This window comes from Bubalus kerabau, chromosome 14 (genome assembly GCF_029407905.1).
Source record: "Bubalus kerabau isolate K-KA32 ecotype Philippines breed swamp buffalo chromosome 14, PCC_UOA_SB_1v2, whole genome shotgun sequence".
NCBI lineage: Eukaryota > Metazoa > Chordata > Mammalia > Artiodactyla > Bovidae > Bubalus > Bubalus kerabau.
In genome coordinates this window covers 780,801-920,939 of record NC_073637.1, presented here as the reverse complement: position 1 = coordinate 920,939, position 140,139 = coordinate 780,801, and the positions used below count along the sequence as shown (strand labels likewise).

Here is a 140,139-nt window from a genome sequence, read left to right as displayed (position 1 = left end):
CCAGGGATCGAATCCAGGTCTCCCCCACTGCAGGCAGATTCCTTACCATCTGAGCCACCAGGGATGCCCCTACAAGAAGGGTCTTCTAGCTAATGTAGGTGAAATTTATTGAAGGCTATCAGGTGGCCCACAAAATGGATAAGAAAGGACATGCATGCATGCTAAGTTGCTTCAGTCGTGTCTGATTCTTTGTGACCCTGTGGCCCATAGCCCACCAGGGTCCTCTGCCCCAGGGATTCTCCAGGCAAGAATACTGGAGTGGGCTGCCATGGCCTCCTCCAGGGGATCTTCCTGGCCCAGGGATCAAACCTGCATCTCTTCTGTCTCCAGAATTGGCAGGCAGATTCTTTACCACTAGCACCACCAAGGAAGCCCCTCCAAGAAGAGTCTAAGAACAGCTTAACAGTCTACGCAGAGCATCTATGGTACTTTGAATGATCACCTTGGCTGTAAAGCAAGGATAAGCCAGCATCAGTTACCTGGCCTAGCTTAGTCTTATGACTGGGCAAGGGGAGGCCACCTCGATTAACCAACCCAGCAGACCCTAAACACTGAGGGAAAAGTAATCCCTCGTGGAAATTAGAGTGCTTTAATCCAATGAAGACATACATAGGGACTTCCCTGGCTGTCCAATGGTTAGAATTGGATCATAAAGAAGGTTGAGCGTTGAAGAATCGATGCCTTTTAATTGTGGTACTGGAGAAGACCTTTGAGACTCCCTTGGACAGCAAGGAAATCAAATGAGTCCATCCTAAAGGAAATCAACCCTGAATATTCATTGGGAGGACTGATGCTGCAGCTGAAGCTCCAGAACTTTGGACACCTGATGCAAAGAGCCGACTCCTTGGAAAAGACCCCGATGCTGGCAAAGATTGAAGGCAGGAGGAGAAGGGAGGCAAAAGAGGATGAGATGGTTGGATGGCATCACGAACTCAATGGACATGAGTCTGAGCAAACTTGGAGATAGTGAAGGACAGGGAAGCCTGGTGTACTTCAGTCCATGGAGTTGCAAAGAGCTGGGCGCAACTTAGCAACTGAACAACAGCAGTCATGGTTAAGACTCAACATTTCCAATACAAGGGATGTGAGTTCATCTCCGGTGGGAGAACTGAGATCCCACATGCCATGAGGCCACAAAAATGAAGGCAGACATATACAGTACTGGGTGTACTGTATATTTTCCCCAGTGTATTTTTCTCAATAAACCCAAATCTGTCCATATATAAATTCTTGGCCTTGTCCATTGTACTATTCTACTTCTTAAACATGGTAGCAAGCTAGAGCCCTTGTTAGCTAGATGTCAGAAAGTTAACAGAGGAAGAAGGAGGTCACAAGGGACAAAATGGAGTAGATCAGATTGCACAGTGATTTTATAAATACTTCTTTCTGACCAATATGGTGTGTTCTTAGCTAAGAGTGATTCTGATTTTTCCCGCTTGGTCCAATGAAAATCAAACAGAGTTAAACAGACCTGGGTCTGATTCTCTGTTTCACCACCTACTGTCTGTATAACTCTGGGCAAAGCAAAGTGAGCCTCATTTTCTTCATCTGTAAAATAAGCTAAAACCCACCACCTTACCATATTGTTATGGGTTTAACTGAACAAACCTGTTAAGTGCCTGACATATAAAATACTCCCAGTAAATGTCACTCTCCCGCTAGTCCCTGTCCCAGTGTACTGAAAAAGATTATATGGTATTAGTATTTTTAGTATTCTGAAGATTGTATGATTCATTTCTTCTGAAGACATAGTTTTTCTTACAGAAGAATATTCAGTTATTTCATGATGGCATTTCCACCTCCAAAAAACACAAATGGTCCCAAAATGCAGACAAAGATGAGTACCTGGACACCCCTAAACCATCAGCTTTTGAATGACCGGGTGAGTAATAAGAACTATTGTATTAGTTGAAATCATACTTTGAAGGGAAAAAAAGCATTAAAATTTTGGTAATCAAAACATGAACAGGAATTGCTTAGGATTGTATAGTGGATAAAAAAAAAAAAAAAGAAAGAAACCAAAAAACAAAATGAAGGATTTCTTCAAAAATTTTAATTGAAAAAAACTGAAATACATTTAGAACAAAAATAAAGAAAACTTTAATTGAGCCCCAGTTACCTGGCCAGAGTTGGCAAGAGATACAAAGTTCCTGCTTAGAAAGAAAGATCTTAGGGACTTCCCTGGTGGTCCAGTGGCTAAGACTCTTTGCTCCCAGGGCTGGGGCCCAGGTTCTATCACTGGCCAGGAAATTCAATCCCACATACTGCAACTAAAGACCTTGTGTGCTGCAACTAAGACCCAGCACAGCCAAATAAATTAATAAACATTTTTTAAAGATTTAGGAGATGAGAAGGAAGAGTGTCTACCAGCTCCCCTTCACCTCCATATCCAACTGGTTTTCAGGTTCTGTGAGTCTTCCTCCGAGGTCTCTTCATCCAGACCCCTTTTCTCCTTTGACTTGTGCACATCCAGCTCCACGTTCTCAGTTCACACACTCACCCCCCTTTGCCTGGCACATTGCAGTAACCCCTCAGCTGGTTTCACTGTCTCTAATCCATCCTCTATTCTGGTCCCAGAATGATCTTTCTAAAATACCAAACTAATCCTATGAAGCAAGAGATAACAGACTGTTCCAAAGAATAAATTCCACCCTACCCACCATGCATAGCACTGAGGACCCCTTCATGTGTGTTAGTCACCGAGTCATGTCCGACTCTTGGATACCCCATGGACTGTAGCTGGCCAGGCTCCTCTGTCTGTGGGATTCTCCAGGCAAGAATACTGGAGTAGGTTGCCATGACCTCCTCCAAGGGATCTTCATGACCCATGGATCGAACCCAGTGTCCTTTATATCACCTGCATTAGCAAGTGAGTTTTCTTTTTTTAATTTATTTGGTTGCAATTTTGTTGAAGCATGTGAACCCTTAGTTGAAGCATGTGGGATCTAGTTCCCTGACCAGAAATCAAACCCAGGCCCCCTGCATTGGGAGCATGGAGTCTTAGCCCCTGGACCACCAGGGAAGTCCCAGCAGGTGAGTTCTTTAACACTGGCTCCACCTGGGAAGCCTGAAAAGCTTTTGTCAAATTTTATGAGAATTTCTAGGGAATTCCCTGGTGGCCCAGTGGCTCAGTCTGTGTTCCCAATGCAGAGGGCTGGGTTCCATCTGCGTTCAGGAAACTAGATCCCACATGCCGCAAGAGTTTGCATGCTGCAGCTAAAGAACCCACATGGCACAACTAAGACCCAGTGCAGTCAAATAAATAAAAATGTTTAAAAATTTCATGATTATTTCTAGATGAGCAATGATAAGAGAAATAACAATTTCTATTAGAAACGATATTTATTTTGTTGTTCAGAACTCCCATTTTATCACCCTCCCCCGCCATTTTTAGTTTGGTTTAGTTAGGTTCTAGTTTGGAGTAAAACTATTTTCAAAAATCTTAGCCTGCCATATGTAAAATAGATAGGCAATGGGAATTTGCTGCATGGCTCAGGAAACTCACACAGGGGCACTGTATCAACCTAGAGGGGTGGGGTGGGGAGAGAGAGGGGCTGCCAAGTCACTTCAGTCATGTCCGACTCTGTGCGACCCCATAGACGGCAGCCCAACAGGCTCCCCGGTCCCTGGGATTCTCCAGGCAAGAACACTGGAGTGGGTAGCCATTTCCTTCTCCAATGCATGAAAGTGAAAAGTGAAAGTGAAGTCACTCAGTCGTGATCGACTCTTCGCGACCCCATGGACTGCAGCCTACCAGGCTCCTCCGTCCATGGGATTCTCCAGGCAAGAGTACTGGAGTGGGGTGCCATCGCCTTCTCCAAGAGAGAGGGGAGGGAGGTTCCAAAGGGAGGGGATATATGCATACCTATGGCTGATTCATGTTGAGGTTTGATAGAAAACAACAAAATTCTGTCAAGCAAAATCCTTCAATAAAAAAATAATTAAAATTAAAAAACTGTCAAATCACTATGTTGTACACCTGAAACTAACATTATATTGTATGTCAATTATAATTCAATAAAAATTAAATATAATACAAATTTAAAAAATCTTGGACCGTGTATATACCCATATGTATGTGAATGAATGTATCAGTACTTAGACACACACATGGAATTTGCATATGTATACAGCAAACTGATAATAGTGAGTGCACAAGTGCTCAGTCTTGTCTGACTCTTTGCAACTCCACAGACTGTAGGCCTCCAGGCTCCTCTGTCCGTGGAATTTTCCAGGCAAGAATATTAGAGTGGGTCGCCATGCCCTCCTCCAGGGAATCTTCCCATCCCAGGGATTAAACCCACGTCTCTTTATGTCTCCTGCATCAGCAGGTGGGTTCTTTACCGGTTGAGCCACCAGAGAAGCCCAACTATCAATAGTGGTTTCCCCTAAAAAGTTGGACAACATGGAAGAGTGGGAGGGAAGTCTGTTGGAAGAGAGAGTTTTTGTTTTTTTTTTTACCCTATACACTGCAATATTTAACCATTTAAAAAACAAATATAAGTAAAAGCGAGCAAAGAACAGTAATGCTGAGAATTAAAAAACAAGGGTTCCAGATCAGCTATACTAAATAATCTCCAGGGAAAAGACATCCGAGAAGAACGTGAGGAGCAAGCATGAAGGGAATTGGTCGTATTTTCAATATGGTGGGAAAATACAAGAGCCGTTGGAGCAGGATGGTGACAGAATTGCATCTGCATTTCCAAACGGTCATCTTGCTCCACATCACTAATGATTGGAGAGACTCAACTCCAAACGCCAAGGAGGGACCACTTCGCCCGAGTCCGATTGGGCCTCATTGCAATGTCTGTCCTTAGCAGATGCTGGAGAAGCTGTGGAGCAAAGGGAACTCTCCTCCACGCTGAGTAGGAATGGGAGTTGGTACAGCCGGGATGGAAAAGAGTATGGAGGTTCGCGAAGGAACTAAACGTAGAAGTAGCCTATGGTTCAGCAGTCCCACTCCCAGGCATAGATCCACCCCCAGTACAAGCCAACAAGCCAGATGCCCCGTTTGGGCACATCGATCTGTGCGCGCGCTCGCATGCGCATGCGCGATCGCCTGCGAGGCTGGGGGTGGGGCGGGGGCTGGGGCTCTGGCTGGAGTCGGTGCAAGCCCCGGGATTGCCTGAGGCAAGCCAAAGGAGCCCCAGAGGGAGACGGGACGGCCGGTCGTCTGGTTTCCTGAAAGCCGAATGCGAATGCGGAGGGGCTCGCGGGCCGCGGGGAGGCAACCCAGGTCTGCAGCGGGAGTCGGGGCCCCGGCCACCCACTCACTCCCCCCGCCCCGGGAGGGGCTGGGGCTGCGGGGGTGGCGGGGGGGCGAGGGGGGTGTGGGTCCAAGAATTGGGACGCGGGGCGGGGGCTAAAGGACCTCTTCTGGTAGGCAAAAAAGCCTCCAGCACCCGGAATTCCCAGGTGGTCTCCCATCCAAGATACTGAACAGGCCCGACCCTGCTTAGCTTCCGAGATCAGACGAGATCGGGCGCCTTCAGGCCGATAGGGCCGGAGACGGACGCGGCCGCCGCGGGGCGCCCTAAGAGCCTTGCGCTTCGCCTCCCTTTCGCTCTGACCTGCAGGTCGGGCCAACGGGCCGCCCCTCTCCTCGGGGGGCCGTGCTGTACTTGAGCCGCACGACCCGCGACCGCACTCCAGCCTGCTGACGCCGGCCCGGCCCCCGAACACCGCCAACACCAGACCAGCAACCGCCTTGCCGGGCCCGGGGGCCCGATGGGCTTCCAGGACCCCCCAGTGACCGGGAGGGCGTGCGTGCGTGCGCGCGGGGCCTGGGGGGTGGGCTGAGGGGTGCGGAGGTCTCGGCGCCCTCCCACCCCCGGCCAGTCCAGACCCGGCCGCGCTGGCTGAGCGGGGCCTCCCCCCCCCCCATCCCGTTCGCTGTCCAGGGCCGCGCGACCCCGGAGGTGTCGGTCTTCGGGGCCCGCCGCCTCCCGATCCCCGCGGCCCGGGGGCCTCTGAACCTCCTGCGGGCCTAGGCACAGCGAATCTTGAGCGCCCAACTTGCCCGGCACCTGCCCGCTGCCCAAACCCACCGGGAGCCACGGAGGCGCGGTCGACCGGAGCGCCTCAGCCCCGCCCCTTTGCCCTACCGAGGCGCCCCCCTTGTCCCCACGCCGCCCGCCAAGCACCCGACCTTCCTGAGAGAGCAGACGAACCACAGGCAGGCACACAGACAGACAGACAGACAGACACACACACACACACACGAGTGTGGTCTTTGGAAATACTTCTGTTCGTAGTTGCTGGGTTGAGCCCAACTCTTATAGGACCCATGGAGTGCGGCCCATCAGGCTCCTCTGTCCGTGGCATTTCCCAGGCGAGAATACTGGAGTGGGTTGCCATTACCTTCTCCAGGGGATCTTCCCGACCCAGGGATCAAACCCGAGTCTCCTGCGGGCGGATGCCTTGCCATCTGAACCAGCACATTGCGAATTCCCTAGGCAAAATACAAAGAAAAGAGCTCGTGTGCTACTAAGTGGAAAGATGATTGAAGAAACAGAAGGTGTCCTTTGTTGGTATCTTGGAATCTTTCTTTAGTTTTCGTTGATTTTTACTCTTAAGGCTACTTGAACAAGGCAAGAGAGAAACCCCAGAACTGAAAAGCAATTGACTTTTTTGAAAGAAACCTGTGCAGGTTAAGCACTCTTCGTTTTTGAGAGATGGTGAAATGCAAACTCTTGATTCAACACATATGACTTTGGTGAACTTTATTTCAAATCTCCATGATGAACCCCTAAGGCGTCCAGGAAGAAAGGAGTAGAGCGGGAGACAAAAAGAGCAACCTTTCCCCTTGGCGCCATCCCAACCAGCTGCTTAGTTCCTTCATCTCATGGACTACCATCTGGGCTTATCTGGTTTGTCTGATTCTTGTTTCGGGGCCCGTTTCTAGTCACAAGGCTGTCAACAGTGGGGGGTGGGGTGGGGGGTGGGGGAAGCCCTTCTTTCCATTCCACATGAGACCCAGTGGACAATCCAGGCTCTGGCCACTGCATAGAGCGTGCAGCAACAATATCAACGGTGATGCTGGTTAACAACGCATATTCCTGGAATCCACTCCGTTGGCTACTGAGTGTGTGCGGTGGTGGTCTGGAACCTATACCTGGAAGCTTTCTTGATGATTGCAAATGACACCAAAGTCCGAGGACGATGGAAGATCTTCACGTTTCTGCAAGAGCCACACACCTCCAGAAGGAACCGCAAGACTTGCCTGACATGGTCAAGGTCTAAGTATTGGACTACACGTCGGAAGGTCTCCACCTTTGCTATGGAAGTCAAACGATCTTTCTTGGAAATGAAAATGGATCACACTGAACGTTCACATTCTTCTAGAGCATTTGAAAAGCCCTAAACTGTAGAAATCTGCTGTACGAGTTCCTTGAAAGCAAGAACCCATACTGATGGATATGTCTTAATGCCTTAGATTGTGCCTTGAATATAGCGTACACATGAACCCAGGAAAGGAAAGAATGGAATCGCCAAATATACAAAGAGATCAAAAGTGCCGAGCCAAGTGACACCTTGAGGCTTCCAAGAACTTTTCTGTCTTTCACACGCTAAGTAAATCCTGAGCACCTACGATGAGCTGGGAGGCATGTAATAAGTTTCTGGAACTAGAAGGCGGAGAGAAGCAGACACAGAGTTCCTGCTTTCACTGAGACGAATCTAATGATACATCACAGGCAGATCCTTGGAGAACTTGTCGAGGGGCCTCTACCCTCACCAAAACCTGGGTGTCAGGGAAGGCTTTTCAGAGTAACCATTGCGTTGAGGTCCATAGGTGGAACCTACGTAAACCAGGGTTGAGATGCAGGAAGAATTTCAGGCAGGGAAAACAGCATCCTGGAAGTCTACGTGACCAGGGAAACTTAGGACGTTCAAGAAATGAAAATGCCCTATGGGATGGAAGCCAAAGAGTGCAGAGGGCATTCCAGGGACAAGACATCCGAGAAGAACGTGAGGAGCAGGCATGAAGGGAATTGGTCGTATCTTCAATATGATGGGAAAATACAAGAGCCGTTGGAGCAGGATGGTGACAGAATTGCATCTGCATTTCCAAACGGTCATCTTGCTCCACATCACTAATGATTGGAGAGACTCAACTCCAAACGCCAAGGAGGGACCACTTCGCCCGAGTCCGATTGGGCCTCATTGCAATGTCTGTCCTTAGCAGATGCTGGAGAAGCTGTGGAGCAAAGGGAACTCTCCTCCACGCTGAGTAGGAATGGGAGTTGGTACAGCCGGGATGGAAAAGAGTATGGAGGTTCGCGAAGGAACTAAACGTAGAAGTAGCCTATGGTTCAGCAGTCCCACTCCCAGGCATAGATCCACCCCCAGTACAAGCCAACAAGCCAGATGCCCCGTTTGGGCACATCGATCTGTGCGCGCGCTCGCATGCGCATGCGCGATCGCCTGCGAGGCTGGGGGTGGGGCGGGGGCTGGGGCTCTGGCTGGAGTCGGTGCAAGCCCCGGGATTGCCTGAGGCAAGCCAAAGGAGCCCCAGAGGGAGACGGGACGGCCGGTCGTCTGGTTTCCTGGAAGCCGAATGCGAATGCGGAGGGGCTCGCGGGCCGCGGGGAGGCAACCCAGGTCTGCAGCGGGAGTCGGGGCCCCGGCCACCCACTCACTCCCCCCGCCCCGGGAGGGGCTGGGGCTGCGGGGGTGGCGGGGGGGCGAGGGGGGTGTGGGTCCAAGAATTGGGACGCGGGGCGGGGGCTAAAGGACCTCTTCTGGTAGGCAAAAAAGCCTCCAGCACCCGGAATTCCCAGGTGGTCTCCCATCCAAGATACTGAACAGGCCCGACCCTGCTTAGCTTCCGAGATCAGACGAGATCGGGCGCCTTCAGGCCGATAGGGCCGGAGACGGACGCGGCCGCCGCGGGGCGCCCTAAGAGCCTTGCGCTTCGCCTCCCTTTCGCTCTGACCTGCAGGTCGGGCCAACGGGCCGCCCCTCTCCTCGGGGGGCCGTGCTGTACTTGAGCCGCACGACCCGCGACCGCACTCCAGCCTGCTGACGCCGGCCCGGCCCCCGAACACCGCCAACACCAGACCAGCAACCGCCTTGCCGGGCCCGGGGGCCCGATGGGCTTCCAGGACCCCCCAGTGACCGGGAGGGCGTGCGTGCGTGCGCGCGGGGCCTGGGGGGTGGGCTGAGGGGTGCGGAGGTCTCGGCGCCCTCCCACCCCCGGCCAGTCCAGACCCGGCCGCGCTGGCTGAGCGGGGCCTCCCCCCCCCCCCCATCCCGTTCGCTGTCCAGGGCCGCGCGACCCCGGAGGTGTCGGTCTTCGGGGCCCGCCGCCTCCCGATCCCCGCGGCCCGGGGGCCTCTGAACCTCCTGCGGGCCTAGGCACAGCGAATCTTGAGCGCCCAACTTGCCCGGCACCTGCCCGCTGCCCAAACCCACCGGGAGCCACGGAGGCGCGGTCGACCGGAGCGCCTCAGCCCCGCCCCTTTGCCCTACCGAGGCGCCCCCCTTGTCCCCACGCCGCCCGCCAAGCACCCGACCTTCCTGAGAGAGCAGACGAACCACAGGCAGGCACACAGACAGACAGACAGACAGACACACACACACACACACGAGTGTGGTCTTTGGAAATACTTCTGTTCGTAGTTGCTGGGTTGAGCCCAACTCTTATAGGACCCATGGAGTGCGGCCCATCAGGCTCCTCTGTCCGTGGCATTTCCCAGGCGAGAATACTGGAGTGGGTTGCCATTACCTTCTCCAGGGGATCTTCCCGACCCAGGGATCAAACCCGAGTCTCCTGCGGGCGGATGCCTTGCCATCTGAACCAGCACATTGCGAATTCCCTAGGCAAAATACAAAGAAAAGAGCTCGTGTGCTACTAAGTGGAAAGATGATTGAAGAAACAGAAGGTGTCCTTTGTTGGTATCTTGGAATCTTTCTTTAGTTTTCGTTGATTTTTACTCTTAAGGCTACTTGAACAAGGCAAGAGAGAAACCCCAGAACTGAAAAGCAATTGACTTTTTTGAAAGAAACCTGTGCAGGTTAAGCACTCTTCGTTTTTGAGAGATGGTGAAATGCAAACTCTTGATTCAACACATATGACTTTGGTGAACTTTATTTCAAATCTCCATGATGAACCCCTAAGGCGTCCAGGAAGAAAGGAGTAGAGCGGGAGACAAAAAGAGCAACCTTTCCCCTTGGCGCCATCCCAACCAGCTGCTTAGTTCCTTCATCTCATGGACTACCATCTGGGCTTATCTGGTTTGTCTGATTCTTGTTTCGGGGCCCGTTTCTAGTCACAAGGCTGTCAACAGTGGGGGGTGGGGTGGGGGGTGGGGGAAGCCCTTCTTTCCATTCCACATGAGACCCAGTGGACAATCCAGGCTCTGGCCACTGCATAGAGCGTGCAGCAACAATATCAACGGTGATGCTGGTTAACAACGCATATTCCTGGAATCCACTCCGTTGGCTACTGAGTGTGTGCGGTGGTGGTCTGGAACCTATACCTGGAAGCTTTCTTGATGATTGCAAATGACACCAAAGTCCGAGGACGATGGAAGATCTTCACGTTTCTGCAAGAGCCACACACCTCCAGAAGGAACCGCAAGACTTGCCTGACATGGTCAAGGTCTAAGTATTGGACTACACGTCGGAAGGTCTCCACCTTTGCTATGGAAGTCAAACGATCTTTCTTGGAAATGAAAATGGATCACACTGAACGTTCACATTCTTCTAGAGCATTTGAAAAGCCCTAAACTGTAGAAATCTGCTGTACGAGTTCCTTGAAAGCAAGAACCCATACTGATGGATATGTCTTAATGCCTTAGATTGTGCCTTGAATATAGGGTACACATGAACCCAGGAAAGGAAAGAATGGAATCGCCAAATATACAAAGAGATCAAAAGTGCCGAGCCAAGTGACACCTTGAGGCTTCCAAGAACTTTTCTGTCTTTCACACGCTAAGTAAATCCTGAGCACCTACGATGAGCTGGGAGGCATGTAATAAGTTTCTGGAACTAGAAGGCGGAGAGAAGCAGACACAGAGTTCCTGCTTTCACTGAGACGAATCTAATGATACATCACAGGCAGATCCTTGGAGAACTTGTCGAGGGGCCTCTACCCTCACCAAAACCTGGGTGTCAGGGAAGGCTTTTCAGAGTAACCATTGCGTTGAGGTCCATAGGTGGAACCTACGTAAACCAGGGTTGAGATGCAGGAAGAATTTCAGGCAGGGAAAACAGCATCCTGGAAGTCTACGTGACCAGGGAAACTTAGGACGTTCAAGAAATGAAAATGCCCTATGGGATGGAAGCCAAAGAGTGCAGAGGGCATTCCAGGGACAAGACATCCGAGAAGAACGTGAGGAGCAGGCATGAAGGGAATTGGTCGTATCTTCAATATGATGGGAAAATACAAGAGCCGTTGGAGCAGGATGGTGACAGAATTGCATCTGCATTTCCAAACGGTCATCTTGCTCCACATCACTAATGATTGGAGAGACTCAACTCCAAACGCCAAGGAGGGACCACTTCGCCCGAGTCCGATTGGGCCTCATTGCAATGTCTGTCCTTAGCAGATGCTGGAGAAGCTGTGGAGCAAAGGGAACTCTCCTCCACGCTGAGTAGGAATGGGAGTTGGTACAGCCGGGATGGAAAAGAGTATGGAGGTTCGCGAAGGAACTAAACGTAGAAGTAGCCTATGGTTCAGCAGTCCCACTCCCAGGCATAGATCCACCCCCAGTACAAGCCAACAAGCCAGATGCCCCGTTTGGGCACATCGATCTGTGCGCGCGCTCGCATGCGCATGCGCGATCGCCTGCGAGGCTGGGGGTGGGGCGGGGGCTGGGGCTCTGGCTGGAGTCGGTGCAAGCCCCGGGATTGCCTGAGGCAAGCCAAAGGAGCCCCAGAGGGAGACGGGACGGCCGGTCGTCTGGTTTCCTGGAAGCCGAATGCGAATGCGGAGGGGCTCGCGGGCCGCGGGGAGGCAACCCAGGTCTGCAGCGGGAGTCGGGGCCCCGGCCACCCACTCACTCCCCCCGCCCCGGGAGGGGCTGGGGCTGCGGGGGTGGCGGGGGGGCGAGGGGGGTGTGGGTCCAAGAATTGGGACGCGGGGCGGGGGCTAAAGGACCTCTTCTGGTAGGCAAAAAAGCCTCCAGCACCCGGAATTCCCAGGTGGTCTCCCATCCAAGATACTGAACAGGCCCGACCCTGCTTAGCTTCCGAGATCAGACGAGATCGGGCGCCTTCAGGCCGATAGGGCCGGAGACGGACGCGGCCGCCGCGGGGCGCCCTAAGAGCCTTGCGCTTCGCCTCCCTTTCGCTCTGACCTGCAGGTCGGGCCAACGGGCCGCCCCTCTCCTTGGGGGGCCGTGCTGTACTTGAGCCGCACGACCCGCGACCGCACTCCAGCCTGCTGACGCCGGCCCGGCCCCCGAACACCGCCAACACCAGACCAGCAACCGCCTTGCCGGGCCCGGGGGCCCGATGGGCTTCCAGGACCCCCCAGTGACCGGGAGGGCGTGCGTGCGTGCGCGCGGGGCCTGGGGGGTGGGCTGAGGGGTGCGGAGGTCTCGGCGCCCTCCCACCCCCGGCCAGTCCAGACCCGGCCGCGCTGGCTGAGCGGGGCCTCCCCCCCCCCCCCATCCCGTTCGCTGTCCAGGGCCGCGCGACCCCGGAGGTGTCGGTCTTCGGGGCCCGCCGCCTCCCGATCCCCGCGGCCCGGGGGCCTCTGAACCTCCTGCGGGCCTAGGCACAGCGAATCTTGAGCGCCCAACTTGCCCGGCACCTGCCCGCTGCCCAAACCCACCGGGAGCCACGGAGGCGCGGTCGACCGGAGCGCCTCAGCCCCGCCCCTTTGCCCTACCGAGGCGCCCCCCTTGTCCCCACGCCGCCCGCCAAGCACCCGACCTTCCTGAGAGAGCAGACGAACCACAGGCAGGCACACAGACAGACAGACAGACAGACACACACACACACACACGAGTGTGGTCTTTGGAAATACTTCTGTTCGTAGTTGCTGGGTTGAGCCCAACTCTTATAGGACCCATGGAGTGCGGCCCATCAGGCTCCTCTGTCCGTGGCATTTCCCAGGCGAGAATACTGGAGTGGGTTGCCATTACCTTCTCCAGGGGATCTTCCCGACCCAGGGATCAAACCCGAGTCTCCTGCGGGCGGATGCCTTGCCATCTGAACCAGCACATTGCGAATTCCCTAGGCAAAATACAAAGAAAAGAGCTCGTGTGCTACTAAGTGGAAAGATGATTGAAGAAACAGAAGGTGTCCTTTGTTGGTATCTTGGAATCTTTCTTTAGTTTTCGTTGATTTTTTACTCTTAAGGCTACTTGAACAAGGCAAGAGAGAAACCCCAGAACTGAAAAGCAATTGACTTTTTTGAAAGAAACCTGTGCAGGTTAAGCACTCTTCGTTTTTGAGAGATGGTGAAATGCAAACTCTTGATTCAACACATATGACTTTGGTGAACTTTATTTCAAATCTCCATGATGAACCCCTAAGGCGTCCAGGAAGAAAGGAGTAGAGCGGGAGACAAAAAGAGCAACCTTTCCCCTTGGCGCCATCCCAACCAGCTGCTTAGTTTCTTCATCTCATGGACTACCATCTGGGCTTATCTGGTTTGTCTGATTCTTGTTTCGGGGCCCGTTTCTAGTCACAAGGCTGTCAACAGTGGGGGGGGGGTGGGGGGTGGGGGAAGCCCTTCTTTCCATTCCACATGAGACCCAGTGGACAATCCAGGCTCTGGCCACTGCATAGAGCGTGCAGCAACAATATCAACGGTGATGCTGGTTAACAACGCATATTCCTGGAATCCACTCCGTTGGCTACTGAGTGTGTGCGGTGGTGGTCTGGAACCTATACCTGGAAGCTTTCTTGATGATTGCAAATGACACCAAAGTCCGAGGACGATGGAAGATCTTCACGTTTCTGCAAGAGCCACACACCTCCAGAAGGAACCGCAAGACTTGCCTGACATGGTCAAGGTCTAAGTATTGGACTACACGTCGGAAGGTCTCCACCTTTGCTATGGAAGTCAAACGATCTTTCTTGGAAATGAAAATGGATCACACTGAACGTTCACATTCTTCTAGAGCATTTGAAAAGCCCTAAACTGTAGAAATCTGCTGTACGAGTTCCTTGAAAGCAAGAACCCATACTGATGGATATGTCTTAATGCCTTAGATTGTGCCTTGAATATAGCGTACACATGAACCCAGGAAAGGAAAGAATGGAATCGCCAAATATACAAAGAGATCAAAAGTGCCGAGCCAAGTGACACCTTGAGGCTTCCAAGAACTTTTCTGTCTTTCACACGCTAAGTAAATCCTGAGCACCTACGATGAGCTGGGAGGCATGTAATAAGTTTCTGGAACTAGAAGGCGGAGAGAAGCAGACACAGAGTTCCTGCTTTCACTGAGACGAATCTAATGATACATCACAGGCAGATCCTTGGAGAACTTGTCGAGGGGCCTCTACCCTCACCAAAACCTGGGTGTCAGGGAAGGCTTTTCAGAGTAACCATTGCGTTGAGGTCCATAGGTGGAACCTACGTAAACCAGGGTTGAGATGCAGGAAGAATTTCAGGCAGGGAAAACAGCATCCTGGAAGTCTACGTGACCAGGGAAACTTAGGACGTTCAAGAAATGAAAATGCCCTATGGGATGGAAGCCAAAGAGTGCAGAGGGCATTCCAGGGACAAGACATCCGAGAAGAACGTGAGGAGCAGGCATGAAGGGAATTGGTCGTATCTTCAATATGATGGGAAAATACAAGAGCCGTTGGAGCAGGATGGTGACAGAATTGCATCTGCATTTCCAAACGGTCATCTTGCTCCACATCACTAATGATTGGAGAGACTCAACTCCAAACGCCAAGGAGGGACCACTTCGCCCGAGTCCGATTGGGCCTCATTGCAATGTCTGTCCTTAGCAGATGCTGGAGAAGCTGTGGAGCAAAGGGAACTCTCCTCCACGCTGAGTAGGAATGGGAGTTGGTACAGCCGGGATGGAAAAGAGTATGGAGGTTCGCGAAGGAACTAAACGTAGAAGTAGCCTATGGTTCAGCAGTCCCACTCCCAGGCATAGATCCACCCCCAGTACAAGCCAACAAGCCAGATGCCCCGTTTGGGCACATCGATCTGTGCGCGCGCTCGCATGCGCATGCGCGATCGCCTGCGAGGCTGGGGGTGGGGCGGGGGCTGGGGCTCTGGCTGGAGTCGGTGCAAGCCCCGGGATTGCCTGAGGCAAGCCAAAGGAGCCCCAGAGGGAGACGGGACGGCCGGTCGTCTGGTTTCCTGGAAGCCGAATGCGAATGCGGAGGGGCTCGCGGGCCGCGGGGAGGCAACCCAGGTCTGCAGCGGGAGTCGGGGCCCCGGCCACCCACTCACTCCCCCCGCCCCGGGAGGGGCTGGGGCTGCGGGGGTGGCGGGGGGGGCGAGGGGGGTGTGGGTCCAAGAATTGGGACGCGGGGCGGGGGCTAAAGGACCTCTTCTGGTAGGCAAAAAAGCCTCCAGCACCCGGAATTCCCAGGTGGTCTCCCATCCAAGATACTGAACAGGCCCGACCCTGCTTAGCTTCCGAGATCAGACGAGATCGGGCGCCTTCAGGCCGATAGGGCCGGAGACGGACGCGGCCGCCGCGGGGCGCCCTAAGAGCCTTGCGCTTCGCCTCCCTTTCGCTCTGACCTGCAGGTCGGGCCAACGGGCCGCCCCTCTCCTCGGGGGGCCGTGCTGTACTTGAGCCGCACGACCCGCGACCGCACTCCAGCCTGCTGACGCCGGCCCGGCCCCCGAACACCGCCAACACCAGACCAGCAACCGCCTGGCCGGGCCCGGGGGCCCGATGGGCTTCCAGGACCCCCCAGTGACCGGGAGGGCGTGCGTGCGTGCGCGCGGGGCCTGGGGGGTGGGCTGAGGGGTGCGGAGGTCTCGGCGCCCTCCCACCCCCGGCCACTCCAGACCCGGCCGCGCTGGCTGAGCGGGGCCTCCCCCCCCCCCCATCCCGTTCGCTGTCCAGGGCCGCGCGACCCCGGAGGTGTCAGTCTTCGGGGCCCGCCGCCTCCCGATCCCCGCGGCCCGGGGGCCTCTGAACCTCCTGCGGGCCTAGGCACAGCGAATCTTGAGCGCCCAACTTGCCCGGCACCTGCCCGCTGCCCAAACCCACCGGGAGCCACGGAGGCGCGGTCGACCGGAGCGCCTCAGCCCCGCCCCTTTGCCCTACCGAGGCGCCCCCCTTGTCCCCACGCCGCCCGCCAAGCACCCGACCTTCCTGAGAGAGCAGACGAACCACAGGCAGGCACACAGACAGACAGACAGACAGACAGACACACACACACACGAGTGTGGTCTTTGGAAATACTTCTGTTCGTAGTTGCTGGGTTGAGCCCAACTCTTATAGGACCCATGGAGTGCGGCCCATCAGGCTCCTCTGTCCGTGGCATTTCCCAGGCGAGAATACTGGAGTGGGTTGCCATTACCTTCTCCAGGGGATCTTCCCGACCCAGGGATCAAACCCGAGTCTCCTGCGGGCGGATGCCTTGCCATCTGAACCAGCACATTGCGAATTCCCTAGGCAAAATACAAAGAAAAGAGCTCGTGTGCTACTAAGTGGAAAGATGATTGAAGAAACAGAAGGTGTCCTTTGTTGGTATCTTGGAATCTTTCTTTAGTTTTCGTTGATTTTTTACTCTTAAGGCTACTTGAACAAGGCAAGAGAGAAACCCCAGAACTGAAAAGCAATTGACTTTTTTGAAAGAAACCTGTGCAGGTTAAGCACTCTTCGTTTTTGAGAGATGGTGAAATGCAAACTCTTGATTCAACACATATGACTTTGGTGAACTTTATTTCAAATCTCCATGATGAACCCCTAAGGCGTCCAGGAAGAAAGGAGTAGAGCGGGAGACAAAAAGAGCAACCTTTCCCCTTGGCGCCATCCCAACCAGCTGCTTAGTTTCTTCATCTCATGGACTACCATCTGGGCTTATCTGGTTTGTCTGATTCTTGTTTCGGGGCCCGTTTCTAGTCACAAGGCTGTCAACAGTGGGGGGGGGGGTGGGGGGTGGGGGAAGCCCTTCTTTCCATTCCACATGAGACCCAGTGGACAATCCAGGCTCTGGCCACTGCATAGAGCGTGCAGCAACAATATCAACGGTGATGCTGGTTAACAACGCATATTCCTGGAATCCACTCCGTTGGCTACTGAGTGTGTGCGGTGGTGGTCTGGAACCTATACCTGGAAGCTTTCTTGATGATTGCAAATGACACCAAAGTCCGAGGACGATGGAAGATCTTCACGTTTCTGCAAGAGCCACACACCTCCAGAAGGAACCGCAAGACTTGCCTGACATGGTCAAGGTCTAAGTATTGGACTACACGTCGGAAGGTCTCCACCTTTGCTATGGAAGTCAAACGATCTTTCTTGGAAATGAAAATGGATCACACTGAACGTTCACATTCTTCTAGAGCATTTGAAAAGCCCTAAACTGTAGAAATCTGCTGTACGAGTTCCTTGAAAGCAAGAACCCATACTGATGGATATGTCTTAATGCCTTAGATTGTGCCTTGAATATAGCGTACACATGAACCCAGGAAAGGAAAGAATGGAATCGCCAAATATACAAAGAGATCAAAAGTGCCGAGCCAAGTGACACCTTGAGGCTTCCAAGAACTTTTCTGTCTTTCACACGCTAAGTAAATCCTGAGCACCTACGATGAGCTGGGAGGCATGTAATAAGTTTCTGGAACTAGAAGGCGGAGAGAAGCAGACACAGAGTTCCTGCTTTCACTGAGACGAATCTAATGATACATCACAGGCAGATCCTTGGAGAACTTGTCGAGGGGCCTCTACCCTCACCAAAACCTGGGTGTCAGGGAAGGCTTTTCAGAGTAACCATTGCGTTGAGGTCCATAGGTGGAACCTACGTAAACCAGGGTTGAGATGCAGGAAGAATTTCAGGCAGGGAAAACAGCATCCTGGAAGTCTACGTGACCAGGGAAACTTAGGACGTTCAAGAAATGAAAATGCCCTATGGGATGGAAGCCAAAGAGTGCAGAGGGCATTCCAGGGACAAGACATCCGAGAAGAACGTGAGGAGCAGGCATGAAGGGAATTGGTCGTATCTTCAATATGATGGGAAAATACAAGAGCCGTTGGAGCAGGATGGTGACAGAATTGCATCTGCATTTCCAAACGGTCATCTTGCTCCACATCACTAATGATTGGAGAGACTCAACTCCAAACGCCAAGGAGGGACCACTTCGCCCGAGTCCGATTGGGCCTCATTGCAATGTCTGTCCTTAGCAGATGCTGGAGAAGCTGTGGAGCAAAGGGAACTCTCCTCCACGCTGAGTAGGAATGGGAGTTGGTACAGCCGGGATGGAAAAGAGTATGGAGGTTCGCGAAGGAACTAAACGTAGAAGTAGCCTATGGTTCAGCAGTCCCACTCCCAGGCATAGATCCACCCCCAGTACAAGCCAACAAGCCAGATGCCCCGTTTGGGCACATCGATCTGTGCGCGCGCTCGCATGCGCATGCGCGATCGCCTGCGAGGCTGGGGGTGGGGCGGGGGCTGGGGCTCTGGCTGGAGTCGGTGCAAGCCCCGGGATTGCCTGAGGCAAGCCAAAGGAGCCCCAGAGGGAGACGGGACGGCCGGTCGTCTGGTTTCCTGGAAGCCGAATGCGAATGCGGAGGGGCTCGCGGGCCGCGGGGAGGCAACCCAGGTCTGCAGCGGGAGTCGGGGCCCCGGCCACCCACTCACTCCCCCCGCCCCGGGAGGGGCTGGGGCTGCGGGGGTGGCGGGGGGGGCGAGGGGGGTGTGGGTCCAAGAATTGGGACGCGGGGCGGGGGCTAAAGGACCTCTTCTGGTAGGCAAAAAAGCCTCCAGCACCCGGAATTCCCAGGTGGTCTCCCATCCAAGATACTGAACAGGCCCGACCCTGCTTAGCTTCCGAGATCAGACGAGATCGGGCGCCTTCAGGCCGATAGGGCCGGAGACGGACGCGGCCGCCGCGGGGCGCCCTAAGAGCCTTGCGCTTCGCCTCCCTTTCGCTCTGACCTGCAGGTCGGGCCAACGGGCCGCCCCTCTCCTCGGGGGGCCGTGCTGTACTTGAGCCGCACGACCCGCGACCGCACTCCAGCCTGCTGACGCCGGCCCGGCCCCCGAACACCGCCAACACCAGACCAGCAACCGCCTGGCCGGGCCCGGGGGCCCGATGGGCTTCCAGGACCCCCCAGTGACCGGGAGGGCGTGCGTGCGTGCGCGCGGGGCCTGGGGGGTGGGCTGAGGGGTGCGGAGGTCTCGGCGCCCTCCCACCCCCGGCCACTCCAGACCCGGCCGCGCTGGCTGAGCGGGGCCTCCCCCCCCCCCCCCATCCCGTTCGCTGTCCAGGGCCGCGCGACCCCGGAGGTGTCGGTCTTCGGGGCCCGCCGCCTCCCGATCCCCGCGGCCCGGGGGCCTCTGAACCTCCTGCGGGCCTAGGCACAGCGAATCTTGAGCGCCCAACTTGCCCGGCACCTGCCCGCTGCCCAAACCCACCGGGAGCCACGGAGGCGCGGTCGACCGGAGCGCCTCAGCCCCGCCCCTTTGCCCTACCGAGGCGCCCCCCTTGTCCCCACGCCGCCCGCCAAGCACCCGACCTTCCTGAGAGAGCAGACGAACCACAGGCAGGCACACAGACAGACAGACAGACAGACAGACACACACACACACGAGTGTGGTCTTTGGAAATACTTCTGTTCGTAGTTGCTGGGTTGAGCCCAACTCTTATAGGACCCATGGAGTGCGGCCCATCAGGCTCCTCTGTCCGTGGCATTTCCCAGGCGAGAATACTGGAGTGGGTTGCCATTACCTTCTCCAGGGGATCTTCCCGACCCAGGGATCAAACCCGAGTCTCCTGCGGGCGGATGCCTTGCCATCTGAACCAGCACATTGCGAATTCCCTAGGCAAAATACAAAGAAAAGAGCTCGTGTGCTACTAAGTGGAAAGATGATTGAAGAAACAGAAGGTGTCCTTTGTTGGTATCTTGGAATCTTTCTTTAGTTTTCGTTGATTTTTTACTCTTAAGGCTACTTGAACAAGGCAAGAGAGAAACCCCAGAACTGAAAAGCAATTGACTTTTTTGAAAGAAACCTGTGCAGGTTAAGCACTCTTCGTTTTTGAGAGATGGTGAAATGCAAACTCTTGATTCAACACATATGACTTTGGTGAACTTTATTTCAAATCTCCATGATGAACCCCTAAGGCGTCCAGGAAGAAAGGAGTAGAGCGGGAGACAAAAAGAGCAACCTTTCCCCTTGGCGCCATCCCAACCAGCTGCTTAGTTTCTTCATCTCATGGACTACCATCTGGGCTTATCTGGTTTGTCTGATTCTTGTTTCGGGGCCCGTTTCTAGTCACAAGGCTGTCAACAGTGGGGGGGGGGGTGGGGGGTGGGGGAAGCCCTTCTTTCCATTCCACATGAGACCCAGTGGACAATCCAGGCTCTGGCCACTGCATAGAGCGTGCAGCAACAATATCAACGGTGATGCTGGTTAACAACGCATATTCCTGGAATCCACTCCGTTGGCTACTGAGTGTGTGCGGTGGTGGTCTGGAACCTATACCTGGAAGCTTTCTTGATGATTGCAAATGACACCAAAGTCCGAGGACGATGGAAGATCTTCACGTTTCTGCAAGAGCCACACACCTCCAGAAGGAACCGCAAGACTTGCCTGACATGGTCAAGGTCTAAGTATTGGACTACACGTCGGAAGGTCTCCACCTTTGCTATGGAAGTCAAACGATCTTTCTTGGAAATGAAAATGGATCACACTGAACGTTCACATTCTTCTAGAGCATTTGAAAAGCCCTAAACTGTAGAAATCTGCTGTACGAGTTCCTTGAAAGCAAGAACCCATACTGATGGATATGTCTTAATGCCTTAGATTGTGCCTTGAATATAGCGTACACATGAACCCAGGAAAGGAAAGAATGGAATCGCCAAATATACAAAGAGATCAAAAGTGCCGAGCCAAGTGACACCTTGAGGCTTCCAAGAACTTTTCTGTCTTTCACACGCTAAGTAAATCCTGAGCACCTACGATGAGCTGGGAGGCATGTAATAAGTTTCTGGAACTAGAAGGCGGAGAGAAGCAGACACAGAGTTCCTGCTTTCACTGAGACGAATCTAATGATACATCACAGGCAGATCCTTGGAGAACTTGTCGAGGGGCCTCTACCCTCACCAAAACCTGGGTGTCAGGGAAGGCTTTTCAGAGTAACCATTGCGTTGAGGTCCATAGGTGGAACCTACGTAAACCAGGGTTGAGATGCAGGAAGAATTTCAGGCAGGGAAAACAGCATCCTGGAAGTCTACGTGACCAGGGAAACTTAGGACGTTCAAGAAATGAAAATGCCCTATGGGATGGAAGCCAAAGAGTGCAGAGGGCATTCCAGGGACAAGACATCCGAGAAGAACGTGAGGAGCAGGCATGAAGGGAATTGGTCGTATCTTCAATATGATGGGAAAATACAAGAGCCGTTGGAGCAGGATGGTGACAGAATTGCATCTGCATTTCCAAACGGTCATCTTGCTCCACATCACTAATGATTGGAGAGACTCAACTCCAAACGCCAAGGAGGGACCACTTCGCCCGAGTCCGATTGGGCCTCATTGCAATGTCTGTCCTTAGCAGATGCTGGAGAAGCTGTGGAGCAAAGGGAACTCTCCTCCACGCTGAGTAGGAATGGGAGTTGGTACAGCCGGGATGGAAAAGAGTATGGAGGTTCGCGAAGGAACTAAACGTAGAAGTAGCCTATGGTTCAGCAGTCCCACTCCCAGGCATAGATCCACCCCCAGTACAAGCCAACAAGCCAGATGCCCCGTTTGGGCACATCGATCTGTGCGCGCGCTCGCATGCGCATGCGCGATCGCCTGCGAGGCTGGGGGTGGGGCGGGGGCTGGGGCTCTGGCTGGAGTCGGTGCAAGCCCCGGGATTGCCTGAGGCAAGCCAAAGGAGCCCCAGAGGGAGACGGGACGGCCGGTCGTCTGGTTTCCTGGAAGCCGAATGCGAATGCGGAGGGGCTCGCGGGCCGCGGGGAGGCAACCCAGGTCTGCAGCGGGAGTCGGGGCCCCGGCCACCCACTCACTCCCCCCGCCCCGGGAGGGGCTGGGGCTGCGGGGGTGGCGGGGGGGGCGAGGGGGGTGTGGGTCCAAGAATTGGGACGCGGGGCGGGGGCTAAAGGACCTCTTCTGGTAGGCAAAAAAGCCTCCAGCACCCGGAATTCCCAGGTGGTCTCCCATCCAAGATACTGAACAGGCCCGACCCTGCTTAGCTTCCGAGATCAGACGAGATCGGGCGCCTTCAGGCCGATAGGGCCGGAGACGGACGCGGCCGCCGCGGGGCGCCCTAAGAGCCTTGCGCTTCGCCTCCCTTTCGCTCTGACCTGCAGGTCGGGCCAACGGGCCGCCCCTCTCCTCGGGGGGCCGTGCTGTACTTGAGCCGCACGACCCGCGACCGCACTCCAGCCTGCTGACGCCGGCCCGGCCCCCGAACACCGCCAACACCAGACCAGCAACCGCCTGGCCGGGCCCGGGGGCCCGATGGGCTTCCAGGACCCCCCAGTGACCGGGAGGGCGTGCGTGCGTGCGCGCGGGGCCTGGGGGGTGGGCTGAGGGGTGCGGAGGTCTCGGCGCCCTCCCACCCCCGGCCACTCCAGACCCGGCCGCGCTGGCTGAGCGGGGCCTCCCCCCCCCCCATCCCGTTCGCTGTCCAGGGCCGCGCGACCCCGGAGGTGTCAGTCTTCGGGGCCCGCCGCCTCCCGATCCCCGCGGCCCGGGGGCCTCTGAACCTCCTGCGGGCCTAGGCACAGCGAATCTTGAGCGCCCAACTTGCCCGGCACCTGCCCGCTGCCCAAACCCACCGGGAGCCACGGAGGCGCGGTCGACCGGAGCGCCTCAGCCCCGCCCCTTTGCCCTACCGAGGCGCCCCCCTTGTCCCCACGCCGCCCGCCAAGCACCCGACCTTCCTGAGAGAGCAGACGAACCACAGGCAGGCACACAGACAGACAGACAGACAGACAGACACACACACACACGAGTGTGGTCTTTGGAAATACTTCTGTTCGTAGTTGCTGGGTTGAGCCCAACTCTTATAGGACCCATGGAGTGCGGCCCATCAGGCTCCTCTGTCCGTGGCATTTCCCAGGCGAGAATACTGGAGTGGGTTGCCATTACCTTCTCCAGGGGATCTTCCCGACCCAGGGATCAAACCCGAGTCTCCTGCGGGCGGATGCCTTGCCATCTGAACCAGCACATTGCGAATTCCCTAGGCAAAATACAAAGAAAAGAGCTCGTGTGCTACTAAGTGGAAAGATGATTGAAGAAACAGAAGGTGTCCTTTGTTGGTATCTTGGAATCTTTCTTTAGTTTTCGTTGATTTTTTACTCTTAAGGCTACTTGAACAAGGCAAGAGAGAAACCCCAGAACTGAAAAGCAATTGACTTTTTTGAAAGAAACCTGTGCAGGTTAAGCACTCTTCGTTTTTGAGAGATGGTGAAATGCAAACTCTTGATTCAACACATATGACTTTGGTGAACTTTATTTCAAATCTCCATGATGAACCCCTAAGGCGTCCAGGAAGAAAGGAGTAGAGCGGGAGACAAAAAGAGCAACCTTTCCCCTTGGCGCCATCCCAACCAGCTGCTTAGTTCCTTCATCTCATGGACTACCATCTGGGCTTATCTGGTTTGTCTGATTCTTGTTTCGGGGCCCGTTTCTAGTCACAAGGCTGTCAACAGTGGGGGGGGGGGTGGGGGGTGGGGGAAGCCCTTCTTTCCATTCCACATGAGACCCAGTGGACAATCCAGGCTCTGGCCACTGCATAGAGCGTGCAGCAACAATATCAACGGTGATGCTGGTTAACAACGCATATTCCTGGAATCCACTCCGTTGGCTACTGAGTGTGTGCGGTGGTGGTCTGGAACCTATACCTGGAAGCTTTCTTGATGATTGCAAATGACACCAAAGTCCGAGGACGATGGAAGATCTTCACGTTTCTGCAAGAGCCACACACCTCCAGAAGGAACCGCAAGACTTGCCTGACATGGTCAAGGTCTAAGTATTGGACTACACGTCGGAAGGTCTCCACCTTTGCTATGGAAGTCAAACGATCTTTCTTGGAAATGAAAATGGATCACACTGAACGTTCACATTCTTCTAGAGCATTTGAAAAGCCCTAAACTGTAGAAATCTGCTGTACGAGTTCCTTGAAAGCAAGAACCCATACTGATGGATATGTCTTAATGCCTTAGATTGTGCCTTGAATATAGCGTACACATGAACCCAGGAAAGGAAAGAATGGAATCGCCAAATATACAAAGAGATCAAAAGTGCCGAGCCAAGTGACACCTTGAGGCTTCCAAGAACTTTTCTGTCTTTCACACGCTAAGTAAATCCTGAGCACCTACGATGAGCTGGGAGGCATGTAATAAGTTTCTGGAACTAGAAGGCGGAGAGAAGCAGACACAGAGTTCCTGCTTTCACTGAGACGAATCTAATGATACATCACAGGCAGATCCTTGGAGAACTTGTCGAGGGGCCTCTACCCTCACCAAAACCTGGGTGTCAGGGAAGGCTTTTCAGAGTAACCATTGCGTTGAGGTCCATAGGTGGAACCTACGTAAACCAGGGTTGAGATGCAGGAAGAATTTCAGGCAGGGAAAACAGCATCCTGGAAGTCTACGTGACCAGGGAAACTTAGGACGTTCAAGAAATGAAAATGCCCTATGGGATGGAAGCCAAAGAGTGCAGAGGGCATTCCAGGGACAAGACATCCGAGAAGAACGTGAGGAGCAGGCATGAAGGGAATTGGTCGTATCTTCAATATGATGGGAAAATACAAGAGCCGTTGGAGCAGGATGGTGACAGAATTGCATCTGCATTTCCAAACGGTCATCTTGCTCCACATCACTAATGATTGGAGAGACTCAACTCCAAACGCCAAGGAGGGACCACTTCGCCCGAGTCCGATTGGGCCTCATTGCAATGTCTGTCCTTAGCAGATGCTGGAGAAGCTGTGGAGCAAAGGGAACTCTCCTCCACGCTGAGTAGGAATGGGAGTTGGTACAGCCGGGATGGAAAAGAGTATGGAGGTTCGCGAAGGAACTAAACGTAGAAGTAGCCTATGGTTCAGCAGTCCCACTCCCAGGCATAGATCCACCCCCAGTACAAGCCAACAAGCCAGATGCCCCGTTTGGGCACATCGATCTGTGCGCGCGCTCGCATGCGCATGCGCGATCGCCTGCGAGGCTGGGGGTGGGGCGGGGGCTGGGGCTCTGGCTGGAGTCGGTGCAAGCCCCGGGATTGCCTGAGGCAAGCCAAAGGAGCCCCAGAGGGAGACGGGACGGCCGGTCGTCTGGTTTCCTGGAAGCCGAATGCGAATGCGGAGGGGCTCGCGGGCCGCGGGGAGGCAACCCAGGTCTGCAGCGGGAGTCGGGGCCCCGGCCACCCACTCACTCCCCCCGCCCCGGGAGGGGCTGGGGCTGCGGGGGTGGCGGGGGGGCGAGGGGGGTGTGGGTCCAAGAATTGGGACGCGGGGCGGGGGCTAAAGGACCTCTTCTGGTAGGCAAAAAAGCCTCCAGCACCCGGAATTCCCAGGTGGTCTCCCATCCAAGATACTGAACAGGCCCGACCCTGCTTAGCTTCCGAGATCAGACGAGATCGGGCGCCTTCAGGCCGATAGGGCCGGAGACGGACGCGGCCGCCGCGGGGCGCCCTAAGAGCCTTGCGCTTCGCCTCCCTTTCGCTCTGACCTGCAGGTCGGGCCAACGGGCCGCCCCTCTCCTCGGGGGGCCGTGCTGTACTTGAGCCGCACGACCCGCGACCGCACTCCAGCCTGCTGACGCCGGCCCGGCCCCCGAACACCGCCAACACCAGACCAGCAACCGCCTTGCCGGGCCCGGGGGCCCGATGGGCTTCCAGGACCCCCCAGTGACCGGGAGGGCGTGCGTGCGTGCGCGCGGGGCCTGGGGGGTGGGCTGAGGGGTGCGGAGGTCTCGGCGCCCTCCCACCCCCGGCCAGTCCAGACCCGGCCGCGCTGGCTGAGCGGGGCCTCCCCCCCCCCCCCATCCCGTTCGCTGTCCAGGGCCGCGCGACCCCGGAGGTGTCGGTCTTCGGGGCCCGCCGCCTCCCGATCCCCGCGGCCCGGGGGCCTCTGAACCTCCTGCGGGCCTAGGCGCAGCGAATCTTGAGCGCCCAACTTGCCCGGCACCTGCCCGCTGCCCAAACCCACCGGGAGCCACGGAGGCGCGGTCGACCGGAGCGCCTCAGCCCCGCCCCTTTGCCCTACCGAGGCGCCCCCCTTGTCCCCACGCCGCCCGCCAAGCACCCGACCTTCCTGAGAGAGCAGACGAACCACAGGCAGGCACACAGACAGACAGACAGACACACACACACACACACACACGAGTGTGGTCTTTGGAAATACTTCTGTTCGTAGTTGCTGGGTTGAGCCCAACTCTTATAGGACCCATGGAGTGCGGCCCATCAGGCTCCTCTGTCCGTGGCATTTCCCAGGCGAGAATACTGGAGTGGGTTGCCATTACCTTCTCCAGGGGATCTTCCCGACCCAGGGATCAAACCCGAGTCTCCTGCGGGCGGATGCCTTGCCATCTGAACCAGCACATTGCGAATTCCCTAGGCAAAATACAAAGAAAAGAGCTCGTGTGCTACTAAGTGGAAAGATGATTGAAGAAACAGAAGGTGTCCTTTGTTGGTATCTTGGAATCTTTCTTTAGTTTTCGTTGATTTTTACTCTTAAGGCTACTTGAACAAGGCAAGAGAGAAACCCCAGAACTGAAAAGCAATTGACTTTTTTGAAAGAAACCTGTGCAGGTTAAGCACTCTTCGTTTTTGAGAGATGGTGAAATGCAAACTCTTGATTCAACACATATGACTTTGGTGAACTTTATTTCAAATCTCCATGATGAACCCCTAAGGCGTCCAGGAAGAAAGGAGTAGAGCGGGAGACAAAAAGAGCAACCTTTCCCCTTGGCGCCATCCCAACCAGCTGCTTAGTTCCTTCATCTCATGGACTACCATCTGGGCTTATCTGGTTTGTCTGATTCTTGTTTCGGGGCCCGTTTCTAGTCACAAGGCTGTCAACAGTGGGGGGTGGGGTGGGGGGTGGGGGAAGCCCTTCTTTCCATTCCACATGAGACCCAGTGGACAATCCAGGCTCTGGCCACTGCATAGAGCGTGCAGCAACAATATCAACGGTGATGCTGGTTAACAACGCATATTCCTGGAATCCACTCCGTTGGCTACTGAGTGTGTGCGGTGGTGGTCTGGAACCTATACCTGGAAGCTTTCTTGATGATTGCAAATGACACCAAAGTCCGAGGACGATGGAAGATCTTCACGTTTCTGCAAGAGCCACACACCTCCAGAAGGAACCGCAAGACTTGCCTGACATGGTCAAGGTCTAAGTATTGGACTACACGTCGGAAGGTCTCCACCTTTGCTATGGAAGTCAAACGATCTTTCTTGGAAATGAAAATGGATCACACTGAACGTTCACATTCTTCTAGAGCATTTGAAAAGCCCTAAACTGTAGAAATCTGCTGTACGAGTTCCTTGAAAGCAAGAACCCATACTGATGGATATGTCTTAATGCCTTAGATTGTGCCTTGAATATAGCGTACACATGAACCCAGGAAAGGAAAGAATGGAATCGCCAAATATACAAAGAGATCAAAAGTGCCGAGCCAAGTGACACCTTGAGGCTTCCAAGAACTTTTCTGTCTTTCACACGCTAAGTAAATCCTGAGCACCTACGATGAGCTGGGAGGCATGTAATAAGTTTCTGGAACTAGAAGGCGGAGAGAAGCAGACACAGAGTTCCTGCTTTCACTGAGACGAATCTAATGATACATCACAGGCAGATCCTTGGAGAACTTGTCGAGGGGCCTCTACCCTCACCAAAACCTGGGTGTCAGGGAAGGCTTTTCAGAGTAACCATTGCGTTGAGGTCCATAGGTGGAACCTACGTAAACCAGGGTTGAGATGCAGGAAGAATTTCAGGCAGGGAAAACAGCATCCTGGAAGTCTACGTGACCAGGGAAACTTAGGACGTTCAAGAAATGAAAATGCCCTATGGGATGGAAGCCAAAGAGTGCAGAGGGCATTCCAGGGACAAGACATCCGAGAAGAACGTGAGGAGCAGGCATGAAGGGAATTGGTCGTATCTTCAATATGATGGGAAAATACAAGAGCCGTTGGAGCAGGATGGTGACAGAATTGCATCTGCATTTCCAAACGGTCATCTTGCTCCACATCACTAATGATTGGAGAGACTCAACTCCAAACGCCAAGGAGGGACCACTTCGCCCGAGTCCGATTGGGCCTCATTGCAATGTCTGTCCTTAGCAGATGCTGGAGAAGCTGTGGAGCAAAGGGAACTCTCCTCCACGCTGAGTAGGAATGGGAGTTGGTACAGCCGGGATGGAAAAGAGTATGGAGGTTCGCGAAGGAACTAAACGTAGAAGTAGCCTATGGTTCAGCAGTCCCACTCCCAGGCATAGATCCACCCCCAGTACAAGCCAACAAGCCAGATGCCCCGTTTGGGCACATCGATCTGTGCGCGCGCTCGCATGCGCATGCGCGATCGCCTGCGAGGCTGGGGGTGGGGCGGGGGCTGGGGCTCTGGCTGGAGTCGGTGCAAGCCCCGGGATTGCCTGAGGCAAGCCAAAGGAGCCCCAGAGGGAGACGGGACGGCCGGTCGTCTGGTTTCCTGGAAGCCGAATGCGAATGCGGAGGGGCTCGCGGGCCGCGGGGAGGCAACCCAGGTCTGCAGCGGGAGTCGGGGCCCCGGCCACCCACTCACTCCCCCCGCCCCGGGAGGGGCTGGGGCTGCGGGGGTGGCGGGGGGGCGAGGGGGGTGTGGGTCCAAGAATTGGGACGCGGGGCGGGGGCTAAAGGACCTCTTCTGGTAGGCAAAAAAGCCTCCAGCACCCGGAATTCCCAGGTGGTCTCCCATCCAAGATACTGAACAGGCCCGACCCTGCTTAGCTTCCGAGATCAGACGAGATCGGGCGCCTTCAGGCCGATAGGGCCGGAGACGGACGCGGCCGCCGCGGGGCGCCCTAAGAGCCTTGCGCTTCGCCTCCCTTTCGCTCTGACCTGCAGGTCGGGCCAACGGGCCGCCCCTCTCCTCGGGGGGCCGTGCTGTACTTGAGCCGCACGACCCGCGACCGCACTCCAGCCTGCTGACGCCGGCCCGGCCCCCGAACACCGCCAACACCAGACCAGCAACCGCCTTGCCGGGCCCGGGGGCCCGATGGGCTTCCAGGACCCCCCAGTGACCGGGAGGGCGTGCGTGCGTGCGCGCGGGGCCTGGGGGGTGGGCTGAGGGGTGCGGAGGTCTCGGCGCCCTCCCACCCCCGGCCAGTCCAGACCCGGCCGCGCTGGCTGAGCGGGGCCTCCCCCCCCCCCCCATCCCGTTCGCTGTCCAGGGCCGCGCGACCCCGGAGGTGTCGGTCTTCGGGGCCCGCCGCCTCCCGATCCCCGCGGCCCGGGGGCCTCTGAACCTCCTGCGGGCCTAGGCGCAGCGAATCTTGAGCGCCCAACTTGCCCGGCACCTGCCCGCTGCCCAAACCCACCGGGAGCCACGGAGGCGCGGTCGACCGGAGCGCCTCAGCCCCGCCCCTTTGCCCTACCGAGGCGCCCCCCTTGTCCCCACGCCGCCCGCCAAGCACCCGACCTTCCTGAGAGAGCAGACGAACCACAGGCAGGCACACAGACAGACAGACAGACACACACACACACACACACACGAGTGTGGTCTTTGGAAATACTTCTGTTCGTAGTTGCTGGGTTGAGCCCAACTCTTATAGGACCCATGGAGTGCGGCCCATCAGGCTCCTCTGTCCGTGGCATTTCCCAGGCGAGAATACTGGAGTGGGTTGCCATTACCTTCTCCAGGGGATCTTCCCGACCCAGGGATCAAACCCGAGTCTCCTGCGGGCGGATGCCTTGCCATCTGAACCAGCACATTGCGAATTCCCTAGGCAAAATACAAAGAAAAGAGCTCGTGTGCTACTAAGTGGAAAGATGATTGAAGAAACAGAAGGTGTCCTTTGTTGGTATCTTGGAATCTTTCTTTAGTTTTCGTTGATTTTTACTCTTAAGGCTACTTGAACAAGGCAAGAGAGAAACCCCAGAACTGAAAAGCAATTGACTTTTTTGAAAGAAACCTGTGCAGGTTAAGCACTCTTCGTTTTTGAGAGATGGTGAAATGCAAACTCTTGATTCAACACATATGACTTTGGTGAACTTTATTTCAAATCTCCATGATGAACCCCTAAGGCGTCCAGGAAGAAAGGAGTAGAGCGGGAGACAAAAAGAGCAACCTTTCCCCTTGGCGCCATCCCAACCAGCTGCTTAGTTCCTTCATCTCATGGACTACCATCTGGGCTTATCTGGTTTGTCTGATTCTTGTTTCGGGGCCCGTTTCTAGTCACAAGGCTGTCAACAGTGGGGGGTGGGGTGGGGGGTGGGGGAAGCCCTTCTTTCCATTCCACATGAGACCCAGTGGACAATCCAGGCTCTGGCCACTGCATAGAGCGTGCAGCAACAATATCAACGGTGATGCTGGTTAACAACGCATATTCCTGGAATCCACTCCGTTGGCTACTGAGTGTGTGCGGTGGTGGTCTGGAACCTATACCTGGAAGCTTTCTTGATGATTGCAAATGACACCAAAGTCCGAGGACGATGGAAGATCTTCACGTTTCTGCAAGAGCCACACACCTCCAGAAGGAACCGCAAGACTTGCCTGACATGGTCAAGGTCTAAGTATTGGACTACACGTCGGAAGGTCTCCACCTTTGCTATGGAAGTCAAACGATCTTTCTTGGAAATGAAAATGGATCACACTGAACGTTCACATTCTTCTAGAGCATTTGAAAAGCCCTAAACTGTAGAAATCTGCTGTACGAGTTCCTTGAAAGCAAGAACCCATACTGATGGATATGTCTTAATGCCTTAGATTGTGCCTTGAATATAGCGTACACATGAACCCAGGAAAGGAAAGAATGGAATCGCCAAATATACAAAGAGATCAAAAGTGCCGAGCCAAGTGACACCTTGAGGCTTCCAAGAACTTTTCTGTCTTTCACACGCTAAGTAAATCCTGAGCACCTACGATGAGCTGGGAGGCATGTAATAAGTTTCTGGAACTAGAAGGCGGAGAGAAGCAGACACAGAGTTCCTGCTTTCACTGAGACGAATCTAATGATACATCACAGGCAGATCCTTGGAGAACTTGTCGAGGGGCCTCTACCCTCACCAAAACCTGGGTGTCAGGGAAGGCTTTTCAGAGTAACCATTGCGTTGAGGTCCATAGGTGGAACCTACGTAAACCAGGGTTGAGATGCAGGAAGAATTTCAGGCAGGGAAAACAGCATCCTGGAAGTCTACGTGACCAGGGAAACTTAGGACGTTCAAGAAATGAAAATGCCCTATGGGATGGAAGCCAAAGAGTGCAGAGGGCATTCCAGGGACAAGACATCCGAGAAGAACGTGAGGAGCAGGCATGAAGGGAATTGGTCGTATCTTCAATATGATGGGAAAATACAAGAGCCGTTGGAGCAGGATGGTGACAGAATTGCATCTGCATTTCCAAACGGTCATCTTGCTCCACATCACTAATGATTGGAGAGACTCAACTCCAAACGCCAAGGAGGGACCACTTCGCCCGAGTCCGATTGGGCCTCATTGCAATGTCTGTCCTTAGCAGATGCTGGAGAAGCTGTGGAGCAAAGGGAACTCTCCTCCACGCTGAGTAGGAATGGGAGTTGGTACAGCCGGGATGGAAAAGAGTATGGAGGTTCGCGAAGGAACTAAACGTAGAAGTAGCCTATGGTTCAGCAGTCCCACTCCCAGGCATAGATCCACCCCCAGTACAAGCCAACAAGCCAGATGCCCCGTTTGGGCACATCGATCTGTGCGCGCGCTCGCATGCGCATGCGCGATCGCCTGCGAGGCTGGGGGTGGGGCGGGGGCTGGGGCTCTGGCTGGAGTCGGTGCAAGCCCCGGGATTGCCTGAGGCAAGCCAAAGGAGCCCCAGAGGGAGACGGGACGGCCGGTCGTCTGGTTTCCTGGAAGCCGAATGCGAATGCGGAGGGGCTCGCGGGCCGCGGGGAGGCAACCCAGGTCTGCAGCGGGAGTCGGGGCCCCGGCCACCCACTCACTCCCCCCGCCCCGGGAGGGGCTGGGGCTGCGGGGGTGGCGGGGGGGGCGAGGGGGGTGTGGGTCCAAGAATTGGGACGCGGGGCGGGGGCTAAAGGACCTCTTCTGGTAGGCAAAAAAGCCTCCAGCACCCGGAATTCCCAGGTGGTCTCCCATCCAAGATACTGAACAGGCCCGACCCTGCTTAGCTTCCGAGATCAGACGAGATCGGGCGCCTTCAGGCCGATAGGGCCGGAGACGGACGCGGCCGCCGCGGGGCGCCCTAAGAGCCTTGCGCTTCGCCTCCCTTTCGCTCTGACCTGCAGGTCGGGCCAACGGGCCGCCCCTCTCCTCGGGGGGCCGTGCTGTACTTGAGCCGCACGACCCGCGACCGCACTCCAGCCTGCTGACGCCGGCCCGGCCCCCGAACACCGCCAACACCAGACCAGCAACCGCCTTGCCGGGCCCGGGGGCCCGATGGGCTTCCAGGACCCCCCAGTGACCGGGAGGGCGTGCGTGCGTGCGCGCGGGGCCTGGGGGGTGGGCTGAGGGGTGCGGAGGTCTCGGCGCCCTCCCACCCCCGGCCACTCCAGACCCGGCCGCGCTGGCTGAGCGTGGCCTCCCCCCCCCCCCCCCATCCCGTTCGCTGTCCAGGGCCGCGCGACCCCGGAGGTGTCGGTCTTCGGGGCCCGCCGCCTCCCGATCCCCGCGGCCCGGGGGCCTCTGAACCTCCTGCGGGCCTAGGCGCAGCGAATCTTGAGCGCCCAACTTGCCCGGCACCTGCCCGCTGCCCAAACCCACCGGGAGCCACGGAGGCGCGGTCGACCGGAGCGCCTCAGCCCCGCCCCTTTGCCCTACCGAGGCGCCCCCCTTGTCCCCACGCCGCCCGCCAAGCACCCGACCTTCCTGAGAGAGCAGACGAACCACAGGCAGGCACACAGACAGACAGACAGACACACACACACACACACACACGAGTGTGGTCTTTGGAAATACTTCTGTTCGTAGTTGCTGGGTTGAGCCCAACTCTTATAGGACCCATGGAGTGCGGCCCATCAGGCTCCTCTGTCCGTGGCATTTCCCAGGCGAGAATACTGGAGTGGGTTGCCATTACCTTCTCCAGGGGATCTTCCCGACCCAGGGATCAAACCCGAGTCTCCTGCGGGCGGATGCCTTGCCATCTGAACCAGCACATTGCGAATTCCCTAGGCAAAATACAAAGAAAAGAGCTCGTGTGCTACTAAGTGGAAAGATGATTGAAGAAACAGAAGGTGTCCTTTGTTGGTATCTTGGAATCTTTCTTTAGTTTTCGTTGATTTTTACTCTTAAGGCTACTTGAACAAGGCAAGAGAGAAACCCCAGAACTGAAAAGCAATTGACTTTTTTGAAAGAAACCTGTGCAGGTTAAGCACTCTTCGTTTTTGAGAGATGGTGAAATGCAAACTCTTGATTCAACACATATGACTTTGGTGAACTTTATTTCAAATCTCCATGATGAACCCCTAAGGCGTCCAGGAAGAAAGGAGTAGAGCGGGAGACAAAAAGAGCAACCTTTCCCCTTGGCGCCATCCCAACCAGCTGCTTAGTTCCTTCATCTCATGGACTACCATCTGGGCTTATCTGGTTTGTCTGATTCTTGTTTCGGGGCCCGTTTCTAGTCACAAGGCTGTCAACAGTGGGGGGTGGGGTGGGGGGTGGGGGAAGCCCTTCTTTCCATTCCACATGAGACCCAGTGGACAATCCAGGCTCTGGCCACTGCATAGAGCGTGCAGCAACAATATCAACGGTGATGCTGGTTAACAACGCATATTCCTGGAATCCACTCCGTTGGCTACTGAGTGTGTGCAGTGGTGGTCTGGAACCTATACCTGGAAGCTTTCTTGATGATTGCAAATGACACCAAAGTCCGAGGACGATGGAAGATCTTCACGTTTCTGCAAGAGCCACACACCTCCAGAAGGAACCGCAAGACTTGCCTGACATGGTCAAGGTCTAAGTATTGGACTACACGTCGGAAGGTCTCCACCTTTGCTATGGAAGTCAAACGATCTTTCTTGGAAATGAAAATGGATCACACTGAACGTTCACATTCTTCTAGAGCATTTGAAAAGCCCTAAACTGTAGAAATCTGCTGTACGAGTTCCTTGAAAGCAAGAACCCATACTGATGGATATGTCTTAATGCCTTAGATTGTGCCTTGAATATAGCGTACACATGAACCCAGGAAAGGAAAGAATGGAATCGCCAAATATACAAAGAGATCAAAAGTGCCGAGCCAAGTGACACCTTGAGGCTTCCAAGAACTTTTCTGTCTTTCACACGCTAAGTAAATCCTGAGCACCTACGATGAGCTGGGAGGCATGTAATAAGTTTCTGGAACTAGAAGGCGGAGAGAAGCAGACACAGAGTTCCTGCTTTCACTGAGACGAATCTAATGATACATCACAGGCAGATCCTTGGAGAACTTGTCGAGGGGCCTCTACCCTCACCAAAACCTGGGTGTCAGGGAAGGCTTTTCAGAGTAACCATTGCGTTGAGGTCCATAGGTGGAACCTACGTAAACCAGGGTTGAGATGCAGGAAGAATTTCAGGCAGGGAAAACAGCATCCTGGAAGTCTACGTGACCAGGGAAACTTAGGACGTTCAAGAAATGAAAATGCCCTATGGGATGGAAGCCAAAGAGTGCAGAGGGCATTCCAGGGACAAGACATCCGAGAAGAACGTGAGGAGCAGGCATGAAGGGAATTGGTCGTATCTTCAATATGATGGGAAAATACAAGAGCCGTTGGAGCAGGATGGTGACAGAATTGCATCTGCATTTCCAAACGGTCATCTTGCTCCACATCACTAATGATTGGAGAGACTCAACTCCAAACGCCAAGGAGGGACCACTTCGCCCGAGTCCGATTGGGCCTCATTGCAATGTCTGTCCTTAGCAGATGCTGGAGAAGCTGTGGAGCAAAGGGAACTCTCCTCCACGCTGAGTAGGAATGGGAGTTGGTACAGCCGGGATGGAAAAGAGTATGGAGGTTCGCGAAGGAACTAAACGTAGAAGTAGCCTATGGTTCAGCAGTCCCACTCCCAGGCATAGATCCACCCCCAGTACAAGCCAACAAGCCAGATGCCCCGTTTGGGCACATCGATCTGTGCGCGCGCTCGCATGCGCATGCGCGATCGCCTGCGAGGCTGGGGGTGGGGCGGGGGCTGGGGCTCTGGCTGGAGTCGGTGCAAGCCCCGGGATTGCCTGAGGCAAGCCAAAGGAGCCCCAGAGGGAGACGGGACGGCCGGTCGTCTGGTTTCCTGGAAGCCGAATGCGAATGCGGAGGGGCTCGCGGGCCGCGGGGAGGCAACCCAGGTCTGCAGCGGGAGTCGGGGCCCCGGCCACCCACTCACTCCCCCCGCCCCGGGAGGGGCTGGGGCTGCGGGGGTGGCGGGGGGGGCGAGGGGGGTGTGGGTCCAAGAATTGGGACGCGGGGCGGGGGCTAAAGGACCTCTTCTGGTAGGCAAAAAAGCCTCCAGCACCCGGAATTCCCAGGTGGTCTCCCATCCAAGATACTGAACAGGCCCGACCCTGCTTAGCTTCCGAGATCAGACGAGATCGGGCGCCTTCAGGCCGATAGGGCCGGAGACGGACGCGGCCGCCGCGGGGCGCCCTAAGAGCCTTGCGCTTCGCCTCCCTTTCGCTCTGACCTGCAGGTCGGGCCAACGGGCCGCCCCTCTCCTCGGGGGGCCGTGCTGTACTTGAGCCGCACGACCCGCGACCGCACTCCAGCCTGCTGACGCCGGCCCGGCCCCCGAACACCGCCAACACCAGACCAGCAACCGCCTGGCCGGGCCCGGGGGCCCGATGGGCTTCCAGGACCCCCCAGTGACCGGGAGGGCGTGCGTGCGTGCGCGCGGGGCCTGGGGGGTGGGCTGAGGGGTGCGGAGGTCTCGGCGCCCTCCCACCCCCGGCCACTCCAGACCCGGCCGCGCTGGCTGAGCGGGGCCTCCCCCCCCCCCCCCCATCCCGTTCGCTGTCCAGGGCCGCGCGACCCCGGAGGTGTCGGTCTTCGGGGCCCGCCGCCTCCCGATCCCCGCGGCCCGGGGGCCTCTGAACCTCCTGCGGGCCTAGGCGCAGCGAATCTTGAGCGCCCAACTTGCCCGGCACCTGCCCGCTGCCCAAACCCACCGGGAGCCACGGAGGCGCGGTCGACCGGAGCGCCTCAGCCCCGCCCCTTTGCCCTACCGAGGCGCCCCCCTTGTCCCCACGCCGCCCGCCAAGCACCCGACCTTCCTGAGAGAGCAGACGAACCACAGGCAGGCACACAGACAGACAGACAGACACACACACACACACACACACGAGTGTGGTCTTTGGAAATACTTCTGTTCGTAGTTGCTGGGTTGAGCCCAACTCTTATAGGACCCATGGAGTGCGGCCCATCAGGCTCCTCTGTCCGTGGCATTTCCCAGGCGAGAATACTGGAGTGGGTTGCCATTACCTTCTCCAGGGGATCTTCCCGACCCAGGGATCAAACCCGAGTCTCCTGCGGGCGGATGCCTTGCCATCTGAACCAGCACATTGCGAATTCCCTAGGCAAAATACAAAGAAAAGAGCTCGTGTGCTACTAAGTGGAAAGATGATTGAAGAAACAGAAGGTGTCCTTTGTTGGTATCTTGGAATCTTTCTTTAGTTTTCGTTGATTTTTACTCTTAAGGCTACTTGAACAAGGCAAGAGAGAAACCCCAGAACTGAAAAGCAATTGACTTTTTTGAAAGAAACCTGTGCAGGTTAAGCACTCTTCGTTTTTGAGAGATGGTGAAATGCAAACTCTTGATTCAACACATATGACTTTGGTGAACTTTATTTCAAATCTCCATGATGAACCCCTAAGGCGTCCAGGAAGAAAGGAGTAGAGCGGGAGACAAAAAGAGCAACCTTTCCCCTTGGCGCCATCCCAACCAGCTGCTTAGTTCCTTCATCTCATGGACTACCATCTGGGCTTATCTGGTTTGTCTGATTCTTGTTTCGGGGCCCGTTTCTAGTCACAAGGCTGTCAACAGTGGGGGGTGGGGTGGGGGGTGGGGGAAGCCCTTCTTTCCATTCCACATGAGACCCAGTGGACAATCCAGGCTCTGGCCACTGCATAGAGCGTGCAGCAACAATATCAACGGTGATGCTGGTTAACAACGCATATTCCTGGAATCCACTCCGTTGGCTACTGAGTGTGTGCGGTGGTGGTCTGGAACCTATACCTGGAAGCTTTCTTGATGATTGCAAATGACACCAAAGTCCGAGGACGATGGAAGATCTTCACGTTTCTGCAAGAGCCACACACCTCCAGAAGGAACCGCAAGACTTGCCTGACATGGTCAAGGTCTAAGTATTGGACTACACGTCGGAAGGTCTCCACCTTTGCTATGGAAGTCAAACGATCTTTCTTGGAAATGAAAATGGATCACACTGAACGTTCACATTCTTCTAGAGCATTTGAAAAGCCCTAAACTGTAGAAATCTGCTGTACGAGTTCCTTGAAAGCAAGAACCCATACTGATGGATATGTCTTAATGCCTTAGATTGTGCCTTGAATATAGCGTACACATGAACCCAGGAAAGGAAAGAATGGAATCGCCAAATATACAAAGAGATCAAAAGTGCCGAGCCAAGTGACACCTTGAGGCTTCCAAGAACTTTTCTGTCTTTCACACGCTAAGTAAATCCTGAGCACCTACGATGAGCTGGGAGGCATGTAATAAGTTTCTGGAACTAGAAGGCGGAGAGAAGCAGACACAGAGTTCCTGCTTTCACTGAGACGAATCTAATGATACATCACAGGCAGATCCTTGGAGAACTTGTCGAGGGGCCTCTACCCTCACCAAAACCTGGGTGTCAGGGAAGGCTTTTCAGAGTAACCATTGCGTTGAGGTCCATAGGTGGAACCTACGTAAACCAGGGTTGAGATGCAGGAAGAATTTCAGGCAGGGAAAACAGCATCCTGGAAGTCTACGTGACCAGGGAAACTTAGGACGTTCAAGAAATGAAAATGCCCTATGGGATGGAAGCCAAAGAGTGCAGAGGGCATTCCAGGGACAAGACATCCGAGAAGAACGTGAGGAGCAGGCATGAAGGGAATTGGTCGTATCTTCAATATGATGGGAAAATACAAGAGCCGTTGGAGCAGGATGGTGACAGAATTGCATCTGCATTTCCAAACGGTCATCTTGCTCCACATCACTAATGATTGGAGAGACTCAACTCCAAACGCCAAGGAGGGACCACTTCGCCCGAGTCCGATTGGGCCTCATTGCAATGTCTGTCCTTAGCAGATGCTGGAGAAGCTGTGGAGCAAAGGGAACTCTCCTCCACGCTGAGTAGGAATGGGAGTTGGTACAGCCGGGATGGAAAAGAGTATGGAGGTTCGCGAAGGAACTAAACGTAGAAGTAGCCTATGGTTCAGCAGTCCCACTCCCAGGCATAGATCCACCCCCAGTACAAGCCAACAAGCCAGATGCCCCGTTTGGGCACATCGATCTGTGCGCGCGCTCGCATGCGCATGCGCGATCGCCTGCGAGGCTGGGGGTGGGGCGGGGGCTGGGGCTCTGGCTGGAGTCGGTGCAAGCCCCGGGATTGCCTGAGGCAAGCCAAAGGAGCCCCAGAGGGAGACGGGACGGCCGGTCGTCTGGTTTCCTGGAAGCCGAATGCGAATGCGGAGGGGCTCGCGGGCCGCGGGGAGGCAACCCAGGTCTGCAGCGGGAGTCGGGGCCCCGGCCACCCACTCACTCCCCCCGCCCCGGGAGGGGCTGGGGCTGCGGGGGTGGCGGGGGGGGCGAGGGGGGTGTGGGTCCAAGAATTGGGACGCGGGGCGGGGGCTAAAGGACCTCTTCTGGTAGGCAAAAAAGCCTCCAGCACCCGGAATTCCCAGGTGGTCTCCCATCCAAGATACTGAACAGGCCCGACCCTGCTTAGCTTCCGAGATCAGACGAGATCGGGCGCCTTCAGGCCGATAGGGCCGGAGACGGACCCGGCCGCCGCGGGGCGCCCTAAGAGCCTTGCGCTTCGCCTCCCTTTCGCTCTGACCTGCAGGTCGGGCCAACGGGCCGCCCCTCTCCTCGGGGGGCCGTGCTGTACTTGAGCCGCACGACCCGCGACCGCACTCCAGCCTGCTGACGCCGGCCCGGCCCCCGAACACCGCCAACACCAGACCAGCAACCGCCTTGCCGGGCCCGGGGGCCCGATGGGCTTCCAGGACCCCCCAGTGACCGGGAGGGCGTGCGTGCGTGCGCGCGGGGCCTGGGGGGTGGGCTGAGGGGTGCGGAGGTCTCGGCGCCCTCCCACCCCCGGCCACTCCAGACCCGGCCGCGCTGGCTGAGCGGGGCCTCCCCCCCCCCCCCCCCCCATCCCGTTCGCTGTCCAGGGCCGCGCGACCCCGGAGGTGTCGGTCTTCGGGGCCCGCCGCCTCCCGATCCCCGCGGCCCGGGGGCCTCTGAACCTCCTGCGGGCCTAGGCGCAGCGAATCTTGAGCGCCCAACTTGCCCGGCACCTGCCCGCTGCCCAAACCCACCGGGAGCCACGGAGGCGCGGTCGACCGGAGCGCCTCAGCCCCGCCCCTTTGCCCTACCGAGGCGCCCCCCTTGTCCCCACGCCGCCCGCCAAGCACCCGACCTTCCTGAGAGAGCAGACGAACCACAGGCAGGCACACAGACAGACAGACAGACACACACACACACACACACACGAGTGTGGTCTTTGGAAATACTTCTGTTCGTAGTTGCTGGGTTGAGCCCAACTCTTATAGGACCCATGGAGTGCGGCCCATCAGGCTCCTCTGTCCGTGGCATTTCCCAGGCGAGAATACTGGAGTGGGTTGCCATTACCTTCTCCAGGGGATCTTCCCGACCCAGGGATCAAACCCGAGTCTCCTGCGGGCGGATGCCTTGCCATCTGAACCAGCACATTGCGAATTCCCTAGGCAAAATACAAAGAAAAGAGCTCGTGTGCTACTAAGTGGAAAGATGATTGAAGAAACAGAAGGTGTCCTTTGTTGGTATCTTGGAATCTTTCTTTAGTTTTCGTTGATTTTTACTCTTAAGGCTACTTGAACAAGGCAAGAGAGAAACCCCAGAACTGAAAAGCAATTGACTTTTTTGAAAGAAACCTGTGCAGGTTAAGCACTCTTCGTTTTTGAGAGATGGTGAAATGCAAACTCTTGATTCAACACATATGACTTTGGTGAACTTTATTTCAAATCTCCATGATGAACCCCTAAGGCGTCCAGGAAGAAAGGAGTAGAGCGGGAGACAAAAAGAGCAACCTTTCCCCTTGGCGCCATCCCAACCAGCTGCTTAGTTCCTTCATCTCATGGACTACCATCTGGGCTTATCTGGTTTGTCTGATTCTTGTTTCGGGGCCCGTTTCTAGTCACAAGGCTGTCAACAGTGGGGGGTGGGGTGGGGGGTGGGGGAAGCCCTTCTTTCCATTCCACATGAGACCCAGTGGACAATCCAGGCTCTGGCCACTGCATAGAGCGTGCAGCAACAATATCAACGGTGATGCTGGTTAACAACGCATATTCCTGGAATCCACTCCGTTGGCTACTGAGTGTGTGCGGTGGTGGTCTGGAACCTATACCTGGAAGCTTTCTTGATGATTGCAAATGACACCAAAGTCCGAGGACGATGGAAGATCTTCACGTTTCTGCAAGAGCCACACACCTCCAGAAGGAACCGCAAGACTTGCCTGACATGGTCAAGGTCTAAGTATTGGACTACACGTCGGAAGGTCTCCACCTTTGCTATGGAAGTCAAACGATCTTTCTTGGAAATGAAAATGGATCACACTGAACGTTCACATTCTTCTAGAGCATTTGAAAAGCCCTAAACTGTAGAAATCTGCTGTACGAGTTCCTTGAAAGCAAGAACCCATACTGATGGATATGTCTTAATGCCTTAGATTGTGCCTTGAATATAGCGTACACATGAACCCAGGAAAGGAAAGAATGGAATCGCCAAATATACAAAGAGATCAAAAGTGCCGAGCCAAGTGACACCTTGAGGCTTCCAAGAACTTTTCTGTCTTTCACACGCTAAGTAAATCCTGAGCACCTACGATGAGCTGGGAGGCATGTAATAAGTTTCTGGAACTAGAAGGCGGAGAGAAGCAGACACAGAGTTCCTGCTTTCACTGAGACGAATCTAATGATACATCACAGGCAGATCCTTGGAGAACTTGTCGAGGGGCCTCTACCCTCACCAAAACCTGGGTGTCAGGGAAGGCTTTTCAGAGTAACCATTGCGTTGAGGTCCATAGGTGGAACCTACGTAAACCAGGGTTGAGATGCAGGAAGAATTTCAGGCAGGGAAAACAGCATCCTGGAAGTCTACGTGACCAGGGAAACTTAGGACGTTCAAGAAATGAAAATGCCCTATGGGATGGAAGCCAAAGAGTGCAGAGGGCATTCCAGGGACAAGACATCCGAGAAGAACGTGAGGAGCAGGCATGAAGGGAATTGGTCGTATCTTCAATATGATGGGAAAATACAAGAGCCGTTGGAGCAGGATGGTGACAGAATTGCATCTGCATTTCCAAACGGTCATCTTGCTCCACATCACTAATGATTGGAGAGACTCAACTCCAAACGCCAAGGAGGGACCACTTCGCCCGAGTCCGATTGGGCCTCATTGCAATGTCTGTCCTTAGCAGATGCTGGAGAAGCTGTGGAGCAAAGGGAACTCTCCTCCACGCTGAGTAGGAATGGGAGTTGGTACAGCCGGGATGGAAAAGAGTATGGAGGTTCGCGAAGGAACTAAACGTAGAAGTAGCCTATGGTTCAGCAGTCCCACTCCCAGGCATAGATCCACCCCCAGTACAAGCCAACAAGCCAGATGCCCCGTTTGGGCACATCGATCTGTGCGCGCGCTCGCATGCGCATGCGCGATCGCCTGCGAGGCTGGGGGTGGGGCGGGGGCTGGGGCTCTGGCTGGAGTCGGTGCAAGCCCCGGGATTGCCTGAGGCAAGCCAAAGGAGCCCCAGAGGGAGACGGGACGGCCGGTCGTCTGGTTTCCTGGAAGCCGAATGCGAATGCGGAGGGGCTCGCGGGCCGCGGGGAGGCAACCCAGGTCTGCAGCGGGAGTCGGGGCCCCGGCCACCCACTCACTCCCCCCGCCCCGGGAGGGGCTGGGGCTGCGGGGGTGGCGGGGGGGGCGAGGGGGGTGTGGGTCCAAGAATTGGGACGCGGGGCGGGGGCTAAAGGACCTCTTCTGGTAGGCAAAAAAGCCTCCAGCACCCGGAATTCCCAGGTGGTCTCCCATCCAAGATACTGAACAGGCCCGACCCTGCTTAGCTTCCGAGATCAGACGAGATCGGGCGCCTTCAGGCCGATAGGGCCGGAGACGGACCCGGCCGCCGCGGGGCGCCCTAAGAGCCTTGCGCTTCGCCTCCCTTTCGCTCTGACCTGCAGGTCGGGCCAACGGGCCGCCCCTCTCCTCGGGGGGCCGTGCTGTACTTGAGCCGCACGACCCGCGACCGCACTCCAGCCTGCTGACGCCGGCCCGGCCCCCGAACACCGCCAACACCAGACCAGCAACCGCCTTGCCGGGCCCGGGGGCCCGATGGGCTTCCAGGACCCCCCAGTGACCGGGAGGGCGTGCGTGCGTGCGCGCGGGGCCTGGGGGGTGGGCTGAGGGGTGCGGAGGTCTCGGCGCCCTCCCACCCCCGGCCACTCCAGACCCGGCCGCGCTGGCTGAGCGGGGCCTCCCCCCCCCCCCCCCCCCCATCCCGTTCGCTGTCCAGGGCCGCGCGACCCCGGAGGTGTCGGTCTTCGGGGCCCGCCGCCTCCCGATCCCCGCGGCCCGGGGGCCTCTGAACCTCCTGCGGGCCTAGGCGCAGCGAATCTTGAGCGCCCAACTTGCCCGGCACCTGCCCGCTGCCCAAACCCACCGGGAGCCACGGAGGCGCGGTCGACCGGAGCGCCTCAGCCCCGCCCCTTTGCCCTACCGAGGCGCCCCCCTTGTCCCCACGCCGCCCGCCAAGCACCCGACCTTCCTGAGAGAGCAGACGAACCACAGGCAGGCACACAGACAGACAGACAGACACACACACACACACACACACGAGTGTGGTCTTTGGAAATACTTCTGTTCGTAGTTGCTGGGTTGAGCCCAACTCTTATAGGACCCATGGAGTGCGGCCCATCAGGCTCCTCTGTCCGTGGCATTTCCCAGGCGAGAATACTGGAGTGGGTTGCCATTACCTTCTCCAGGGGATCTTCCCGACCCAGGGATCAAACCCGAGTCTCCTGCGGGCGGATGCCTTGCCATCTGAACCAGCACATTGCGAATTCCCTAGGCAAAATACAAAGAAAAGAGCTCGTGTGCTACTAAGTGGAAAGATGATTGAAGAAACAGAAGGTGTCCTTTGTTGGTATCTTGGAATCTTTCTTTAGTTTTCGTTGATTTTTACTCTTAAGGCTACTTGAACAAGGCAAGAGAGAAACCCCAGAACTGAAAAGCAATTGACTTTTTTGAAAGAAACCTGTGCAGGTTAAGCACTCTTCGTTTTTGAGAGATGGTGAAATGCAAACTCTTGATTCAACACATATGACTTTGGTGAACTTTATTTCAAATCTCCATGATGAACCCCTAAGGCGTCCAGGAAGAAAGGAGTAGAGCGGGAGACAAAAAGAGCAACCTTTCCCCTTGGCGCCATCCCAACCAGCTGCTTAGTTCCTTCATCTCATGGACTACCATCTGGGCTTATCTGGTTTGTCTGATTCTTGTTTCGGGGCCCGTTTCTAGTCACAAGGCTGTCAACAGTGGGGGGTGGGGTGGGGGGTGGGGGAAGCCCTTCTTTCCATTCCACATGAGACCCAGTGGACAATCCAGGCTCTGGCCACTGCATAGAGCGTGCAGCAACAATATCAACGGTGATGCTGGTTAACAACGCATATTCCTGGAATCCACTCCGTTGGCTACTGAGTGTGTGCGGTGGTGGTCTGGAACCTATACCTGGAAGCTTTCTTGATGATTGCAAATGACACCAAAGTCCGAGGACGATGGAAGATCTTCACGTTTCTGCAAGAGCCACACACCTCCAGAAGGAACCGCAAGACTTGCCTGACATGGTCAAGGTCTAAGTATTGGACTACACGTCGGAAGGTCTCCACCTTTGCTATGGAAGTCAAACGATCTTTCTTGGAAATGAAAATGGATCACACTGAACGTTCACATTCTTCTAGAGCATTTGAAAAGCCCTAAACTGTAGAAATCTGCTGTACGAGTTCCTTGAAAGCAAGAACCCATACTGATGGATATGTCTTAATGCCTTAGATTGTGCCTTGAATATAGCGTACACATGAACCCAGGAAAGGAAAGAATGGAATCGCCAAATATACAAAGAGATCAAAAGTGCCGAGCCAAGTGACACCTTGAGGCTTCCAAGAACTTTTCTGTCTTTCACACGCTAAGTAAATCCTGAGCACCTACGATGAGCTGGGAGGCATGTAATAAGTTTCTGGAACTAGAAGGCGGAGAGAAGCAGACACAGAGTTCCTGCTTTCACTGAGACGAATCTAATGATACATCACAGGCAGATCCTTGGAGAACTTGTCGAGGGGCCTCTACCCTCACCAAAACCTGGGTGTCAGGGAAGGCTTTTCAGAGTAACCATTGCGTTGAGGTCCATAGGTGGAACCTACGTAAACCAGGGTTGAGATGCAGGAAGAATTTCAGGCAGGGAAAACAGCATCCTGGAAGTCTACGTGACCAGGGAAACTTAGGACGTTCAAGAAATGAAAATGCCCTATGGGATGGAAGCCAAAGAGTGCAGAGGGCATTCCAGGGACAAGACATCCGAGAAGAACGTGAGGAGCAGGCATGAAGGGAATTGGTCGTATCTTCAATATGATGGGAAAATACAAGAGCCGTTGGAGCAGGATGGTGACAGAATTGCATCTGCATTTCCAAACGGTCATCTTGCTCCACATCACTAATGATTGGAGAGACTCAACTCCAAACGCCAAGGAGGGACCACTTCGCCCGAGTCCGATTGGGCCTCATTGCAATGTCTGTCCTTAGCAGATGCTGGAGAAGCTGTGGAGCAAAGGGAACTCTCCTCCACGCTGAGTAGGAATGGGAGTTGGTACAGCCGGGATGGAAAAGAGTATGGAGGTTCGCGAAGGAACTAAACGTAGAAGTAGCCTATGGTTCAGCAGTCCCACTCCCAGGCATAGATCCACCCCCAGTACAAGCCAACAAGCCAGATGCCCCGTTTGGGCACATCGATCTGTGCGCGCGCTCGCATGCGCATGCGCGATCGCCTGCGAGGCTGGGGGTGGGGCGGGGGCTGGGGCTCTGGCTGGAGTCGGTGCAAGCCCCGGGATTGCCTGAGGCAAGCCAAAGGAGCCCCAGAGGGAGACGGGACGGCCGGTCGTCTGGTTTCCTGAAAGCCGAATGCGAATGCGGAGGGGCTCGCGGGCCGCGGGGAGGCAACCCAGGTCTGCAGCGGGAGTCGGGGCCCCGGCCACCCACTCACTCCCCCCGCCCCGGGAGGGGCTGGGGCTGCGGGGGTGGCGGGGGGGCGAGGGGGGTGTGGGTCCAAGAATTGGGACGCGGGGCGGGGGCTAAAGGACCTCTTCTGGTAGGCAAAAAAGCCTCCAGCACCCGGAATTCCCAGGTGGTCTCCCATCCAAGATACTGAACAGGCCCGACCCTGCTTAGCTTCCGAGATCAGACGAGATCGGGCGCCTTCAGGCCGATAGGGCCGGAGACGGACGCGGCCGCCGTGGGGCGCCCTAAGAGCCTTGCGCTTCGCCTCCCTTTCGCTCTGACCTGCAGGTCGGGCCAACGGGCCGCCCCTCTCCTCGGGGGGCCGTGCTGTACTAGAGCCCCACGACCCGCGACCGCACTCCAGCCTGCTGACGCCGGCCCGGCCCCCGAACACCGCCAACACCAGACCAGCAACCGCCTGGCCGGGCCCTGGGGCCCGATGGGCTTCCAGGACCCCCCAGTGACCGGGAGGGCGTGCGTGCGTGCGCGCGGGGCCTGGGGGGTGGGCTGAGGGGTGCGGAGGTCTCGGCGCCCTCCCACCCCCGGCCACTCCAGACCCGGCCGCGCTGGCTGAGCGGGGCCTCCCCCCCCCCATCCCGTTCGCTGTCCAGGGCCGCGCGACCCCGGAGGTGTCGGTCTTCGGGGCCCGCCGCCTCCCGATCCCCGCGGCCCGGGGGCCTCTGAACCTCCTGCGGGCCTAGGCGCAGCGAATCTTGAGCGCCCAACTTGCCCGGCACCTGCCCGCTGCCCAAACCCACCGGGAGCCACGGAGGCGCGGTCGACCGGAGCGCCTCAGCCCCGCCCCTTTGCCCTACCGAGGCGCCCCCCTTGTCCCCACGCCGCCCGCCAAGCACCCGACCTTCCTGAGAGAGCAGACGAACCACAGGCAGGCACACAGACAGACAGACAGACACACACACACACACACACACGAGTGTGGTCTTTGGAAATACTTCTGTTCGTAGTTGCTGGGTTGAGCCCAACTCTTATAGGACCCATGGAGTGCGGCCCATCAGGCTCCTCTGTCCGTGGCATTTCCCAGGCGAGAATACTGGAGTGGGTTGCCATTACCTTCTCCAGGGGATCTTCCCGACCCAGGGATCAAACCCGAGTCTCCTGCGGGCGGATGCCTTGCCATCTGAACCAGCACATTGCGAATTCCCTAGGCAAAATACAAAGAAAAGAGCTCGTGTGCTACTAAGTGGAAAGATGATTGAAGAAACAGAAGGTGTCCTTTGTTGGTATCTTGGAATCTTTCTTTAGTTTTCGTTGATTTTTACTCTTAAGGCTACTTGAACAAGGCAAGAGAGAAACCCCAGAACTGAAAAGCAATTGACTTTTTTGAAAGAAACCTGTGCAGGTTAAGCACTCTTCGTTTTTGAGAGATGGTGAAATGCAAACTCTTGATTCAACACATATGACTTTGGTGAACTTTATTTCAAATCTCCATGATGAACCCCTAAGGCGTCCAGGAAGAAAGGAGTAGAGCGGGAGACAAAAAGAGCAACCTTTCCCCTTGGCGCCATCCCAACCAGCTGCTTAGTTCCTTCATCTCATGGACTACCATCTGGGCTTATCTGGTTTGTCTGATTCTTGTTTCGGGGCCCGTTTCTAGTCACAAGGCTGTCAACAGTGGGGGGTGGGGTGGGGGGTGGGGGAAGCCCTTCTTTCCATTCCACATGAGACCCAGTGGACAATCCAGGCTCTGGCCACTGCATAGAGCGTGCAGCAACAATATCAACGGTGATGCTGGTTAACAACGCATATTCCTGGAATCCACTCCGTTGGCTACTGAGTGTGTGCGGTGGTGGTCTGGAACCTATACCTGGAAGCTTTCTTGATGATTGCAAATGACACCAAAGTCCGAGGACGATGGAAGATCTTCACGTTTCTGCAAGAGCCACACACCTCCAGAAGGAACCGCAAGACTTGCCTGACATGGTCAAGGTCTAAGTATTGGACTACACGTCGGAAGGTCTCCACCTTTGCTATGGAAGTCAAACGATCTTTCTTGGAAATGAAAATGGATCACACTGAACGTTCACATTCTTCTAGAGCATTTGAAAAGCCCTAAACTGTAGAAATCTGCTGTACGAGTTCCTTGAAAGCAAGAACCCATACTGATGGATATGTCTTAATGCCTTAGATTGTGCCTTGAATATAGCGTACACATGAACCCAGGAAAGGAAAGAATGGAATCGCCAAATATACAAAGAGATCAAAAGTGCCGAGCCAAGTGACACCTTGAGGCTTCCAAGAACTTTTCTGTCTTTCACACGCTAAGTAAATCCTGAGCACCTACGATGAGCTGGGAGGCATGTAATAAGTTTCTGGAACTAGAAGGCGGAGAGAAGCAGACACAGAGTTCCTGCTTTCACTGAGACGAATCTAATGATACATCACAGGCAGATCCTTGGAGAACTTGTCGAGGGGCCTCTACCCTCACCAAAACCTGGGTGTCAGGGAAGGCTTTTCAGAGTAACCATTGCGTTGAGGTCCATAGGTGGAACCTACGTAAACCAGGGTTGAGATGCAGGAAGAATTTCAGGCAGGGAAAACAGCATCCTGGAAGTCTACGTGACCAGGGAAACTTAGGACGTTCAAGAAATGAAAATGCCCTATGGGATGGAAGCCAAAGAGTGCAGAGGGCATTCCAGGGACAAGACATCCGAGAAGAACGTGAGGAGCAGGCATGAAGGGAATTGGTCGTATCTTCAATATGATGGGAAAATACAAGAGCCGTTGGAGCAGGATGGTGACAGAATTGCATCTGCATTTCCAAACGGTCATCTTGCTCCACATCACTAATGATTGGAGAGACTCAACTCCAAACGCCAAGGAGGGACCACTTCGCCCGAGTCCGATTGGGCCTCATTGCAATGTCTGTCCTTAGCAGATGCTGGAGAAGCTGTGGAGCAAAGGGAACTCTCCTCCACGCTGAGTAGGAATGGGAGTTGGTACAGCCGGGATGGAAAAGAGTATGGAGGTTCGCGAAGGAACTAAACGTAGAAGTAGCCTATGGTTCAGCAGTCCCACTCCCAGGCATAGATCCACCCCCAGTACAAGCCAACAAGCCAGATGCCCCGTTTGGGCACATCGATCTGTGCGCGCGCTCGCATGCGCATGCGCGATCGCCTGCGAGGCTGGGGGTGGGGCGGGGGCTGGGGCTCTGGCTGGAGTCGGTGCAAGCCCCGGGATTGCCTGAGGCAAGCCAAAGGAGCCCCAGAGGGAGACGGGACGGCCGGTCGTCTGGTTTCCTGGAAGCCGAATGCGAATGCGGAGGGGCTCGCGGGCCGCGGGGAGGCAACCCAGGTCTGCAGCGGGAGTCGGGGCCCCGGCCACCCACTCACTCCCCCCGCCCCGGGAGGGGCTGGGGCTGCGGGGGTGGCGGGGGGGCGAGGGGGGTGTGGGTCCAAGAATTGGGACGCGGGGCGGGGGCTAAAGGACCTCTTCTGGTAGGCAAAAAAGCCTCCAGCACCCGGAATTCCCAGGTGGTCTCCCATCCAAGATACTGAACAGGCCCGACCCTGCTTAGCTTCCGAGATCAGACGAGATCGGGCGCCTTCAGGCCGATAGGGCCGGAGACGAACGCGGCCGCCGCGGGGCGCCCTAAGAGCCTTGCGCTTCGCCTCCCTTTCGCTCTGACCTGCAGGTCGGGCCAACGGGCCGCCCCTCTCCTCGGGGGGCCGTGCTGTACTTGAGCCGCACGACCCGCGACCGCACTCCAGCCTGCTGACGCCGGCCCGGCCCCCGAACACCGCCAACACCAGACCAGCAACCGCCTTGCCGGGCCCGGGGGCCCGATGGGCTTCCAGGACCCCCCAGTGACCGGGAGGGCGTGCGTGCGTGCGCGCGGGGCCTGGGGGGTGGGCTGAGGGGTGCGGAGGTCTCGGCGCCCTCCCACCCCCGGCCAGTCCAGACCCGGCCGCGCTGGCTGAGCGGGGCCTCCCCCACCCCCCATCCCGTTCGCTGTCCAGGGCCGCGCGACCCCGGTGGTGTCAGTCTTCGGGGCCCGCCGCCTCCCGATCCCCGCGGCCCGGGGGCCTCTGAACCTCCTGCGGGCCTAGGCGCAGCGAATCTTGAGCGCCCAACTTGCCCGGCACCTGCCCGCTGCCCAAACCCACCGGGAGCCACGGAGGCGCGGTCGACCGGAGCGCCTCAGCCCCGCCCCTTTGCCCTACCGAGGCGCCCCCCTTGTCCCCACGCCGCCCGCCAAGCACCCGACCTTCCTGAGAGAGCAGACGAACCACAGGCAGGCACACAGACAGACAGACAGACAGACACACACACACACACACGAGTGTGGTCTTTGGAAATACTTCTGTTCGTAGTTGCTGGGTTGAGCCCAACTCTTATAGGACCCATGGAGTGCGGCCCATCAGGCTCCTCTGTCCGTGGCATTTCCCAGGCGAGAATACTGGAGTGGGTTGCCATTACCTTCTCCAGGGGATCTTCCCGACCCAGGGATCAAACCCGAGTCTCCTGCGGGCGGATGCCTTGCCATCTGAACCAGCACATTGCGAATTCCCTAGGCAAAATACAAAGAAAAGAGCTCGTGTGCTACTAAGTGGAAAGATGATTGAAGAAACAGAAGGTGTCCTTTGTTGGTATCTTGGAATCTTTCTTTAGTTTTCGTTGATTTTTACTCTTAAGGCTACTTGAACAAGGCAAGAGAGAAACCCCAGAACTGAAAAGCAATTGACTTTTTTGAAAGAAACCTGTGCAGGTTAAGCACTCTTCGTTTTTGAGAGATGGTGAAATGCAAACTCTTGATTCAACACATATGACTTTGGTGAACTTTATTTCAAATCTCCATGATGAACCCCTAAGGCGTCCAGGAAGAAAGGAGTAGAGCGGGAGACAAAAAGAGCAACCTTTCCCCTTGGCGCCATCCCAACCAGCTGCTTAGTTTCTTCATCTCATGGACTACCATCTGGGCTTATCTGGTTTGTCTGATTCTTGTTTCGGGGCCCGTTTCTAGTCACAAGGCTGTCAACAGTGGGGGGTGGGGTGGGGGGTGGGGGAAGCCCTTCTTTCCATTCCACATGAGACCCAGTGGACAATCCAGGCTCTGGCCACTGCATAGAGCGTGCAGCAACAATATCAACGGTGATGCTGGTTAACAACGCATATTCCTGGAATCCACTCCGTTGGCTACTGAGTGTGTGCGGTGGTGGTCTGGAACCTATACCTGGAAGCTTTCTTGATGATTGCAAATGACACCAAAGTCCGAGGACGATGGAAGATCTTCACGTTTCTGCAAGAGCCACACACCTCCAGAAGGAACCGCAAGACTTGCCTGACATGGTCAAGGTCTAAGTATTGGACTACACGTCGGAAGGTCTCCACCTTTGCTATGGAAGTCAAACGATCTTTCTTGGAAATGAAAATGGATCACACTGAACGTTCACATTCTTCTAGAGCATTTGAAAAGCCCTAAACTGTAGAAATCTGCTGTACGAGTTCCTTGAAAGCAAGAACCCATACTGATGGATATGTCTTAATGCCTTAGATTGTGCCTTGAATATAGCGTACACATGAACCCAGGAAAGGAAAGAATGGAATCGCCAAATATACAAAGAGATCAAAAGTGCCGAGCCAAGTGACACCTTGAGGCTTCCAAGAACTTTTCTGTCTTTCACACGCTAAGTAAATCCTGAGCACCTACGATGAGCTGGGAGGCATGTAATAAGTTTCTGGAACTAGAAGGCGGAGAGAAGCAGACACAGAGTTCCTGCTTTCACTGAGACGAATCTAATGATACATCACAGGCAGATCCTTGGAGAACTTGTCGAGGGGCCTCTACCCTCACCAAAACCTGGGTGTCAGGGAAGGCTTTTCAGAGTAACCATTGCGTTGAGGTCCATAGGTGGAACCTACGTAAACCAGGGTTGAGATGCAGGAAGAATTTCAGGCAGGGAAAACAGCATCCTGGAAGTCTACGTGACCAGGGAAACTTAGGACGTTCAAGAAATGAAAATGCCCTATGGGATGGAAGCCAAAGAGTGCAGAGGGCATTCCAGGTACAAGACATCCGAGAAGAACGTGAGGAGCAGGCATGAAGGGAATTGGTCGTATCTTCAATATGATGGGAAAATACAAGAGCCGTTGGAGCAGGATGGTGACAGAATTGCATCTGCATTTCCAAACGGTCATCTTGCTCCACATCACTAATGATTGGAGAGACTCAACTCCAAACGCCAAGGAGGGACCACTTCGCCCGAGTCCGATTGGGCCTCATTGCAATGTCTGTCCTTAGCAGATGCTGGAGAAGCTGTGGAGCAAAGGGAACTCTCCTCCACGCTGAGTAGGAATGGGAGTTGGTACAGCCGGGATGGAAAAGAGTATGGAGGTTCGCGAAGGAACTAAACGTAGAAGTAGCCTATGGTTCAGCAGTCCCACTCCCAGGCATAGATCCACCCCCAGTACAAGCCAACAAGCCAGATGCCCCGTTTGGGCACATCGATCTGTGCGCGCGCTCGCATGCGCATGCGCGATCGCCTGCGAGGCTGGGGGTGGGGCGGGGGCTGGGGCTCTGGCTGGAGTCGGTGCAAGCCCCGGGATTGCCTGAGGCAAGCCAAAGGAGCCCCAGAGGGAGACGGGACGGCCGGTCGTCTGGTTTCCTGGAAGCCGAATGCGAAAGCGGAGGGGCTCGCGGGCCGCGGGGAGGCAACCCAGGTCTGCAGCGGGAGTCGGGGCCCCGGCCACCCACTCACTCCCCCCGCCCCGGGAGGGGCTGGGGCTGCGGGGGTGGCGGGGGGGCGAGGGGGGTGTGGGTCCAAGAATTGGGACGCGGGGCGGGGGCTAAAGGACCTCTTCTGGTAGGCAAAAAAGCCTCCAGCACCCGGAATTCCCAGGTGGTCTCCCATCCAAGATACTGAACAGGCCCGACCCTGCTTAGCTTCCGAGATCAGACGAGATCGGGCGCCTTCAGGCCGATAGGGCCGGAGACGGACGCGGCCGCCGCGGGGCGCCCTAAGAGCCTTGCGCTTCGCCTCCCTTTCGCTCTGACCTGCAGGTCGGGCCAACGGGCCGCCCCTCTCCTCGGGGGGCCGTGCTGTACTTGAGCCGCACGACCCGCGACCGCACTCCAGCCTGCTGACGCCGGCCCGGCCCCCGAACACCGCCAACACCAGACCAGCAACCGCCTGGCCGGGCCCGGGGGCCCGATGGGCTTCCAGGACCCCCCAGTGACCGGGAGGGCGTGCGTGCGTGCGCGCGGGGCCTGGGGGGTGGGCTGAGGGGTGCGGAGGTCTCGGCGCCCTCCCACCCCCGGCCACTCCAGACCCCGCCGCGCTGGCTGAGCGGGGCCTCCCCCACCCCCCCATCCCGTTCGCTGTCCAGGGCCGCGCGACCCCGGAGGTGTCGGTCTTCGGGGCCCGCCGCCTCCCGATCCCCGCGGCCCGGGGGCCTCTGAACCTCCTGCGGGCCTAGGCGCAGCGAATCTTGAGCGCCCAACTTGCCCGGCACCTGCCCGCTGCCCAAACCCACCGGGAGCCACGGAGGCGCGGTCGACCGGAGCGCCTCAGCCCCGCCCCTTTGCCCTACCGAGGCGCCCCCCTTGTCCCCACGCCGCCCGCCAAGCACCCGACCTTCCTGAGAGAGCAGACGAACCACAGGCAGGCACACAGACAGACAGACAGACACACACACACACACACACACACGAGTGTGGTCTTTGGAAATACTTCTGTTCGTAGTTGCTGGGTTGAGCCCAACTCTTATAGGACCCATGGAGTGCGGCCCATCAGGCTCCTCTGTCCGTGGCATTTCCCAGGCGAGAATACTGGAGTGGGTTGCCATTACCTTCTCCAGGGGATCTTCCCGACCCAGGGATCAAACCCGAGTCTCCTGCGGGCAGATGCCTTGCCATCTGAACCAGCACATTGCGAATTCCCTAGGCAAAATACAAAGAAAAGAGCTCGTGTGCTACTAAGTGGAAAGATGATTGAAGAAACAGAAGGTGTCCTTTGTTGGTATCTTGGAATCTTTCTTTAGTTTTCGTTGATTTTTTACTCTTAAGGCTACTTGAACAAGGCAAGAGAGAAACCCCAGAACTGAAAAGCAATTGACTTTTTTGAAAGAAACCTGTGCAGGTTAAGCACTCTTCGTTTTTGAGAGATGGTGAAATGCAAACTCTTGATTCAACACATATGACTTTGGTGAACTTTATTTCAAATCTCCATGATGAACCCCTAAGGCGTCCAGGAAGAAAGGAGTAGAGCGGGAGACAAAAAGAGCAACCTTTCCCCTTGGCGCCATCCCAACCAGCTGCTTAGTTCCTTCATCTCATGGACTACCATCTGGGCTTATCTGGTTTGTCTGATTCTTGTTTCGGGGCCCGTTTCTAGTCACAAGGCTGTCAACAGTGGGGGGTGGGGTGGGGGGTGGGGGAAGCCCTTCTTTCCATTCCACATGAGACCCAGTGGACAATCCAGGCTCTGGCCACTGCATAGAGCGTGCAGCAACAATATCAACGGTGATGCTGGTTAACAACGCATATTCCTGGAATCCACTCCGTTGGCTACTGAGTGTGTGCGGTGGTGGTCTGGAACCTATACCTGGAAGCTTTCTTGATGATTGCAAATGACACCAAAGTCCGAGGACGATGGAAGATCTTCACGTTTCTGCAAGAGCCACACACCTCCAGAAGGAACCGCAAGACTTGCCTGACATGGTCAAGGTCTAAGTATTGGACTACACGTCGGAAGGTCTCCACCTTTGCTATGGAAGTCAAACGATCTTTCTTGGAAATGAAAATGGATCACACTGAACGTTCACATTCTTCTAGAGCATTTGAAAAGCCCTAAACTGTAGAAATCTGCTGTACGAGTTCCTTGAAAGCAAGAACCCATACTGATGGATATGTCTTAATGCCTTAGATTGTGCCTTGAATATAGCGTACACATGAACCCAGGAAAGGAAAGAATGGAATCGCCAAATATACAAAGAGATCAAAAGTGCCGAGCCAAGTGACACCTTGAGGCTTCCAAGAACTTTTCTGTCTTTCACACGCTAAGTAAATCCTGAGCACCTACGATGAGCTGGGAGGCATGTAATAAGTTTCTGGAACTAGAAGGCGGAGAGAAGCAGACACAGAGTTCCTGCTTTCACTGAGACGAATCTAATGATACATCACAGGCAGATCCTTGGAGAACTTGTCGAGGGGCCTCTACCCTCACCAAAACCTGGGTGTCAGGGAAGGCTTTTCAGAGTAACCATTGCGTTGAGGTCCATAGGTGGAACCTACGTAAACCAGGGTTGAGATGCAGGAAGAATTTCAGGCAGGGAAAACAGCATCCTGGAAGTCTACGTGACCAGGGAAACTTAGGACGTTCAAGAAATGAAAATGCCCTATGGGATGGAAGCCAAAGAGTGCAGAGGGCATTCCAGGGACAAGACATCCGAGAAGAACGTGTGGAGCAGGCATGAAGGGAATTGGTCGTATCTTCAATATGATGGGAAAATACAAGAGCCGTTGGAGCAGGATGGTGACAGAATTGCATCTGCATTTCCAAACGGTCATCTTGCTCCACATCACTAATGATTGGAGAGACTCAACTCCAAACGCCAAGGAGGGACCACTTCGCCCGAGTCCGATTGGGCCTCATTGCAATGTCTGTCCTTAGCAGATGCTGGAGAAGCTGTGGAGCAAAGGGAACTCTCCTCCACGCTGAGTAGGAATGGGAGTTGGTACAGCCGGGATGGAAAAGAGTATGGAGGTTCGCGAAGGAACTAAACGTAGAAGTAGCCTATGGTTCAGCAGTCCCACTCCCAGGCATAGATCCACCCCCAGTACAAGCCAACAAGCCAGATGCCCCGTTTGGGCACATCGATCTGTGCGCGCGCTCGCATGCGCATGCGCGATCGCCTGCGAGGCTGGGGGTGGGGCGGGGGCTGGGGCTCTGGCTGGAGTCGGTGCAAGCCCCGGGATTGCCTGAGGCAAGCCAAAGGAGCCCCAGAGGGAGACGGGACGGCCGGTCGTCTGGTTTCCTGGAAGCCGAATGCGAAAGCGGAGGGGCTCGCGGGCCGCGGGGAGGCAACCCAGGTCTGCAGCGGGAGTCGGGGCCCCGGCCACCCACTCACTCCCCCCGCCCCGGGAGGGGCTGGGGCTGCGGGGGTGGCGGGGGGGCGAGGGGGGTGTGGGTCCAAGAATTGGGACGCGGGGCGGGGGCTAAAGGACCTCTTCTGGTAGGCAAAAAAGCCTCCAGCACCCGGAATTCCCAGGTGGTCTCCCATCCAAGATACTGAACAGGCCCGACCCTGCTTAGCTTCCGAGATCAGACGAGATCGGGCGCCTTCAGGCCGATAGGGCCGGAGACGGACGCGGCCGCCGCGGGGCGCCCTAAGAGCCTTGCGCTTCGCCTCCCTTTCGCTCTGACCTGCAGGTCGGGCCAACGGGCCGCCCCTCTCCTCGGGGGGCCGTGCTGTACTTGAGCCGCACGACCCGCGACCGCACTCCAGCCTGCTGACGCCGGCCCGGCCCCCGAACACCGCCAACACCAGACCAGCAACCGCCTGGCCGGGCCCGGGGGCCCGATGGGCTTCCAGGACCCCCCAGTGACCGGGAGGGCGTGCGTGCGTGCGCGCGGGGCCTGGGGGGTGGGCTGAGGGGTGCGGAGGTCTCGGCGCCCTCCCACCCCCGGCCACTCCAGACCCGGCCGCGCTGGCTGAGCGGGGCCTCCCCGCCCCCCCCATCCCGTTCGCTGTCCAGGGCCGCGCGACCCCGGAGGTGTCGGTCTTCGGGGCCCGCCGCCTCCCGATCCCCGCGGCCCGGGGGCCTCTGAACCTCCTGCGGGCCTAGGCGCAGCGAATCTTGAGCGCCCAACTTGCCCGGCACCTGCCCGCTGCCCAAACCCACCGGGAGCCACGGAGGCGCGGTCGACCGGAGCGCCTCAGCCCCGCCCCTTTGCCCTACCGAGGCGCCCCCCTTGTCCCCACGCCGCCCGCCAAGCACCCGACCTTCCTGAGAGAGCAGACGAACCACAGGCAGGCACACAGACAGACAGACAGACAGACACACACACACACACACACACGAGTGTGGTCTTTGGAAATACTTCTGTTCGTAGTTGCTGGGTTGAGCCCAACTCTTATAGGACCCATGGAGTGCGGCCCATCAGGCTCCTCTGTCCGTGGCATTTCCCAGGCGAGAATACTGGAGTGGGTTGCCATTACCTTCTCCAGGGGATCTTCCCGACCCAGGGATCAAACCCGAGTCTCCTGCGGGCGGATGCCTTGCCATCTGAACCAGCACATTGCGAATTCCCTAGGCAAAATACAAAGAAAAGGGCTCGTGTGCTACTAAGTGGAAAGATGATTGAAGAAACAGAAGGTGTCCTTTGTTGGTATCTTGGAATCTTTCTTTAGTTTTCGTTGATTTTTACTCTTAAGGCTACTTGAACAAGGCAAGAGAGAAACCCCAGAACTGAAAAGCAATTGACTTTTTTGAAAGAAACCTGTGCAGGTTAAGCACTCTTCGTTTTTGAGAGATGGTGAAATGCAAAATCTTGATTCAACACATATGACTTTGGTGAACTTTATTTCAAATCTCCATGATGAACCCCTAAGGCGTCCAGGAAGAAAGGAGTAGAGCGGGAGACAAAAAGAGCAACCTTTCCCCTTGGCGCCATCCCAACCAGCTGCTTAGTTCCTTCATCTCATGGACTACCATCTGGGCTTATCTGGTTTGTCTGATTCTTGTTTCGGGGCCCGTTTCTAGTCACAAGGCTGTCAACAGTGGGGGGTGGGGTGGGGGGTGGGGGAAGCCCTTCTTTCCATTCCACATGAGACCCAGTGGACAATCCAGGCTCTGGCCACTGCATAGAGCGTGCAGCAACAATATCAACGGTGATGCTGGTTAACAACGCATATTCCTGGAATCCACTCCGTTGGCTACTGAGTGTGTGCGGTGGTGGTCTGGAACCTATACCTGGAAGCTTTCTTGATGATTGCAAATGACACCAAAGTCCGAGGACGATGGAAGATCTTCACGTTTCTGCAAGAGCCACACACCTCCAGAAGGAACCGCAAGACTTGCCTGACATGGTCAAGGTCTAAGTATTGGACTACACGTCGGAAGGTCTCCACCTTTGCTATGGAAGTCAAACGATCTTTCTTGGAAATGAAAATGGATCACACTGAACGTTCACATTCTTCTAGAGCATTTGAAAAGCCCTAAACTGTAGAAATCTGCTGTACGAGTTCCTTGAAAGCAAGAACCCATACTGATGGATATGTCTTAATGCCTTAGATTGTGCCTTGAATATAGGGTACACATGAACCCAGGAAAGGAAAGAATGGAATCGCCAAATACACAAAGAGATCAAAAGTGCCGAGCCAAGTGACACCTTGAGGCTTCCAAGAACTTTTCTGTCTTTCACACACTAAGTAAATCCTGAGCACCTACGATGAGCTGGGAGGCATGTAATAAGTTTCTGGAACTAGAAGGCGGAGAGAAGCAGACACAGAGTTCCTGCTTTCACTGAGACGAATCTAACGATACATCACAGGCAGATCCTTGGAGAACTTGTCGAGGGGCCTCTACCCTCACCAAAACCTGGGTGTCAGGGAAGGCTTTTCAGAGTAACCATTGCGTTGAGGTCCATAGGTGGAACCTACGTAAACCAGGGTTGAGATGCAGGAAGAATTTCAGGCAGGGAAAACAGCATCCTGGAAGTCTACGTGACCAGGGAAACTTAGGACGTTCAAGAAATGAAAATGCCCTATGGGATGGAAGCCAAAGAGTGCAGAGGGCATTCCAGGGACAAGACATCCGAGAAGAACGTGAGGAGCAGGCATGAAGGGAATTGGTCGTATCTTCAATATGATGGGAAAATACAAGAGCCGTTGGAGCAGGATGGTGACAGAATTGCATCTGCATTTCCAAACGGTCATCTTGCTCCACATCACTAATGATTGGAGAGACTCAACTCCAAACGCCAAGGAGGGACCACTTCGCCCGAGTCCGATTGGGCCTCATTGCAATGTCTGTCCTTAGCAGATGCTGGAGAAGCTGTGGAGCAAAGGGAACTCTCCTCCACGCTGAGTAGGAATGGGAGTTGGTACAGCCGGGATGGAAAAGAGTATGGAGGTTCGCGAAGGAACTAAACGTAGAAGTAGCCTATGGTTCAGCAGTCCCACTCCCAGGCATAGATCCACCCCCAGTCCAAGCCAACAAGCTAGATGCCCCGTTTGGGCACATCGATCTGTGCGCGCGCTCGCATGCGCATGCGCGATCGCCTGCGAGGCTGGGGGTGGGGCGGGGGCTGGGGCTCTGGCTGGAGTCGGTGCAAGCCCCGGGATTGCCTGAGGCAAGCCAAAGGAGCCCCAGAGGGAGACGGGACGGCCGGTCGTCTGGTTTCCTGAAAGCCGAATGCGAATGCGGAGGGGCTCGCGGGCCGCGGGGAGGCAACCCAGGTCTGCAGCGGGAGTCGGGGCCCCGGCCACCCACTCACTCCCCCCGCCCCGGGAGGGGCTGGGGCTGCGGGGGTGGCGGGGGGGCGAGGGGGGTGTGGGTCCAAGAATTGGGACGCGGGGCGGGGGCTAAAGGACCTCTTCTGGTAGGCAAAAAAGCCTCCAGCACCCGGAATTCCCAGGTGGTCTCCCATCCAAGATACTAAACAGGCCCGACCCTGCTTAGCTTCCGAGATCAGACGAGATCGGGCGCCTTCAGGCCGATAGGGCCGGAGACGGACGCGGCCGCCGCGGGGCGCCCTAAGAGCCTTGCGCTTCGCCTCCCTTTCGCTCTGACCTGCAGGTCGGGCCAACGGGCCGCCCCTCTCCTCGGGGGGCCGTGCTGTACTTGAGCCGCACGACCCGCGACCTCACTCCAGCCTGCTGACGCCGGCCCGGCCCCCGAACACCGCCAACACCAGACCAGCAACCGCCTGGCCGGGCCCGGGGGCCCGATGGGCTTCCAGGACCCCCCAGTGACCGGGAGGGCGTGCGTGCGTGCGCGCGGGGCCTGGGGGGTGGGCTGAGGGGTGCGGAGGTCTCGGCGCCCTCCCACCCCCGGCCACTCCAGACCCGGCCGCGCTGGCTGAGCGGGGCCTCCCCGCCCCCCCCCATCCCGTTCGCTGTCCAGGGCCGCGCGACCCCGGAGGTGTCGGTCTTCGGGGCCCGCCGCCTCCCGATCCCCGCGGCCCGGGGGCCTCTGAACCTCCTGCGGGCCTAGGCGCAGCGAATCTTGAGCGCCCAACTTGCCCGGCACCTGCCCGCTGCCCAAACCCACCGGGAGCCACGGAGGCGCGGTCGACCGGAGCGCCTCAGCCCCGCCCCTTTGCCCTACCGAGGCGCCCCCCTTGTCCCCACGCCGCCCGCCAAGCACCCGACCTTCCTGAGAGAGCAGACGAACCACAGGCAGGCACACAGACAGACAGACAGACAGACACACACACACACACGAGTGTGGTCTTTGGAAATACTTCTGTTCGTAGTTGCTGGGTTGAGCCCAACTCTTATAGGACCCATGGAGTGCGGCCCATCAGGCTCCTCTGTCCGTGGCATTTCCCAGGCGAGAATACTGGAGTGGGTTGCCATTACCTTCTCCAGGGGATCTTCCCGACCCAGGGGTCAAACCCGAGTCTCCTGCGGGCGGATGCCTTGCCATCTGAACCAGCACATTGCGAATTCCCTAGGCAAAATACAAAGAAAAGAGCTCGTGTGCTACTAAGTGGAAAGATGATTGAAGAAACAGAAGGTGTCCTTTGTTGGTATCTTGGAATCTTTCTTTAGTTTTCGTTGATTTTTACTCTTAAGGCTACTTGAACAAGGCAAGAGAGAAACCCCAGAACTGAAAAGCAATTGACTTTTTTGAAAGAAACCTGTGCAGGTTAAGCACTCTTCGTTTTTGAGAGATGGTGAAATGCAAAATCTTGATTCAACACATATGACTTTGGTGAACTTTATTTCAAATCTCCATGATGAACCCCTAAGGCGTCCAGGAAGAAAGGAGTAGAGCGGGAGACAAAAAGAGCAACCTTTCCCCTTGGCGCCATCCCAACCAGCTGCTTAGTTCCTTCATCTCATGGACTACCATCTGGGCTTATCTGGTTTGTCTGATTCTTGTTTCGGGGCCCGTTTCTAGTCACAAGGCTGTCAACAGTGGGGGGTGGGGTGGGGGGTGGGGGAAGCCCTTCTTTCCATTCCACATGAGACCCAGTGGACAATCCAGGCCCTGGCCACTGCATAGAGCGTGCAGCAACAATATCAACGGTGATGCTGGTTAACAACGCATATTCCTGGAATCCACTCCATTGGCTACCGAGTGTGTGCGGTGGTGGTCTGGAACCTATACCTGGAAGCTTTCTTGATGATTGCAAATGACACCAAAGTCCGAGGACGATGGAAGATCTTCACGTTTCTGCAAGAGCCACACACCTCCAGAAGGAACCGCAAGACTTGCCTGACATGGTCAAGGTCTAAGTATTGGACTACACGTCGGAAGGTCTCCACCTTTGCTATGGAAGTCAAACGATCTTTCTTGGAAATGAAAATGGATCACACTGAACGTTCACATTCTTCTAGAGCATTTGAAAAGCCCTAAACTGTAGAAATCTGCTGTACGAGTTCCTTGAAAGCAAGAACCCATACTGATGGGTATGTCTTAATGCCTTAGATTGTGCCTTGAATATAGCGTACACATGAACCCAGGAAAGGAAAGAATGGAATCGCCAAATACACAAAGAGATCAAAAGTGCCGAGCCAAGTGACACCTTGAGGCTTCCAAGAACTTTTCTGTCTTTCACACACTAAGTAAATCCTGAGCACCTACGATGAGCTGGGAGGCATGTAATAAGTTTCTGGAACCAGAAGGCGGAGAGAAGCAGACACAGAGTTCCTGCTTTCACTGAGACGAATCTAACGATACATCACAGGCAGATCCTTGGAGAACTTGTCGAGGGGCCTCTACCCTCACCAAAACCTGGGTGTCAGGGAAGGCTTTTCAGAGTAACCATTGCGTTGAGGTCCATAGGTGGAACCTACGTAAACCAGGGTTGAGATGCAGGAAGAATTTCAGGCAGGGAAAACAGCATCCTGGAAGTCTACGTGACCAGGGAAACTTAGGACGTTCAAGAAATGAAAATGCCCTATGGGATGGAAGCCAAAGAGTGCAGAGGGCATTCCAGGGAAAAGACATCCGAGAAGAACGTGAGGAGCAGGCATGAAGGGAATTGGTCGTATCTTCAATATGATGGGAAAATACAAGAGCCATTGGAGCAGGATGGTGAGAGAATTGCATCTGCATTTCCAAACGGTCATCTTGCTCCACGTCACTAATGATTGGAGAGACTCAACTCCAAACGCCAAGGAGGGACCACTTCGCCCGAGTCCGATTGGGCCTCATTGCAATGTCTGTCCATAGCAGATGCTGGAGAAGCTGTGGAGCAAAGGGAACTCTCCTCCACGCTGAGTAGGAATGGGAGTTGGTACAGCCGGGATGGAAAAGAGTATGGAGGTTCGCGAAGGAACTAAACGTAGAAGTAGCCTATGGTTCAGCAGTCCCACTCCCAGGCATAGATCCACCCCCAGTCCAAGCCAACAAGCTAGATGCCCCGTTTGGGCACATCGATCTGTGCGCGCGCTCGCATGCGCATGCGCGATCGCCTGCGAGGCTGGGGGTGGGGCGGGGGCTGGGGCTCTGGCCGGAGTCGGTGCAAGCCCCGGGATTGCCTGAGGCAAGCCAAAGGAGCCCCAGAGGGAGACGGGACGGCCGGTCGTCTGGTTTCCTGAAAGCCGAATGCGAATGCGGAGGGGCTCGCGGGCCGCGGGGAGGCAACCCAGGTCTGCAGCGGGAGTCGGGGCCCCGGCCACCCACTCACTCCCCCCGCCCCGGGAGGGGCTGGGGCTGCGGGGGGGGCGGGGGGGCGAGGGGGGTGTGGGTCCAAGAATTGGGACGCGGGGCGGGGGCTAAAGGACCTCTTCTGGTAGGCAAAAAAGCCTCCAGCACCCGGAATTCCCAGGTGGTCTCCCATCCAAGATACTGAACAGGCCCGACCCTGCTTAGCTTCCGAGATCAGACGAGATCGGGCGCCTTCAGGCCGATAGGGCCGGAGACGGGCGCGGCCGCCGCGGGGCGCCCTAAGAGCCTTGCGCTTCGCCTCCCTTTCGCTCTGACCTGCAGGTCGGGCCAACGGGGCCGCCCCTCTCCTCGGGGGGCCGTGCTGTACTTGAGCCACACGACCCGCGACCTCACTCCAGCCTGCTGACGCCGGCCCGGCCCCCGAACACCGCCAACACCAGACCAGCAACCGCCTGGCCGGGCCCGGGGGCCCGATGGGCTTCCAGGACCCCCCAGTGACCGGGAGGGCGTGCGTGCCTGCGCGCGGGGCCTGGGGGGTGGGCTGAGGGGTGCGGAGGTCTCGGCGCCCTCCCACCCCCGGCCACTCCAGACCCGGCCGCGCTGGCTGAGCGGGGCCTCCCCCCCCCCCCCATCCCGTTCGCTGTCCAGGGCCGCGCGACCCCGGAGGTGTCGGTCTTCGGGGCCCGCCGCCTCCCGATCCCCGCGGCCCGGGGGCCTCTGAACCTCCTGCGGGCCTAGGCGCAGCGAATCTTGAGCGCCCAACTTGCCCGGCACCTGCCCGCTGCCCAAACCCACCGGGAGCCACGGAGGCGCGGTCGACCGGAGCGCCTCAGCCCCGCCCCTTTGCCCTACCGAGGCGCCCCCCTTGTCCCCACGCCGCCCGCCAAGCACCCGACCTTCCTGAGAGAGCAGACGAACCACAGGCAGGCACACAGACAGACAGACAGACAGACACACACACACACACACACGAGTGTGGTCTTTGGAAATACTTCTGTTCGTAGTTGCTGGGTTGAGCCCAACTCTTATAGGACCCATGGAGTGCGGCCCATCAGGCTCCTCTGTCCGTGGCATTTCCCAGGCGAGAATACTGGAGTGGGTTGCCATTACCTTCTCCAGGGGATCTTCCCGACCCAGGGGTCAAACCCGAGTCTCCTGCGGGCGGATGCCTTGCCATCTGAACCAGCACATTGCGAATTCCCTAGGCAAAATACAAAGAAAAGAGCTCGTGTGCTACTAAGTGGAAAGATGATTGAAGAAACAGAAGGTGTCCTTTGTTGGTATCTTGGAATCTTTCTTTAGTTTTCGTTGATTTTTACTCTTAAGGCTACTTGAACAAGGCAAGAGAGAAACCCCAGAACTGAAAAGCAATTGACTTTTTTGAAAGAAACCTGTGCAGGTTAAGCACTCTTCGTTTTTGAGAGATGGTGAAATGCAAACTCTTGATTCAACACATATGACTTTGGTGAACTTTATTTCAAATCTCCATGATGAACCCCTAAGGCGTCCAGGAAGAAAGGAGTAGAGCGGGAGACAAAAAGAGCAACCTTTCCCCTTGGCGCCATCCCAACCAGCTGCTTAGTTCCTTCATCTCATGGACTACCATCTGGGCTTATCTGGTTTGTCTGATTCTTGTTTCGGGGCCCGTTTCTAGTCACAAGGCTGTCAACAGTGGGGGGTGGGGTGGGGGGTGGGGGAAGCCCTTCTTTCCATTCCACATGAGACCCAGTGGACAATCCAGGCCCTGGCCACTGCATAGAGCGTGCAGCAACAATATCAACGGTGATGCTGGTTAACAACGCATATTCCTGGAATCCACTCCGTTGGCTACCGAGTGTGTGCGGTGGTGGTCTGGAACCTATACCTGGAAGCTTTCTTGATGATTGCAAATGACACCAAAGTCCGAGGACGATGGAAGATCTTCACGTTTCTGCAAGAGCCACACACCTCCAGAAGGAACCGCAAGACTTGCCTGACATGGTCAAGGTCTAAGTATTGGACTACACGTCGGAAGGTCTCCACCTTTGCTATGGAAGTCAAACGATCTTTCTTGGAAATGAAAATGGATCACACTGAACGTTCACATTCTTCTAGAGCATTTGAAAAGCCCTAAACTGTAGAAATCTGCTGTACGAGTTCCTTGAAAGCAAGAACCCATACTGATGGATATGTCTTAATGCCTTAGATTTTGCCTTGAATATAGGGTACACATGAACCCAGGAAAGGAAAGAATGGAATCGCCAAATACACAAAGAGATCAAAAGTGCCGAGCCAAGTGACACCTTGAGGCTTCCAAGAACTTTTCTGTCTTTCACACACTAAGTAAATCCTGAGCACCTACGATGAGCTGGGAGGCATGTAATAAGTTTCTGGAACTAGAAGGCGGAGAGAAGCAGACACAGAGTTCCTGCTTTCACTGAGACGAATCTAACGATACATCACAGGCAGATCCTTGGAGAACTTGTCGAGGGGCCTCTACCCTCACCAAAACCTGGGTGTCAGGGAAGGCTTTTCAGAGTAACCATTGCGTTGAGGTCCATAGGTGGAACCTACGTAAACCAGGGTTGAGATGCAGGAAGAATTTCAGGCAGGGAAAACAGCATCCTGGAAGTCTACGTGACCAGGGAAACTTAGGACGTTCAAGAAATGAAAATGCCCTATGGGATGGAAGCCAAAGAGTGCAGAGGGCATTCCAGGGACAAGACATCCGAGAAGAACGTGAGGAGCAGGCATGAAGGGAATTGGTCGTATCTTCAATATGATGGGAAAATACAAGAGCCGTTGGAGCAGGATGGTGACAGAATTGCATCTGCATTTCCAAACGGTCATCTTGCTCCACATCACTAATGATTGGAGAGACTCAACTCCAAACGCCAAGGAGGGACCACTTCGCCCGAGTCCGATTGGGCCTCATTGCAATGTCTGTCCTTAGCAGATGCTGGAGAAGCTGTGGAGCAAAGGGAACTCTCCTCCACGCTGAGTAGGAATGGGAGTTGGTACAGCCGGGATGGAAAAGAGTATGGAGGTTCGCGAAGGAACTAAACGTAGAAGTAGCCTATGGTTCAGCAGTCCCACTCCCAGGCATAGATCCACCCCCAGTCCAAGCCAACAAGCTAGATGCCCCGTTTGGGCACATCGATCTGTGCGCGCGCTCGCATGCGCATGCGCGATCGCCTGCGAGGCTGGGGGTGGGGCGGGGGCTGGGGCTCTGGCTGGAGTCGGTGCAAGCCCCGGGATTGCCTGAGGCAAGCCAAAGGAGCCCCAGAGGGAGACGGGACGGCCGGTCGTCTGGTTTCCTGAAAGCCGAATGCGAATGCGGAGGGGCTCGCGGGCCGCGGGGAGGCAACCCAGGTCTGCAGCGGGAGTCGGGGCCCCGGCCACCCACTCACTCCCCCCGCCCCGGGAGGGGCTGGGGCTGCGGGGGTGGCGGGGGGGCGAGGGGGGTGTGGGTCCAAGAATTGGGACGCGGGGCGGGGGCTAAAGGACCTCTTCTGGTAGGCAAAAAAGCCTCCAGCACCCGGAATTCCCAGGTGGTCTCCCATCCAAGATACTGAACAGGCCCGACCCTGCTTAGCTTCCGAGATCAGACGAGATCGGGCGCCTTCAGGCCGATAGGGCCGGAGACGGACGCGGCCGCCGCGGGGCGCCCTAAGAGCCTTGCGCTTCGCCTCCCTTTCGCTCTGACCTGCAGGTCGGGCCAACGGGCCGCCCCTCTCCTCGGGGGGCCGTGCTGTACTTGAGCCGCACGACCCGCGACCTCACTCCAGCCTGCTGACGCCGGCCCGGCCCCCGAACACCGCCAACACCAGACCAGCAACCGCCTGGCCGGGCCCGGGGGCCCGATGGGCTTCCAGGACCCCCCAGTGACCGGGAGGGCGTGCGTGCGTGCGCGCGGGGCCTGGGGGGTGGGCTGAGGGGTGCGGAGGTCTCGGCGCCCTCCCACCCCCGGCCACTCCAGACCCGGCCGCGCTGGCTGAGCGGGGCCTCCCCCCCCCCCCCATCCCGTTCGCTGTCCAGGGCCGCGCGACCCCGGAGGTGTCGGTCTTCGGGGCCCGCCGCCTCCCGATCCCCGCGGCCCGGGGGCCTCTGAACCTCCTGCGGGCCTAGGCGCAGCGAATCTTGAGCGCCCAACTTGCCCGGCACCTGCCCGCTGCCCAAACCCACCGGGAGCCACGGAGGCGCGGTCGACCGGAGCGCCTCAGCCCCGCCCCTTTGCCCTACCGAGGCGCCCCCCTTGTCCCCACGCCGCCCGCCAAGCACCCGACCTTCCTGAGAGAGCAGACGAACCACAGGCAGGCACACAGACAGACAGACAGACAGACACACACACACACACGAGTGTGGTCTTTGGAAATACTTCTGTTCGTAGTTGCTGGGTTGAGCCCAACTCTTATAGGACCCATGGAGTGCGGCCCATCAGGCTCCTCTGTCCGTGGCATTTCCCAGGCGAGAATACTGGAGTGGGTTGCCATTACCTTCTCCAGGGGATCTTCCCGACCCAGGGATCAAACCCGAGTCTCCTGCGGGCGGATGCCTTGCCATCTGAACCAGCACATTGCGAATTCCCTAGGCAAAATACAAAGAAAAGAGCTCATGTGCTACTAAGTGGAAAGGTGATTGAAGAAACAGAAGGTGTCCTTTGTTGGTATCTTGGAATCTTTCTTTAGTTTTCGTTGATTTTTACTCTTAAGGCTACTTGAACAAGGCAAGAGAGAAACCCCAGAACTGAAAAGCAATTGACTTTTTTGAAAGAAACCTGTGCAGGTTAAGCACTCTTCGTTTTTGAGAGATGGTGAAATGCAAAATCTTGATTCAACACATATGACTTTGGTGAACTTTATTTCAAATCTCCATGATGAACCCCTAAGGCGTCCAGGAAGAAAGGAGTAGAGCGGGAGACAAAAAGAGCAACCTTTCCCCTTGGCGCCATCCCAACCAGCTGCTTAGTTCCTTCATCTCATGGACTACCATCTGGGCTTATCTGGTTTGTCTGATTCTTGTTTCGGGGCCCGTTTCTAGTCACAAGGCTGTCAACAGTGGGGGGTGGGGTGGGGGGTGGGGGAAGCCCTTCTTTCCATTCCACATGAGACCCAGTGGACAATCCAGGCTCTGGCCACTGCATAGAGCGTGCAGCAACAATATCAACGGTGATGCTGGTTAACAACGCATATTCCTGGAATCCACTCCGTTGGCTACTGAGTGTGTGCGGTGGTGGTCTGGAACCTATACCTGGAAGCTTTCTTGATGATTGCAAATGACACCAAAGTCCGAGGACGATGGAAGATCTTCACGTTTCTGCAAGAGCCACACACCTCCAGAAGGAACCGCAAGACTTGCCTGACATGGTCAAGGTCTAAGTATTGGACTACACGTCGGAAGGTCTCCACCTTTGCTATGGAAGTCAAACGATCTTTCTTGGAAATGAAAATGGATCACACTGAACGTTCACATTCTTCTAGAGCATTTGAAAAGCCCTAAACTGTAGAAATCTGCTGTACGAGTTCCTTGAAAGCAAGAACCCATACTGATGGGTATGTCTTAATGCCTTAGATTGTGCCTTGAATATAGCGTACACATGAACCCAGGAAAGGAAAGAATGGAATCGCCAAATACACAAAGAGATCAAAAGTGCCGAGCCAAGTGACACCTTGAGGCTTCCAAGAACTTTTCTGTCTTTCACACACTAAGTAAATCCTGAGCACCTACGATGAGCTGGGAGGCATGTAATAAGTTTCTGGAACCAGAAGGCGGAGAGAAGCAGACACAGACTTCCTGCTTTCACTGAGACGAATCTAACGATACATCACAGGCAGATCCTTGGAGAACTTGTCGAGGGGCCTCTACCCTCACCAAAACCTGGGTGTCAGGGAAGGCTTTTCAGAGTAACCATTGCGTTGAGGTCCATAGGTGGAACCTACGTAAACCAGGGTTGAGATGCAGGAAGAATTTCAGGCAGGGAAAACAGCATCCTGGAAGTCTACGTGACCAGGGAAACTTAGGACGTTCAAGAAATGAAAATGCCCTATGGGATGGAAGCCAAAGAGTGCAGAGGGCATTCCAGGGAAAAGACATCCGAGAAGAACGTGAGGAGCAGGCATGAAGGGAATTGGTCGTATCTTCAATATGATGGGAAAATACAAGAGCCATTGGAGCAGGATGGTGAGAGAATTGCATCTGCATTTCCAAACGGTCATCTTGCTCCACGTCACTAATGATTGGAGAGACTCAACTCCAAACGCCAAGGAGGGACCACTTCGCCCGAGTCCGATTGGGCCTCATTGCAATGTCTGTCCATAGCAGATGCTGGAGAAGCTGTGGAGCAAAGGGAACTCTCCTCCACGCTGAGTAGGAATGGGAGTTGGTACAGCCGGGATGGAAAAGAGTATGGAGGTTCGCGAAGGAACTAAACGTAGAAGTAGCCTATGGTTCAGCAGTCCCACTCCCAGGCATAGATCCACCCCCAGTCCAAGCCAACAAGCTAGATGCCCCGTTTGGGCACATCGATCTGTGCGCGCGCTCGCATGCGCATGCGCGATCGCCTGCGAGGCTGGGGGTGGGGCGGGGGCTGGGGCTCTGGCCGGAGTCGGTGCAAGCCCCGGGATTGCCTGAGGCAAGCCAAAGGAGCCCCAGAGGGAGACGGGACGGCCGGTCGTCTGGTTTCCTGAAAGCCGAATGCGAATGCGGAGGGGCTCGCGGGCCGCGGGGAGGCAACCCAGGTCTGCAGCGGGAGTCGGGGCCCCGGCCACCCACTCACTCCCCCCGCCCCGGGAGGGGCTGGGGCTGCGGGGGGGGCGGGGGGGCGAGGGGGGTGTGGGTCCAAGAATTGGGATGCGGGGCGGGGGCTAAAGGACCTCTTCTGGTAGGCAAAAAAGCCTCCAGCACCCGGAATTCCCAGGTGGTCTCCCATCCAAGATACTGAACAGGCCCGACCCTGCTTAGCTTCCGAGATCAGACGAGATCGGGCGCCTTCAGGCCGATAGGGCCGGAGACGGGCGCGGCCGCCGCGGGGCGCCCTAAGAGCCTTGCGCTTCGCCTCCCTTTCGCTCTGACCTGCAGGTCGGGCCAACGGGGCCGCCCCTCTCCTCGGGGGGCCGTGCTGTACTTGAGCCACACGACCCGCGACCTCACTCCAGCCTGCTGACGCCGGCCCGGCCCCCGAACACCGCCAACACCAGACCAGCAACCGCCTGGCCGGGCCCGGGGGCCCGATGGGCTTCCAGGACCCCCCAGTGACCGGGAGGGCGTGCGTGCGTGCGCGCGGGGCCTGGGGGGTGGGCTGAGGGGTGCGGAGGTCTCGGCGCCCTCCCACCCCCGGCCACTCCAGACCCGGCCGCGCTGGCTGAGCGGGGCCTCCCCCCCCCCCCCATCCCGTTCGCTGTCCAGGGCCGCGCGACCCCGGAGGTGTCGGTCTTCGGGGCCCGCCGCCTCCCGATCCCCGCGGCCCGGGGGCCTCTGAACCTCCTGCGGGCCTAGGCGCAGCGAATCTTGAGCGCCCAACTTGCCCGGCACCTGCCCGCTGCCCAAACCCACCGGGAGCCACGGAGGCGCGGTCGACCGGAGCGCCTCAGCCCCGCCCCTTTGCCCTACCGAGGCGCCCCCCTTGTCCCCACGCCGCCCGCCAAGCACCCGACCTTCCTGAGAGAGCAGACGAACCACAGGCAGGCACACAGACAGACAGACAGACAGACACACACACACACACACACGAGTGTGGTCTTTGGAAATACTTCTGTTCGTAGTTGCTGGGTTGAGCCCAACTCTTATAGGACCCATGGAGTGCGGCCCATCAGGCTCCTCTGTCCGTGGCATTTCCCAGGCGAGAATACTGGAGTGGGTTGCCATTACCTTCTCCAGGGGATCTTCCCGACCCAGGGGTCAAACCCGAGTCTCCTGCGGGCGGATGCCTTGCCATCTGAACCAGCACATTGCGAATTCCCTAGGCAAAATACAAAGAAAAGAGCTCGTGTGCTACTAAGTGGAAAGATGATTGAAGAAACAGAAGGTGTCCTTTGTTGGTATCTTGGAATCTTTCTTTAGTTTTCGTTGATTTTTACTCTTAAGGCTACTTGAACAAGGCAAGAGAGAAACCCCAGAACTGAAAAGCAATTGACTTTTTTGAAAGAAACCTGTGCAGGTTAAGCACTCTTCGTTTTTGAGAGATGGTGAAATGCAAAATCTTGATTCAACACATATGACTTTGGTGAACTTTATTTCAAATCTCCATGATGAACCCCTAAGGCGTCCAGGAAGTAAGGAGTAGAGCGGGAGACAAAAAGAGCAACCTTTCCCCTTGGCGCCATCCCAACCAGCTGCTTAGTTCCTTCATCTCATGGACTACCATCTGGGCTTATCTGGTTTGTCTGATTCTTGTTTCGGGGCCCGTTTCTAGTCACAAGGCTGTCAACAGTGGGGGGTGGGGTGGGGGGTGGGGGAAGCCCTTCTTTCCATTCCACATGAGACCCAGTGGACAATCCAGGCCCTGGCCACTGCATAGAGCGTGCAGCAACAATATCAACGGTGATGCTGGTTAACAACGCATATTCCTGGAATCCACTCCGTTGGCTACCGAGTGTGTGCGGTGGTGGTCTGGAACCTATACCTGGAAGCTTTCTTGATGATTGCAAATGACACCAAAGTCCGAGGACGATGGAAGATCTTCACGTTTCTGCAAGAGCCACACACCTCCAGAAGGAACCGCAAGACTTGCCTGACATGGTCAAGGTCTAAGTATTGGACTACACGTCGGAAGGTCTCCACCTTTGCTATGGAAGTCAAACGATCTTTCTTGGAAATGAAAATGGATCACACTGAACGTTCACATTCTTCTAGAGCATTTGAAAAGCCCTAAACTGTAGAAATCTGCTGTACGAGTTCCTTGAAAGCAAGAACCCATACTGATGGATATGTCTTAATGCCTTAGATTGTGCCTTGAATATAGGGTACACATGAACCCAGGAAAGGAAAGAATGGAATCGCCAAATACACAAAGAGATCAAAAGTGCCGAGCCAAGTGACACCTTGAGGCTTCCAAGAACTTTTCTGTCTTTCACACACTAAGTAAATCCTGAGCACCTACGATGAGCTGGGAGGCATGTAATAAGTTTCTGGAACTAGAAGGCGGAGAGAAGCAGACACAGAGTTCCTGCTTTCACTGAGACGAATCTAACGATACATCACAGGCAGATCCTTGGAGAACTTGTCGAGGGGCCTCTACCCTCACCAAAACCTGGGTGTCAGGGAAGGCTTTTCAGAGTAACCATTGCGTTGAGGTCCATAGGTGGAACCTACGTAAACCAGGGTTGAGATGCAGGAAGAATTTCAGGCAGGGAAAACAGCATCCTGGAAGTCTACGTGACCAGGGAAACTTAGGACGTTCAAGAAATGAAAATGCCCTATGGGATGGAAGCCAAAGAGTGCAGAGGGCATTCCAGGGAAAAGACATCCGAGAAGAACGTGAGGAGCAGGCATGAAGGGAATTGGTCGTATCTTCAATATGATGGGAAAATACAAGAGCCGTTGGAGCAGGATGGTGACAGAATTGCATCTGCATTTCCAAACGGTCATCTTGCTCCACATCACTAATGATTGGAGAGACTCAACTCCAAACGCCAAGGAGGGACCACTTCGCCCGAGTCCGATTGGGCCTCATTGCAATGTCTGTCCTTAGCAGATGCTGGAGAAGCTGTGGAGCAAAGGGAACTCTCCTCCACGCTGAGTAGGAATGGGAGTTGGTACAGCCGGGATGGAAAAGAGTATGGAGGTTCGCGAAGGAACTAAACGTAGAAGTAGCCTATGGTTCAGCAGTCCCACTCCCAGGCATAGATCCACCCCCAGTCCAAGCCAACAAGCTAGATGCCCCGTTTGGGCACATCGATCTGTGCGCGCGCTCGCATGCGCATGCGCGATCGCCTGCGAGGCTGGGGGTGGGGCGGGGGCTGGGGCTCTGGCTGGAGTCGGTGCAAGCCCCGGGATTGCCTGAGGCAAGCCAAAGGAGCCCCAGAGGGAGACGGGACGGCCGGTCGTCTGGTTTCCTGAAAGCCGAATGCGAATGCGGAGGGGCTCGCGGGCCGCGGGGAGGCAACCCAGGTCTGCAGCGGGAGTCGGGGCCCCGGCCACCCACTCACTCCCCCCGCCCCGGGAGGGGCTGGGGCTGCGGGGGTGGCGGGGGGGCGAGGGGGGTGTGGGTCCAAGAATTGGGACGCGGGGCGGGGGCTAAAGGACCTCTTCTGGTAGGCAAAAAAGCCTCCAGCACCCGGAATTCCCAGGTGGTCTCCCATCCAAGATACTAAACAGGCCCGACCCTGCTTAGCTTCCGAGATCAGACGAGATCGGGCGCCTTCAGGCCGATAGGGCCGGAGACGGACGCGGCCGCCGCGGGGCGCCCTAAGAGCCTTGCGCTTCGCCTCCCTTTCGCTCTGACCTGCAGGTCGGGCCAACGGGCCGCCCCTCTCCTCGGGGGGCCGTGCTGTACTTGAGCCGCACGACCCGCGACCTCACTCCAGCCTGCTGACGCCGGCCCGGCCCCCGAACACCGCCAACACCAGACCAGCAACCGCCTGGCCGGGCCCGGGGGCCCGATGGGCTTCCAGGACCCCCCAGTGACCGGGAGGGCGTGCGTGCGTGCGCGCGGGGCCTGGGGGGTGGGCTGAGGGGTGCGGAGGTCTCGGCGCCCTCCCACCCCCGGCCACTCCAGACCCGGCCGCGCTGGCTGAGCGGGGCCTCCCCCCCCCCCCATCCCGTTCGCTGTCCAGGGCCGCGCGACCCCGGAGGTGTCGGTCTTCGGGGCCCGCCGCCTCCCGATCCCCGCGGCCCGGGGGCCTCTGAACCTCCTGCGGGCCTAGGCGCAGCGAATCTTGAGCGCCCAACTTGCCCGGCACCTGCCCGCTGCCCAAACCCACCGGGAGCCACGGAGGCGCGGTCGACCGGAGCGCCTCAGCCCCGCCCCTTTGCCCTACCGAGGCGCCCCCCTTGTCCCCACGCCGCCCGCCAAGCACCCGACCTTCCTGAGAGAGCAGACGAACCACAGGCAGGCACACAGACAGACAGACAGACACACACACACACACACACACGAGTGTGGTCTTTGGAAATACTTCTGTTCGTAGTTGCTGGGTTGAGCCCAACTCTTATAGGACCCATGGAGTGCGGCCCATCAGGCTCCTCTGTCCGTGGCATTTCCCAGGCGAGAATACTGGAGTGGGTTGCCATTACCTTCTCCAGGGGATCTTCCCGACCCAGGGATCAAACCCGAGTCTCCTGCGGGCGGATGCCTTGCCATCTGAACCAGCACATTGCGAATTCCCTAGGCAAAATACAAAGAAAAGAGCTCATGTGCTACTAAGTGGAAAGGTGATTGAAGAAACAGAAGGTGTCCTTTGTTGGTATCTTGGAATCTTTCTTTAGTTTTCGTTGATTTTTACTCTTAAGGCTACTTGAACAAGGCAAGAGAGAAACCCCAGAACTGAAAAGCAATTGACTTTTTTGAAAGAAACCTGTGCAGGTTAAGCACTCTTCGTTTTTGAGAGATGGTGAAATGCAAAATCTTGATTCAACACATATGACTTTGGTGAACTTTATTTCAAATCTCCATGATGAACCCCTAAGGCGTCCAGGAAGAAAGGAGTAGAGCGGGAGACAAAAAGAGCAACCTTTCCCCTTGGCGCCATCCCAACCAGCTGCTTAGTTCCTTCATCTCATGGACTACCATCTGGGCTTATCTGGTTTGTCTGATTCTTGTTTCGGGGCCCGTTTCTAGTCACAAGGCTGTCAACAGTGGGGGGTGGGGTGGGGGGTGGGGGAAGCCCTTCTTTCCATTCCACATGAGACCCAGTGGACAATCCAGGCTCTGGCCACTGCATAGAGCGTGCAGCAACAATATCAACGGTGATGCTGGTTAACAACGCATATTCCTGGAATCCACTCCGTTGGCTACTGAGTGTGTGCGGTGGTGGTCTGGAACCTATACCTGGAAGCTTTCTTGATGATTGCAAATGACACCAAAGTCCGAGGACGATGGAAGATCTTCACGTTTCTGCAAGAGCCACACACCTCCAGAAGGAACCGCAAGACTTGCCTGACATGGTCAAGGTCTAAGTATTGGACTACACGTCGGAAGGTCTCCACCTTTGCTATGGAAGTCAAACGATCTTTCTTGGAAATGAAAATGGATCACACTGAACGTTCACATTCTTCTAGAGCATTTGAAAAGCCCTAAACTGTAGAAATCTGCTGTACGAGTTCCTTGAAAGCAAGAACCCATACTGATGGATATGTCTTAATGCCTTAGATTGTGCCTTGAATATAGGGTACACATGAACCCAGGAAAGGAAAGAATGGAATCGCCAAATACACAAAGAGATCAAAAGTGCCGAGCCAAGTGACACCTTGAGGCTTCCAAGAACTTTTCTGTCTTTCACACACTAAGTAAATCCTGAGCACCTACGATGAGCTGGGAGGCATGTAATAAGTTTCTGGAACTAGAAGGCGGAGAGAAGCAGACACAGAGTTCCTGCTTTCACTGAGACGAATCTAACGATACATCACAGGCAGATCCTTGGAGAACTTGTCGAGGGGCCTCTACCCTCACCAAAACCTGGGTGTCAGGGAAGGCTTTTCAGAGTAACCATTGCGTTGAGGTCCATAGGTGGAACCTACGTAAACCAGGGTTGAGATGCAGGAAGAATTTCAGGCAGGGAAAACAGCATCCTGGAAGTCTACGTGACCAGGGAAACTTAGGACGTTCAAGAAATGAAAATGCCCTATGGGATGGAAGCCAAAGAGTGCAGAGGGCATTCCAGGGAAAAGACATCCGAGAAGAACGTGAGGAGCAGGCATGAAGGGAATTGGTCGTATCTTCAATATGATGGGAAAATACAAGAGCCGTTGGAGCAGGATGGTGACAGAATTGCATCTGCATTTCCAAACGGTCATCTTGCTCCACATCACTAATGATTGGAGAGACTCAACTCCAAACGCCAAGGAGGGACCACTTCGCCCGAGTCCGATTGGGCCTCATTGCAATGTCTGTCCTTAGCAGATGCTGGAGAAGCTGTGGAGCAAAGGGAACTCTCCTCCACGCTGAGTAGGAATGGGAGTTGGTACAGCCGGGATGGAAAAGAGTATGGAGGTTCGCGAAGGAACTAAACGTAGAAGTAGCCTATGGTTCAGCAGTCCCACTCCCAGGCATAGATCCACCCCCAGTCCAAGCCAACAAGCTAGATGCCCCGTTTGGGCACATCGATCTGTGCGCGCGCTCGCATGCGCATGCGCGATCGCCTGCGAGGCTGGGGGTGGGGCGGGGGCTGGGGCTCTGGCTGGAGTCGGTGCAAGCCCCGGGATTGCCTGAGGCAAGCCAAAGGAGCCCCAGAGGGAGACGGGACGGCCGGTCGTCTGGTTTCCTGAAAGCCGAATGCGAATGCGGAGGGGCTCGCGGGCCGCGGGGAGGCAACCCAGGTCTGCAGCGGGAGTCGGGGCCCCGGCCACCCACTCACTCCCCCCGCCCCGGGAGGGGCTGGGGCTGCGGGGGTGGCGGGGGGGCGAGGGGGGTGTGGGTCCAAGAATTGGGACGCGGGGCGGGGGCTAAAGGACCTCTTCTGGTAGGCAAAAAAGCCTCCAGCACCCGGAATTCCCAGGTGGTCTCCCATCCAAGATACTAAACAGGCCCGACCCTGCTTAGCTTCCGAGATCAGACGAGATCGGGCGCCTTCAGGCCGATAGGGCCGGAGACGGACGCGGCCGCCGCGGGGCGCCCTAAGAGCCTTGCGCTTCGCCTCCCTTTCGCTCTGACCTGCAGGTCGGGCCAACGGGCCGCCCCTCTCCTCGGGGGGCCGTGCTGTACTTGAGCCGCACGACCCGCGACCTCACTCCAGCCTGCTGACGCCGGCCCGGCCCCCGAACACCGCCAACACCAGACCAGCAACCGCCTGGCCGGGCCCGGGGGCCCGATGGGCTTCCAGGACCCCCCAGTGACCGGGAGGGCGTGCGTGCGTGCGCGCGGGGCCTGGGGGGTGGGCTGAGGGGTGCGGAGGTCTCGGCGCCCTCCCACCCCCGGCCACTCCAGACCCGGCCGCGCTGGCTGAGCGGGGCCTCCCCCCCCCCCCCATCCCGTTCGCTGTCCAGGGCCGCGCGACCCCGGAGGTGTCGGTCTTCGGGGCCCGCCGCCTCCCGATCCCCGCGGCCCGGGGGCCTCTGAACCTCCTGCGGGCCTAGGCGCAGCGAATCTTGAGCGCCCAACTTGCCCGGCACCTGCCCGCTGCCCAAACCCACCGGGAGCCACGGAGGCGCGGTCGACCGGAGCGCCTCAGCCCCGCCCCTTTGCCCTACCGAGGCGCCCCCCTTGTCCCCACGCCGCCCGCCAAGCACCCGACCTTCCTGAGAGAGCAGACGAACCACAGGCAGGCACACAGACAGACAGACAGACACACACACACACACACACACACACGAGTGTGGTCTTTGGAAATACTTCTGTTCGTAGTTGCTGGGTTGAGCCCAACTCTTATAGGACCCATGGAGTGCGGCCCATCAGGCTCCTCTGTCCGTGGCATTTCCCAGGCGAGAATACTGGAGTGGGTTGCCATTACCTTCTCCAGGGGATCTTCCCGACCCAGGGATCAAACCCGAGTCTCCTGCGGGCGGATGCCTTGCCATCTGAACCAGCACATTGCGAATTCCCTAGGCAAAATACAAAGAAAAGAGCTCATGTGCTACTAAGTGGAAAGGTGATTGAAGAAACAGAAGGTGTCCTTTGTTGGTATCTTGGAATCTTTCTTTAGTTTTCGTTGATTTTTACTCTTAAGGCTACTTGAACAAGGCAAGAGAGAAACCCCAGAACTGAAAAGCAATTGACTTTTTTGAAAGAAACCTGTGCAGGTTAAGCACTCTTCGTTTTTGAGAGATGGTGAAATGCAAAATCTTGATTCAACACATATGACTTTGGTGAACTTTATTTCAAATCTCCATGATGAACCCCTAAGGCGTCCAGGAAGAAAGGAGTAGAGCGGGAGACAAAAAGAGCAACCTTTCCCCTTGGCGCCATCCCAACCAGCTGCTTAGTTCCTTCATCTCATGGACTACCATCTGGGCTTATCTGGTTTGTCTGATTCTTGTTTCGGGGCCCGTTTCTAGTCACAAGGCTGTCAACAGTGGGGGGTGGGGTGGGGGGTGGGGGAAGCCCTTCTTTCCATTCCACATGAGACCCAGTGGACAATCCAGGCTCTGGCCACTGCATAGAGCGTGCAGCAACAATATCAACGGTGATGCTGGTTAACAACGCATATTCCTGGAATCCACTCCGTTGGCTACTGAGTGTGTGCGGTGGTGGTCTGGAACCTATACCTGGAAGCTTTCTTGATGATTGCAAATGACACCAAAGTCCGAGGACGATGGAAGATCTTCACGTTTCTGCAAGAGCCACACACCTCCAGAAGGAACCGCAAGACTTGCCTGACATGGTCAAGGTCTAAGTATTGGACTACACGTCGGAAGGTCTCCACCTTTGCTATGGAAGTCAAACGATCTTTCTTGGAAATGAAAATGGATCACACTGAACGTTCACATTCTTCTAGAGCATTTGAAAAGCCCTAAACTGTAGAAATCTGCTGTACGAGTTCCTTGAAAGCAAGAACCCATACTGATGGATATGTCTTAATGCCTTAGATTGTGCCTTGAATATAGGGTACACATGAACCCAGGAAAGGAAAGAATGGAATCGCCAAATACACAAAGAGATCAAAAGTGCCGAGCCAAGTGACACCTTGAGGCTTCCAAGAACTTTTCTGTCTTTCACACACTAAGTAAATCCTGAGCACCTACGATGAGCTGGGAGGCATGTAATAAGTTTCTGGAACTAGAAGGCGGAGAGAAGCAGACACAGAGTTCCTGCTTTCACTGAGACGAATCTAACGATACATCACAGGCAGATCCTTGGAGAACTTGTCGAGGGGCCTCTACCCTCACCAAAACCTGGGTGTCAGGGAAGGCTTTTCAGAGTAACCATTGCGTTGAGGTCCATAGGTGGAACCTACGTAAACCAGGGTTGAGATGCAGGAAGAATTTCAGGCAGGGAAAACAGCATCCTGGAAGTCTACGTGACCAGGGAAACTTAGGACGTTCAAGAAATGAAAATGCCCTATGGGATGGAAGCCAAAGAGTGCAGAGGGCATTCCAGGGAAAAGACATCCGAGAAGAACGTGAGGAGCAGGCATGAAGGGAATTGGTCGTATCTTCAATATGATGGGAAAATACAAGAGCCGTTGGAGCAGGATGGTGACAGAATTGCATCTGCATTTCCAAACGGTCATCTTGCTCCACATCACTAATGATTGGAGAGACTCAACTCCAAACGCCAAGGAGGGACCACTTCGCCCGAGTCCGATTGGGCCTCATTGCAATGTCTGTCCTTAGCAGATGCTGGAGAAGCTGTGGAGCAAAGGGAACTCTCCTCCACGCTGAGTAGGAATGGGAGTTGGTACAGCCGGGATGGAAAAGAGTATGGAGGTTCGCGAAGGAACTAAACGTAGAAGTAGCCTATGGTTCAGCAGTCCCACTCCCAGGCATAGATCCACCCCCAGTCCAAGCCAACAAGCTAGATGCCCCGTTTGGGCACATCGATCTGTGCGCGCGCTCGCATGCGCATGCGCGATCGCCTGCGAGGCTGGGGGTGGGGCGGGGGCTGGGGCTCTGGCTGGAGTCGGTGCAAGCCCCGGGATTGCCTGAGGCAAGCCAAAGGAGCCCCAGAGGGAGACGGGACGGCCGGTCGTCTGGTTTCCTGAAAGCCGAATGCGAATGCGGAGGGGCTCGCGGGCCGCGGGGAGGCAACCCAGGTCTGCAGCGGGAGTCGGGGCCCCGGCCACCCACTCACTCCCCCCGCCCCGGGAGGGGCTGGGGCTGCGGGGGTGGCGGGGGGGCGAGGGGGGTGTGGGTCCAAGAATTGGGACGCGGGGCGGGGGCTAAAGGACCTCTTCTGGTAGGCAAAAAAGCCTCCAGCACCCGGAATTCCCAGGTGGTCTCCCATCCAAGATACTAAACAGGCCCGACCCTGCTTAGCTTCCGAGATCAGACGAGATCGGGCGCCTTCAGGCCGATAGGGCCGGAGACGGACGCGGCCGCCGCGGGGCGCCCTAAGAGCCTTGCGCTTCGCCTCCCTTTCGCTCTGACCTGCAGGTCGGGCCAACGGGCCGCCCCTCTCCTCGGGGGGCCGTGCTGTACTTGAGCCGCACGACCCGCGACCTCACTCCAGCCTGCTGACGCCGGCCCGGCCCCCGAACACCGCCAACACCAGACCAGCAACCGCCTGGCCGGGCCCGGGGGCCCGATGGGCTTCCAGGACCCCCCAGTGACCGGGAGGGCGTGCGTGCGTGCGCGCGGGGCCTGGGGGGTGGGCTGAGGGGTGCGGAGGTCTCGGCGCCCTCCCACCCCCGGCCACTCCAGACCCGGCCGCGCTGGCTGAGCGGGGCCTCCCCCCCCCCCCCCATCCCGTTCGCTGTCCAGGGCCGCGCGACCCCGGAGGTGTCGGTCTTCGGGGCCCGCCGCCTCCCGATCCCCGCGGCCCGGGGGCCTCTGAACCTCCTGCGGGCCTAGGCGCAGCGAATCTTGAGCGCCCAACTTGCCCGGCACCTGCCCGCTGCCCAAACCCACCGGGAGCCACGGAGGCGCGGTCGACCGGAGCGCCTCAGCCCCGCCCCTTTGCCCTACCGAGGCGCCCCCCTTGTCCCCACGCCGCCCGCCAAGCACCCGACCTTCCTGAGAGAGCAGACGAACCACAGGCAGGCACACAGACAGACAGACAGACACACACACACACACACACACGAGTGTGGTCTTTGGAAATACTTCTGTTCGTAGTTGCTGGGTTGAGCCCAACTCTTATAGGACCCATGGAGTGCGGCCCATCAGGCTCCTCTGTCCGTGGCATTTCCCAGGCGAGAATACTGGAGTGGGTTGCCATTACCTTCTCCAGGGGATCTTCCCGACCCAGGGATCAAACCCGAGTCTCCTGCGGGCGGATGCCTTGCCATCTGAACCAGCACATTGCGAATTCCCTAGGCAAAATACAAAGAAAAGAGCTCATGTGCTACTAAGTGGAAAGGTGATTGAAGAAACAGAAGGTGTCCTTTGTTGGTATCTTGGAATCTTTCTTTAGTTTTCGTTGATTTTTACTCTTAAGGCTACTTGAACAAGGCAAGAGAGAAACCCCAGAACTGAAAAGCAATTGACTTTTTTGAAAGAAACCTGTGCAGGTTAAGCACTCTTCGTTTTTGAGAGATGGTGAAATGCAAAATCTTGATTCAACACATATGACTTTGGTGAACTTTATTTCAAATCTCCATGATGAACCCCTAAGGCGTCCAGGAAGAAAGGAGTAGAGCGGGAGACAAAAAGAGCAACCTTTCCCCTTGGCGCCATCCCAACCAGCTGCTTAGTTCCTTCATCTCATGGACTACCATCTGGGCTTATCTGGTTTGTCTGATTCTTGTTTCGGGGCCCGTTTCTAGTCACAAGGCTGTCAACAGTGGGGGGTGGGGTGGGGGGTGGGGGAAGCCCTTCTTTCCATTCCACATGAGACCCAGTGGACAATCCAGGCTCTGGCCACTGCATAGAGCGTGCAGCAACAATATCAACGGTGATGCTGGTTAACAACGCATATTCCTGGAATCCACTCCGTTGGCTACTGAGTGTGTGCGGTGGTGGTCTGGAACCTATACCTGGAAGCTTTCTTGATGATTGCAAATGACACCAAAGTCCGAGGACGATGGAAGATCTTCACGTTTCTGCAAGAGCCACACACCTCCAGAAGGAACCGCAAGACTTGCCTGACATGGTCAAGGTCTAAGTATTGGACTACACGTCGGAAGGTCTCCACCTTTGCTATGGAAGTCAAACGATCTTTCTTGGAAATGAAAATGGATCACACTGAACGTTCACATTCTTCTAGAGCATTTGAAAAGCCCTAAACTGTAGAAATCTGCTGTACGAGTTCCTTGAAAGCAAGAACCCATACTGATGGATATGTCTTAATGCCTTAGATTGTGCCTTGAATATAGGGTACACATGAACCCAGGAAAGGAAAGAATGGAATCGCCAAATACACAAAGAGATCAAAAGTGCCGAGCCAAGTGACACCTTGAGGCTTCCAAGAACTTTTCTGTCTTTCACACACTAAGTAAATCCTGAGCACCTACGATGAGCTGGGAGGCATGTAATAAGTTTCTGGAACTAGAAGGCGGAGAGAAGCAGACACAGAGTTCCTGCTTTCACTGAGACGAATCTAACGATACATCACAGGCAGATCCTTGGAGAACTTGTCGAGGGGCCTCTACCCTCACCAAAACCTGGGTGTCAGGGAAGGCTTTTCAGAGTAACCATTGCGTTGAGGTCCATAGGTGGAACCTACGTAAACCAGGGTTGAGATGCAGGAAGAATTTCAGGCAGGGAAAACAGCATCCTGGAAGTCTACGTGACCAGGGAAACTTAGGACGTTCAAGAAATGAAAATGCCCTATGGGATGGAAGCCAAAGAGTGCAGAGGGCATTCCAGGGAAAAGACATCCGAGAAGAACGTGAGGAGCAGGCATGAAGGGAATTGGTCGTATCTTCAATATGATGGGAAAATACAAGAGCCGTTGGAGCAGGATGGTGACAGAATTGCATCTGCATTTCCAAACGGTCATCTTGCTCCACATCACTAATGATTGGAGAGACTCAACTCCAAACGCCAAGGAGGGACCACTTCGCCCGAGTCCGATTGGGCCTCATTGCAATGTCTGTCCTTAGCAGATGCTGGAGAAGCTGTGGAGCAAAGGGAACTCTCCTCCACGCTGAGTAGGAATGGGAGTTGGTACAGCCGGGATGGAAAAGAGTATGGAGGTTCGCGAAGGAACTAAACGTAGAAGTAGCCTATGGTTCAGCAGTCCCACTCCCAGGCATAGATCCACCCCCAGTCCAAGCCAACAAGCTAGATGCCCCGTTTGGGCACATCGATCTGTGCGCGCGCTCGCATGCGCATGCGCGATCGCCTGCGAGGCTGGGGGTGGGGCGGGGGCTGGGGCTCTGGCTGGAGTCGGTGCAAGCCCCGGGATTGCCTGAGGCAAGCCAAAGGAGCCCCAGAGGGAGACGGGACGGCCGGTCGTCTGGTTTCCTGAAAGCCGAATGCGAATGCGGAGGGGCTCGCGGGCCGCGGGGAGGCAACCCAGGTCTGCAGCGGGAGTCGGGGCCCCGGCCACCCACTCACTCCCCCCGCCCCGGGAGGGGCTGGGGCTGCGGGGGTGGCGGGGGGGCGAGGGGGGTGTGGGTCCAAGAATTGGGACGCGGGGCGGGGGCTAAAGGACCTCTTCTGGTAGGCAAAAAAGCCTCCAGCACCCGGAATTCCCAGGTGGTCTCCCATCCAAGATACTAAACAGGCCCGACCCTGCTTAGCTTCCGAGATCAGACGAGATCGGGCGCCTTCAGGCCGATAGGGCCGGAGACGGACGCGGCCGCCGCGGGGCGCCCTAAGAGCCTTGCGCTTCGCCTCCCTTTCGCTCTGACCTGCAGGTCGGGCCAACGGGCCGCCCCTCTCCTCGGGGGGCCGTGCTGTACTTGAGCCGCACGACCCGCGACCTCACTCCAGCCTGCTGACGCCGGCCCGGCCCCCGAACACCGCCAACACCAGACCAGCAACCGCCTGGCCGGGCCCGGGGGCCCGATGGGCTTCCAGGACCCCCCAGTGACCGGGAGGGCGTGCGTGCGTGCGCGCGGGGCCTGGGGGGTGGGCTGAGGGGTGCGGAGGTCTCGGCGCCCTCCCACCCCCGGCCACTCCAGACCCGGCCGCGCTGGCTGAGCGGGGCCTCCCCCCCCCCCCCATCCCGTTCGCTGTCCAGGGCCGCGCGACCCCGGAGGTGTCGGTCTTCGGGGCCCGCCGCCTCCCGATCCCCGCGGCCCGGGGGCCTCTGAACCTCCTGCGGGCCTGGGCGCAGCGAATCTTGAGCGCCCAACTTGCCCGGCACCTGCCCGCTGCCCAAACCCACCGGGAGCCACGGAGGCGCGGTCGACCGGAGCGCCTCAGCCCCGCCCCTTTGCCCTACCGAGGCGCCCCCCTTGTCCCCACGCCGCCCGCCAAGCACCCGACCTTCCTGAGAGAGCAGACGAACCACAGGCAGGCACACAGACAGACAGACAGACAGACACACACACACACACGAGTGTGGTCTTTGGAAATACTTCTGTTCGTAGTTGCTGGGTTGAGCCCAACTCTTATAGGACCCATGGAGTGCGGCCCATCAGGCTCCTCTGTCCGTGGCATTTCCCAGGCGAGAATACTGGAGTGGGTTGCCATTACCTTCTCCAGGGGATCTTCCCGACCCAGGGATCAAACCCGAGTCTCCTGCGGGCGGATGCCTTGCCATCTGAACCAGCACATTGCGAATTCCCTAGGCAAAATACAAAGAAAAGAGCTCATGTGCTACTAAGTGGAAAGGTGATTGAAGAAACAGAAGGTGTCCTTTGTTGGTATCTTGGAATCTTTCTTTAGTTTTCGTTGATTTTTACTCTTAAGGCTACTTGAACAAGGCAAGAGAGAAACCCCAGAACTGAAAAGCAATTGACTTTTTTGAAAGAAACCTGTGCAGGTTAAGCACTCTTCGTTTTTGAGAGATGGTGAAATGCAAAATCTTGATTCAACACATATGACTTTGGTGAACTTTATTTCAAATCTCCATGATGAACCCCTAAGGCGTCCAGGAAGAAAGGAGTAGAGCGGGAGACAAAAAGAGCAACCTTTCCCCTTGGCGCCATCCCAACCAGCTGCTTAGTTCCTTCATCTCATGGACTACCATCTGGGCTTATCTGGTTTGTCTGATTCTTGTTTCGGGGCCCGTTTCTAGTCACAAGGCTGTCAACAGTGGGGGGTGGGGTGGGGGGTGGGGGAAGCCCTTCTTTCCATTCCACATGAGACCCAGTGGACAATCCAGGCTCTGGCCACTGCATAGAGCGTGCAGCAACAATATCAACGGTGATGCTGGTTAACAACGCATATTCCTGGAATCCACTCCGTTGGCTACTGAGTGTGTGCGGTGGTGGTCTGGAACCTATACCTGGAAGCTTTCTTGATGATTGCAAATGACACCAAAGTCCGAGGACGATGGAAGATCTTCACGTTTCTGCAAGAGCCACACACCTCCAGAAGGAACCGCAAGACTTGCCTGACATGGTCAAGGTCTAAGTATTGGACTACACGTCGGAAGGTCTCCACCTTTGCTATGGAAGTCAAACGATCTTTCTTGGAAATGAAAATGGATCACACTGAACGTTCACATTCTTCTAGAGCATTTGAAAAGCCCTAAACTGTAGAAATCTGCTGTACGAGTTCCTTGAAAGCAAGAACCCATACTGATGGATATGTCTTAATGCCTTAGATTGTGCCTTGAATATAGGGTACACATGAACCCAGGAAAGGAAAGAATGGAATCGCCAAATACACAAAGAGATCAAAAGTGCCGAGCCAAGTGACACCTTGAGGCTTCCAAGAACTTTTCTGTCTTTCACACACTAAGTAAATCCTGAGCACCTACGATGAGCTGGGAGGCATGTAATAAGTTTCTGGAACTAGAAGGCGGAGAGAAGCAGACACAGAGTTCCTGCTTTCACTGAGACGAATCTAACGATACATCACAGGCAGATCCTTGGAGAACTTGTCGAGGGGCCTCTACCCTCACCAAAACCTGGGTGTCAGGGAAGGCTTTTCAGAGTAACCATTGCGTTGAGGTCCATAGGTGGAACCTACGTAAACCAGGGTTGAGATGCAGGAAGAATTTCAGGCAGGGAAAACAGCATCCTGGAAGTCTACGTGACCAGGGAAACTTAGGACGTTCAAGAAATGAAAATGCCCTATGGGATGGAAGCCAAAGAGTGCAGAGGGCATTCCAGGGAAAAGACATCCGAGAAGAACGTGAGGAGCAGGCATGAAGGGAATTGGTCGTATCTTCAATATGATGGGAAAATACAAGAGCCGTTGGAGCAGGATGGTGACAGAATTGCATCTGCATTTCCAAACGGTCATCTTGCTCCACATCACTAATGATTGGAGAGACTCAACTCCAAACGCCAAGGAGGGACCACTTCGCCCGAGTCCGATTGGGCCTCATTGCAATGTCTGTCCTTAGCAGATGCTGGAGAAGCTGTGGAGCAAAGGGAACTCTCCTCCACGCTGAGTAGGAATGGGAGTTGGTACAGCCGGGATGGAAAAGAGTATGGAGGTTCGCGAAGGAACTAAACGTAGAAGTAGCCTATGGTTCAGCAGTCCCACTCCCAGGCATAGATCCACCCCCAGTCCAAGCCAACAAGCTAGATGCCCCGTTTGGGCACATCGATCTGTGCGCGCGCTCGCATGCGCATGCGCGATCGCCTGCGAGGCTGGGGGTGGGGCGGGGGCTGGGGCTCTGGCTGGAGTCGGTGCAAGCCCCGGGATTGCCTGAGGCAAGCCAAAGGAGCCCCAGAGGGAGACGGGACGGCCGGTCGTCTGGTTTCCTGAAAGCCGAATGCGAATGCGGAGGGGCTCGCGGGCCGCGGGGAGGCAACCCAGGTCTGCAGCGGGAGTCGGGGCCCCGGCCACCCACTCACTCCCCCCGCCCCGGGAGGGGCTGGGGCTGCGGGGGTGGCGGGGGGGCGAGGGGGGTGTGGGTCCAAGAATTGGGACGCGGGGCGGGGGCTAAAGGACCTCTTCTGGTAGGCAAAAAAGCCTCCAGCACCCGGAATTCCCAGGTGGTCTCCCATCCAAGATACTAAACAGGCCCGACCCTGCTTAGCTTCCGAGATCAGACGAGATCGGGCGCCTTCAGGCCGATAGGGCCGGAGACGGACGCGGCCGCCGCGGGGCGCCCTAAGAGCCTTGCGCTTCGCCTCCCTTTCGCTCTGACCTGCAGGTCGGGCCAACGGGCCGCCCCTCTCCTCGGGGGGCCGTGCTGTACTTGAGCCGCACGACCCGCGACCTCACTCCAGCCTGCTGACGCCGGCCCGGCCCCCGAACACCGCCAACACCAGACCAGCAACCGCCTGGCCGGGCCCGGGGGCCCGATGGGCTTCCAGGACCCCCCAGTGACCGGGAGGGCGTGCGTGCGTGCGCGCGGGGCCTGGGGGGTGGGCTGAGGGGTGCGGAGGTCTCGGCGCCCTCCCACCCCCGGCCACTCCAGACCCGGCCGCGCTGGCTGAGCGGGGCCTCCCCCCCCCCCCCCATCCCGTTCGCTGTCCAGGGCCGCGCGACCCCGGAGGTGTCGGTCTTCGGGGCCCGCCGCCTCCCGATCCCCGCGGCCCGGGGGCCTCTGAACCTCCTGCGGGCCTAGGCGCAGCGAATCTTGAGCGCCCAACTTGCCCGGCACCTGCCCGCTGCCCAAACCCACCGGGAGCCACGGAGGCGCGGTCGACCGGAGCGCCTCAGCCCCGCCCCTTTGCCCTACCGAGGCGCCCCCCTTGTCCCCACGCCGCCCGCCAAGCACCCGACCTTCCTGAGAGAGCAGACGAACCACAGGCAGGCACACAGACAGACAGACAGACACACACACACACACACACACGAGTGTGGTCTTTGGAAATACTTCTGTTCGTAGTTGCTGGGTTGAGCCCAACTCTTATAGGACCCATGGAGTGCGGCCCATCAGGCTCCTCTGTCCGTGGCATTTCCCAGGCGAGAATACTGGAGTGGGTTGCCATTACCTTCTCCAGGGGATCTTCCCGACCCAGGGATCAAACCCGAGTCTCCTGCGGGCGGATGCCTTGCCATCTGAACCAGCACATTGCGAATTCCCTAGGCAAAATACAAAGAAAAGAGCTCATGTGCTACTAAGTGGAAAGGTGATTGAAGAAACAGAAGGTGTCCTTTGTTGGTATCTTGGAATCTTTCTTTAGTTTTCGTTGATTTTTACTCTTAAGGCTACTTGAACAAGGCAAGAGAGAAACCCCAGAACTGAAAAGCAATTGACTTTTTTGAAAGAAACCTGTGCAGGTTAAGCACTCTTCGTTTTTGAGAGATGGTGAAATGCAAAATCTTGATTCAACACATATGACTTTGGTGAACTTTATTTCAAATCTCCATGATGAACCCCTAAGGCGTCCAGGAAGAAAGGAGTAGAGCGGGAGACAAAAAGAGCAACCTTTCCCCTTGGCGCCATCCCAACCAGCTGCTTAGTTCCTTCATCTCATGGACTACCATCTGGGCTTATCTGGTTTGTCTGATTCTTGTTTCGGGGCCCGTTTCTAGTCACAAGGCTGTCAACAGTGGGGGGTGGGGTGGGGGGTGGGGGAAGCCCTTCTTTCCATTCCACATGAGACCCAGTGGACAATCCAGGCTCTGGCCACTGCATAGAGCGTGCAGCAACAATATCAACGGTGATGCTGGTTAACAACGCATATTCCTGGAATCCACTCCGTTGGCTACTGAGTGTGTGCGGTGGTGGTCTGGAACCTATACCTGGAAGCTTTCTTGATGATTGCAAATGACACCAAAGTCCGAGGACGATGGAAGATCTTCACGTTTCTGCAAGAGCCACACACCTCCAGAAGGAACCGCAAGACTTGCCTGACATGGTCAAGGTCTAAGTATTGGACTACACGTCGGAAGGTCTCCACCTTTGCTATGGAAGTCAAACGATCTTTCTTGGAAATGAAAATGGATCACACTGAACGTTCACATTCTTCTAGAGCATTTGAAAAGCCCTAAACTGTAGAAATCTGCTGTACGAGTTCCTTGAAAGCAAGAACCCATACTGATGGATATGTCTTAATGCCTTAGATTGTGCCTTGAATATAGGGTACACATGAACCCAGGAAAGGAAAGAATGGAATCGCCAAATACACAAAGAGATCAAAAGTGCCGAGCCAAGTGACACCTTGAGGCTTCCAAGAACTTTTCTGTCTTTCACACACTAAGTAAATCCTGAGCACCTACGATGAGCTGGGAGGCATGTAATAAGTTTCTGGAACTAGAAGGCGGAGAGAAGCAGACACAGAGTTCCTGCTTTCACTGAGACGAATCTAACGATACATCACAGGCAGATCCTTGGAGAACTTGTCGAGGGGCCTCTACCCTCACCAAAACCTGGGTGTCAGGGAAGGCTTTTCAGAGTAACCATTGCGTTGAGGTCCATAGGTGGAACCTACGTAAACCAGGGTTGAGATGCAGGAAGAATTTCAGGCAGGGAAAACAGCATCCTGGAAGTCTACGTGACCAGGGAAACTTAGGACGTTCAAGAAATGAAAATGCCCTATGGGATGGAAGCCAAAGAGTGCAGAGGGCATTCCAGGGAAAAGACATCCGAGAAGAACGTGAGGAGCAGGCATGAAGGGAATTGGTCGTATCTTCAATATGATGGGAAAATACAAGAGCCGTTGGAGCAGGATGGTGACAGAATTGCATCTGCATTTCCAAACGGTCATCTTGCTCCACATCACTAATGATTGGAGAGACTCAACTCCAAACGCCAAGGAGGGACCACTTCGCCCGAGTCCGATTGGGCCTCATTGCAATGTCTGTCCTTAGCAGATGCTGGAGAAGCTGTGGAGCAAAGGGAACTCTCCTCCACGCTGAGTAGGAATGGGAGTTGGTACAGCCGGGATGGAAAAGAGTATGGAGGTTCGCGAAGGAACTAAACGTAGAAGTAGCCTATGGTTCAGCAGTCCCACTCCCAGGCATAGATCCACCCCCAGTCCAAGCCAACAAGCTAGATGCCCCGTTTGGGCACATCGATCTGTGCGCGCGCTCGCATGCGCATGCGCGATCGCCTGCGAGGCTGGGGGTGGGGCGGGGGCTGGGGCTCTGGCTGGAGTCGGTGCAAGCCCCGGGATTGCCTGAGGCAAGCCAAAGGAGCCCCAGAGGGAGACGGGACGGCCGGTCGTCTGGTTTCCTGAAAGCCGAATGCGAATGCGGAGGGGCTCGCGGGCCGCGGGGAGGCAACCCAGGTCTGCAGCGGGAGTCGGGGCCCCGGCCACCCACTCACTCCCCCCGCCCCGGGAGGGGCTGGGGCTGCGGGGGTGGCGGGGGGGCGAGGGGGGTGTGGGTCCAAGAATTGGGACGCGGGGCGGGGGCTAAAGGACCTCTTCTGGTAGGCAAAAAAGCCTCCAGCACCCGGAATTCCCAGGTGGTCTCCCATCCAAGATACTAAACAGGCCCGACCCTGCTTAGCTTCCGAGATCAGACGAGATCGGGCGCCTTCAGGCCGATAGGGCCGGAGACGGACGCGGCCGCCGCGGGGCGCCCTAAGAGCCTTGCGCTTCGCCTCCCTTTCGCTCTGACCTGCAGGTCGGGCCAACGGGCCGCCCCTCTCCTCGGGGGGCCGTGCTGTACTTGAGCCGCACGACCCGCGACCTCACTCCAGCCTGCTGACGCCGGCCCGGCCCCCGAACACCGCCAACACCAGACCAGCAACCGCCTGGCCGGGCCCGGGGGCCCGATGGGCTTCCAGGACCCCCCAGTGACCGGGAGGGCGTGCGTGCGTGCGCGCGGGGCCTGGGGGGTGGGCTGAGGGGTGCGGAGGTCTCGGCGCCCTCCCACCCCCGGCCACTCCAGACCCGGCCGCGCTGGCTGAGCGGGGCCTCCCCCCCCCCCCCCATCCCGTTCGCTGTCCAGGGCCGCGCGACCCCGGAGGTGTCGGTCTTCGGGGCCCGCCGCCTCCCGATCCCCGCGGCCCGGGGGCCTCTGAACCTCCTGCGGGCCTAGGCGCAGCGAATCTTGAGCGCCCAACTTGCCCGGCACCTGCCCGCTGCCCAAACCCACCGGGAGCCACGGAGGCGCGGTCGACCGGAGCGCCTCAGCCCCGCCCCTTTGCCCTACCGAGGCGCCCCCCTTGTCCCCACGCCGCCCGCCAAGCACCCGACCTTCCTGAGAGAGCAGACGAACCACAGGCAGGCACACAGACAGACAGACAGACACACACACACACACACACACGAGTGTGGTCTTTGGAAATACTTCTGTTCGTAGTTGCTGGGTTGAGCCCAACTCTTATAGGACCCATGGAGTGCGGCCCATCAGGCTCCTCTGTCCGTGGCATTTCCCAGGCGAGAATACTGGAGTGGGTTGCCATTACCTTCTCCAGGGGATCTTCCCGACCCAGGGATCAAACCCGAGTCTCCTGCGGGCGGATGCCTTGCCATCTGAACCAGCACATTGCGAATTCCCTAGGCAAAATACAAAGAAAAGAGCTCATGTGCTACTAAGTGGAAAGGTGATTGAAGAAACAGAAGGTGTCCTTTGTTGGTATCTTGGAATCTTTCTTTAGTTTTCGTTGATTTTTACTCTTAAGGCTACTTGAACAAGGCAAGAGAGAAACCCCAGAACTGAAAAGCAATTGACTTTTTTGAAAGAAACCTGTGCAGGTTAAGCACTCTTCGTTTTTGAGAGATGGTGAAATGCAAAATCTTGATTCAACACATATGACTTTGGTGAACTTTATTTCAAATCTCCATGATGAACCCCTAAGGCGTCCAGGAAGAAAGGAGTAGAGCGGGAGACAAAAAGAGCAACCTTTCCCCTTGGCGCCATCCCAACCAGCTGCTTAGTTCCTTCATCTCATGGACTACCATCTGGGCTTATCTGGTTTGTCTGATTCTTGTTTCGGGGCCCGTTTCTAGTCACAAGGCTGTCAACAGTGGGGGGTGGGGTGGGGGGTGGGGGAAGCCCTTCTTTCCATTCCACATGAGACCCAGTGGACAATCCAGGCTCTGGCCACTGCATAGAGCGTGCAGCAACAATATCAACGGTGATGCTGGTTAACAACGCATATTCCTGGAATCCACTCCGTTGGCTACTGAGTGTGTGCGGTGGTGGTCTGGAACCTATACCTGGAAGCTTTCTTGATGATTGCAAATGACACCAAAGTCCGAGGACGATGGAAGATCTTCACGTTTCTGCAAGAGCCACACACCTCCAGAAGGAACCGCAAGACTTGCCTGACATGGTCAAGGTCTAAGTATTGGACTACACGTCGGAAGGTCTCCACCTTTGCTATGGAAGTCAAACGATCTTTCTTGGAAATGAAAATGGATCACACTGAACGTTCACATTCTTCTAGAGCATTTGAAAAGCCCTAAACTGTAGAAATCTGCTGTACGAGTTCCTTGAAAGCAAGAACCCATACTGATGGATATGTCTTAATGCCTTAGATTGTGCCTTGAATATAGGGTACACATGAACCCAGGAAAGGAAAGAATGGAATCGCCAAATACACAAAGAGATCAAAAGTGCCGAGCCAAGTGACACCTTGAGGCTTCCAAGAACTTTTCTGTCTTTCACACACTAAGTAAATCCTGAGCACCTACGATGAGCTGGGAGGCATGTAATAAGTTTCTGGAACTAGAAGGCGGAGAGAAGCAGACACAGAGTTCCTGCTTTCACTGAGACGAATCTAACGATACATCACAGGCAGATCCTTGGAGAACTTGTCGAGGGGCCTCTACCCTCACCAAAACCTGGGTGTCAGGGAAGGCTTTTCAGAGTAACCATTGCGTTGAGGTCCATAGGTGGAACCTACGTAAACCAGGGTTGAGATGCAGGAAGAATTTCAGGCAGGGAAAACAGCATCCTGGAAGTCTACGTGACCAGGGAAACTTAGGACGTTCAAGAAATGAAAATGCCCTATGGGATGGAAGCCAAAGAGTGCAGAGGGCATTCCAGGGAAAAGACATCCGAGAAGAACGTGAGGAGCAGGCATGAAGGGAATTGGTCGTATCTTCAATATGATGGGAAAATACAAGAGCCGTTGGAGCAGGATGGTGACAGAATTGCATCTGCATTTCCAAACGGTCATCTTGCTCCACATCACTAATGATTGGAGAGACTCAACTCCAAACGCCAAGGAGGGACCACTTCGCCCGAGTCCGATTGGGCCTCATTGCAATGTCTGTCCTTAGCAGATGCTGGAGAAGCTGTGGAGCAAAGGGAACTCTCCTCCACGCTGAGTAGGAATGGGAGTTGGTACAGCCGGGATGGAAAAGAGTATGGAGGTTCGCGAAGGAACTAAACGTAGAAGTAGCCTATGGTTCAGCAGTCCCACTCCCAGGCATAGATCCACCCCCAGTCCAAGCCAACAAGCTAGATGCCCCGTTTGGGCACATCGATCTGTGCGCGCGCTCGCATGCGCATGCGCGATCGCCTGCGAGGCTGGGGGTGGGGCGGGGGCTGGGGCTCTGGCTGGAGTCGGTGCAAGCCCCGGGATTGCCTGAGGCAAGCCAAAGGAGCCCCAGAGGGAGACGGGACGGCCGGTCGTCTGGTTTCCTGAAAGCCGAATGCGAATGCGGAGGGGCTCGCGGGCCGCGGGGAGGCAACCCAGGTCTGCAGCGGGAGTCGGGGCCCCGGCCACCCACTCACTCCCCCCGCCCCGGGAGGGGCTGGGGCTGCGGGGGTGGCGGGGGGGCGAGGGGGGTGTGGGTCCAAGAATTGGGACGCGGGGCGGGGGCTAAAGGACCTCTTCTGGTAGGCAAAAAAGCCTCCAGCACCCGGAATTCCCAGGTGGTCTCCCATCCAAGATACTAAACAGGCCCGACCCTGCTTAGCTTCCGAGATCAGACGAGATCGGGCGCCTTCAGGCCGATAGGGCCGGAGACGGACGCGGCCGCCGCGGGGCGCCCTAAGAGCCTTGCGCTTCGCCTCCCTTTCGCTCTGACCTGCAGGTCGGGCCAACGGGCCGCCCCTCTCCTCGGGGGGCCGTGCTGTACTTGAGCCGCACGACCCGCGACCTCACTCCAGCCTGCTGACGCCGGCCCGGCCCCCGAACACCGCCAACACCAGACCAGCAACCGCCTTGCCGGGCCCGGGGGCCCGATGGGCTTCCAGGACCCCCCAGTGACCGGGAGGGCGTGCGTGCGTGCGCGCGGGGCCTGGGGGGTGGGCTGAGGGGTGCGGAGGTCTCGGCGCCCTCCCACCCCCGGCCACTCCAGACCCGGCCGCGCTGGCTGAGCGGGGCCTCCCCCCCCCCCCCCATCCCGTTCGCTGTCCAGGGCCGCGCGACCCCGGAGGTGTCGGTCTTCGGGGCCCGCCGCCTCCCGATCCCCGCGGCCCGGGGGCCTCTGAACCTCCTGCGGGCCTAGGCACAGCGAATCTTGAGCGCCCAACTTGCCCGGCACCTGCCCGCTGCCCAAACCCACCGGGAGCCACGGAGGCGCGGTCGACCGGAGCGCCTCAGCCCCGCCCCTTTGCCCTACCGAGGCGCCCCCCTTGTCCCCACGCCGCCCGCCAAGCACCCGACCTTCCTGAGAGAGCAGACGAACCACAGGCAGGCACACAGACAGACAGACAGACACACACACACACACACACACGAGTGTGGTCTTTGGAAATACTTCTGTTCGTAGTTGCTGGGTTGAGCCCAACTCTTATAGGACCCATGGAGTGCGGCCCATCAGGCTCCTCTGTCCGTGGCATTTCCCAGGCGAGAATACTGGAGTGGGTTGCCATTACCTTCTCCAGGGGATCTTCCCGACCCAGGGATCAAACCCGAGTCTCCTGCGGGCGGATGCCTTGCCATCTGAACCAGCACATTGCGAATTCCCTAGGCAAAATACAAAGAAAAGAGCTCATGTGCTACTAAGTGGAAAGGTGATTGAAGAAACAGAAGGTGTCCTTTGTTGGTATCTTGGAATCTTTCTTTAGTTTTCGTTGATTTTTACTCTTAAGGCTACTTGAACAAGGCAAGAGAGAAACCCCAGAACTGAAAAGCAATTGACTTTTTTGAAAGAAACCTGTGCAGGTTAAGCACTCTTCGTTTTTGAGAGATGGTGAAATGCAAAATCTTGATTCAACACATATGACTTTGGTGAACTTTATTTCAAATCTCCATGATGAACCCCTAAGGCGTCCAGGAAGAAAGGAGTAGAGCGGGAGACAAAAAGAGCAACCTTTCCCCTTGGCGCCATCCCAACCAGCTGCTTAGTTCCTTCATCTCATGGACTACCATCTGGGCTTATCTGGTTTGTCTGATTCTTGTTTCGGGGCCCGTTTCTAGTCACAAGGCTGTCAACAGTGGGGGGTGGGGTGGGGGGTGGGGGAAGCCCTTCTTTCCATTCCACATGAGACCCAGTGGACAATCCAGGCTCTGGTCACTGCATAGAGCGTGCAGCAACAATATCAACGGTGATGCTGGTTAACAACGCATATTCCTGGAATCCACTCCGTTGGCTACTGAGTGTGTGCGGTGGTGGTCTGGAACCTATACCTGGAAGCTTTCTTGATGATTGCAAATGACACCAAAGTCCGAGGACGATGGAAGATCTTCACGTTTCTGCAAGAGCCACACACCTCCAGAAGGAACCGCAAGACTTGCCTGACATGGTCAAGGTCTAAGTATTGGACTACACGTCGGAAGGTCTCCACCTTTGCTATGGAAGTCAAACGATCTTTCTTGGAAATGAAAATGGATCACACTGAACGTTCACATTCTTCTAGAGCATTTGAAAAGCCCTAAACTGTAGAAATCTGCTGTACGAGTTCCTTGAAAGCAAGAACCCATACTGATGGATATGTCTTAATGCCTTAGATTGTGCCTTGAATATAGCGTACACATGAACCCAGGAAAGGAAAGAATGGAATCGCCAAATACACAAAGAGATCAAAAGTGCCGAGCCAAGTGACACCTTGAGGCTTCCAAGAACTTTTCTGTCTTTCACACACTAAGTAAATCCTGAGCACCTACGATGAGCTGGGAGGCATGTAATAAGTTTCTGGAACTAGAAGGCGGAGAGAAGCAGACACAGAGTTCCTGCTTTCACTGAGACGAATCTAACGATACATCACAGGCAGATCCTTGGAGAACTTGTCGAGGGGCCTCTACCCTCACCAAAACCTGGGTGTCAGGGAAGGCTTTTCAGAGTAACCATTGCGTTGAGGTCCATAGGTGGAACCTACGTAAACCAGGGTTGAGATGCAGGAAGAATTTCAGGCAGGGAAAACAGCATCCTGGAAGTCTACGTGACCAGGGAAACTTAGGACGTTCAAGAAATGAAAATGCCCTATGGGATGGAAGCCAAAGAGTGCAGAGGGCATTCCAGGGAAAAGACATCCGAGAAGAACGTGAGGAGCAGGCATGAAGGGAATTGGTCGTATCTTCAATATGATGGGAAAATACAAGAGCCGTTGGAGCAGGATGGTGACAGAATTGCATCTGCATTTCCAAACGGTCATCTTGCTCCACATCACTAATGATTGGAGAGACTCAACTCCAAACGCCAAGGAGGGACCACTTCGCCCGAGTCCGATTGGGCCTCATTGCAATGTCTGTCCTTAGCAGATGCTGGAGAAGCTGTGGAGCAAAGGGAACTCTCCTCCACGCTGAGTAGGAATGGGAGTTGGTACAGCCGGGATGGAAAAGAGTATGGAGGTTCGCGAAGGAACTAAACGTAGAAGTAGCCTATGGTTCAGCAGTCCCACTCCCAGGCATAGATCCACCCCCAGTCCAAGCCAACAAGCTAGATGCCCCGTTTGGGCACATCGATCTGTGCGCGCGCTCGCATGCGCATGCGCGATCGCCTGCGAGGCTGGGGGTGGGGCGGGGGCTGGGGCTCTGGCTGGAGTCGGTGCAAGCCCCGGGATTGCCTGAGGCAAGCCAAAGGAGCCCCAGAGGGAGACGGGACGGCCGGTCGTCTGGTTTCCTGAAAGCCGAATGCGAATGCGGAGGGGCTCGCGGGCCGCGGGGAGGCAACCCAGGTCTGCAGCGGGAGTCGGGGCCCCGGCCACCCACTCACTCCCCCCGCCCCGGGAGGGGCTGGGGCTGCGGGGGTGGCGGGGGGGCGAGGGGGGTGTGGGTCCAAGAATTGGGACGCGGGGCGGGGGCTAAAGGACCTCTTCTGGTAGGCAAAAAAGCCTCCAGCACCCGGAATTCCCAGGTGGTCTCCCATCCAAGATACTAAACAGGCCCGACCCTGCTTAGCTTCCGAGATCAGACGAGATCGGGCGCCTTCAGGCCGATAGGGCCGGAGACGGACGCGGCCGCCGCGGGGCGCCCTAAGAGCCTTGCGCTTCGCCTCCCTTTCGCTCTGACCTGCAGGTCGGGCCAACGGGCCGCCCCTCTCCTCGGGGGGCCGTGCTGTATTTGAGCCGCACGACCCGCGACCTCACTCCAGCCTGCTGACGCCGGCCCGGCCCCCGAACACCGCCAACACCAGACCAGCAACCGCCTGGCCGGGCCCGGGGGCCCGATGGGCTTCCAGGACCCCCCAGTGACCGGGAGGGCGTGCGTGCGTGCGCGCGGGGCCTGGGGGGTGGGCTGAGGGGTGCGGAGGTCTCGGCGCCCTCCCACCCCCGGCCACTCCAGACCCGGCCGCGCTGGCTGAGCGGGGCCTCCCCCCCCCCCCCATCCCGTTCGCTGTCCAGGGCCGCGCGACCCCGGAGGTGTCGGTCTTCGGGGCCCGCCGCCTCCCGATCCCCGCGGCCCGGGGGCCTCTGAACCTCCTGCGGGCCTAGGCGCAGCGAATCTTGAGCGCCCAACTTGCCCGGCACCTGCCCGCTGCCCAAACCCACCGGGAGCCACGGAGGCGCGGTCGACCGGAGCGCCTCAGCCCCGCCCCTTTGCCCTACCGAGGCGCCCCCCTTGTCCCCACGCCGCCCGCCAAGCACCCGACCTTCCTGAGAGAGCAGACGAACCACAGGCAGGCACACAGACAGACAGACAGACACACACACACACACACACGAGTGTGGTCTTTGGAAATACTTCTGTTCGTAGTTGCTGGGTTGAGCCCAACTCTTATAGGACCCATGGAGTGCGGCCCATCAGGCTCCTCTGTCCGTGGCATTTCCCAGGCGAGAATACTGGAGTGGGTTGCCATTACCTTCTCCAGGGGATCTTCCCGACCCAGGGATCAAACCCGAGTCTCCTGCGGGCGGATGCCTTGCCATCTGAACCAGCACATTGCGAATTCCCTAGGCAAAATACAAAGAAAAGAGCTCATGTGCTACTAAGTGGAAAGGTGATTGAAGAAACAGAAGGTGTCCTTTGTTGGTATCTTGGAATCTTTCTTTAGTTTTCGTTGATTTTTACTCTTAAGGCTACTTGAACAAGGCAAGAGAGAAACCCCAGAACTGAAAAGCAATTGACTTTTTTGAAAGAAACCTGTGCAGGTTAAGCACTCTTCGTTTTTGAGAGATGGTGAAATGCAAAATCTTGATTCAACACATATGACTTTGGTGAACTTTATTTCAAATCTCCATGATGAACCCCTAAGGCGTCCAGGAAGAAAGGAGTAGAGCGGGAGACAAAAAGAGCAACCTTTCCCCTTGGCGCCATCCCAACCAGCTGCTTAGTTCCTTCATCTCATGGACTACCATCTGGGCTTATCTGGTTTGTCTGATTCTTGTTTCGGGGCCCGTTTCTAGTCACAAGGCTGTCAACAGTGGGGGGTGGCGTGGGGGGTGGGGGAAGCCCTTCTTTCCATTCCACATGAGACCCAGTGGACAATCCAGGCTCTGGCCACTGCATAGAGCGTGCAGCAACAATATCAACGGTGATGCTGGTTAACAACGCATATTCCTGGAATCCACTCCGTTGCCTACCGAGTGTGTGCGGTGGTGGTCTGGAACCTATACCTGGAAGCTTTCTTGATGATTGCAAATGACACCAAAGTCCGAGGACGATGGAAGATCTTCACGTTTCTGCAAGAGCCACACACCTCCAGAAGGAACCGCAAGACTTGCCTGACATGGTCAAGGTCTAAGTATTGGACTACACGTCGGAAGGTCTCCACCTTTGCTATGGAAGTCAAACGATCTTTCTTGGAAATGAAAATGGATCACACTGAACGTTCACATTCTTCTAGAGCATTTGAAAAGCCCTAAACTGTAGAAATCTGCTGTACGAGTTCCTTGAAAGCAAGAACCCATACTGATGGATATGTCTTAATGCCTTAGATTGTGCCTTGAATATAGCGTACACATGAACCCAGGAAAGGAAAGAATGGAATCGCCAAATACACAAAGAGATCAAAAGTGCCGAGCCAAGTGACACCTTGAGGCTTCCAAGAACTTTTCTGTCTTTCACACACTAAGTAAATCCTGAGCACCTACGATGAGCTGGGAGGCATGTAATAAGTTTCTGGAACTAGAAGGCGGAGAGAAGCAGACACAGAGTTCCTGCTTTCACTGAGACGAATCTAACGATACATCACAGGCAGATCCTTGGAGAACTTGTCGAGGGGCCTCTACCCTCACCAAAACCTGGGTGTCAGGGAAGGCTTTTCAGAGTAACCATTGCGTTGAGGTCCATAGGTGGAACCTACGTAAACCAGGGTTGAGATGCAGGAAGAATTTCAGGCAGGGAAAACAGCATCCTGGAAGTCTACGTGACCAGGGAAACTTAGGACGTTCAAGAAATGAAAATGCCCTATGGGATGGAAGCCAAAGAGTGCAGAGGGCATTCCAGGGAAAAGACATCCGAGAAGAACGTGAGGAGCAGGCATGAAGGGAATTGGTCGTATCTTCAATATGATGGGAAAATACAAGAGCCGTTGGAGCAGGATGGTGACAGAATTGCATCTGCATTTCCAAACGGTCATCTTGCTCCACATCACTAATGATTGGAGAGACTCAACTCCAAACGCCAAGGAGGGACCACTTCGCCCGAGTCCGATTGGGCCTCATTGCAATGTCTGTCCTTAGCAGATGCTGGAGAAGCTGTGGAGCAAAGGGAACTCTCCTCCACGCTGAGTAGGAATGGGAGTTGGTACAGCCGGGATGGAAAAGAGTATGGAGGTTCGCGAAGGAACTAAACGTAGAAGTAGCCTATGGTTCAGCAGTCCCACTCCCAGGCATAGATCCACCCCCAGTCCAAGCCAACAAGCTAGATGCCCCGTTTGGGCACATCGATCTGTGCGCGCGCTCGCATGCGCATGCGCGATCGCCTGCGAGGCTGGGGGTGGGGCGGGGGCTGGGGCTCTGGCTGGAGTCGGTGCAAGCCCCGGGATTGCCTGAGGCAAGCCAAAGGAGCCCCAGAGGGAGACGGGACGGCCGGTCGTCTGGTTTCCTGAAAGCCGAATGCGAATGCGGAGGGGCTCGCGGGCCGCGGGGAGGCAACCCAGGTCTGCAGCGGGAGTCGGGGCCCCGGCCACCCACTCACTCCCCCCGCCCCGGGAGGGGCTGGGGCTGCGGGGGTGGCGGGGGGGCGAGGGGGGTGTGGGTCCAAGAATTGGGACGCGGGGCGGGGGCTAAAGGACCTCTTCTGGTAGGCAAAAAAGCCTCCAGCACCCGGAATTCCCAGGTGGTCTCCCATCCAAGATACTAAACAGGCCCGACCCTGCTTAGCTTCCGAGATCAGACGAGATCGGGCGCCTTCAGGCCGATAGGGCCGGAGACGGACGCGGCCGCCGCGGGGCGCCCTAAGAGCCTTGCGCTTCGCCTCCCTTTCGCTCTGACCTGCAGGTCGGGCCAACGGGCCGCCCCTCTCCTCGGGGGGCCGTGCTGTACTTGAGCCGCACGACCCGCGACCTCACTCCAGCCTGCTGACGCCGGCCCGGCCCCCGAACACCGCCAACACCAGACCAGCAACCGCCTGGCCGGGCCCGGGGGCCCGATGGGCTTCCAGGACCCCCCAGTGACCGGGAGGGCGTGCGTGCGTGCGCGCGGGGCCTGGGGGGTGGGCTGAGGGGTGCGGAGGTCTCGGCGCCCTCCCACCCCCGGCCACTCCAGACCCGGCCGCGCTGGCTGAGCGGGGCCTCCCCCCCCCCCCCCCATCCCGTTCGCTGTCCAGGGCCGCGCGACCCCGGAGGTGTCGGTCTTCGGGGCCCGCCGCCTCCCGATCCCCGCGGCCCGGGGGCCTCTGAACCTCCTGCGGGCCTAGGCGCAGCGAATCTTGAGCGCCCAACTTGCCCGGCACCTGCCCGCTGCCCAAACCCACCGGGAGCCACGGAGGCGCGGTCGACCGGAGCGCCTCAGCCCCGCCCCTTTGCCCTACCGAGGCGCCCCCCTTGTCCCCACGCCGCCCGCCAAGCACCCGACCTTCCTGAGAGAGCAGACGAACCACAGGCAGGCACACAGACAGACAGACAGACACACACACACACACACACGAGTGTGGTCTTTGGAAATACTTCTGTTCGTAGTTGCTGGGTTGAGCCCAACTCTTATAGGACCCATGGAGTGCGGCCCATCAGGCTCCTCTGTCCGTGGCATTTCCCAGGCGAGAATACTGGAGTGGGTTGCCATTACCTTCTCCAGGGGATCTTCCCGACCCAGGGATCAAACCCGAGTCTCCTGCGGGCGGATGCCTTGCCATCTGAACCAGCACATTGCGAATTCCCTAGGCAAAATACAAAGAAAAGAGCTCATGTGCTACTAAGTGGAAAGGTGATTGAAGAAACAGAAGGTGTCCTTTGTTGGTATCTTGGAATCTTTCTTTAGTTTTCGTTGATTTTTACTCTTAAGGCTACTTGAACAAGGCAAGAGAGAAACCCCAGAACTGAAAAGCAATTGACTTTTTTGAAAGAAACCTGTGCAGGTTAAGCACTCTTCGTTTTTGAGAGATGGTGAAATGCAAAATCTTGATTCAACACATATGACTTTGGTGAACTTTATTTCAAATCTCCATGATGAACCCCTAAGGCGTCCAGGAAGAAAGGAGTAGAGCGGGAGACAAAAAGAGCAACCTTTCCCCTTGGCGCCATCCCAACCAGCTGCTTAGTTCCTTCATCTCATGGACTACCATCTGGGCTTATCTGGTTTGTCTGATTCTTGTTTCGGGGCCCGTTTCTAGTCACAAGGCTGTCAACAGTGGGGGGTGGGGTGGGGGGTGGGGGAAGCCCTTCTTTCCATTCCACATGAGACCCAGTGGACAATCCAGGCTCTGGCCACTGCATAGAGCGTGCAGCAACAATATCAACGGTGATGCTGGTTAACAACGCATATTCCTGGAATCCACTCCGTTGGCTACTGAGTGTGTGCGGTGGTGGTCTGGAACCTATACCTGGAAGCTTTCTTGATGATTGCAAATGACACCAAAGTCCGAGGACGATGGAAGATCTTCACGTTTCTGCAAGAGCCACACACCTCCAGAAGGAACCGCAAGACTTGCCTGACATGGTCAAGGTCTAAGTATTGGACTACACGTCGGAAGGTCTCCACCTTTGCTATGGAAGTCAAACGATCTTTCTTGGAAATGAAAATGGATCACACTGAACGTTCACATTCTTCTAGAGCATTTGAAAAGCCCTAAACTGTAGAAATCTGCTGTACGAGTTCCTTGAAAGCAAGAACCCATACTGATGGATATGTCTTAATGCCTTAGATTGTGCCTTGAAATATAGCGTACACATGAACCCAGGAAAGGAAAGAATGGAATCGCCAAATACACAAAGAGATCAAAAGTGCCGAGCCAAGTGACACCTTGAGGCTTCCAAGAACTTTTCTGTCTTTCACACACTAAGTAAATCCTGAGCACCTACGATGAGCTGGGAGGCATGTAATAAGTTTCTGGAACTAGAAGGCGGAGAGAAGCAGACACAGAGTTCCTGCTTTCACTGAGACGAATCTAACGATACATCACAGGCAGATCCTTGGAGAACTTGTCGAGGGGCCTCTACCCTCACCAAAACCTGGGTGTCAGGGAAGGCTTTTCAGAGTAACCATTGCGTTGAGGTCCATAGGTGGAACCTACGTAAACCAGGGTTGAGATGCAGGAAGAATTTCAGGCAGGGAAAACAGCATCCTGGAAGTCTACGTGACCAGGGAAACTTAGGACGTTCAAGAAATGAAAATGCCCTATGGGATGGAAGCCAAAGAGTGCAGAGGGCATTCCAGGGAAAAGACATCCGAGAAGAACGTGAGGAGCAGGCATGAAGGGAATTGGTCGTATCTTCAATATGATGGGAAAATACAAGAGCCGTTGGAGCAGGATGGTGACAGAATTGCATCTGCATTTCCAAACGGTCATCTTGCTCCACATCACTAATGATTGGAGAGACTCAACTCCAAACGCCAAGGAGGGACCACTTCGCCCGAGTCCGATTGGGCCTCATTGCAATGTCTGTCCTTAGCAGATGCTGGAGAAGCTGTGGAGCAAAGGGAACTCTCCTCCACGCTGAGTAGGAATGGGAGTTGGTACAGCCGGGATGGAAAAGAGTATGGAGGTTCGCGAAGGAACTAAACGTAGAAGTAGCCTATGGTTCAGCAGTCCCACTCCCAGGCATAGATCCACCCCCAGTCCAAGCCAACAAGCTAGATGCCCCGTTTGGGCACATCGATCTGTGCGCGCGCTCGCATGCGCATGCGCGATCGCCTGCGAGGCTGGGGGTGGGGCGGGGGCTGGGGCTCTGGCTGGAGTCGGTGCAAGCCCCGGGATTGCCTGAGGCAAGCCAAAGGAGCCCCAGAGGGAGACGGGACGGCCGGTCGTCTGGTTTCCTGAAAGCCGAATGCGAATGCGGAGGGGCTCGCGGGCCGCGGGGAGGCAACCCAGGTCTGCAGCGGGAGTCGGGGCCCCGGCCACCCACTCACTCCCCCCGCCCCGGGAGGGGCTGGGGCTGCGGGGGTGGCGGGGGGGCGAGGGGGGTGTGGGTCCAAGAATTGGGACGCGGGGCGGGGGCTAAAGGACCTCTTCTGGTAGGCAAAAAAGCCTCCAGCACCCGGAATTCCCAGGTGGTCTCCCATCCAAGATACTAAACAGGCCCGACCCTGCTTAGCTTCCGAGATCAGACGAGATCGGGCGCCTTCAGGCCGATAGGGCCGGAGACGGACGCGGCCGCCGCGGGGCGCCCTAAGAGCCTTGCGCTTCGCCTCCCTTTCGCTCTGACCTGCAGGTCGGGCCAACGGGCCGCCCCTCTCCTCGGGGGGCCGTGCTGTACTTGAGCCGCACGACCCGCGACCTCACTCCAGCCTGCTGACGCCGGCCCGGCCCCCGAACACCGCCAACACCAGACCAGCAACCGCCTGGCCGGGCCCGGGGGCCCGATGGGCTTCCAGGACCCCCCAGTGACCGGGAGGGCGTGCGTGCGTGCGCGCGGGGCCTGGGGGGTGGGCTGAGGGGTGCGGAGGTCTCGGCGCCCTCCCACCCCCGGCCACTCCAGACCCGGCCGCGCTGGCTGAGCGGGGCCTCCCCCCCCCCCCCCCCATCCCGTTCGCTGTCCAGGGCCGCGCGACCCCGGAGGTGTCGGTCTTCGGGGCCCGCCGCCTCCCGATCCCCGCGGCCCGGGGGCCTCTGAACCTCCTGCGGGCCTAGGCGCAGCGAATCTTGAGCGCCCAACTTGCCCGGCACCTGCCCGCTGCCCAAACCCACCGGGAGCCACGGAGGCGCGGTCGACCGGAGCGCCTCAGCCCCGCCCCTTTGCCCTACCGAGGCGCCCCCCTTGTCCCCACGCCGCCCGCCAAGCACCCGACCTTCCTGAGAGAGCAGACGAACCACAGGCAGGCACACAGACAGACAGACAGACACACACACACACACACACGAGTGTGGTCTTTGGAAATACTTCTGTTCGTAGTTGCTGGGTTGAGCCCAACTCTTATAGGACCCATGGAGTGCGGCCCATCAGGCTCCTCTGTCCGTGGCATTTCCCAGGCGAGAATACTGGAGTGGGTTGCCATTACCTTCTCCAGGGGATCTTCCCGACCCAGGGATCAAACCCGAGTCTCCTGCGGGCGGATGCCTTGCCATCTGAACCAGCACATTGCGAATTCCCTAGGCAAAATACAAAGAAAAGAGCTCATGTGCTACTAAGTGGAAAGGTGATTGAAGAAACAGAAGGTGTCCTTTGTTGGTATCTTGGAATCTTTCTTTAGTTTTCGTTGATTTTTACTCTTAAGGCTACTTGAACAAGGCAAGAGAGAAACCCCAGAACTGAAAAGCAATTGACTTTTTTGAAAGAAACCTGTGCAGGTTAAGCACTCTTCGTTTTTGAGAGATGGTGAAATGCAAAATCTTGATTCAACACATATGACTTTGGTGAACTTTATTTCAAATCTCCATGATGAACCCCTAAGGCGTCCAGGAAGAAAGGAGTAGAGCGGGAGACAAAAAGAGCAACCTTTCCCCTTGGCGCCATCCCAACCAGCTGCTTAGTTCCTTCATCTCATGGACTACCATCTGGGCTTATCTGGTTTGTCTGATTCTTGTTTCGGGGCCCGTTTCTAGTCACAAGGCTGTCAACAGTGGGGGGTGGGGTGGGGGGTGGGGGAAGCCCTTCTTTCCATTCCACATGAGACCCAGTGGACAATCCAGGCTCTGGCCACTGCATAGAGCGTGCAGCAACAATATCAACGGTGATGCTGGTTAACAACGCATATTCCTGGAATCCACTCCGTTGGCTACTGAGTGTGTGCGGTGGTGGTCTGGAACCTATACCTGGAAGCTTTCTTGATGATTGCAAATGACACCAAAGTCCGAGGACGATGGAAGATCTTCACGTTTCTGCAAGAGCCACACACCTCCAGAAGGAACCGCAAGACTTGCCTGACATGGTCAAGGTCTAAGTATTGGACTACACGTCGGAAGGTCTCCACCTTTGCTATGGAAGTCAAACGATCTTTCTTGGAAATGAAAATGGATCACACTGAACGTTCACATTCTTCTAGAGCATTTGAAAAGCCCTAAACTGTAGAAATCTGCTGTACGAGTTCCTTGAAAGCAAGAACCCATACTGATGGATATGTCTTAATGCCTTAGATTGTGCCTTGAAATATAGCGTACACATGAACCCAGGAAAGGAAAGAATGGAATCGCCAAATACACAAAGAGATCAAAAGTGCCGAGCCAAGTGACACCTTGAGGCTTCCAAGAACTTTTCTGTCTTTCACACACTAAGTAAATCCTGAGCACCTACGATGAGCTGGGAGGCATGTAATAAGTTTCTGGAACTAGAAGGCGGAGAGAAGCAGACACAGAGTTCCTGCTTTCACTGAGACGAATCTAACGATACATCACAGGCAGATCCTTGGAGAACTTGTCGAGGGGCCTCTACCCTCACCAAAACCTGGGTGTCAGGGAAGGCTTTTCAGAGTAACCATTGCGTTGAGGTCCATAGGTGGAACCTACGTAAACCAGGGTTGAGATGCAGGAAGAATTTCAGGCAGGGAAAACAGCATCCTGGAAGTCTACGTGACCAGGGAAACTTAGGACGTTCAAGAAATGAAAATGCCCTATGGGATGGAAGCCAAAGAGTGCAGAGGGCATTCCAGGGAAAAGACATCCGAGAAGAACGTGAGGAGCAGGCATGAAGGGAATTGGTCGTATCTTCAATATGATGGGAAAATACAAGAGCCGTTGGAGCAGGATGGTGACAGAATTGCATCTGCATTTCCAAACGGTCATCTTGCTCCACATCACTAATGATTGGAGAGACTCAACTCCAAACGCCAAGGAGGGACCACTTCGCCCGAGTCCGATTGGGCCTCATTGCAATGTCTGTCCTTAGCAGATGCTGGAGAAGCTGTGGAGCAAAGGGAACTCTCCTCCACGCTGAGTAGGAATGGGAGTTGGTACAGCCGGGATGGAAAAGAGTATGGAGGTTCGCGAAGGAACTAAACGTAGAAGTAGCCTATGGTTCAGCAGTCCCACTCCCAGGCATAGATCCACCCCCAGTCCAAGCCAACAAGCTAGATGCCCCGTTTGGGCACATCGATCTGTGCGCGCGCTCGCATGCGCATGCGCGATCGCCTGCGAGGCTGGGGGTGGGGCGGGGGCTGGGGCTCTGGCTGGAGTCGGTGCAAGCCCCGGGATTGCCTGAGGCAAGCCAAAGGAGCCCCAGAGGGAGACGGGACGGCCGGTCGTCTGGTTTCCTGAAAGCCGAATGCGAATGCGGAGGGGCTCGCGGGCCGCGGGGAGGCAACCCAGGTCTGCAGCGGGAGTCGGGGCCCCGGCCACCCACTCACTCCCCCCGCCCCGGGAGGGGCTGGGGCTGCGGGGGTGGCGGGGGGGCGAGGGGGGTGTGGGTCCAAGAATTGGGACGCGGGGCGGGGGCTAAAGGACCTCTTCTGGTAGGCAAAAAAGCCTCCAGCACCCGGAATTCCCAGGTGGTCTCCCATCCAAGATACTAAACAGGCCCGACCCTGCTTAGCTTCCGAGATCAGACGAGATCGGGCGCCTTCAGGCCGATAGGGCCGGAGACGGACGCGGCCGCCGCGGGGCGCCCTAAGAGCCTTGCGCTTCGCCTCCCTTTCGCTCTGACCTGCAGGTCGGGCCAACGGGCCGCCCCTCTCCTCGGGGGGCCGTGCTGTACTTGAGCCGCACGACCCGCGACCTCACTCCAGCCTGCTGACGCCGGCCCGGCCCCCGAACACCGCCAACACCAGACCAGCAACCGCCTGGCCGGGCCCGGGGGCCCGATGGGCTTCCAGGACCCCCCAGTGACCGGGAGGGCGTGCGTGCGTGCGCGCGGGGCCTGGGGGGTGGGCTGAGGGGTGCGGAGGTCTCGGCGCCCTCCCACCCCCGGCCACTCCAGACCCGGCCGCGCTGGCTGAGCGGGGCCTCCCCCCCCCCCCCCCCATCCCGTTCGCTGTCCAGGGCCGCGCGACCCCGGAGGTGTCGGTCTTCGGGGCCCGCCGCCTCCCGATCCCCGCGGCCCGGGGGCCTCTGAACCTCCTGCGGGCCTAGGCGCAGCGAATCTTGAGCGCCCAACTTGCCCGGCACCTGCCCGCTGCCCAAACCCACCGGGAGCCACGGAGGCGCGGTCGACCGGAGCGCCTCAGCCCCGCCCCTTTGCCCTACCGAGGCGCCCCCCTTGTCCCCACGCCGCCCGCCAAGCACCCGACCTTCCTGAGAGAGCAGACGAACCACAGGCAGGCACACAGACAGACAGACAGACACACACACACACACACACGAGTGTGGTCTTTGGAAATACTTCTGTTCGTAGTTGCTGGGTTGAGCCCAACTCTTATAGGACCCATGGAGTGCGGCCCATCAGGCTCCTCTGTCCGTGGCATTTCCCAGGCGAGAATACTGGAGTGGGTTGCCATTACCTTCTCCAGGGGATCTTCCCGACCCAGGGATCAAACCCGAGTCTCCTGCGGGCGGATGCCTTGCCATCTGAACCAGCACATTGCGAATTCCCTAGGCAAAATACAAAGAAAAGAGCTCATGTGCTACTAAGTGGAAAGGTGATTGAAGAAACAGAAGGTGTCCTTTGTTGGTATCTTGGAATCTTTCTTTAGTTTTCGTTGATTTTTACTCTTAAGGCTACTTGAACAAGGCAAGAGAGAAACCCCAGAACTGAAAAGCAATTGACTTTTTTGAAAGAAACCTGTGCAGGTTAAGCACTCTTCGTTTTTGAGAGATGGTGAAATGCAAAATCTTGATTCAACACATATGACTTTGGTGAACTTTATTTCAAATCTCCATGATGAACCCCTAAGGCGTCCAGGAAGAAAGGAGTAGAGCGGGAGACAAAAAGAGCAACCTTTCCCCTTGGCGCCATCCCAACCAGCTGCTTAGTTCCTTCATCTCATGGACTACCATCTGGGCTTATCTGGTTTGTCTGATTCTTGTTTCGGGGCCCGTTTCTAGTCACAAGGCTGTCAACAGTGGGGGGTGGCGTGGGGGGTGGGGGAAGCCCTTCTTTCCATTCCACATGAGACCCAGTGGACAATCCAGGCTCTGGCCACTGCATAGAGCGTGCAGCAACAATATCAACGGTGATGCTGGTTAACAACGCATATTCCTGGAATCCACTCCGTTGCCTACCGAGTGTGTGCGGTGGTGGTCTGGAACCTATACCTGGAAGCTTTCTTGATGATTGCAAATGACACCAAAGTCCGAGGACGATGGAAGATCTTCACGTTTCTGCAAGAGCCACACACCTCCAGAAGGAACCGCAAGACTTGCCTGACATGGTCAAGGTCTAAGTATTGGACTACACGTCGGAAGGTCTCCACCTTTGCTATGGAAGTCAAACGATCTTTCTTGGAAATGAAAATGGATCACACTGAACGTTCACATTCTTCTAGAGCATTTGAAAAGCCCTAAACTGTAGAAATCTGCTGTACGAGTTCCTTGAAAGCAAGAACCCATACTGATGGATATGTCTTAATGCCTTAGATTGTGCCTTGAATATAGCGTACACATGAACCCAGGAAAGGAAAGAATGGAATCGCCAAATACACAAAGAGATCAAAAGTGCCGAGCCAAGTGACACCTTGAGGCTTCCAAGAACTTTTCTGTCTTTCACACACTAAGTAAATCCTGAGCACCTACGATGAGCTGGGAGGCATGTAATAAGTTTCTGGAACTAGAAGGCGGAGAGAAGCAGACACAGAGTTCCTGCTTTCACTGAGACGAATCTAACGATACATCACAGGCAGATCCTTGGAGAACTTGTCGAGGGGCCTCTACCCTCACCAAAACCTGGGTGTCAGGGAAGGCTTTTCAGAGTAACCATTGCGTTGAGGTCCATAGGTGGAACCTACGTAAACCAGGGTTGAGATGCAGGAAGAATTTCAGGCAGGGAAAACAGCATCCTGGAAGTCTACGTGACCAGGGAAACTTAGGACGTTCAAGAAATGAAAATGCCCTATGGGATGGAAGCCAAAGAGTGCAGAGGGCATTCCAGGGAAAAGACATCCGAGAAGAACGTGAGGAGCAGGCATGAAGGGAATTGGTCGTATCTTCAATATGATGGGAAAATACAAGAGCCGTTGGAGCAGGATGGTGACAGAATTGCATCTGCATTTCCAAACGGTCATCTTGCTCCACATCACTAATGATTGGAGAGACTCAACTCCAAACGCCAAGGAGGGACCACTTCGCCCGAGTCCGATTGGGCCTCATTGCAATGTCTGTCCTTAGCAGATGCTGGAGAAGCTGTGGAGCAAAGGGAACTCTCCTCCACGCTGAGTAGGAATGGGAGTTGGTACAGCCGGGATGGAAAAGAGTATGGAGGTTCGCGAAGGAACTAAACGTAGAAGTAGCCTATGGTTCAGCAGTCCCACTCCCAGGCATAGATCCACCCCCAGTCCAAGCCAACAAGCTAGATGCCCCGTTTGGGCACATCGATCTGTGCGCGCGCTCGCATGCGCATGCGCGATCGCCTGCGAGGCTGGGGGTGGGGCGGGGGCTGGGGCTCTGGCTGGAGTCGGTGCAAGCCCCGGGATTGCCTGAGGCAAGCCAAAGGAGCCCCAGAGGGAGACGGGACGGCCGGTCGTCTGGTTTCCTGAAAGCCGAATGCGAATGCGGAGGGGCTCGCGGGCCGCGGGGAGGCAACCCAGGTCTGCAGCGGGAGTCGGGGCCCCGGCCACCCACTCACTCCCCCCGCCCCGGGAGGGGCTGGGGCTGCGGGGGTGGCGGGGGGGCGAGGGGGGTGTGGGTCCAAGAATTGGGACGCGGGGCGGGGGCTAAAGGACCTCTTCTGGTAGGCAAAAAAGCCTCCAGCACCCGGAATTCCCAGGTGGTCTCCCATCCAAGATACTAAACAGGCCCGACCCTGCTTAGCTTCCGAGATCAGACGAGATCGGGCGCCTTCAGGCCGATAGGGCCGGAGACGGACGCGGCCGCCGCGGGGCGCCCTAAGAGCCTTGCGCTTCGCCTCCCTTTCGCTCTGACCTGCAGGTCGGGCCAACGGGCCGCCCCTCTCCTCGGGGGGCCGTGCTGTACTTGAGCCGCACGACCCGCGACCTCACTCCAGCCTGCTGACGCCGGCCCGCCCCCGAACACCGCCAACACCAGACCAGCAACCGCCTGGCCGGGCCCGGGGGCCCGATGGGCTTCCAGGACCCCCCAGTGACCGGGAGGGCGTGCGTGCGTGCGCGCGGGGCCTGGGGGGTGGGCTGAGGGGTGCGGAGGTCTCGGCGCCCTCCCACCCCCGGCCACTCCAGACCCGGCCGCGCTGGCTGAGCGGGGCCTCCCCCCCCCCCCCATCCCGTTCGCTGTCCAGGGCCGCGCGACCCCGGAGGTGTCGGTCTTCGGGGCCCGCCGCCTCCCGATCCCCGCGGCCCGGGGGCCTCTGAACCTCCTGCGGGCCTAGGCGCAGCGAATCTTGAGCGCCCAACTTGCCCGGCACCTGCCCGCTGCCCAAACCCACCGGGAGCCACGGAGGCGCGGTCGACCGGAGCGCCTCAGCCCCGCCCCTTTGCCCTACCGAGGCGCCCCCCTTGTCCCCACGCCGCCCGCCAAGCACCCGACCTTCCTGAGAGAGCAGACGAACCACAGGCAGGCACACAGACAGACAGACAGACACACACACACACACACACGAGTGTGGTCTTTGGAAATACTTCTGTTCGTAGTTGCTGGGTTGAGCCCAACTCTTATAGGACCCATGGAGTGCGGCCCATCAGGCTCCTCTGTCCGTGGCATTTCCCAGGCGAGAATACTGGAGTGGGTTGCCATTACCTTCTCCAGGGGATCTTCCCGACCCAGGGATCAAACCCGAGTCTCCTGCGGGCGGATGCCTTGCCATCTGAACCAGCACATTGCGAATTCCCTAGGCAAAATACAAAGAAAAGAGCTCATGTGCTACTAAGTGGAAAGGTGATTGAAGAAACAGAAGGTGTCCTTTGTTGGTATCTTGGAATCTTTCTTTAGTTTTCGTTGATTTTTACTCTTAAGGCTACTTGAACAAGGCAAGAGAGAAACCCCAGAACTGAAAAGCAATTGACTTTTTTGAAAGAAACCTGTGCAGGTTAAGCACTCTTCGTTTTTGAGAGATGGTGAAATGCAAAATCTTGATTCAACACATATGACTTTGGTGAACTTTATTTCAAATCTCCATGATGAACCCCTAAGGCGTCCAGGAAGAAAGGAGTAGAGCGGGAGACAAAAAGAGCAACCTTTCCCCTTGGCGCCATCCCAACCAGCTGCTTAGTTCCTTCATCTCATGGACTACCATCTGGGCTTATCTGGTTTGTCTGATTCTTGTTTCGGGGCCCGTTTCTAGTCACAAGGCTGTCAACAGTGGGGGGTGGGGTGGGGGGTGGGGGAAGCCCTTCTTTCCATTCCACATGAGACCCAGTGGACAATCCAGGCTCTGGCCACTGCATAGAGCGTGCAGCAACAATATCAACGGTGATGCTGGTTAACAACGCATATTCCTGGAATCCACTCCGTTGGCTACTGAGTGTGTGCGGTGGTGGTCTGGAACCTATACCTGGAAGCTTTCTTGATGATTGCAAATGACACCAAAGTCCGAGGACGATGGAAGATCTTCACGTTTCTGCAAGAGCCACACACCTCCAGAAGGAACCGCAAGACTTGCCTGACATGGTCAAGGTCTAAGTATTGGACTACACGTCGGAAGGTCTCCACCTTTGCTATGGAAGTCAAACGATCTTTCTTGGAAATGAAAATGGATCACACTGAACGTTCACATTCTTCTAGAGCATTTGAAAAGCCCTAAACTGTAGAAATCTGCTGTACGAGTTCCTTGAAAGCAAGAACCCATACTGATGGATATGTCTTAATGCCTTAGATTGTGCCTTGAATATAGCGTACACATGAACCCAGGAAAGGAAAGAATGGAATCGCCAAATACACAAAGAGATCAAAAGTGCCGAGCCAAGTGACACCTTGAGGCTTCCAAGAACTTTTCTGTCTTTCACACACTAAGTAAATCCTGAGCACCTACGATGAGCTGGGAGGCATGTAATAAGTTTCTGGAACTAGAAGGCGGAGAGAAGCAGACACAGAGTTCCTGCTTTCACTGAGACGAATCTAACGATACATCACAGGCAGATCCTTGGAGAACTTGTCGAGGGGCCTCTACCCTCACCAAAACCTGGGTGTCAGGGAAGGCTTTTCAGAGTAACCATTGCGTTGAGGTCCATAGGTGGAACCTACGTAAACCAGGGTTGAGATGCAGGAAGAATTTCAGGCAGGGAAAACAGCATCCTGGAAGTCTACGTGACCAGGGAAACTTAGGACGTTCAAGAAATGAAAATGCCCTATGGGATGGAAGCCAAAGAGTGCAGAGGGCATTCCAGGGAAAAGACATCCGAGAAGAACGTGAGGAGCAGGCATGAAGGGAATTGGTCGTATCTTCAATATGATGGGAAAATACAAGAGCCGTTGGAGCAGGATGGTGACAGAATTGCATCTGCATTTCCAAACGGTCATCTTGCTCCACATCACTAATGATTGGAGAGACTCAACTCCAAACGCCAAGGAGGGACCACTTCGCCCGAGTCCGATTGGGCCTCATTGCAATGTCTGTCCTTAGCAGATGCTGGAGAAGCTGTGGAGCAAAGGGAACTCTCCTCCACGCTGAGTAGGAATGGGAGTTGGTACAGCCGGGATGGAAAAGAGTATGGAGGTTCGCGAAGGAACTAAACGTAGAAGTAGCCTATGGTTCAGCAGTCCCACTCCCAGGCATAGATCCACCCCCAGTCCAAGCCAACAAGCTAGATGCCCCGTTTGGGCACATCGATCTGTGCGCGCGCTCGCATGCGCATGCGCGATCGCCTGCGAGGCTGGGGGTGGGGCGGGGGCTGGGGCTCTGGCTGGAGTCGGTGCAAGCCCCGGGATTGCCTGAGGCAAGCCAAAGGAGCCCCAGAGGGAGACGGGACGGCCGGTCGTCTGGTTTCCTGAAAGCCGAATGCGAATGCGGAGGGGCTCGCGGGCCGCGGGGAGGCAACCCAGGTCTGCAGCGGGAGTCGGGGCCCCGGCCACCCACTCACTCCCCCCGCCCCGGGAGGGGCTGGGGCTGCGGGGGTGGCGGGGGGGCGAGGGGGGTGTGGGTCCAAGAATTGGGACGCGGGGCGGGGGCTAAAGGACCTCTTCTGGTAGGCAAAAAAGCCTCCAGCACCCGGAATTCCCAGGTGGTCTCCCATCCAAGATACTAAACAGGCCCGACCCTGCTTAGCTTCCGAGATCAGACGAGATCGGGCGCCTTCAGGCCGATAGGGCCGGAGACGGACGCGGCCGCCGCGGGGCGCCCTAAGAGCCTTGCGCTTCGCCTCCCTTTCGCTCTGACCTGCAGGTCGGGCCAACGGGCCGCCCCTCTCCTCGGGGGGCCGTGCTGTACTTGAGCCGCACGACCCGCGACCTCACTCCAGCCTGCTGACGCCGGCCCGGCCCCCGAACACCGCCAACACCAGACCAGCAACCGCCTGGCCGGGCCCGGGGGCCCGATGGGCTTCCAGGACCCCCCAGTGACCGGGAGGGCGTGCGTGCGTGCGCGCGGGGCCTGGGGGGTGGGCTGAGGGGTGCGGAGGTCTCGGCGCCCTCCCACCCCCGGCCACTCCAGACCCGGCCGCGCTGGCTGAGCGGGGCCTCCCCCCCCCCCCCCATCCCGTTCGCTGTCCAGGGCCGCGCGACCCCGGAGGTGTCGGTCTTCGGGGCCCGCCGCCTCCCGATCCCCGCGGCCCGGGGGCCTCTGAACCTCCTGCGGGCCTAGGCGCAGCGAATCTTGAGCGCCCAACTTGCCCGGCACCTGCCCGCTGCCCAAACCCACCGGGAGCCACGGAGGCGCGGTCGACCGGAGCGCCTCAGCCCCGCCCCTTTGCCCTACCGAGGCGCCCCCCTTGTCCCCACGCCGCCCGCCAAGCACCCGACCTTCCTGAGAGAGCAGACGAACCACAGGCAGGCACACAGACAGACAGACAGACACACACACACACACACACGAGTGTGGTCTTTGGAAATACTTCTGTTCGTAGTTGCTGGGTTGAGCCCAACTCTTATAGGACCCATGGAGTGCGGCCCATCAGGCTCCTCTGTCCGTGGCATTTCCCAGGCGAGAATACTGGAGTGGGTTGCCATTACCTTCTCCAGGGGATCTTCCCGACCCAGGGATCAAACCCGAGTCTCCTGCGGGCGGATGCCTTGCCATCTGAACCAGCACATTGCGAATTCCCTAGGCAAAATACAAAGAAAAGAGCTCATGTGCTACTAAGTGGAAAGGTGATTGAAGAAACAGAAGGTGTCCTTTGTTGGTATCTTGGAATCTTTCTTTAGTTTTCGTTGATTTTTACTCTTAAGGCTACTTGAACAAGGCAAGAGAGAAACCCCAGAACTGAAAAGCAATTGACTTTTTTGAAAGAAACCTGTGCAGGTTAAGCACTCTTCGTTTTTGAGAGATGGTGAAATGCAAAATCTTGATTCAACACATATGACTTTGGTGAACTTTATTTCAAATCTCCATGATGAACCCCTAAGGCGTCCAGGAAGAAAGGAGTAGAGCGGGAGACAAAAAGAGCAACCTTTCCCCTTGGCGCCATCCCAACCAGCTGCTTAGTTCCTTCATCTCATGGACTACCATCTGGGCTTATCTGGTTTGTCTGATTCTTGTTTCGGGGCCCGTTTCTAGTCACAAGGCTGTCAACAGTGGGGGGTGGCGTGGGGGGTGGGGGAAGCCCTTCTTTCCATTCCACATGAGACCCAGTGGACAATCCAGGCTCTGGCCACTGCATAGAGCGTGCAGCAACAATATCAACGGTGATGCTGGTTAACAACGCATATTCCTGGAATCCACTCCGTTGCCTACCGAGTGTGTGCGGTGGTGGTCTGGAACCTATACCTGGAAGCTTTCTTGATGATTGCAAATGACACCAAAGTCCGAGGACGATGGAAGATCTTCACGTTTCTGCAAGAGCCACACACCTCCAGAAGGAACCGCAAGACTTGCCTGACATGGTCAAGGTCTAAGTATTGGACTACACGTCGGAAGGTCTCCACCTTTGCTATGGAAGTCAAACGATCTTTCTTGGAAATGAAAATGGATCACACTGAACGTTCACATTCTTCTAGAGCATTTGAAAAGCCCTAAACTGTAGAAATCTGCTGTACGAGTTCCTTGAAAGCAAGAACCCATACTGATGGATATGTCTTAATGCCTTAGATTGTGCCTTGAATATAGCGTACACATGAACCCAGGAAAGGAAAGAATGGAATCGCCAAATACACAAAGAGATCAAAAGTGCCGAGCCAAGTGACACCTTGAGGCTTCCAAGAACTTTTCTGTCTTTCACACACTAAGTAAATCCTGAGCACCTACGATGAGCTGGGAGGCATGTAATAAGTTTCTGGAACCAGAAGGCGGAGAGAAGCAGACACAGAGTTCCTGCTTTCACTGAGACGAATCTAACGATACATCACAGGCAGATCCTTGGAGAACTTGTCGAGGGGCCTCTACCCTCACCAAAACCTGGGTGTCAGGGAAGGCTTTTCAGAGTAACCATTGCGTTGAGGTCCATAGGTGGAACCTACGTAAACCAGGGTTGAGATGCAGGAAGAATTTCAGGCAGGGAAAACAGCATCCTGGAAGTCTACGTGACCAGGGAAACTTAGGACGTTCAAGAAATGAAAATGCCCTATGGGATGGAAGCCAAAGAGTGCAGAGGGCATTCCAGGGAAAAGACATCCGAGAAGAACGTGAGGAGCAGGCATGAAGGGAATTGGTCGTATCTTCAATATGATGGGAAAATACAAGAGCCGTTGGAGCAGGATGGTGACAGAATTGCATCTGCATTTCCAAACGGTCATCTTGCTCCACATCACTAATGATTGGAGAGACTCAACTCCAAACGCCAAGGAGGGACCACTTCGCCCGAGTCCGATTGGGCCTCATTGCAATGTCTGTCCTTAGCAGATGCTGGAGAAGCTGTGGAGCAAAGGGAACTCTCCTCCACGCTGAGTAGGAATGGGAGTTGGTACAGCCGGGATGGAAAAGAGTATGGAGGTTCGCGAAGGAACTAAACGTAGAAGTAGCCTATGGTTCAGCAGTCCCACTCCCAGGCATAGATCCACCCCCAGTCCAAGCCAACAAGCTAGATGCCCCGTTTGGGCACATCGATCTGTGCGCGCGCTCGCATGCGCATGCGCGATCGCCTGCGAGGCTGGGGGTGGGGCGGGGGCTGGGGCTCTGGCTGGAGTCGGTGCAAGCCCCGGGATTGCCTGAGGCAAGCCAAAGGAGCCCCAGAGGGAGACGGGACGGCCGGTCGTCTGGTTTCCTGAAAGCCGAATGCGAATGCGGAGGGGCTCGCGGGCCGCGGGGAGGCAACCCAGGTCTGCAGCGGGAGTCGGGGCCCCGGCCACCCACTCACTCCCCCCGCCCCGGGAGGGGCTGGGGCTGCGGGGGTGGCGGGGGGGCGAGGGGGGTGTGGGTCCAAGAATTGGGACGCGGGGCGGGGGCTAAAGGACCTCTTCTGGTAGGCAAAAAAGCCTCCAGCACCCGGAATTCCCAGGTGGTCTCCCATCCAAGATACTAAACAGGCCCGACCCTGCTTAGCTTCCGAGATCAGACGAGATCGGGCGCCTTCAGGCCGATAGGGCCGGAGACGGACGCGGCCGCCGCGGGGCGCCCTAAGAGCCTTGCGCTTCGCCTCCCTTTCGCTCTGACCTGCAGGTCGGGCCAACGGGCCGCCCCTCTCCTCGGGGGGCCGTGCTGTACTTGAGCCGCACGACCCGCGACCTCACTCCAGCCTGCTGACGCCGGCCCGCCCCCGAACACCGCCAACACCAGACCAGCAACCGCCTGGCCGGGCCCGGGGGCCCGATGGGCTTCCAGGACCCCCCAGTGACCGGGAGGGCGTGCGTGCGTGCGCGCGGGGCCTGGGGGGTGGGCTGAGGGGTGCGGAGGTCTCGGCGCCCTCCCACCCCCGGCCACTCCAGACCCGGCCGCGCTGGCTGAGCGGGGCCTCCCCCCCCCCCCCATCCCGTTCGCTGTCCAGGGCCGCGCGACCCCGGAGGTGTCGGTCTTCGGGGCCCGCCGCCTCCCGATCCCCGCGGCCCGGGGGCCTCTGAACCTCCTGCGGGCCTAGGCGCAGCGAATCTTGAGCGCCCAACTTGCCCGGCACCTGCCCGCTGCCCAAACCCACCGGGAGCCACGGAGGCGCGGTCGACCGGAGCGCCTCAGCCCCGCCCCTTTGCCCTACCGAGGCGCCCCCCTTGTCCCCACGCCGCCCGCCAAGCACCCGACCTTCCTGAGAGAGCAGACGAACCACAGGCAGGCACACAGACAGACAGACAGACACACACACACACACACACGAGTGTGGTCTTTGGAAATACTTCTGTTCGTAGTTGCTGGGTTGAGCCCAACTCTTATAGGACCCATGGAGTGCGGCCCATCAGGCTCCTCTGTCCGTGGCATTTCCCAGGCGAGAATACTGGAGTGGGTTGCCATTACCTTCTCCAGGGGATCTTCCCGACCCAGGGATCAAACCCGAGTCTCCTGCGGGCGGATGCCTTGCCATCTGAACCAGCACATTGCGAATTCCCTAGGCAAAATACAAAGAAAAGAGCTCATGTGCTACTAAGTGGAAAGGTGATTGAAGAAACAGAAGGTGTCCTTTGTTGGTATCTTGGAATCTTTCTTTAGTTTTCGTTGATTTTTACTCTTAAGGCTACTTGAACAAGGCAAGAGAGAAACCCCAGAACTGAAAAGCAATTGACTTTTTTGAAAGAAACCTGTGCAGGTTAAGCACTCTTCGTTTTTGAGAGATGGTGAAATGCAAAATCTTGATTCAACACATATGACTTTGGTGAACTTTATTTCAAATCTCCATGATGAACCCCTAAGGCGTCCAGGAAGAAAGGAGTAGAGCGGGAGACAAAAAGAGCAACCTTTCCCCTTGGCGCCATCCCAACCAGCTGCTTAGTTCCTTCATCTCATGGACTACCATCTGGGCTTATCTGGTTTGTCTGATTCTTGTTTCGGGGCCCGTTTCTAGTCACAAGGCTGTCAACAGTGGGGGGTGGGGTGGGGGGTGGGGGAAGCCCTTCTTTCCATTCCACATGAGACCCAGTGGACAATCCAGGCTCTGGCCACTGCATAGAGCGTGCAGCAACAATATCAACGGTGATGCTGGTTAACAACGCATATTCCTGGAATCCACTCCGTTGGCTACTGAGTGTGTGCGGTGGTGGTCTGGAACCTATACCTGGAAGCTTTCTTGATGATTGCAAATGACACCAAAGTCCGAGGACGATGGAAGATCTTCACGTTTCTGCAAGAGCCACACACCTCCAGAAGGAACCGCAAGACTTGCCTGACATGGTCAAGGTCTAAGTATTGGACTACACGTCGGAAGGTCTCCACCTTTGCTATGGAAGTCAAACGATCTTTCTTGGAAATGAAAATGGATCACACTGAACGTTCACATTCTTCTAGAGCATTTGAAAAGCCCTAAACTGTAGAAATCTGCTGTACGAGTTCCTTGAAAGCAAGAACCCATACTGATGGATATGTCTTAATGCCTTAGATTGTGCCTTGAATATAGGGTACACATGAACCCAGGAAAGGAAAGAATGGAATCGCCAAATACACAAAGAGATCAAAAGTGCCGAGCCAAGTGACACCTTGAGGCTTCCAAGAACTTTTCTGTCTTTCACACACTAAGTAAATCCTGAGCACCTACGATGAGCTGGGAGGCATGTAATAAGTTTCTGGAACTAGAAGGCGGAGAGAAGCAGACACAGAGTTCCTGCTTTCACTGAGACGAATCTAACGATACATCACAGGCAGATCCTTGGAGAACTTGTCGAGGGGCCTCTACCCTCACCAAAACCTGGGTGTCAGGGAAGGCTTTTCAGAGTAACCATTGCGTTGAGGTCCATAGGTGGAACCTACGTAAACCAGGGTTGAGATGCAGGAAGAATTTCAGGCAGGGAAAACAGCATCCTGGAAGTCTACGTGACCAGGGAAACTTAGGACGTTCAAGAAATGAAAATGCCCTATGGGATGGAAGCCAAAGAGTGCAGAGGGCATTCCAGGGAAAAGACATCCGAGAAGAACGTGAGGAGCAGGCATGAAGGGAATTGGTCGTATCTTCAATATGATGGGAAAATACAAGAGCCGTTGGAGCAGGATGGTGACAGAATTGCATCTGCATTTCCAAACGGTCATCTTGCTCCACATCACTAATGATTGGAGAGACTCAACTCCAAACGCCAAGGAGGGACCACTTCGCCCGAGTCCGATTGGGCCTCATTGCAATGTCTGTCCTTAGCAGATGCTGGAGAAGCTGTGGAGCAAAGGGAACTCTCCTCCACGCTGAGTAGGAATGGGAGTTGGTACAGCCGGGATGGAAAAGAGTATGGAGGTTCGCGAAGGAACTAAACGTAGAAGTAGCCTATGGTTCAGCAGTCCCACTCCCAGGCATAGATCCACCCCCAGTCCAAGCCAACAAGCTAGATGCCCCGTTTGGGCACATCGATCTGTGCGCGCGCTCGCATGCGCATGCGCGATCGCCTGCGAGGCTGGGGGTGGGGCGGGGGCTGGGGCTCTGGCTGGAGTCGGTGCAAGCCCCGGGATTGCCTGAGGCAAGCCAAAGGAGCCCCAGAGGGAGACGGGACGGCCGGTCGTCTGGTTTCCTGAAAGCCGAATGCGAATGCGGAGGGGCTCGCGGGCCGCGGGGAGGCAACCCAGGTCTGCAGCGGGAGTCGGGGCCCCGGCCACCCACTCACTCCCCCCGCCCCGGGAGGGGCTGGGGCTGCGGGGGTGGCGGGGGGGCGAGGGGGGTGTGGGTCCAAGAATTGGGACGCGGGGCGGGGGCTAAAGGACCTCTTCTGGTAGGCAAAAAAGCCTCCAGCACCCGGAATTCCCAGGTGGTCTCCCATCCAAGATACTAAACAGGCCCGACCCTGCTTAGCTTCCGAGATCAGACGAGATCGGGCGCCTTCAGGCCGATAGGGCCGGAGACGGACGCGGCCGCCGCGGGGCGCCCTAAGAGCCTTGCGCTTCGCCTCCCTTTCGCTCTGACCTGCAGGTCGGGCCAACGGGCCGCCCCTCTCCTCGGGGGGCCGTGCTGTACTTGAGCCGCACGACCCGCGACCTCACTCCAGCCTGCTGACGCCGGCCCGGCCCCCGAACACCGCCAACACCAGACCAGCAACCGCCTTGCCGGGCCCGGGGGCCCGATGGGCTTCCAGGACCCCCCAGTGACCGGGAGGGCGTGCGTGCGTGCGCGCGGGGCCTGGGGGGTGGGCTGAGGGGTGCGGAGGTCTCGGCGCCCTCCCACCCCCGGCCACTCCAGACCCGGCCGCGCTGGCTGAGCGGGGCCTCCCCCCCCCCCCCATCCCGTTCGCTGTCCAGGGCCGCGCGACCCCGGAGGTGTCGGTCTTCGGGGCCCGCCGCCTCCCGATCCCCGCGGCCCGGGGGCCTCTGAACCTCCTGCGGGCCTAGGCGCAGCGAATCTTGAGCGCCCAACTTGCCCGGCACCTGCCCGCTGCCCAAACCCACCGGGAGCCACGGAGGCGCGGTCGACCGGAGCGCCTCAGCCCCGCCCCTTTGCCCTACCGAGGCGCCCCCCTTGTCCCCACGCCGCCCGCCAAGCACCCGACCTTCCTGAGAGAGCAGAGGAACCACAGGCAGGCACACAGACAGACAGACAGACACACACACACACACACACGAGTGTGGTCTTTGGAAATACTTCTGTTCGTAGTTGCTGGGTTGAGCCCAACTCTTATAGGACCCATGGAGTGCGGCCCATCAGGCTCCTCTGTCCGTGGCATTTCCCAGGCGAGAATACTGGAGTGGGTTGCCATTACCTTCTCCAGGGGATCTTCCCGACCCAGGGGTCAAACCCGAGTCTCCTGCGGGCGGATGCCTTGCCATCTGAACCAGCACATTGCGAATTCCCTAGGCAAAATACAAAGAAAAGAGCTCGTGTGCTACTAAGTGGAAAGGTGATTGAAGAAACAGAAGGTGTCCTTTGTTGGTATCTTGGAATCTTTCTTTAGTTTTCGTTGATTTTTACTCTTAAGGCTACTTGAACAAGGCAAGAGAGAAACCCCAGAACTGAAAAGCAATTGACTTTTTTGAAAGAAACCTGTGCAGGTTAAGCACTCTTCGTTTTTGAGAGATGGTGAAATGCAAAATCTTGATTCAACACATATGACTTTGGTGAACTTTATTTCAAATCTCCATGATGAACCCCTAAGGCGTCCAGGAAGAAAGGAGTAGAGCGGGAGACAAAAAGAGCAACCTTTCCCCTTGGCGCCATCCCAACCAGCTGCTTAGTTCCTTCATCTCATGGACTACCATCTGGGCTTATCTGGTTTGTCTGATTCTTGTTTCGGGGCCCGTTTCTAGTCACAAGGCTGTCAACAGTGGGGGGTGGGGTGGGGGGTGGGGGAAGCCCTTCTTTCCATTCCACATGAGACCCAGTGGACAATCCAGGCCCTGGCCACTGCATAGAGCGTGCAGCAACAATATCAACGGTGATGCTGGTTAACAACGCATATTCCTGGAATCCACTCCGTTGCCTACCGAGTGTGTGCGGTGGTGGTCTGGAACCTATACCTGGAAGCTTTCTTGATGATTGCAAATGACACCAAAGTCCGAGGACGATGGAAGATCTTCACGTTTCTGCAAGAGCCACACACCTCCAGAAGGAACCGCAAGACTTGCCTGACATGGTCAAGGTCTAAGTATTGGACTACACGTCGGAAGGTCTCCACCTTTGCTATGGAAGTCAAACGATCTTTCTTGGAAATGAAAATGGATCACACTGAACGTTCACATTCTTCTAGAGCATTTGAAAAGCCCTAAACTGTAGAAATCTGCTGTACGAGTTCCTTGAAAGCAAGAACCCATACTGATGGATATGTCTTAATGCCTTAGATTGTGCCTTGAATATAGCGTACACATGAACCCAGGAAAGGAAAGAATGGAATCGCCAAATACACAAAGAGATCAAAAGTGCCGAGCCAAGTGACACCTTGAGGCTTCCAAGAACTTTTCTGTCTTTCACACACTAAGTAAATCCTGAGCACCTACGATGAGCTGGGAGGCATGTAATAAGTTTCTGGAACCAGAAGGCGGAGAGAAGCAGACACAGAGTTCCTGCTTTCACTGAGACGAATCTAACGATACATCACAGGCAGATCCTTGGAGAACTTGTCGAGGGGCCTCTACCCTCACCAAAACCTGGGTGTCAGGGAAGGCTTTTCAGAGTAACCATTGCGTTGAGGTCCATAGGTGGAACCTACGTAAACCAGGGTTGAGATGCAGGAAGAATTTCAGGCAGGGAAAACAGCATCCTGGAAGTCTACGTGACCAGGGAAACTTAGGACGTTCAAGAAATGAAAATGCCCTATGGGATGGAAGCCAAAGAGTGCAGAGGGCATTCCAGGGAAAAGACATCCGAGAAGAACGTGAGGAGCAGGCATGAAGGGAATTGGTCGTATCTTCAATATGATGGGAAAATACAAGAGCCGTTGGAGCAGGATGGTGACAGAATTGCATCTGCATTTCCAAACGGTCATCTTGCTCCACATCACTAATGATTGGAGAGACTCAACTCCAAACGCCAAGGAGGGACCACTTCGCCCGAGTCCGATTGGGCCTCATTGCAATGTCTGTCCTTAGCAGATGCTGGAGAAGCTGTGGAGCAAAGGGAACTCTCCTCCACGCTGAGTAGGAATGGGAGTTGGTACAGCCGGGATGGAAAAGAGTATGGAGGTTCGCGAAGGAACTAAACGTAGAAGTAGCCTATGGTTCAGCAGTCCCACTCCCAGGCATAGATCCACCCCCAGTCCAAGCCAACAAGCTAGATGCCCCGTTTGGGCACATCGATCTGTGCGCGCGCTCGCATGCGCATGCGCGATCGCCTGCGAGGCTGGGGGTGGGGCGGGGGCTGGGGCTCTGGCTGGAGTCGGTGCAAGCCCCGGGATTGCCTGAGGCAAGCCAAAGGAGCCCCAGAGGGAGACGGGACGGCCGGTCGTCTGGTTTCCTGAAAGCCGAATGCGAATGCGGAGGGGCTCGCGGGCCGCGGGGAGGCAACCCAGGTCTGCAGCGGGAGTCGGGGCCCCGGCCACCCACTCACTCCCCCCGCCCCGGGAGGGGCTGGGGCTGCGGGGGTGGCGGGGGGGCGAGGGGGGTGTGGGTCCAAGAATTGGGACGCGGGGCGGGGGCTAAAGGACCTCTTCTGGTAGGCAAAAAAGCCTCCAGCACCCGGAATTCCCAGGTGGTCTCCCATCCAAGATACTAAACAGGCCCGACCCTGCTTAGCTTCCGAGATCAGACGAGATCGGGCGCCTTCAGGCCGATAGGGCCGGAGACGGACGCGGCCGCCGCGGGGCGCCCTAAGAGCCTTGCGCTTCGCCTCCCTTTCGCTCTGACCTGCAGGTCGGGCCAACGGGCCGCCCCTCTCCTCGGGGGGCCGTGCTGTACTTGAGCCGCACGACCCGCGACCTCACTCCAGCCTGCTGACGCCGGCCCGGCCCCCGAACACCGCCAACACCAGACCAGCAACCGCCTTGCCGGGCCCGGGGGCCCGATGGGCTTCCAGGACCCCCCAGTGACCGGGAGGGCGTGCGTGCGTGCGCGCGGGGCCTGGGGGGTGGGCTGAGGGGTGCGGAGGTCTCGGCGCCCTCCCACCCCCGGCCACTCCAGACCCGGCCGCGCTGGCTGAGCGGGGCCTCCCCCCCCCCCCCATCCCGTTCGCTGTCCAGGGCCGCGCGACCCCGGAGGTGTCGGTCTTCGGGGCCCGCCGCCTCCCGATCCCCGCGGCCCGGGGGCCTCTGAACCTCCTGCGGGCCTAGGCGCAGCGAATCTTGAGCGCCCAACTTGCCCGGCACCTGCCCGCTGCCCAAACCCACCGGGAGCCACGGAGGCGCGGTCGACCGGAGCGCCTCAGCCCCGCCCCTTTGCCCTACCGAGGCGCCCCCCTTGTCCCCACGCCGCCCGCCAAGCACCCGACCTTCCTGAGAGAGCAGACGAACCACAGGCAGGCACACAGACAGACAGACAGACACACACACACACACACACGAGTGTGGTCTTTGGAAATACTTCTGTTCGTAGTTGCTGGGTTGAGCCCAACTCTTATAGGACCCATGGAGTGCGGCCCATCAGGCTCCTCTGTCCGTGGCATTTCCCAGGCGAGAATACTGGAGTGGGTTGCCATTACCTTCTCCAGGGGATCTTCCCGACCCAGGGGTCAAACCCGAGTCTCCTGCGGGCGGATGCCTTGCCATCTGAACCAGCACATTGCGAATTCCCTAGGCAAAATACAAAGAAAAGAGCTCGTGTGCTACTAAGTGGAAAGGTGATTGAAGAAACAGAAGGTGTCCTTTGTTGGTATCTTGGAATCTTTCTTTAGTTTTCGTTGATTTTTACTCTTAAGGCTACTTGAACAAGGCAAGAGAGAAACCCCAGAACTGAAAAGCAATTGACTTTTTTGAAAGAAACCTGTGCAGGTTAAGCACTCTTCGTTTTTGAGAGATGGTGAAATGCAAAATCTTGATTCAACACATATGACTTTGGTGAACTTTATTTCAAATCTCCATGATGAACCCCTAAGGCGTCCAGGAAGAAAGGAGTAGAGCGGGAGACAAAAAGAGCAACCTTTCCCCTTGGCGCCATCCCAACCAGCTGCTTAGTTCCTTCATCTCATGGACTACCATCTGGGCTTATCTGGTTTGTCTGATTCTTGTTTCGGGGCCCGTTTCTAGTCACAAGGCTGTCAACAGTGGGGGGTGGGGTGGGGGGTGGGGGAAGCCCTTCTTTCCATTCCACATGAGACCCAGTGGACAATCCAGGCCCTGGCCACTGCATAGAGCGTGCAGCAACAATATCAACGGTGATGCTGGTTAACAACGCATATTCCTGGAATCCACTCCGTTGCCTACCGAGTGTGTGCGGTGGTGGTCTGGAACCTATACCTGGAAGCTTTCTTGATGATTGCAAATGACACCAAAGTCCGAGGACGATGGAAGATCTTCACGTTTCTGCAAGAGCCACACACCTCCAGAAGGAACCGCAAGACTTGCCTGACATGGTCAAGGTCTAAGTATTGGACTACACGTCGGAAGGTCTCCACCTTTGCTATGGAAGTCAAACGATCTTTCTTGGAAATGAAAATGGATCACACTGAACGTTCACATTCTTCTAGAGCATTTGAAAAGCCCTAAACTGTAGAAATCTGCTGTACGAGTTCCTTGAAAGCAAGAACCCATACTGATGGATATGTCTTAATGCCTTAGATTGTGCCTTGAATATAGCGTACACATGAACCCAGGAAAGGAAAGAATGGAATCGCCAAATACACAAAGAGATCAAAAGTGCCGAGCCAAGTGACACCTTGAGGCTTCCAAGAACTTTTCTGTCTTTCACACACTAAGTAAATCCTGAGCACCTACGATGAGCTGGGAGGCATGTAATAAGTTTCTGGAACCAGAAGGCGGAGAGAAGCAGACACAGAGTTCCTGCTTTCACTGAGACGAATCTAACGATACATCACAGGCAGATCCTTGGAGAACTTGTCGAGGGGCCTCTACCCTCACCAAAACCTGGGTGTCAGGGAAGGCTTTTCAGAGTAACCATTGCGTTGAGGTCCATAGGTGGAACCTACGTAAACCAGGGTTGAGATGCAGGAAGAATTTCAGGCAGGGAAAACAGCATCCTGGAAGTCTACGTGACCAGGGAAACTTAGGACGTTCAAGAAATGAAAATGCCCTATGGGATGGAAGCCAAAGAGTGCAGAGGGCATTCCAGGGAAAAGACATCCGAGAAGAACGTGAGGAGCAGGCATGAAGGGAATTGGTCGTATCTTCAATATGATGGGAAAATACAAGAGCCGTTGGAGCAGGATGGTGAGAGAATTGCATCTGCATTTCCAAACGGTCATCTTGCTCCACGTCACTAATGATTGGAGAGACTCAACTCCAAACGCCAAGGAGGGACCACTTCGCCCGAGTCCGATTGGGCCTCATTGCAATGTCTGTCCATAGCAGATGCTGGAGAAGCTGTGGAGCAAAGGGAACTCTCCTCCACGCTGAGTAGGAATGGGAGTTGGTACAGCCGGGATGGAAAAGAGTATGGAGGTTCGCGAAGGAACTAAACGTAGAAGTAGCCTATGGTTCAGCAGTCCCACTCCCAGGCATAGATCCACCCCCAGTCCAAGCCAACAAGCTAGATGCCCCGTTTGGGCACATCGATCTGTGCGCGCGCTCGCATGCGCATGCGCGATCGCCTGCGAGGCTGGGGGTGGGGCGGGGGCTGGGGCTCTGGCTGGAGTCGGTGCAAGCCCCGGGATTGCCTGAGGCAAGCCAAAGGAGCCCCAGAGGGAGACGGGACGGCCGGTCGTCTGGTTTCCTGAAAGCCGAATGCGAATGCGGAGGGGCTCGCGGGCCGCGGGGAGGCAACCCAGGTCTGCAGCGGGAGTCGGGGCCCCGGCCACCCACTCACTCCCCCCGCCCCGGGAGGGGCTGGGGCTGCGGGGGTGGCGGGGGGGCGAGGGGGGTGTGGGTCCAAGAATTGGGACGCGGGGCGGGGGCTAAAGGACCTCTTCTGGTAGGCAAAAAAGCCTCCAGCACCCGGAATTCCCAGGTGGTCTCCCATCCAAGATACTAAACAGGCCCGACCCTGCTTAGCTTCCGAGATCAGACGAGATCGGGCGCCTTCAGGCCGATAGGGCCGGAGACGGACGCGGCCGCCGCGGGGCGCCCTAAGAGCCTTGCGCTTCGCCTCCCTTTCGCTCTGACCTGCAGGTCGGGCCAACGGGGCCGCCCCTCTCCTCGGGGGGCCGTGCTGTACTTGAGCCGCACGACCCGCGACCTCACTCCAGCCTGCTGACGCCGGCCCGGCCCCCGAACACCGCCAACACCAGACCAGCAACCGCCTGGCCGGGCCCGGGGGCCCGATGGGCTTCCAGGACCCCCCAGTGACCGGGAGGGCGTGCGTGCGTGCGCGCGGGGCCTGGGGGGTGGGCTGAGGGGTGCGGAGGTCTCGGCGCCCTCCCACCCCCGGCCACTCCAGACCCGGCCGCGCTGGCTGAGCGGGGCCTCCCCCCCCCCCCATCCCGTTCGCTGTCCAGGGCCGCGCGACCCCGGAGGTGTCGGTCTTCGGGGCCCGCCGCCTCCCGATCCCCGCGGCCCGGGGGCCTCTGAACCTCCTGCGGGCCTAGGCACAGCGAATCTTGAGCGCCCAACTTGCCCGGCACCTGCCCGCTGCCCAAACCCACCGGGAGCCACGGAGGCGCGGTCGACCGGAGCGCCTCAGCCCCGCCCCTTTGCCCTACCGAGGCGCCCCCCTTGTCCCCACGCCGCCCGCCAAGCACCCGACCTTCCTGAGAGAGCAGACGAACCACAGGCAGGCACACAGACAGACAGACAGACACACACACACACACACACACACACGAGTGTGGTCTTTGGAAATACTTCTGTTCGTAGTTGCTGGGTTGAGCCCAACTCTTATAGGACCCATGGAGTGCGGCCCATCAGGCTCCTCTGTCCGTGGCATTTCCCAGGCGAGAATACTGGAGTGGGTTGCCATTACCTTCTCCAGGGGATCTTCCCGACCCAGGGGTCAAACCCGAGTCTCCTGCGGGCGGATGCCTTGCCATCTGAACCAGCACATTGCGAATTCCCTAGGCAAAATACAAAGAAAAGAGCTCGTGTGCTACTAAGTGGAAAGGTGATTGAAGAAACAGAAGGTGTCCTTTGTTGGTATCTTGGAATCTTTCTTTAGTTTTCGTTGATTTTTACTCTTAAGGCTACTTGAACAAGGCAAGAGAGAAACCCCAGAACTGAAAAGCAATTGACTTTTTTGAAAGAAACCTGTGCAGGTTAAGCACTCTTCGTTTTTGAGAGATGGTGAAATGCAAAATCTTGATTCAACACATATGACTTTGGTGAACTTTATTTCAAATCTCCATGATGAACCCCTAAGGCGTCCAGGAAGAAAGGAGTAGAGCGGGAGACAAAAAGAGCAACCTTTCCCCTTGGCGCCATCCCAACCAGCTGCTTAGTTCCTTCATCTCATGGACTACCATCTGGGCTTATCTGGTTTGTCTGATTCTTGTTTCGGGGCCCGTTTCTAGTCACAAGGCTGTCAACAGTGGGGGGTGGGGTGGGGGGTGGGGGAAGCCCTTCTTTCCATTCCACATGAGACCCAGTGGACAATCCAGGCCCTGGCCACTGCATAGAGCGTGCAGCAACAATATCAACGGTGATGCTGGTTAACAACGCATATTCCTGGAATCCACTCCGTTGCCTACCGAGTGTGTGCGGTGGTGGTCTGGAACCTATACCTGGAAGCTTTCTTGATGATTGCAAATGACACCAAAGTCCGAGGACGATGGAAGATCTTCACGTTTCTGCAAGAGCCACACACCTCCAGAAGGAACCGCAAGACTTGCCTGACATGGTCAAGGTCTAAGTATTGGACTACACGTCGGAAGGTCTCCACCTTTGCTATGGAAGTCAAACGATCTTTCTTGGAAATGAAAATGGATCACACTGAACGTTCACATTCTTCTAGAGCATTTGAAAAGCCCTAAACTGTAGAAATCTGCTGTACGAGTTCCTTGAAAGCAAGAACCCATACTGATGGATATGTCTTAATGCCTTAGATTGTGCCTTGAATATAGCGTACACATGAACCCAGGAAAGGAAAGAATGGAATCGCCAAATACACAAAGAGATCAAAAGTGCCGAGCCAAGTGACACCTTGAGGCTTCCAAGAACTTTTCTGTCTTTCACACACTAAGTAAATCCTGAGCACCTACGATGAGCTGGGAGGCATGTAATAAGTTTCTGGAACTAGAAGGCGGAGAGAAGCAGACACAGAGTTCCTGCTTTCACTGAGACGAATCTAACGATACATCACAGGCAGATCCTTGGAGAACTTGTCGAGGGGCCTCTACCCTCACCAAAACCTGGGTGTCAGGGAAGGCTTTTCAGAGTAACCATTGCGTTGAGGTCCATAGGTGGAACCTACGTAAACCAGGGTTGAGATGCAGGAAGAATTTCAGGCAGGGAAAACAGCATCCTGGAAGTCTACGTGACCAGGGAAACTTAGGACGTTCAAGAAATGAAAATGCCCTATGGGATGGAAGCCAAAGAGTGCAGAGGGCATTCCAGGGAAAAGACATCCGAGAAGAACGTGAGGAGCAGGCATGAAGGGAATTGGTCGTATCTTCAATATGATGGGAAAATACAAGAGCCGTTGGAGCAGGATGGTGACAGAATTGCATCTGCATTTCCAAACGGTCATCTTGCTCCACATCACTAATGATTGGAGAGACTCAACTCCAAACGCCAAGGAGGGACCACTTCGCCCGAGTCCGATTGGGCCTCATTGCAATGTCTGTCCTTAGCAGATGCTGGAGAAGCTGTGGAGCAAAGGGAACTCTCCTCCACGCTGAGTAGGAATGGGAGTTGGTACAGCCGGGATGGAAAAGAGTATGGAGGTTCGCGAAGGAACTAAACGTAGAAGTAGCCTATGGTTCAGCAGTCCCACTCCCAGGCATAGATCCACCCCCAGTCCAAGCCAACAAGCTAGATGCCCCGTTTGGGCACATCGATCTGTGCGCGCGCTCGCATGCGCATGCGCGATCGCCTGCGAGGCTGGGGGTGGGGCGGGGGCTGGGGCTCTGGCTGGAGTCGGTGCAAGCCCCGGGATTGCCTGAGGCAAGCCAAAGGAGCCCCAGAGGGAGACGGGACGGCCGGTCGTCTGGTTTCCTGAAAGCCGAATGCGAATGCGGAGGGGCTCGCGGGCCGCGGGGAGGCAACCCAGGTCTGCAGCGGGAGTCGGGGCCCCGGCCACCCACTCACTCCCCCCGCCCCGGGAGGGGCTGGGGCTGCGGGGGTGGCGGGGGGGCGAGGGGGGTGTGGGTCCAAGAATTGGGACGCGGGGCGGGGGCTAAAGGACCTCTTCTGGTAGGCAAAAAAGCCTCCAGCACCCGGAATTCCCAGGTGGTCTCCCATCCAAGATACTAAACAGGCCCGACCCTGCTTAGCTTCCGAGATCAGACGAGATCGGGCGCCTTCAGGCCGATAGGGCCGGAGACGGACGCGGCCGCCGCGGGGCGCCCTAAGAGCCTTGCGCTTCGCCTCCCTTTCGCTCTGACCTGCAGGTCGGGCCAACGGGCCGCCCCTCTCCTCGGGGGGCCGTGCTGTACTTGAGCCGCACGACCCGCGACCTCACTCCAGCCTGCTGACGCCGGCCCGGCCCCCGAACACCGCCAACACCAGACCAGCAACCGCCTGGCCGGGCCCGGGGGCCCGATGGGCTTCCAGGACCCCCCAGTGACCGGGAGGGCGTGCGTGCGTGCGCGCGGGGCCTGGGGGGTGGGCTGAGGGGTGCGGAGGTCTCGGCGCCCTCCCACCCCCGGCCACTCCAGACCCGGCCGCGCTGGCTGAGCGGGGCCTCCCCCCACCCCCCCCCCCATCCCGTTCGCTGCTCATGGCCGCGCGACCCCGGAGGTGTCGGTCTTCGGGGCCCGCCGCCTCCCGATCCCCGCGGCCCGGGGGCCTCTGAACCTCCTGCGGGCCTAGGCGCAGCGAATCTTGAGCGCCCAACTTGCCCGGCACCTGCCCGCTGCCCAAACCCACCGGGAGCCACGGAGGCGCGGTCGACCGGAGCGCCTCAGCCCCGCCCCTTTGCCCTACCGAGGCGCCCCCCTTGTCCCCACGCCGCCCGCCAAGCACCCGACCTTCCTGAGAGAGCAGACGAACCACAGGCAGGCACACAGACAGACAGACAGACACACACACACACACACACACACACACACACGAGTGTGGTCTTTGGAAATACTTCTGTTCGTAGTTGCTGGGTTGAGCCCAACTCTTATAGGACCCATGGAGTGCGGCCCATCAGGCTCCTCTGTCCGTGGCATTTCCCAGGCGAGAATACTGGAGTGGGTTGCCATTACCTTCTCCAGGGGATCTTCCCGACCCAGGGATCAAACCCGAGTCTCCTGCGGGCGGATGCCTTGCCATCTGAACCAGCACATTGCGAATTCCCTAGGCAAAATACAAAGAAAAGAGCTCGTGTGCTACTAAGTGGAAAGGTGATTGAAGAAACAGAAGGTGTCCTTTGTTGGTATCTTGGAATCTTTCTTTAGTTTTCGTTGATTTTTACTCTTAAGGCTACTTGAACAAGGCAAGAGAGAAACCCCAGAACTGAAAAGCAATTGACTTTTTTGAAAGAAACCTGTGCAGGTTAAGCACTCTTCGTTTTTGTGACATGGTGAAATGCAAAATCTTGATTCAACACATATGACTTTGGTGAACTTTATTTCAAATCTCCATGATGAACCCCTAAGGCGTCCAGGAAGAAAGGAGTAGAGCGGGAGACAAAAAGAGCAACCTTTCCCCTTGGCGCCATCCCAACCAGCTGCTTAGTTCCTTCATCTCATGAACTACCATCTGGGCTTATCTGGTTTGTCTGATTCTTGTTTCGGGGCCCGTTTCTAGTCACAAGGCTGTCAAGAGTGGGGTGGATGTTTGAGAGGGGGGGGAAGCCCTTCTTTCCATTCCACGTGAGACCCAGTGGACAATCCAGGCCCTTGCTACTGCATTGAGTGTGCAGCAGAAATATCAACGGTGATGCTGGTTAACAACGCATATTCCTGGAATCCACTCCTTTGGCTACTGACTGTGTGTGGTGGTGGTCTGGAACCTATATCTGGAAGCTTTCTTGATGATTGCAAATGACACCAAAGTCTGAGGACGAGGGAAGATCTTCACATTTCTGCAAGAGCCACACACCTCCAGAAGGAACCACAAGACTTGCTTGAAATGGTCAAGGTATAAGTATTGGACTAAAGGTTGGAAGGTCTCCACCTTTTCTATGGAAATCAAAATATCTTTCTTTGAAGTGAAAATGGATCATACTCAACGTTCACGTTCTTGTAGAGCTTTTGAGAAGCTCTAAATTGTAGAAATCTGCTGTACGAGTTCCTTGAAAGCAAGAACCTCTATTTATGGATATGTCTTATTGCCTTAGATTGTGCCTTGATTATAGTGTACACGTCAACCCAGGAAATAAAGACTTGAATCGCCAAATATACGAAGAGATCAAAAGTGCCGAGCCAAGTGACACCTTGAGACTTCCAAGAACTTTTCTGTCTTTCACACACTAAGTAAATCCTGAGCACCTACGATGAGCTGGGAGGCATGTAATAAGTTTCTGGAACTAGAAGGCGGAGAGAAGCAGACACAGAGTTCCTGCTTTCACTGAGACGAATCTAATGATACATCACAGGCAGATCCTTTGAGAACTTATCGAGGGTCCTCTTGTCTCACCAAAACCTGGGTGTCAGGGAAGGCTTTTCAGAGTAACAATTGAGTTGAGGTCCATAGGTTGAACCTACATAAACCAGGGTTAAGATGCAGGAAGAATTTCAGGCAGGGAAAATAGCATCTTGGAAGGCTATGTGACCAGGGAAACTTAAAACATTCAAGAAATGAAAAATGCCCTATGAGATGGAAGCCAAAGAGTACAGAGGGCATTCCAGTTAAAAGACATCAGAGACTAACGTGGGGAACAAGCATGAAGGGATGTGATCATATATTCAATATGATGGGAAAATACAAGAGCAGTTGGGGCAGGGAGATGATAGAATTTCTCTGCATTTCCTAAATGTCATCTTGCTCCATAACACTAATGTTTGGAGCGACTCAACTCCAAGTTACAAGGAGGGACCACTTCCACGAGTTCGAATAGTCCTCATTGCAAAGTCTGTCAATAACGAATGCTAGAGAAGATGTGGACCAAAGGGAACTCCACTCCACATGCAGATTGTGTGGGTGAATTCTCTAAGAAATTAAGGGAAGGAGTGCTACATCTTGTTTATTGTATTGTGTTTGGGGGGAACTATTTTGGAATTAGAGGAGCCCATTCCTCAGTATATGATTTCCAAACTAGGCAAGTATAATTACAGTCTGATAAGATGTAACTCAAATAACTTCTGAATGTTAATTGATTTTGAAAGAGGAAATAATCTTGCAAGAGAAATATAGACAAACAGGAAAAGCATAGTTGTCAATATATTAACCTAGAGATGGTACAAATATTGTTTAAGAAATATGAAAGTTTCATGGAGTATTTCGCATGAAGGAATTATTTCCTCTTAAAAGTCAAAAGGGCTTCCCTGGTGGCTCAGAGGTTAAAGCATCTGCCTGCAATGCAGAAGACCTGGGTTTGATCCCTGAGTCAGAAAGATCCCCTGGAGAAGGAAATGGCAACCCACTCCAGTATTCTTGCCTGGAGAATCCCATGGATGGAGGAGCCTGGTGGGCTACAGTCCACTGGGTCGCGAAGAGTCAGATACTACTGAGCAACTTAACTACCTTAAAAGTCAAAAAGGATCATGAGTCCACTCATAAAAATGATTTGTTCTTCAGTTTTATCATGAATTACCTGACTAAAGGATGATTATGTATTGTATTATTCCTTCAAAATTATAGCACATTGTTCACTTTCCAGATTTTTATTTAATTGATATTTATTTAACATTGACTCTGTGCCAGCACTGCAAAACCCACCCACTCACCCTACACCAATTTTGTGACTTCATTAGAAACCACTTAATCAAGCAAATTCTATAGTTACCTCTATTTTACATCCTAAATCGGCACATTATATGTCGCCCTACTTAACACTATTAAGATTATCTCTTTTTTAAAAATTCTTGATAAATATAATTCCTGGCTTCCTCACAAAATAATTTAAATTATATAAAAACTGGAACTTTGTCTAATTTATCACTGTATTCTTAGCTCTTCGAGGAATATTAGTACTAGATATTCAAAAGACTCGTATTAAATGAAAATGATTTCAGTGGGTCTCAAAATAACTTGTCTTTAAAAGGCATTGGTGTGGGGAGCTGCCCGTCAGAACGGGGTCCTTTGTCCGAAGGACACAGCTCTGGGAGCTGCCTCAGTCCTTGAGGGTTTGCTTGCAAACATAGCTCTCTGTCCTCCCACCCCAGAGATTAGGCGCTTATTTACTGCAGGCACCTGGAGTTCTGTGCAAACTTCTCACGCACAGAGAAATATTATCTGGTGTAAGAAATAATAACAGGGTGCCATTCCCATGCTCTCAAGATTTCTTGTGACTGTTTGTAAGATGTGTAGGTCAAACAAAGAAAATGTTAACTGTCTTGTCTTTCTCACGCTCTTCTGTATAAATATGAGATGCTGAATAAAGTTGGTGTCAGACTGCGTCCCTTCGTGGAGACGTGTCTGAACCTCTCGACCCCATCTTTGTTGGAGATTTCTCTTGCTTTCGTTTCTTTTCTCAGCCCCGCCGTGCACGTTCTCGGGACCTGATCGACTTTGCTGTCTAGCACCGGCACATTGGTGCCATTTAAAGTAGATATTAGGTTTCCATTTTCTCATCAATGATTCGTTTCATTGGTTTTGTCATTTCAGATAACTTTCTTGAACATCAGATCATGGAAGATAGAAATAATGTTACTGAATTTATCCTCTTAGAACTTTCTATGGACAAGAAAGTCCAGATCCTCTGCTTTTTATTTTTCTTATTCTGTTACCTGGCTATTTGGTTGGGGAATTTGATCATTGTGATTTCTATTACATGCAGTCAGCTAATCACCCAGCCCATGTACTTCTTCCTTAACTGCCTTGCACTCTCAGATCTCTTCTACACCTCCACTGTGACACCCAAACTCATGACTGACTTACTGATGGAGAAAAAGGCCATTTCCTATAAAAACTGCATGACACAGCTTTTCACCACCCACTTCTTTGGGGAGGGGGGAATGAGGTCTTCACCCTCACAGGGATGGCCTGTGACTGCTATGTGGTCATCAGCAAACCTCTCCACGACGCCATCACCATGAACAGGCAAAAACGTCACTCAATTCTCATAGCGTCGTGTGCAGGGGGACTTCTTCATTCTCTTGGTCTCTTTCTTCTTGCGATTGTTTCACCTTTCTGTGGCCCCAGTGAAATAGACTACTATTTCTGTGATGCATATCTTTTGTTGAAACTAGCCTGCACTGATACACACAAAATTGGCTTTTTTGTCATTGCCAATTCTGGCTTGATGGGACTGGTGCTCTTTGTGGTTTTGATGGCCTCCTACATTTTGATTCAGTATAATGTGTGCACATATTCTGCAGAAAGCCACCATAAAGCACTTTCCACCTGTAGTTCCTACATCACAGTCCGTGATCCTCTTTTTCACACCTGTCATCTTTGTTTACATTAGACCTGCCACAACATTACCAGAGGATAAAGTGTTTATGCTCTTCTACACAATTATTGTCCCCATGCTCAACCCGCTTATCTACACACTTAGAAACATGGAGATGAAAAATTCCATAAGAAGAGTTTGGTGCAATAAAAGTTTCTGGGAAAGGAGCTTAATGATCTGAAGGTCATTCATCTCTGACGCCAGTGACTGTCTTCTCATCACTCCCTCTGTTGCTGAGTCTCTCCTGCTAATGGGAAAATCAGGCAGAATGTGTAAAAGCCAAGCCTCCAACAACAGCTTGCCTTCAGTGGTTCCTTCTTTATTTTCCTCTCAATGCGTTTTCCTTGATTTCACTTTTCACTAATAATCCCCTTTGTTTAAAAAAAAGAAAAGGAAACTTTTTACAGAGTAAAAACACACTGAAAAATCTGGAGGGAGAGTGATCCTGCCTGTATTGAAGGCTAAACCTGGGGGAGACTTCGCTCTCAAAATACTTGGCCTCAAGGTATAAAAGGTAATAATATGTTACAAGGTAAAAGACAGTTAAAGAATCCACCTGCTAATGCAGGAGACACATGTTCAATCCTTGGGCCAGGAAGATCCTCTGGAGAAGGAAATGGCTACCCACTCCAGTGTTTTTGCCTGGGAAATCCCATGGAGAGAGGAATCTGGTGGGCTACAGCCCATGGGGATGCAAAACAGCTGGACATGATTCAGCGACTAAACAAAAACAAAAAGGCAGTTATAGGAAAATAAGAACAATCACATACTGCAAACTCCTTTCAGAACTATATACCTAGCCTCGTATCCTACAACTCTAGATTTCTTTTAATCAAGTACCTAGAGATTTTTTTGTGTGTATTTGTGAACTGCTATTATTTTACTTCAGTGAAAAGAATATATAGATCTAAATACAACATAGTGTAAAGTCCAGCCTTATAGTCGACATGGCAAGTCTTACAGTCTGAAAAGCAAGTCACTGTGTGATCTGTTTGTGAAGTAACATTGTAAGTATTGGGGGAAATATATGTGTATGTGTGTATATATATATATATATATACAAACTCATGCTATTTGAACTGGGTTTGACATTAAGTATACATGATCAAGGAATAAATAAACTACAACTGACTTTGCTACAAAAAAGAAGAAAATATAAATCCTTTAGTTCCTCAAAACAGATGATTTATCTCAAAGTAAAAGACTTTCACTTACTATCTAAATTCAAGTGTAGAATAATCCTAAAATAATATTTGACAAAATATAGATCAGACTCAGTGATGGGAATATATATATATATATATTCTGCTGCTGTGCTTAGGTGTTTCTGACTCTGTGGCCACATGGACTGTAGCCCACCAGGCTTCTCTGTCCATGGGGATTCTCCAGGCACAAATATCAGAGTGGGTTGCCATGTTCTCCTCCAGGGGATCTTCCCAAGCCAGGGACTGAACCCAGGTCTCCCACATTGCAGGCAGACTCGTTACCAACTGAGCCATCAGGGAAGCCCAAGTATACTGGAGTGGGTAGCCTATCTCTTCCCCAGGGGATTTTCCCGACCCAGGAATCAACCAGGGGTCTCCTGCATTGCAGGTGGATTCTTTACCAGTTGAGCTACCAGGGAAGTCTAATGTGTATACATCCATACCTATAGGATTTTCATGATTTTCTAGGGCAAAGTATACATTTTGTTTGAAATACATTTTTAAGATTGCTGCATTTTCTTATGAAAATGTGCATAGTTTTGGATATAAAATGTAACTATTAATAGTATAGATTTGTATTCTATATAATGAGTTAAACTATATTTAATACTATAGATTTATTTTAGGTAATAGGATATTTTCTAATGTTTCTCTCTCAAATAATGTAATATTTTTTAGAATTAATAGGACAGATGATGGATTTTAAAGAATCATATTATTACTATGTCATAAAAATGTTGTTAACTGTTCTCCACACAAAGATAGGCCATATTAATATTTGGCTATATTATGTGTGTGTCTCCTTCAGAATTTTCCACAGTTTATTGTGACTCACACAGTCAAAGGCTATGGCATAGTCAATAAAGCAGAAATAGACGTTTTTCTGGAACTCTCTTGCTTTTTCGATGATCCAGCAGGTGTTGGCAATTTGATCTCTGGTTCCTCTGCCTTTTCTAAAACCAGCTTGAACATCTGGAAGTTCATGGCGCACGTATTGCTGAAGCCTGGCTTGGAGAATTTTGAGCATTACTTTACGAGCAACAAAGATCTGTCTAGTCAAAGCTATAGTTTTTCCAGCAGTCATGTATGGATGTGAGAGTTGGACTATAAAGAAAGCTGAGGGCCGAAGGATTGATGCTTTTGAACTGTGGTGTTGGAGAAGACTCTTGAGAGTCCCTTGGACTGCAAGGAGATCCAACCAGTCCATCCTAAAGGAGATCAGTCCTGGGTGTTCATTGGAAGGACTGATGTTGAAGCTAAAACTCCAACACTTTGGCCACCTGATGAGAAGAGCTGACGCATTTGAAAAGACCCTGATGCTTGGAAAGGTTGAGGGGAGGAGGAGAAGGGGACAACAGAGGATGAGATGGCTGGATGGCATCACGGACTCAATGGACATGGGTTTGGGTGGACTCCGGGAGTTGGTGATGGACGGGGAGGCCTGGTGTGCTGCAGTACATGGGGTCTCAAAGAGTCAGACACGACTGAGGGCCTGAACTGAACTGAATATGTATGTGTCTTATTTTTGTACTTGCAAGATACTTTGCAAATATTATTTTGCATATTTTGCTGAATATTTAAATGTCAAAAAAGAATGGTGTTTCAGAATTGTAAATAATAATCTTAAGGAGGCAGAAGTTATCAAAGTAACTGAATGAATATGTTGTAAATAATGTAAATCAACCAAATCTTACTTAATTTCCCAATTGAATTATCTCCTCAAGTGGATCAGTTGTTTGGAGTTACATTTTCATAAAGATCATCCATTCGTCTTCCCAGATAGTTGCGAATATCTGGTAATAACTGATATTTTTCAATATCCCCATCTCTGTGTTTGCTTATAGTGTTTAACAGCCTTCCATAGAGACCTCAGCTCTGCCTTCATGTGTAAATTAAGCAGAAACCATAATCCATGACCTTCAGCCATGAACTACAGAGTTTAATACCAGATATTTTGGGTGAGGAATTTTTAAAAAAGATGCTTACAATATATGCCATTCTTATCTCTCCTGTTAATAAATACAAGTACTAGGAAATAAAGAGGCCGGAATATATTGCTTCATTTCACAGAGACATCATTCATACAAATCTCTCTCTCTCGGAATGAGGCTTAAAATAAGACATTATTCTGCCTGCCTCATTCAGTCTGGATTCATGAGCAGTTCAGGTTGTGGGGTGGTGGTTGCTTTTCGCTACTAAATCACACTGTATGAGAAAACTCATATATTGAGTTTAATTCCTATTATGTGGGGATTTCTTATGTTATGTCAGTTCAGTTCAGTTCAGTCGCTCAGTCGTGTCCGACTCTTCGTGACCCCATGAATCGCAGCACGCCAGGCCTCCCTCTCCATCACCAACTCCTGGACTTCACTCAGACTCACGTCCATCGAGTCAGTGATGCCATCCAGCCATCTCATCCTCTGTCGTCCCCTTCTCCTCTTGCCCCCAATCCCTCCCAGCATCAGGGTCTTTTCCAAAGAGTCAACTCTTTGCATGAGGTGGCCAAAGTACTGGAGTTTCAGCTTCAGCATCATTCCTTCCAAAGAAATCCCAGGGCTGATCTCCTTCAGAATGGACTGGTTGCATCTCCTTGCAGTCCAAGGGACTCTCAGGAGTCTTCTCCAACACCACAGTTCAAAAGCATCAGTTCTTCGGTGCTCAGCCTTCTTCATGGTCCAACTCTCACATCCATACATGACTACAGGAAAAACCATAGCCTTGACTAGACGGACCTTTGTTGGCAAAGTAATGTCTCTGCTTTTGAATATGCTATCTAGGTTGTTCATAACTTTTCTTCCAAGGAGTAAGCGTCTTTTAATTTCATGGCCGCAGTCACCATCTGCAGTGATTTTGGAGCCCCCCAAAATAAAGTCTGATACTGTTTCCACTATTTCCCCATCTAGTTCCCATGAAGCGATGGGACCAGATGCCGTGATCTTCGTTTTCTGCGTGTCGAGCTTTAAGCCAAGTTTTTCACTCTCCACTTTCACTTTCATCAAGAGGCTTTTGAGTTCCTCTTCACTTTCTGCCATAAGGGTGGTGTCATCTGCATATCTGAGGTTATTGATATTATCCCGGCAATCTTGATTCCAGCTTGTGTTTCTTCCAGTCCAGCGTTTCTCATGATGTATTCTGCATAGAAATTAAATAAGCAGGGTGACAATATACAGCCTTGACGAACTCCTTTTCCTATTTGGACCCAGTCTGTTTTCCCATGTCCAGTTCTAACTGTTGCTTCCTGACCGGCATACAGATTTCTCAAGAGGCAGGTCAGGTGTTCTGGTATTCCCATCTCTTTCAGAATTTTATACAGTTTATTGTGATCCATGCAGTCAAAGGCTTTGGCATCGTCAATAAAGCAGAAATAGATGTTTTTCTGGAACTCTCTTGCTTTTTCCATGATCCAGCAGATGTTGGCAATTTGATCTCTGGTTCCTCTGCCTTTTCTAAAACCAGCTTGAACATCTGGAAGTTCACGGTTCGTGTATCGCTGAAGCCTGGCTTGGAGAATTTTGAGCATTACTTTACTAGCATGTGAGATGAGTGCAATTGTGCGGTAGTCTGAGCATTCTTTGGCATTGCTTTCTTTGGGATTGGAATGAAAACTGACCTTTTCCAGTCCTGTGGCCACTGCTGAGTTTTCCAAATTTGCTGGCATA

General features: G+C 55.5%; 38 pseudogenes; all 38 read right to left on the bottom strand.

Moving 5' to 3' along the window:
• Window positions 1-5,390: 5,390 nt before the first annotated feature.
• On the bottom strand, window positions 5,391-5,510 carry LOC129627408 (uncharacterized; annotated as a pseudogene).
• Window positions 5,511-8,755: 3,245 nt separating this feature from the next.
• LOC129627407 (uncharacterized) lies at window positions 8,756-8,875 on the bottom strand (annotated as a pseudogene).
• A 3,247-nt stretch (window positions 8,876-12,122) lies between these two features.
• Window positions 12,123-12,242, bottom strand: LOC129627406 (uncharacterized; annotated as a pseudogene).
• A 3,248-nt stretch (window positions 12,243-15,490) lies between these two features.
• LOC129627405 (uncharacterized) lies at window positions 15,491-15,610 on the bottom strand (annotated as a pseudogene).
• A 3,248-nt stretch (window positions 15,611-18,858) lies between these two features.
• On the bottom strand, window positions 18,859-18,978 carry LOC129627404 (uncharacterized; annotated as a pseudogene).
• A 3,250-nt stretch (window positions 18,979-22,228) lies between these two features.
• Window positions 22,229-22,348, bottom strand: LOC129627402 (uncharacterized; annotated as a pseudogene).
• A 3,246-nt stretch (window positions 22,349-25,594) lies between these two features.
• LOC129627401 (uncharacterized) lies at window positions 25,595-25,714 on the bottom strand (annotated as a pseudogene).
• Window positions 25,715-28,961: 3,247 nt separating this feature from the next.
• Window positions 28,962-29,081, bottom strand: LOC129627400 (uncharacterized; annotated as a pseudogene).
• Window positions 29,082-32,329: 3,248 nt separating this feature from the next.
• On the bottom strand, window positions 32,330-32,449 carry LOC129627399 (uncharacterized; annotated as a pseudogene).
• Window positions 32,450-35,699: 3,250 nt separating this feature from the next.
• LOC129627398 (uncharacterized) lies at window positions 35,700-35,819 on the bottom strand (annotated as a pseudogene).
• A 3,250-nt stretch (window positions 35,820-39,069) lies between these two features.
• On the bottom strand, window positions 39,070-39,189 carry LOC129627397 (uncharacterized; annotated as a pseudogene).
• Window positions 39,190-42,442: 3,253 nt separating this feature from the next.
• LOC129627396 (uncharacterized) lies at window positions 42,443-42,562 on the bottom strand (annotated as a pseudogene).
• Window positions 42,563-45,815: 3,253 nt separating this feature from the next.
• Window positions 45,816-45,935, bottom strand: LOC129627394 (uncharacterized; annotated as a pseudogene).
• Window positions 45,936-49,179: 3,244 nt separating this feature from the next.
• On the bottom strand, window positions 49,180-49,299 carry LOC129627393 (uncharacterized; annotated as a pseudogene).
• A 3,246-nt stretch (window positions 49,300-52,545) lies between these two features.
• On the bottom strand, window positions 52,546-52,665 carry LOC129627392 (uncharacterized; annotated as a pseudogene).
• A 3,250-nt stretch (window positions 52,666-55,915) lies between these two features.
• LOC129627390 (uncharacterized) lies at window positions 55,916-56,035 on the bottom strand (annotated as a pseudogene).
• Window positions 56,036-59,286: 3,251 nt separating this feature from the next.
• On the bottom strand, window positions 59,287-59,406 carry LOC129627517 (uncharacterized; annotated as a pseudogene).
• A 3,246-nt stretch (window positions 59,407-62,652) lies between these two features.
• Window positions 62,653-62,772, bottom strand: LOC129627389 (uncharacterized; annotated as a pseudogene).
• Window positions 62,773-66,022: 3,250 nt separating this feature from the next.
• On the bottom strand, window positions 66,023-66,142 carry LOC129627388 (uncharacterized; annotated as a pseudogene).
• Window positions 66,143-69,387: 3,245 nt separating this feature from the next.
• LOC129627387 (uncharacterized) lies at window positions 69,388-69,507 on the bottom strand (annotated as a pseudogene).
• Window positions 69,508-72,757: 3,250 nt separating this feature from the next.
• Window positions 72,758-72,877, bottom strand: LOC129627516 (uncharacterized; annotated as a pseudogene).
• A 3,246-nt stretch (window positions 72,878-76,123) lies between these two features.
• Window positions 76,124-76,243, bottom strand: LOC129627515 (uncharacterized; annotated as a pseudogene).
• Window positions 76,244-79,494: 3,251 nt separating this feature from the next.
• On the bottom strand, window positions 79,495-79,614 carry LOC129627514 (uncharacterized; annotated as a pseudogene).
• A 3,248-nt stretch (window positions 79,615-82,862) lies between these two features.
• Window positions 82,863-82,982, bottom strand: LOC129627513 (uncharacterized; annotated as a pseudogene).
• Window positions 82,983-86,227: 3,245 nt separating this feature from the next.
• LOC129627511 (uncharacterized) lies at window positions 86,228-86,347 on the bottom strand (annotated as a pseudogene).
• A 3,248-nt stretch (window positions 86,348-89,595) lies between these two features.
• Window positions 89,596-89,715, bottom strand: LOC129627510 (uncharacterized; annotated as a pseudogene).
• A 3,248-nt stretch (window positions 89,716-92,963) lies between these two features.
• On the bottom strand, window positions 92,964-93,083 carry LOC129627509 (uncharacterized; annotated as a pseudogene).
• A 3,248-nt stretch (window positions 93,084-96,331) lies between these two features.
• On the bottom strand, window positions 96,332-96,451 carry LOC129627508 (uncharacterized; annotated as a pseudogene).
• A 3,245-nt stretch (window positions 96,452-99,696) lies between these two features.
• On the bottom strand, window positions 99,697-99,816 carry LOC129627506 (uncharacterized; annotated as a pseudogene).
• A 3,248-nt stretch (window positions 99,817-103,064) lies between these two features.
• On the bottom strand, window positions 103,065-103,184 carry LOC129627505 (uncharacterized; annotated as a pseudogene).
• A 3,249-nt stretch (window positions 103,185-106,433) lies between these two features.
• On the bottom strand, window positions 106,434-106,553 carry LOC129627504 (uncharacterized; annotated as a pseudogene).
• A 3,248-nt stretch (window positions 106,554-109,801) lies between these two features.
• Window positions 109,802-109,921, bottom strand: LOC129627503 (uncharacterized; annotated as a pseudogene).
• Window positions 109,922-113,165: 3,244 nt separating this feature from the next.
• On the bottom strand, window positions 113,166-113,285 carry LOC129627502 (uncharacterized; annotated as a pseudogene).
• Window positions 113,286-116,531: 3,246 nt separating this feature from the next.
• LOC129627501 (uncharacterized) lies at window positions 116,532-116,651 on the bottom strand (annotated as a pseudogene).
• A 3,244-nt stretch (window positions 116,652-119,895) lies between these two features.
• Window positions 119,896-120,015, bottom strand: LOC129627500 (uncharacterized; annotated as a pseudogene).
• A 3,245-nt stretch (window positions 120,016-123,260) lies between these two features.
• On the bottom strand, window positions 123,261-123,380 carry LOC129627499 (uncharacterized; annotated as a pseudogene).
• Window positions 123,381-126,625: 3,245 nt separating this feature from the next.
• Window positions 126,626-126,745, bottom strand: LOC129627498 (uncharacterized; annotated as a pseudogene).
• Window positions 126,746-129,996: 3,251 nt separating this feature from the next.
• LOC129627487 (uncharacterized) lies at window positions 129,997-130,116 on the bottom strand (annotated as a pseudogene).
• Window positions 130,117-140,139: the final 10,023 nt, after the last annotated feature.